The following is a 144,179-nucleotide window of genomic DNA, read 5'->3' as shown; positions in this document are numbered from 1 at the left end:
GTAAAAAAAGTGCAATTGCATGTTTTGTTTTGTATTTTTATTTTTCATTTACCATGTTCACTACATGGTAAAACTGACCTGGCATTATGATTCCTCTGGACAGTACAGCTGATTTTTGTTTTTTTACTGATACTAATTCGGTAGATGTGATGTTTTGATCACCTTTTATTGCAATGTTGTGGCGACCAAAGAAAATGTACCGTATTTTTCCGCTTTATAAGACGCACTTGATTATAAGACGCACCCCCAAATTTGGTGCAGGAAAAGAGAATTTTTTTTTTTTAATGTTAAATGGGGTCCATCTTATAATGCCAGTGTCCCTCTAACAAATCATATAGGGTATATGTCCCTCAAAGCTCCCATCCTAAAATTAGCCCCCCTTAATCTGGATATGGCCCCCTTATATTGAATATAGCCCCCTTGTGATGGCACACGTTCCCCTGTGCTGCCCATGGCCCCTATAGATCGCACAAGTCCCCCTGTGTTAGATATTGCCCCCATAGTGCTGCCCATGGCCCCTATATAGATCACACAAGTCCCCCTGTGCTAGATATCGCCCCCATAGTGCTGCCCATGGCCCCTATATAGATCGCACAAGTCCCCCTGTGTTAGATATCACCCCCATAGTGCTGCCCATGGCCCCTATAGATCGCACAAGTCCCCCTGTGTTAGATATCGCCCCCATAGTGCTGCCCATGGCCCCTATATAGATCACACAAGTCCCCCTGTGTTAGATATCGCCCCCATGGTGCTGCCCATGGCCCCTTTTGATCGCACAGGTCCCCCTGTGCTAGATATCGCCCCCATAGTGCTGCCCATGGCCCCTATAGATCGCACAGGTCCCCCTGTGCTAGATATCGCCCCCATAGTGCTGCCCATGGCCCCTATATAGATCGCACAAGTCCCCCTGTGTTAGATATCGCCCCCATAGTGCTGCCCATGGCCCCTATAGATCGCACAGGTCCCCCTGTGCTAGATATCGCCCCCATAGTGCTGCCCATGGCCCCTATATAGATCGCACAAGTCCCCCTGTGTTAGATATCGCCCCCATAGTGCTGCCCATGGCCCCTATAGATCGCACAAGTCCCCCTGTGTTAGATATCGCCCCCATAGTGCTGCCTGCCCATGGCCTCTATATAGATCACACAAGTCCCCCTGTGTTAGATATCGCCCCCATGGTGCTGCCCATATCCCCTTTTGATCACACAAGTCCCTATGTGTTAGAAATCGCCCCCAGGCTGCTGCCCATAGTAAAATAAAACACTCTTTCCTTACCTCCTCCAGCGCTGATCTCCCTCCTGTCTCCCTCCGTGCTTCTGTTCCTCCACTTCCTGGTTCTTCGTGCCGGTCATGTGATCGGCACAGCAGACTGAGATCTCTGCGTGCCTGATCACAGTGGAATCAGGGAGAAACGCTGGAGGGGGTAAGTAAAGCTTTTTTATTTTAGAATGAGTAGCAGCATGGAGGCCATATCTAACACAGGGGGGGCATGTGCCATCACAGGGGGGCGCAGGGACAAATAATATGCACTGCTCCCCCAGCCCGTCACTGCGGTGCGATTTCAGCACCACCGGAGATGGACAGCGGCTGTGCATATTATATGAGCGGGAGCAGGAGATCAAAGGCTGCAGCCCGCAGCGTTCACCTGCCCCCAGCAGCGCCCCCACCTCCCCTGGACCCTGCAGTGTATATATATATATATATACCCACCCCCGTATATTCGGCCTATAAGACGCACCCCCTACTTTCCCCCAAAATTTGGGGGAACAAAAGTGCGTCTTATAAAGAAGAAAAATAAGGTAATTCTGGTGTTTTGATATTTTTCTTATTTAGCCCTTTACTGATCAGCTAAATTTATTTTATATTTTGATAGATCGAGCATTTCTCAAATCGGCGATATCGAATATGTGTGTTTTTTTATTCTTTTATTTTCAATGGGACAAAAGGGGGGGTATTGTTAACTTTTGTGAGTTTTTTTTCACTTTTTCATATTTTTTAAAACTTTTTGTAACATTTTAATTGTTTTTAACTAGTCCCCTAAGGGGACTTGAAGCTGATATAGTCTCATCGCTTCTGCCATACATAGCGGTGCTTTAGCACTGTTTTCTACAGCAGAAATGCTGATCTACTGTGGCGCTATAAGATAATCTTTTACATGTGCCTCTTCTATGTACCTTGTAATGGGCGTTCCTTACCGTACAGGGACATGGTCTGCTCATCCCACAGCTACTGGGCCGGGGAAATTGCAAAAGAGTATAAAGACATTACAGTATGGGATCACAGCTGATTTTTTTAGTGAGGTAAAACATTTCCCTGCCTGTTTTTTAAAAAATGTTTTTCCTCAAAGCATTATTTGTGATCCTGTGCTATAATGTCTGCTTCCTCCACCTGCCGAGGAGATGTGGTATGATCAGATCATGTTCCTGTACGGTCAGACACGGACATTACACTGTATATAGCAGGAGCACATTTGTTCACATTTACAGGGACTTTTTTTTTAAACACATCCAACTATGGAACTTTTTTTATGCCAAGATCTTTTAATTAAAATTAACTTTGTTCGTGTTAAAACCCCTTTAACTTTATTAATGACAATATGGGCAAAATATCTTATTTGTTCAGCCCCCTCAAAAGCTACTAGTCTAATTCTAGTTGCATGAAGTCAAACCTAGTTTTCAATCGCTTGTACTGCTGAGCTCCACAGAAGTTTCCCATGCGCCACTGGTAGGTTTCTGTTTTTTCTCGGTTCGCCTTCCTACTATATCGATCCAAACAATCATTTTTCAAAAAAACTGAGGCACCAGATGCTTTTTTTTTTAATTGAAAAACTGAACTTTTTTCATATTTTTTTAATACATAATAAAGTTTAGCCACAATCGGTCTTTATCAAGCAACTATAGAAATAATAATAATAATAATAATATGTATATTTATTCACTTACAGTTAGGTCCAGAAATATTTGGACAGTGACACAAGTTTTGTTATTTTAGCTGTTTACAAAAACATGTTCAGAAATACAATTATATATATAATATGGGCTGAAAGTGCACACTCCCAGCTGCAATATGAGAGTTTTCACATCCAAATCGGAGAAAGGGTTTAGGAATCATAGCTCTGTAATGCATAGCCTCCTCTTTTTCAAGGGACCAAAAGTAATTGGACAAGGGACTCTAAGGGCTACAATTAACTCTGAAGGCGTCTCCCTCGTTAACCTGTAATCAATGAAGTAGTTAAAAGGTCTGGGGTTGATTACAGGTGTGTGGTTTTGCATTTGGAAGCTGTTGCTGTGACCAGACAACATGCGGTCTAAGGAACTCTCAATTGAGGTGAAGCAGAACATCCTGAGGCTGAAAAAAAAGAAAACATCCATCAGAGAGATAGCAGACATGCTTGGAGTAGCAAAATCAACAGTCGGGTACATTCTGAGAAAAAAGGAATTGACTGGTGAGCTTGGGAACTCAAAAAGGCCTGGGCGTCCACGGATGACAACAGTGGTGGATGATCGCCGCATACTTTCTTTGGTGAAGAAGAACCCGTTCACAACATCAACTGAAGTCCAGAACACTCTCAGGGAAGTAGGTGTATCTGTCTCTAAGTCAACAGTAAAGAGAAGACTCCATGAAAGTAAATACAAAGGGTTCACATCTAGATGCAAACCATTCATCAATTCCAAAAATAGACAGGCCAGAGTTAAATTTGCGGAAAAACACCTCATGAAGCCAGCTCAGTTCTGGAAAAGTATTCTATGGACAGATGAGACAAAGATCAACCTGTACCAGAATGATGGGAAGAAAAAAGTTTGGAGAAGAAAGGGAACGGCACATGATCCAAGGCACACCACATCCTCTGTAAAACATGGTGGAGGCAACGTGATGGCATGGGCATGCATGGCTTTCAATGGCACTGGGCCACTTGTGTTTATTGATGACATAACAGCAGACAAGAGTAGCCGGATGAATTCTGAAGTGTACCGGGATATACTTTCAGCCCAGATTCAGCCAAATGCCGCAAAGTTGATCGGACGGCGCTTCATAGTACAGATGGACAATGACCCCAAGCATACAGCCAAAGCTACCCAGCAGTTCATGAGTGCAAAAAAGTGGAACATTCTGCAATGGCCAAGTCAATCACCAGATCTTAACCCAATTGAGCGTGCATTTCACTTGCTCAAATCTAGACTTAAGACGGAAAGACCCACAAACAAGCAAGACCTGAAGGCTGCGGCTGTAAAGGCCTGGCAAAGCATTAAGAAGGAGGAAACCCAGCGTTTGGTGATGTCCATGGGTTCCAGACTTAAGGCAGTGATTGCCTCCAAAGGATTCGCAACAAAATATTGAAAATAAAAATATTTTGTTTGGGTTTGGTTTATTTGTCCAATTACTTTTGACCTCCTAAAATGTGGAGTGTTTGTAAAGAAATGTGTACAATTCATACAATTTCTATCAGATATTTTTGTTCAAACCTTCAAATTAAACGTTACAATCTGCACTTGAATTCTGTTGTAGAGGTTTCATTTCAAATCCAATGTGGTGGCATGCAGAGCCCAACTCGCGAAAATTGTGTCACTGTCCAAATATTTCTGGACCTAACTGTATATAGTGCCATTAATTCCATAGCACTTTACATACATTAGCCACACTATCCCCTTTGGGTATCACAATCTATGTTCCCTATCAGTATGTCTTTGAAGTGTGCGAAGAAACTGGAAAACCTAGAAAAAACCCACGAAAACATGAGAACATACAAACTCCTTGTACATGTTATCCTTGAAACCTAGGACCCCAGCGCTGCAAGCCTGCAGTGCTAACCACTGAGCCACCCTATAAATGACGATCTACAGCCAACACATTCCTCCTTTAAGCGCAACCCCATCATCACGGCAAGCTAACAATCAAAACGTGAAACCATTTTTGTACAATTGCTGTATAAGTACGGAGGAACAGGTTCTGAACATGGAATAGACACACATCTACATCTCTGTCATTATAGAAAACCGTAAAATCACTTGCATTGATAAAATAGAGCAAAGAAAGATTTAAAATGGTGCCCTCCCCCCCTTTAGACAATGATTGGTTAGCTTGACAGTTGCCATCCATGTTGATGGGGATGAGGTTAGAGGAAGAAGAGGTGGAGCCCTTTTCTCATAGTGTATAGATAACATCAAGATACCTTAATATGTATAGACTGTATATATTTTTTTTACTATATTTGTATGATAAAGAACGTTTATGGCAGAAATGTTGCTATGTATTTCAAAAGAATGAAATAAAGTTCAGTTTTTCCATGAAGAAATAACCATCTGGTGCCTCTGATTTTTTTTAAATAGCTAATAGCTTTTTTTACTTCTCTTTCTAACTTTTGACATGCTTCTTACATGGTGTTGATATATCCATATCTTCTGTGAGGTCCCTCTTCAATCTCTCCTTACTTTTTCTTGTGACTGTATATTAAACCTAAGTGAATCATTTTAATTACCTGGATTTCTCCATTGGATATTAATTAAATTTGGTCTGTTATTGAAGTCCCAATTATGGAGAAATGTGCTAATTTCCTATTGAGCGTACTGCGTAAACATACCAAGTGATTGCAGAAACCGTAGGTGCTGGCTTTTTGTTTTTTCTTCATTGAATTGGTCGGTGGTTGACCTCCACCTTGCTATGCACCCCAATTTGGGATGTATTCCATCTGTCTAGATTTTGGCGGTTGGTGACTGTTCACATTAAGTCATCAGGCTTTGTCCACAGGCTATTTACTTCATGCAGCATTTGCTTGGACCTGTCCCGCCCACAGCCATGACTCAGTCATGGGTACGGGATTGAAATAGACCAGGTGAGTGCTGCTAAGAGCAGTTCTACTAGTCATATGTGAGGCCGTATGGCACATTTTATAAAAATATTTTAGTGTAGGACTGCCTCAAATGAGATTTGCCGTGACGTGGCGAGGCAGCTCAAGAAATTGCAATTTTTTGCCAAAAATCTCAAAATTACCTGGATTTCTCCATTGGATATTAATTAAATTTGGTCTGTTATTGAAGTCCCAATTATGGAGAAATGTGCTAATTTCCTATTGAGCGTACTGCGTAAACATACCAAGTGATTGCAGAAACCGTAGGTGAGTTTAATAACTTGTAGACCTCACTTTAGCAGCAATCCCAACCACAAAAAAATCATGTAGCTGCAATTAAAACTTATATAACCTTAAGGCCATACTTACACATTGAGTATTTGGTGAGTTTTTTACCTCAGCATTTGAAGCCAAAACCAGGAGTGGAACAACCTGAGGAAAAGTATAATAGAAACAAGTCACCACTTCTGCATTTTTGTATCCACTCCTGATTTTGGTTTACAAATACTGAGGTCAAAAACCTCACTAAATACTCAATGTGTGCACATGGCCTGAGGAGTTTTGTAATGTTTCTCCCTGCAAATATGTTTGAGTTTGTCAAAATTATTGTGATGCTTTCCTTCAGGTCATTAAGTCTTATGGAAGTTCTTAGCCTTGAGGTATTGGTCACAAGAGCCAGTCTTTCTTGAGAACACATATGTCAGTAACCATGCTTTATGTGGTTTTATTTAATAATCCCTACTTCCAATGTTATCTTAATAACTGAAGCACATTTTAACAGTTAGCTTGACACAGAGGTTCACTTATTTTTCTTTCTCTGCACTGTGGATATTAACTCAATGTGCTCAATAGAAAACATGAGCGGTAAAGCAACGTACTCTTATTACTTTGGTATAGATTGTAGAGTTGGGCAGTGATGGACGGACCAGTTAGGTCCACCGGTCCACCCAGTTAGGACCATTGGACCTAACTTGGTTTTTAACAAAAAAATCCGGTTCCAACCCTGAATTGATCCCAGATATCTGGCCGGACGCTGGTCCCCATATAAGTCTTTGGGGACCAGAATTTTGAAATTAAAAATGGTGGTTGAAGGGATATGGGGATAGGTGCAGGTATGCTACACTTACCAAGGCTCTGCATGGTGGTAACTGCTCCCGTGGCCACTCATTCATTTCCAGGGCCAGTCATTAGGCTCATGCATATGCACTGTTTTCCCTGCCCACCGGCATCTGTGATTGCTTGCAGTCAGACGTGCCCCCACCCTGAGTGACAGCGTGTCAACTGACTGCTTCCAACAAACGTTACGTATGTCTATCATTGAATAAAAATAGATAAATATAATATATATAAATAAATAGATTGGCGTAGGGTCCACCATATTGATACCCAGCACAGGTAAATAATACGGCTACAGGCTGCAGCACTCAGCTGTGCGCTTATCTTGACTGTGTTTCAAAGTAAGAGAGACCTCATATGACTTTATTTTTTAAATTATTTATATAAATAATTAAAAAAAAACAGTGTGTGATCCCCTTAATTTTGATACCCAGCTATTATAAACTCCGACAGCTGGGGGCTGGTATTCTCAGGATGGGGAGACCCATGGTTATTGGGAGCCCCTCATTCTAAATAGCAGCCTGCAACTGCCCAGGAATGCCGCATCAATTATATGCAACAATTCTAGCATTTTACCTGGCTCTTCCCGATTGCCCTGGTGCAGTGGCAATCAGGGTAATAAGGGGTTAATCATAGTCCACAGCTGCCACTAGGCCCTAGATTAGTAATGGCTGGCATCTATGAGACCCCCCCATTACTAATCTGGAAAGAAAAAAAAACAAAAAAACGAAAAACTCCTTTATTTCAAATAAAAGATTAAAAAACCCTCTTTCACCACTTTATTAGCACCAAAAACACCTCTGAAGGTCCGACATAATTCACACGAGGTTCCAGGACGATTCCTGCTCTGCTACATTACTGAATGCATAGTGCGCAATTATGGAACAAGACCGAACGCTGTGAGGGGCAGATCAAAGTGTGCCTGTAAAGGACTTGAATGCCGAAGAGTGTGTATGACGTCGGACACGTCATGCACCGCGGCTTCAGAAGATGGAGGACAAAAATGGCTGAAAGAGGAGGCTCCGGCCCCGGAGGACGAAAACGCCCATTTGACCCACATCCACCGCAGCGACCGTTTAGGTAAGTATTATAAAGTGGTTTTTCAGTTCTACACGGCAGTCTGGGCTCTTATATACAGCATTTTAGAATGATGGCCGCAGCTTATAGGGCAAAAAACTGGTGACAGGTTCCCTTTAAATTACAATGCAATGCATGCATGGCACTGTGTGGCTGCAGAAATCTTAGGAATCTTTTAGCTCAATTCCATTAGATTTTACACTGTCATAAATAGAGACAAATACCATCAAACCACATTTTACTAGCAAGCAATGCTGAAATCCAAATTCAGAAGGGTTCACTTACTTTCCCTGCAATTGTAAGGGGTTAACATTGCATTTATCGCTCTCCTTCTCTCTGTATTCTCTTCCCACTTCTAGTCTTTGACCAACAGGTTACTCTTACTTTAGTAACCTGCCTCTCCAAACAGAAATTTTTCGCAAGCACAGTCATTGCCTGGGATTGTCTCTTCATGTACTATCCCAGGCACTTACTATGCTCAAGCAAAATGTCAGCAATATAAGACTGACCTTTCAAGAGATTGGAGGCAATTGGTCTGGGACTAGGAGGAGAAGCAGTAAAATTGTAACTGCTTCAAACACTCTAAAATTGAAAAGATTATTGATTTTCCTCTTGGCCTAATGGAGACTGATGTTCTCCGAAACGCGTAGACCTGAATAAAACAGAAAATTGATATAATCAACAGTTTTGTTATTTTGGCGACAGCGCAGCATTTACCCTGTTCTCCTTTCCAGTATCTAAACACAAGTCCAACAAGTAAAGCTGATATATGAACCTTCAAAGTGCTTGGTCTAAGACCCTTATTGAAGCCTGCGTGCAAAAAAATTGAGGATTTTTGAAATGTCTGGATGAGAAGTACCTATGATTGCGCCACTAAATTCTGAACAGAACTTCCTCCAGATCTTCTTGTAGATAGCCAAAGTCACAAGTTTTCTGTTCACCTGGAGGGAAGAGATGATTTGATAAGAAAGGCCCTGTACTTTTAGGAACTGCCTCTTAGGATCCAAGTGATAGAGTTAGATGTTCAGATGCAATAATGGACGTTGATGTAGCAGATCATTCCTCAAGGGAGGTATGACCAGATTCTCCAAGGCCAACTGATTCAACAGGTTAAACCAGCTTCTCGCCCAAAAGGGAATCTAAGATTTCTGTGGCCCCTTCTTCCTAGATCTTCCTTACACCTCTGGGGATTAATTGAAGAGATGGGAAGGCATATGAGAGATCTATGTCACAGACCATGACAGGGCGTAAACTGCAAACAAATTGTCTCTTGGATTTAGGGAAAAAAAATTCACCTTTGTATTTCCCCTGGAGCTGAAAAGATCTATTTGAGGATATCCTCACTTCTCAGCTAATTGCTTGAATACTTCCTCATTGAGCTAACATTATGATGCTCTAATCTTTTGATAAAGAGAAAAAATTGAAACCAGCACTCACCATATTATGCTGTGCAACACTCTGATGTTTTTTGTTTCAAAAAACGTGGATACATGCTGCGGCGTTACAGGGAGGGAAAACGGAAGGTCAGCACATAAAGACGACAGCTGTTTCGCCCCTAGGGGAAGACCTGTAGAAGCCCCACCCCTAGGGGCGAAACAGCTGTTGTCTTTATGTGCTGACCTTCCGTTTTCCCTCCCTGTAACGCCGCAGCATGTATCCACGTTTTTTTAAATAAAAAACATCAGAGTGTTGCACAGCATAATATGGTGAGTGCTGGTTTCAATTTTTTCTCTTTATCTAAAGTCTTATGTGTTGAACTTTAGAAATAAGCACCCCAAAGCTGCAACTCTGTCTTTATCCTTCCTGAGGTTCCCACATAGTCGCAGATATTGAAAGCGTATGTAACGCAGAGTGCAACCGTCTGCTGTGAGCAACTTGGCAGGTTATCTTGTTGCAGTAGTGCCCTGTTGTTTCCTTCTAACATTTACTACTGAACTATGATGTTCTAATCTGTTGTCTGCTTAGGTAATCTGCAATCTGATTCTCTGATTCTCTTAAGACCACTGCCATTATGTAAAAAACTGTATTCTCCACTCACTGAAACATTTCCGGAGAAAGAGACTAGAACAGTAGGTGTCTTGGGCCACCATGATGGCGGATGAAATATACCACCATGACATTGTCTGATAGAACCTTTATTTGATGACCTCCAAGGAAGGTCTGATTTTCTTGATACGCCTCCCAGATAGCTGTCTGTAATATGAGGATCTGGTTTGAACCACTGACAACAATCTTCCCTGTTGATACTGATCTCCTATTTTGGCCCCCAAACCTGAGTGACTGATATCAGTGGGTACTATAATGCAAGGCTGGGCAACCCAAGGGACTCCTTCTTGGAAGATTTTATGGGAGAGTCCACCAATGCAAAACGTTTCTTAATGATTGGGGCAGACTAATCCTTCTGCCTAGGGATTCTTGCTGATTGTCCCAGGCTGACAGAATTAACTGCTGGAGATCTCTGCAGTGAAATTTACTCCACCAGACACTGACAATGCAAGAGGTCATCAGACCCAGGAAACTCATGGCCTTCCTGATTGTACACTGTTCTTCCCATTGAAAGGATCCTGTCTCTGTCAATCTCTTTTTTTTCCTGAAATGAAAGATGAGCTCTTCCGGGAATCTAGTAGGAACCCCAAAAAGATCTGCTCATGCCCGGCTAGACGTCTGACTTCTGTTCATTTATTGAAAAGGGTTGACAAGACTACTTTGAGATGGAATGTCCATTCCTGCTCTGAGTCTGCTACCAACATACAGTCATCCAGGTATGGAATTATGATGAATCCCTTCTGTCTGAGGAAGGCTACTATCTCTGCTATTAGTTTTGTGAACACCCGAGGAGTTGAGGACAGGCCGAATGGGAGGCAGTGCAACTGGAAATTGAAATTTTGATTTTCCCTCTCTATTGCAAATCTCAAATATTTTTGTTGAGAAGGTTGGATAGCCAGATATTAATAGGCTTCTTTCATGTCCAGAGCACACATCACTGCCTGTATATTAAGGGGAAGGTTGAACTTATTGATTTCATCCAAACTTTTTTTTTATACTATCCAGTTATTTAAAGTTGTCCAATTACTAAAACTGATTTTTTTTCCTCCTAAATCTTGCTAATATGTGCCTCTCCACACATCTACAGTTAGGTCCAGAAATATTTGGACAGTGACACAATTTTCGCGATTTGGGCTCTGCATGCCACCACATTGGATTTGAAATGAAACCTCTACAACAGGATTCAAGTGCAGATTGTAACGTTTAATTTGAAGGTTTGAACAAAAATATCTGATAGAAATTGTAGGAATTGTACACATTTCTTTACAAACACTCCACATTTTAGGAGGTCAAAAGTAATTGGACAAATAAACCAAACCCAAACAAAATATTTTTATTTTCAATATTTTGTCGCGAATCCTTTGGAGGCAATCACTGCCTTAAGTCTGGAACCCATGGACATCACCAAACGCTGGGTTTCCTCCTTCTTAATGCTTTGCCAGGCCTTTACAGCCGCAGCCTTCAGGTCTTGCTTGTTTGTGGGTCTTTCCGTCTTTAGTCTGGATTTGAGCAAATGAAATGCATGCTCAATTGGGTTAAGATCTGGTGATTGACTTGGCCATTGCAGAATGTTCCACTTTTTTGCACTCATGAACTCCTGGGTAGCTTTGGCTGTATGCTTGGGGTCATTGTCCATCTGTACTATGAAGCGCCATCCGATCAACTTTGCGGCATTTGGCTGAATCTGGGCTGAAAGTATATCCTGGTACTCTTCAGAATTCATCCGGCTACTCTTGTCTGCTGTTATGTCATCAATAAACACAAGTGACCCAGTGCCATTGAAAGCCATGCATGCCCATGCCATCACGTTGCCTCCACCATGTTTTACAGAGGATGTGGTGTGCCTTGGATCATGTGCCGTTCCCTTTCTTCTCCAAACTTTTTTCTTCCCATCATTCTGGTACAGGTTGATCTTTGTCTCATCTGTCCATAGAATACTTTTTCAGAACTGAGCTGGCTTCATGAGGTGTTTTTCAGCAAATTTAACTCTGGCTTGTCTATTTTTGGAATTGATGAATGGTTTGCATCTAGATGTGAACCCTTTGTATTTACTTTCATGGAGTCTTCTCTTTACTGTTGACTTAGAGACAGATACACCTACTTCCCCGAGAGTGTTCTGGACTTCAGTTGATGTTGTGAACGGGTTCTTCTTCACCAAAGAAAGTATGCGGCGATCATCCACCACTGTTGTCATCCGTGGACGCCCAGGCCTTTTTGAGTTCCCAAGCTCACCAGTCAATTCCTTTTTTCTCAGAATGTACCCGACTGTTGATTTTGCTACTCCAAGCATGTCTGCTATCTCTCTGATGGATTTTTTCTTTTTTTTCAGCCTCAGGATGTTCTGCTTCACCTCAATTGAGAGTTCCTTAGACCGCATGTTGTCTGGTCACAGCAACAGCTTCCAAATGCAAAACCACACACCTGTAATCAACCCCAGACCTTTTAACTACTTCATTGATTACAGGTTAACGAGGGAGACGTGTTCAGAGTTAATTGCAGCCCTTAGAGTCCCTTGTCCAATTACTTTTGGTCCCTTTAAAAAGAGGAGGCTATGCATTACAGAGCTATGATTCCTAAACCCTTTCTCCGGTTTGGATGTGAAAACTCTCATATTGCAGCTGGGAGTGTGCACTTTCAGACCATATTATATATATAATTGTATTTCTGAACATGTTTTTGTAAACAGCTAAAATAATAAAACTTGTGTCACTGTCCAAATATTTCTGGACCTAACTGTATATGTTATTTTAGCAAGATTACCTTTTATCATGCTCTAGCAGCACATCCTTATTGCTGGTTCCAGCTCTGATGAGGCTAATCTCTCTCCTGACTTCCTGGATTCAGTTCCTACAACTTCCATAATCCTTTGTGGTGGCCTGTATCTCACACCCACTCAGATTTCCACCCAAAGACTCCTCCCTGCCCTCTTCCCTGTCTCTGCATGTTATCGCATTGAGCGAAATCACATCAGTGATACAGCAGCAGCGCCAAGCTCTGCACAATACACAAACGCACACACTGCACACTGCTCATCCTCCCCCCGTGCGATAACATACTCACCCGACGTGACTCCTCCTCTCCCATTCCTCTCGATCCTGGTGCCGGCCACACACAGCTGCAGGATGGGTAAGCCCTTCTCTTGATACTGGGCTGTGACGTGTGGAAATCACCACCCACAGCCCAGTCACTCACGATCGGAGGCCTCTAGAGCTGCTCATATCACATCAACTTTCAGAGCCCGGAAGCTGACGTGACATCAGCGGATGCCAGAGGCCACAGCACCCGGGGGTCATGTGATCAGCACTGAGAAAGGGGAAAAGCGCCACTCAGTGCCAGAACTGGAAATAGAAGGCAATTAAGAAGAGACTTATAATAGGGATTTACATTGATAGTGAAAAATTAAAAAAATGAGTGAACCACCCATTTAAGGGCTTTGTTCATTGTACGGTATTCCCCAAAAGGCATTTTTATGGCAAAAAGACTGGAATAATAACCCTGGATCTTATTTCCTTCAGGGATGGAGGCTATTGCTTCTGATTCAAACAATTTCTGAATATTCGCCATAGACGATGAAGTGTGGTCAGAGACTGGGTGGTTGTTAGCAGGAATCTTGCTGGTGGTAGCTGGGATAATTTTATCCTGTATCGCTCTAAGATTGTGTGAAGCACCCAATGATTTGAAGAAATCTGCTGCCAGCACGTTAAAAAATTGTGGTCTCCTGCGTACCCTGATGGCGTCATGATCTAAAAGAGCCTGTGAAACGAACAGAAAACTTTTATCTTTACAGCCAATGGGATAGCTCCATCTACCTGATTTCCCTTTCTCTTTGTATTCCTGTCTCTGAGACAGACGGGACCTACAAAAGGACTGGTATCATCTGGTTCTCTACTATGGCAACCCTTTATTTTTATCAGATGCCTTCTCAAGGATCTCATCGAGTACTGGGCAAAAAACATCCAAACCTGAGAAAGGAACAGAACACAATTTATTTTTAGAGTGGCTATCTCCATACCATGTCTTTAGGCAGATTGCTCTATGTGCTGAGTTTGAGAAAGCATTTTTCCTGGCCGCAAATCTGATTCTGCCAATGCATCAGCTGCAAACCCTGCTGCAATCCTAAGAAGCAGAAAGGAGTCTAAAAATCTGTCTGGATGTTTTACTCTTCAGAGTTGATGTTACCCTCAGCATTGCATTCTGTAGTTGGCCAGCTAGTTGGGAGTGCAGACAGCCAAGGTGTCCCAGCTGCGGCTTTGTGAGAGCTTTGGACACCTGTGTCTTGTTCAATGTGGGATAGGCCTACTTGGCACTAAGCTTCAGTCTATGCCTCATCTAATGCTGCACCTTCATGCGGGGCTACCCAAGCTTCATGTCTTATCCAGCAATAAGGGGTAAACTGAGTTCATAATTTTTAATCTTAAGCACACCATTTTGGATTCCTGGAGTAACCACCCTGCCCTACAATATGCATATTTAATTAGACATTGGCATACTCCGTTTCCCTTTCTTAGGACAACATTGAAAACACATTTATTATCTGTAACACTACTTCTGGTACTGTACATGGAAGTGTATTAGGGCTCATTCAGATGACCGTTCCATTAGTCCTGGTTAGTTCCTGTTTTTTTACGGACCTACTGACAACACCATCTTTTCAATGTTTTTTGTGTATGATCGGATGGCACAATGAAGCACTTCCGTGTGCCATCAGTTCCTACAAAAAAACACATCGGATGCCATATGTCCATTCCGTTATTATGGAACATGTCCTATTCTGTTCCGTAATTGAGGACCGTGACACAATACAAGTCAATGGGTCCGAAAAATCCTTGGAAGCACTTCCGTGTCACTTCCCTCAGGTGCCCCTGCAGTCTGTGTCCCACTTCTGCGCCAGCGGTCCGCAAAAAAAACAGAAGGCTCACGGATGACACACGGACCATATACGAAACGGATACAGATGTCACATGGATGCATCCGTGGAAAAACAGGACTGTTTTTTGCGGACTGCAAAAATGGGTCGGTCATGTGAATGTTACCTTATACATTATTTCTTTGTTGGTATTACTGTGTGAAAATAATTAGGAGCTAATACTTCTCTTTACGGAATGTTTTGCGGTACAATAAAAGTAAATCATCTTGTCAATATCCTCCGATCAGAAATATTTTTTCCACTCTTCTGGAGGGATTACTGTTACTTCTTACTTCACATACTAATCTGTGTCAAAGGATTGATTCTCTTACTCAAAACTCCGCTCCATCTTGGTGTCTTATGTCAGGAGCTGTAATGTGAAACCTGAGGGACTAGGCTGAAGATAGTCACCTGCACCTCCTCTCTAATCATGGACTGCATGTCTGGCAGGAAATTTGATTGCTGAACCCTGACGATCTTAAGAGATACAGTCCCCACAGAGTCGTTTCTGATATGCATCTGGTAACTTGCAGTTGCAAATGGCACGTCTCTGTCTTTCCTGTATTTCTCTTAGATTATTTTATTGCAGTTGGGTCATTCCATTTCAAGTGATCCAAATCTGAATTTTATTTTACACCTAACATCTTAGGATATTTATTTTCTTTGGTGTTTTTTTTTAAGTGCTACTTTAAAGAATTAAAAATGAAAAGTTTAGAATATTTATCTTCATTAGTTCATTTTTTATAGATTTCTAAAGTTTTGAAAGCCTCAATTTTGGGCTTATATATTACATTTTTTCTCAAGCTAGAGTTAAAATAAAGAGATGGGAGAGGCACCATTTTGTTTAATTGTACAACGCCCTTAGTGGCGTCCCCTCACTGTCCTGCCACTCTCTCCCGAAGCGGATACCGGCACTCTCACCATCCCGGCCACGCTGCTCCGTCCTTTCTGCTGTCTCCCAGGGCCTTCGCATGCGACACAGCTTCCTGGTAGTGTCCTTAGGGTGAGTGCGTGGACACACTTTTTCTTAAAGGGCCAGTAAGCTGTAACCCGGACGTACCTCTCAGCCTATTTCTGAAAGGCATCATGTATTTATGGCACCCCCACCCCCCGTTAAGTGAGTTGCCTAGGCATCTAGGTTTATCCGTTGCTAGTTCTCAGGTTCCTTTGTGCTGCTGTTAGTTTGCTGTGTTCTGTATATTTGATTCAGATCTGTGTTCCAGTGCATGTCAAGTCCACTACTGCTGACTGCTACTGCTGCAATTATCCACACCGGCCGCTCCTATGATTCTGTCCGCTGCTGCTGCAACTGTCTAGTCTGGCTACTGCTGCTACGTCCATACATCTTGGCTGAACTTATACTGGCTGCTGCTCTTTTTATCAGAGACTGTTGTGTCCATACTTGTGCTGCCAGCTGTCAAAGTACCGTGATCACCTCGGGCTGCCCTTGTCGGCTACCTATCAGCGTGTTAGCCTATCTCCATCACCTGCGGCTTTAGCGAACACGTGGTAGCTGTTAAGGTACACTCCTCCAGGTCAGTGATCAGTGCCTTGGTCCAGTGAATCCACTAACCCCTTGCTCGCCCTGTGAGTATTACATATTATACAAATTTTATTTTGATATGTCACAAGACTATGTTTTTTGATATTTTGTGTTTGAGGAGTCAAATATTAAATTTTGATGGGCGATTTTGGGAAAACAATGTTATACATTTTTCAAAAAATGCAAGTTACTTGGGTTCATTTTTACAGGGATTCAAGTTGGGATCTCCATAGGATCATATTTCAAAGCGTGATTTTGTAAATACAGTTTCATCCTAATCAGGTTTAATACTAACTTAAAATAATCAATATTTTTTAACACCTTTTTAAATATACACGTAACCATTTCTTTTTTTATTACACCACTAGACATGTCTTTTTTTAAAAATAGTACAGCAATTAAATCCTTACGCTGTAAAATAGAACAGTATGAACTAGTGTTATCAATTAACAGTAAATCTTTAAACAGACCTTTTATTATCAATTTGTCCCTTCCACTGGGTGAAATTTAATCTTGTCCACTAAACTCTTAAGGTGGCTTTACACACTGCAACATCGCAAACGACATCGCTGTAACGTCACCAGTTTTGTGACGTAATAGCGACCTCCCCAGCGACATTGCAGTGTGTGAAACACATCAGCGACCTGGCCCCTGCTGTGAAGTTGCTGATCGCTACAAATCATTCAGGACCATTCTTTGGTGCTTTGTTTCCCGCTGTGCAGCATGATCGCTAGAAAGTTTCAGTGTGTAAAGGGGACTTTACAGCGACTTTGTTAGAGACTTCCCTTTCAAAAAGCTGCTTTACAACGTCCCCAATGACTAGCTAGGTCGTTCTGCAGGTCCGGATCGCTGTTGCGTCGTTGGCCAGGTTTGCCTTTTTGACAGCTCACCAGCGACTCACCAGAGACTTTGTAGCGATCCCGGCCAGGTTGGGATCGCTGGTGGGATCGCTGAAAGTCTCAGTGTGTAAAGGGGCCTTTACTAACAATTGCCATTTCGTTTTGTGTCTGTTTGAGTATGTTCTACCGGTTATGGTGTTTGGGTCCACATGAGTTAATATCCGATTTCTTTTTTTTTTTACTGAAAAAAAATCCTTGTTTTTATTTGTTTGTTGTTGCTTGTTGAAAGTGTGCTATTGCAGAGTCACTTTGATAGGTTCTGCTTCTTATAACCGATGTTTTAACAAACTCTCCTCTTCTTCGTATTCCTGGTTTGTACAGTACATGAACTGGATGTTAGAATTATTGTTCTCACTCCAGTTGAAAAGCTGCATGGGTATTAAGATTTGGTCTGAATATGGCCTCTTGAGGCTATCTCAAGCTGCAAGGCATTTCACGGTGCCTCCTAAACCATCATATACAATTTTTCCATGAGCTTCGGGAAAAAAAAAATATCATTCACCTTCTATTCCAATATCTTTCTTGTGATGGCTTACATTTATAAAAGTTTTTCCAGTTTTTAAACTGTAGAGAAGAGCCATCCGAGAAGTAGTAGACCTTGCTCAAATGTGGTGGGATATCAGTTTTTGTCACTGAAAAAAATTTGTTTTGTTTTTAAACAAACGAACAGTTATTGAATCATGACGTAAGCACTCAACAAGTGTTCTGGTGTGATGTACATACACATACCGAGTGTGTACCACTACTGCTGCTGGCCTATGAGCTGCTCTGCATTTACTCTGTCTCCATCTATACATTCTCAGCATCTGGGCTCTAACAAAGCTTTCTCCTCTCTCTAGCTTCACATCCCTCCACCTATACTCCTCTGTCTCATCCAGTTTCTAAGCTGTAACATGACATAATGTAATAATATTTAAAAATTATGAATTGGTTATTTGGAAAATATAGACCCTACACTTTTAGACCACAAGCCTAAAATTTCTAAATTCAAGATTTTGAAAAATACACTGTTCATATACAGCGAAGGAAATAATTATTTGATCCCTTGCTGATTTTGTAAGCTTGCCCACTGACGCAGACATAAAAGTCTATAATTTTAAGGGTAGGTTAATTACCGTATTTTTTGCACCATAAGACGCACTTTTCCTCCCCAAATGTTGGGGGAAAGTGGGGAGTGCGTCTTATGGTCTGAATATAGGGCTGCGGGGAATGAGGGTGCTGCGGTGGAGCGGGTCATCGGGGGCACGAGCAGGCTGTAGCAGCCTGCCGTGACCACGTGGACCCGCTCATTTAATATGCACGCCCATCATCTCTCAGCGCTGAAGCCGGCACTGACAGGTGGGCGGGGTGATGGGCGAGGGATAAACAGCCGGCCCGCATGATCACCCCTGGCAACTGCAGCCTGGAGTGATCATGTGCGGCTGTATTCACATCATCATCAGTGCGGGGGGCAGTGAATCAGTACACATTACTCACCGTTCCCCTGCAGCACCACGATCTCCTCCTGTCTCCTCCGGTCAGCTGACTTGCGTGGAGACTAGCGGTGCGCACAGCGATGACGTCATCGCTGTGCGCACGTGTTCACACGCAGCCGCCGGCACAGACTGGAGTAGATCGTGATGCTGCAGGGGAACGGGGACGGCTCCACTCAGCGCCGCTGCCGCTGACATAGACTGCAAGAGGAGCGGTGCTGCAGGGAGTGAGGTGAGGAAAGGTGAGTCTGAACGTTTATTTTTTTTTTTATGTGCCACAGGATGCGGCCATACACCAGGATGATGGGGGTATATGAGCAGGATAGGGGTTTATTATGAGCAGCATGGGGAGTATATGAGCAGGCTGGGGAGTATATGAGCAGGCTGGGGAGTATATGAGCAGACTTGGGAGTATATGAGCAGGCTGGGGAGTGCATGAGCAGGCTGGGGAGTGCATGAGCAGGATGGGGAGTATATGAGCAGGCTGGGGAGTATATGAGCAGGACATTACCCCATAACAGTGTCAGCAGCAGATCCTCTCCCCATAAGTGTGTCATGACCACATTTTTTGCTTAAAATTTTATTTTCCTCCTCTAAAACCAGGGTGCGTCTTATGGTCCGGTGCGTCTTATAGTCCGAAAAATACGGTATGACAGTGATAGAATATCCAAAATAAAATCTAGAAAATCCCATTGTATAAATTATATTAATTTTCATTTTGCAGAGAGAAATAAGTATTTGATCCCTCTGACAAACAGGACTTAATACTTGGTGGCAGAACCCTTATTGGCAAGCACAGCAGTCAGACGTTTTTTGTAGTTGATGATTAGGTTTACGCACGTCAGGAGGAATTTTGGTCCACTCCTCTTTGCAGATCATATGTAAATCATTAAGATTTTGAGGCTATCGCTTGGCAAATAGGAGCTTCAGCTCCCTCCAAAAGTTTTCTATGAGATTAAGGGCTGGAGACTGGCTAGGCCATTCCATGACCTTGATGTGCTTCTTTTTCAGCCACTCCTTTGTTGCCTTGGCTGTTTCTTTTGGGTCATTGTTGTGCTGGAAGACCCAGTCACTACCCATTTTTAATGTCTTGGTGGAGGGAAGGAGAATGTCACTCATGATTTTATGGTTAATGGCTCCATCCAGTGTCCCATTGATGCTGTGAAGTAGTTGTGTGCCCTTAGTAGAAAAACACCTTCAAAACATGTTTCCACCTCCATGCTTGACACTGGGGATGGTGTTCTTTGGGTCAAAGGCAGCATTTCTCTTCCTCTAAACTCGGAGAGTTGAGTTAATGCCAAAGAGCTAAAATTTTGTCTCATCTGACAATAGCAATTTCTCCCAATAACTCTCAGAATCATCCAGGTGTTCATTGGCAAATTTCAGACGGGCCTGCACATGTACCTTCTTGAGCAGTGGGACTTTGAGGACACTAGGATTTTAAGCTATTACGACGTAATGTGTTACCAATGGTTTTCTTGACGAAAGTGGTCCCAGCTGCCGTGAGATCATTAACAAGTTTCCCCATGTAGTTTTAGGCTGATCTTTCACCTTCCTCATGACCCTGGATACCCCATGAAGTGAGATTTCATATGAAACCCCAGATTGATGTTGATTGACACTCATTTTTCATTTGTTCCATGTTCTTACTATTGCATCAACAGTTGTCTCTCTCTATCTCACTCAGCATCTTACTTATCGTTTTGCAGCTCATTGCAGTCTTGTGCAGGTCTACAATATTGTCCCTGACATCCCTAGAAAGCTCTTTGGTCTTGCCCATGTTGTAGAGGTTAGAGTCTGACTGATTAATGGACACTGTGGACAGGAGTCTATTATACAGGTGACAATTTAAGACAGGTGTCTTTAATGCAGGTAACAAGATTGATTCGGAACGTCTAACTAGTCTGTAGGAGTCAGAACTCTTAATGATTGGTAGAGAATCAAATACTTATTTCTCTCTGCAAAATGCAAATAAATTAATAAAATTTATACAATGTGATTTTCTGGATTTTATTTTGGATATTCTATCTCTCACTGTTAAAATTAACCGACCCTTAAAATTAAAGACTGTTCATGTCTTTCTGAGTGGACAAACTTACAAAATTAGCAAGGGATTAAAAGGACATTTTTGTGTACTCACCGTAAAATGTCTTTCTTGGAGCCTTTCATTGGGGGACACAGTGGGTTATATGTGGTCTCCAGGGGAGGCTTGACACTAGGTTTAAAAAAAAAGAGTTAGCTCCTCCTCCCACAGCCTATAACCCCAGCTAGGCAGGAACTAGCTCAGTTTGGTGTAAAAGCAGTAGGAAAAGGATAACCAAAACCACAAGGGTGGGAGCTGTGTCCCCCAATGAAAGGCACCAAGACATTTTACGTTGAGTACACAAAAATTTCCTTTCCTTTCTCGCCTTTTCATTGGGGGACACAGACAGTGGGACGTTCCAAAGCAGTCCCTGGGTGGGAACTGAACTATTAACAGTGTATAACGTCAGACTACGAGCTGACTAACAACTGCAACTGCAGTGAACTCATAGCAAAACACTGTCAAGAACCGAGCAGTGGCCACTTATAAATGGGCCACTGCCACCTGAAGGACTTGTCTTCCAAGAGCAGCATCCGCGGAGGCATGCGTATGCACTCTGTAGAATTTTGTGAACGTGTGCACACTGGACCAGATAGCAGCCTTGCAAAGTTGGGCAGCCGAAGCCTGATGGCGGATAGCCCAGGAGGCACCCACTTCTCGTGTAGAGTGGGCCCGCACAGATTGAGGGGGAATGGCACCTCGTGCTTTGTATGCCTCACAGATGGCAGTCCTGATCCATCGAGAAATCGTGGATTTAGATGCCGGGTTGCCCTTTTTGTGTCCTACTGGGAGGACGAAGAGGGCATCGGACTTGCGCAATGGCGCTGTTCTAGAGATGTAGATCCGCAGAGCCCTGACAAGATCGAGAGTGTGAAGGGCTTTCTCAAAGGAATGGACCGGGGCCGGGCAGAATGACGGCAACACAATGTCCTCATTCAGGTGGAAAGAGGATACGACCTTCGGAAGGAAGGCAGGGGAAGGCCGAAGGACCACCTTATCATGATGGAATATCAGGTAAGGCGAGCGACAGGAAAGAGCTGCCAGTTCGGACACTTGCCTGATAGAGGTAATAGTGACTAAAAAGGCAACTTTCCAAGACAGTCGTTGAAGAGAGATTTCTCTCAGAGGTTCGAAAGGAGGCAGTTGAAGGACTCCCAGAACCAGATTCAGATCCCAGGGATCTAAGGGTTGGCGATAAGGAGGAACCAAATGCGCTACCCCTTGCAGAAAGGTACGGACCTGAGGGCGAGAAGCCAGCCGCTTCTGGAAAAAAATCGACAAGGCAGAAACTTGTCCTTTAAGGGTACTGAGAGCGAGACCGAGTCCAGACCGTCTTGCAGAAAAGCAAGAACATTAGGGATTGAGAAGGTCAGGGGCAACCGATTATGACGGTCACACCAGGAAAGATAGGTCTTCCAGGTCCTGTGGTAAATGCTGGCGGAGGAAGGCTTCCGAGCATTAAGCATGGTATGAACTACCCTGGAAGAAAGACCCGATTTGGTTAGAATCAGGGATTCAAGCGCCACGCCGTCAAATGCAGCTGTGCTGTATTCTGGTGGAATATTGGACCTTGCGTCAGGAGATCCGGGCGGTCGGGAAGACGCCAGGGAGTGTCGCCGAGAAGTTGGAGGAGCTCTGGATACCAGGCTCTCCTGGGACAGTCCGGGGCTACGAGGATCACCGGGATTCCCTCCGCTTTGATTTTCTTGATTACTCTCGGAATGAGAGGAAACGGAGGGAAGATGTAGGGCAGGCGAAACTGAGACCATGGAAAAACTAGGGCGTCGGAGCCCAGCGCTAGCAGATCTCTTGACCGAGATATGAAGGGACGTATTTTGGCATTCATTCGAGACGCCATAGGTCCACATTCGGGAGTCCCCAACGAAGAGTGATCTGATGGAACACTTCGTCGTGGAGGGCCCATTCCCCTGCCGCTAGACCTTGCCTGCTGAGAAAGTCTGCGGCCCAGTTGTCTATCCCTGGGATATGGACAGCTGAAATAATGGGGATGTGCTTCTCTGCCCAAAGAAGAATCCTGGATACCTCCTTCATCGCTGCCTTGCTGCGAGTTCCTCCCTGACGGTTGATGTAAGCCACGGCCGTGGCATTGTCTGACTGGATCCGAACAGGGAGGCCCAATAGTAAGGGTTGAAGTTTCTGAAGGGCCAAAAAATGGCTCTGATCTCCAGAACATTGATGTGCAGATAGCGCTCGGAAGGAGACCAGCATTCCTGAACAGTGTGGTGGAGAAACACCACCCCCCAGCCTATCAGGCTGGCATCCGTCGTGACTACCTGCCAGTGGACCGGGCGGAAGGACTTCCCTTGAGATAGGGATGAGGCTTGAGTCCACCAGACGAGGGAGCTGAGCGCAGACCGAGATAGGCAGACTGACCGGTCCAGGGAAGCTGGATTCTTGTCCCAGGAGGATAGAAGATCCAGTTGTAGAGTGTGCAGATGGAATTGGGCAAAGGACACGGCTTCTATGACCGCCACCATCTTGCCTAATACTCTCATTCCATTCCGAAGGGATGTGTGACGGCGAAAGCGGAGGGATTGGGCAGCCTGGATCAGGGAAGATCTCTTGTCCTCTGGAAGAAAAACTCGGGACTGAGTTGTGTCTATCAGCATACCTAGAAAGGTGATGCGCTGATGAGGAATGAGAGATGACTTGTTGAAGTTGATAAGCCACCCTAGCCTTGACAGCGTGTCTAGGCAAATCTGCACGCTTTCTGAGCAAACGTGAAGAGATTTCCCTCTGACAAGAAGGTCGTCCAAATAGGGAACGACCAGAATGCCTCTGGGGTGTAAAATGGACATGACGGCCGCCATGACCTTTGTGAAGACCCGAGGGGCAGTGGCCAGCCCAAAGGGGAGGGCCCTGAATTGGAAATGACTGTGTCCTACGGCAAAGCGAAGGAACCGTTTATGAGAGACACATATGGGAATGTGTAAATAAGCATCTTGAACGTCTATGGAAGCTAGGAATTCCCCAGGCTCCATGGCGGCTAGTATTGCTCTCAATGATTCCATTCGGAAGGTTCGAATCCGTACGAATTTGTTTAGCCGTTTGAGGTCCAAGATAGGGCGGACAGAGCCATCTTTTTTTGGGAACGACAAAAAGATTTGAATAGAAAGCTTTGCCGCGCTGTTCCAGGGGCACTGGAATGATAACGTTTGCTTTCTGTAAAGAGGCTATGGCCTGAAATAAGGCCTGGTTTTGCGTTTTGGACTTTGGAAGACGAGAACGCAGAAACCTGTTGGCCGGCAGGGAATGGAAATCGATCTTGTAACCTGAGGTGACGATTTCTAGAACCCAAGCATCGTGAGTGTGGTCTAGCCAGATATCCCGAAAAAGCAGAAGCCGCCCTCCCACAGGAGTCGGATCTGCGGGATACCTGGCGTCATGCTGAGGAGGCCTGTACAGAGCAAGGTCCTTTTGGGTTCAGGTTGCTTGGAGTGGGAACGCCAAGAAGAGCCCCTTGAGGGACCGGATCCTCGATCTGAGCGTTGGGACGGTCCTTGGGCCGCTGGTTTTTGTGGGGCAGGCCGAAAGGACTGCCTGCGCCAAGAAGATTTTTTGAAATTTCTGGCTACAGGCCGCTTTTGTGGTAGAATGGTACTTTTACCACCCGTTGCCTCAGATATGAGTTTGTCCAGGGATTCACCAAACAGACGAAGACCCTGGAAGGGAAGTGTGGACAGGGACTTCTTGGAGGCACTGTCCGCATTCCATATTTTTAGCCACAGAACCCTGCGGGCGAAGACAGCATTGGCTGCCGTTAGGGCTGACCAGCTAGCTGCATCTAGGGAGCCGTGAAGCAAATAATTAGAGGCGAGAGAGAACAAATCAAGAATCTCAAGAGCCTCCGGAGGAATATTGCAAGGGCGAAGCAACTTGCGCAGATTCCTACTCCACACGCTCATAGCTCTTGCCACCCATGTCATGGCAAACAGGGGGCGCAGAGAGGAGCCCGAAGCCTGGAAAATAGATTTGACTGCAGCTTCAACTGCGCGGTCGGATGAGTCCTTGAGAGACGCGATGTCTGAAACAGACATAACCGTGTGTTTAGCCAGTCTGGATACTGGCGGATCCACAACGGGGGGTATCGACCAGGGCTTAACCATTTACGGAGGAAAGGGATAAGCGAATGAAGAGGATTTTTTATTAAACCTCCTATCAGGGTGATCCCACCGTTTAGATATGATTTGATGAAAAATCGGATCCTGGGCAAAGGACTTAGGAGGCTTCTTGGCTCGCTTGATTGCCGACTGAGAAGTCGGGTCCGAGGGCTGATCAGAAATCGACAGAGTGATTGACAGCCGCTATTAAAGTGTCTTCCATATGCCTAGACTCAGAAGGGACATCTGAATCAGAGTCAGAGTCTCGGGAATCGTGACTACTAAAGGTCACGGAGCCTGAGTCAGACTGACCATCGTGTGAGTCAGACGAGGCGGAGCGGTCGCAATGGCGCCTTTTGGAGACAGCCTTTTTACGTACTGGGGATGATACACCAGATGAAGGCGGGCTACTTTGAGGGAGCTGAGCCGGGAGGAGGCTGTGGGAGCCTGTGGAAGGCTGGGATATTTGAGCGGCCAGGTCATCTAACCTTTTAGACATCAGAAGAGCCCATGCAGGGATAGCCTCATCAGACGGGGGTGTTGCCTGAATGGTGGCCGGGGCCGAACCCACAGATTGCACGACCCCCTGGTCCGGCAACGCCTGTTGTGACACTGTAGTAGGGGCATCGCAGCCCCGGCAGAGTGGATAGCTTCGCCCATTGGGAAACGAGCTTCCACAGGTGGTACAAGCATAGTACAGGTCCATAGAGGATGCCTGGGAAGCTTTATCACCCTTGCGGTTTTTACGCATGTCAGCAACAAACGTACAATTAGTACTGTGAGCCTCTAGCAGTATTACACTTCTGTGGGTGAGGAGCTACTAGCAGTATTAGAAAGGGACTGCTATACAGAGCTGGTATATACCAATAGTAAAGTGGCATACACTGCCAAACAGTCGGTATATACCTGCAGGCACAGTCAGTATATACCGCTAAAAGCTGATATACACCGCCAGCCAGCAGGCACACACCGCTAGAAAGGCAGTGATATACCGCTGAACAGAGCAGTATACAGTCCTGCAGAGTTGCAGAGCCAAGGAGGGATCTCACCCGTGTCTGTTCCCCACATGTAATGGCGTCCAGTGTTCTCTGGCAGCATGGAGGGGAGAGACGGCCCACTAGAGGGAGCGGCTTCTGGAGCAGTGGAGGGGGCGTTACTAAGAATGCAAATCAAGAAGGCCTGCGAAGACACCATCACATGTTTCTCAACGCTGGCAGGAAACTAGCCAGGTCTTTCACCGGGAAGGAACAACCACGGGAAGGGCAGTCTCCAGTCAAGGAGACCACCTATGCCAAACATGGTATCCATCCACAGACAGCCGTTTCGGGGTATTTGCCCCTCATCAGTGTGGAGTAGGAATCTGGCTAGTGGGACATTGCCTAGTAAAAGACTATGTGAGCAAGGATGGTTGACCTTAGGGAGATCAACATCCACCACTGCGGAGACACCATCACGTGTTTCTCAACGCAGTGATTCTAGAGCAACCATCCTTGCTCACATAGTCTTTTACTAGGCAATGTCCCACTAGCCAGATTCCTACTCCACACTGATGAGGGGCAAATACCCCGAAACGGCTGTCTGTGGATGGATACCATGTTTGGCATAGGTGGTCTCCTTGACTGGAGACTGCCCTTCCCGTGGTTGTTCCTTCCCGGTGAAAGACCTGGCTAGTTTCCTGCCAGCGTTGAGAAACATGTGATGGTGTCTCCGCAGGCCTTCTTGATTTGAATATTTCCCAGGGGGCATTGCTCTAGAATCACTGCGTTGAGAAACACGTGATGGTGTCTCCGCAGTGGTGGATGTTGATCTCCCTAAGGTCAACCATCCTTGCTCACATAGTCTTTTACTAGGCAATGTCCCACTAGCCAGATTCCTACTCCACACTGATGAGGGGCAAATACCCCGAAACGGCTGTCTGTGGATGGATACCATGTTTGGCATAGGTGGTCTCCTTGACTGGAGACTGCCCTTCCCGTGGTTGTTCCTTCCCGGTGAAAGACCTGGCTAGTTTCCTGCCAGCGTTGAGAAACATGTGATGGTGTCTCCGCAGGCCTTCTTGATTTGAATATTTCCCAGGGGGCATTGCTCTAGAATCACTGCGTTGAGAAACACGTGATGGTGTCTGCGCAGTGGTGGATGTTGATCTCCCTAAGGTCAACCATCCTTGCTCACTTACTAAGAATGCAGGCCGACACCGGGAGCTAAATTTATGATGCTTCCCCGGCAACACGGCCTGCATCGCCCCACCGGCGCCTCCTCCGGCGGCGGTTGGATGCAGGGGACGGGTACACGTCGTCTCCCTACCTGCTCCTGGCTCCGTCTGAAGACGCGTCGGTCCTGGGATGCGGGGATCTCGGGGACGCATCTTCGGCTCAAGGCTAGCAGGTGCTCGGCTCTGCTTAGCCCTCTGGAGCTACCTTTGTAAGGTGTTTCCAGGGAGCCTGGAGGGGTACGCAGACCTGACCACTTGGGCGCGAGGGAAGACTGGCGGCTTTTGCACGTCAGGTTTCCTCTGCCCGTAAGCGGGGGGAACGAGGGTGAGCACACCCTGGTATTGCCCCATAGTCAAAAATAGAATAAAATCACAAAGAAAAGAAATAAATAAACAAAAAAAATGAGCTGGCCTGGGGCTCAGGCCAGACATGTCAGCCTCCCTGCTGACACTAAAAAAAACTGAGCTAGTTCCTGCCTAGCTGGGGTTATATGCTGTGGGAGGAGGAGCTAACTCTTTTTTAAACCTAGTGTCAAGCCTCCCCTGGAGACAACATATAACCCACTGTCTGTGTCCCCCAATGAAAAGGCGAGAAAGGAATAATTATTTCCTTCACTGTAGTTACATTTAAAGTATGATCCTTTTGAGATCCCAACTTGAATTTTGGTACAGATGTGGCTAAGAGCATAGGAGGCACGCAAATTTTTTGAAACTGTTATATCATTTGAATTCACATGGGTAAAATATTAACAAAGATACTCTTGTGACATATCGGGTGAAAGCCTGTATAAGTCTGAGTGGAATGGTGTTTTTCCCTTTTCTCTTGTTGCTTGCCCGAGTTATGAGGAGAAACTTAAAGAGCATGAAACACAGAAATTCACATTTTTACAAAACTTTGAAAATTTATTTGAAGAAAACTAAATAGAAATTTTTCTTCTTCATATTTTTCAATCTCTAACACTCTATTACCAAAGAACTTAACGCGGGAACTCACAACCTCTAGGCTACTTACGTGGACCAGGGCGGCTCTGAGGCACATCAGAGCTGTTCAAATCTTCCACAGCTCACTGCAATGCTCGTCTTGCACACTAGCTGCATCAAATGCAACCCACTCAGTTGACAACTCTCACAGTTAGGTTTTTTATTACCTTAAGAGCGCCAACCTCTAGTCATTCTCCTGCTCCATGCGATCCATGGTGAACCGCACGCTGCCACCTAGATTGCGTGTCCTTTGCCCCGGAAACCCAAAGTGGGTTCCAGGCTGGAATGCAAGCCACCTGAAAAGCAAGCACTGAGAAGCCCCGGAACTTGGAGTGTGGCCACCTTCAGGAAGCTGCAAGCTCTCCGCAGAGGGAAGTGATGAGATGCTGAGAGCATTGCTCCGCTCTACTAGTGCAGGCCGAGGGATTTCTTCAAGAGATGTTAGAACTGGACCTTTTGATAGGAGGATGGAGAGGGATGAACCCCCCCCCCGACTCCGTCCACAGGTAAATCTTCGTGCAACAGCGCCTGTCTCTTGCGTTTGTCCTTCATATGAACAGGAAAAACACAGAGGGGTGGGAGTGGCCTTTTAACCTCTTGAGTAGTTCCTGTCCCTGTATAGGATGTGAGAGACCTACTGTAGTGCGGTCATGAGGGACGTCCTGGTAAAATATTTTTAGTTATAAGCTTTAAACTTTAGAAGGTCAATGCTAAGTTTGCATTGTATTATTAGATCACTTTACAGCATTCATATCTATTGAACTTTGAACCATCTTTGAAAATGCTCTCAGCTAATAACATACTATTATGCCTGATATTAGTCCAAACACTTCACAAATCATGAGAACATGGGACTTTCTATCTCCATATCTATCTGTCACCATTTGCACAAAAAGGTGACAAAGCGAGCATAAGGCACCATATGGGAACTACTTTATCATGCACTATAATTTTTCATTGAAACAAGTAGTCTTTACTCCATGATACTATTACAAGTAAACCAGGAAGAAATGCTATAACCTCCTATTAAACATTATTATTTTAAAGTGACAGATCAATAAATCACAAAAGCCTGCCAGAACAGTATTAATTAAGTTAAGAAAAATTAGTTTTATTTTAGCCAATTTCACAGCTGTATACTTTAGAAAACTTTACAGACTGTACACTTTTTATATTTATATATATATATATTTAATCTTTAGAACAGAAGCATAGGTCCAATGAATATAAATACTGTACCAACCCAAGCTATCGGCAGATTTACACAGCAATTCTCCAAAGAGAATGGGAGATGGTAGAGTTGGAAGTAAAAATGTAAAAACTGTACAAAAATAATGTGGATTATTTTTCTCCATACATTCAGCTACATTGCAAGCATGGATATTTTAGTATCCAGAGTAATAGATATCTGTAGTCACAAATCAATGATTCTCTCTGGGAATTGATGGCACATTGCATATATTTACAAAACACTCCTAAACTATACAGAAAAGTAAAATATATATTTGGGATTTATATATATATATATATAGTGTATCGATTAAAAAAGGCAATAGAATAGAATAGCACACTCCTAATAAAAAAAGGTAGTTTGGGGAGGGTATTTTGCAATTTAATAATGTACCAAAATTAACTTATTAAATAAAATATACTCTAGTGAGACCTAATATTTATACATGTATGAACATAAAATTATTTTTGGTGTAATACAGCTAGGAAATTTTATTGTGTAACTAAACAGTGAAATAAAATTACCTCTGAAGAATTAATGAACCTCACCCTTAAACACCAGATAAATCAGTGACCTGTTAATACTGCATCACACATAAGGAAAATACCTTGACAGTGGTTTCATCATGCTAACGTAAAATGAACTAGACATGTTCCCAACAGTATATGAAGACCCTTTCCATTTTATTAGCATATGTCCTGAGTACACACACACACTTTTTTGGGGACTTGTTAAAATTCATCCGTACACAGATACCATCCTGTGGGAATTGATTACGTTCTTTAAAAAATAAAAATAAAAGTCCGTGTCTGAGGTATTTTACATTCTTTTGAACAAAAGCATTTCCACAGTCCAACCTCAGTGGGCAATGAAATTCAGGGCTTGCCGCTACCCGTTTTTGTTTTAAATATATATTTTTATAATTTCATATATATATATATATATATATCTCTTATGAACAAAAAAATATGCATTTTTCCAAACTTCCTTGTTATGCACAGGTTTTTCATCTTCTTTCAGTACAAGGTGTTCAGAAATCAAGATGCAAGTTTACTCCTCATCTCACTTATGCCTGGGAAAAACTGATGGCAGGCTTTAGATTTTTGTTCAAAATGTAAAGAAATAAAAAGGAAGAGGAAAAAAAAATGTTAAATAAGGTAAGGTATCACAATGGGTGCAAATGTCCCTTTAAGTGATTCAAGGCTACTTCAAAAAACAAGTAATAGATCTTTAGAATTCATCAATTTTCCTTTGCAAGTATTTCAACATGGAGTCCATTCCTTGAGCAGATCCCCAAATTTTCTTAAGCAGTTCACACTCCCTTTCATTTGTTTGTTCCAAATCTCCTCTCATGACATTCCGAACTAAAGCTTTGGACTCTTCAAGTACCTGATAGAAGAAAAAATAAAATTAATATTTTGCACATCATCTATATTCAACTAGTACAAAATAATCGTAACAGTTTGACTTACAACAGGATTGCAGGTCACAAGTTCCTTAATGCGGACCATTACTTCTTGAGTAAATGTCCCAGGCCAGAACACCTGAGATACAAGGCCTTTTGCACATGCTTCTTGTGCAGTCAGTTTTCTTCCACTAAGTAACATCTCATTGGCCTAAATAGAAAAAAAATGTGTTTGAATAAAAGACAGCATTTTTTTTAATCCTTTATCTAATTAGAAAAACCTACTCAATATAATACAAGATATATTATTTTACTAAACACCTTTATCAAAATGGAATCTAAGGCTCTCTTCACATCAGCGGTATTTTGCCGGAAAGCCAGATCCGGCACCAATGCGTTTCAGCTCCATTCATTGCCTATGGAATGGCGGCAAGATGCAGTCGCATGCGACCGCATCTTGCCGCTATTCCATTGTAAATTAATGGAGCATTGAAAAGCATTGGTGCCGGATCCGGCTTTCCAGCAAAATACCGCTGATGTGAAGCGAGCCTTACCAACCTATTAAAACATAACTTAAACCCTTTTACCCCGAGCCTGTTTTCACCTTTCTGACCAGGCCAAATTTCACAACTCCAACCAGTGTCCCTTTATATGATAAAGAACTCTAAAACGTTTCAATATTTCCAAATGATTTTGAGAATAATTTTTTTGTGACATATTGGACTTCATGGCAGTGGTAAATTGTGATTGATATGATTATCATTTATTTAAGAAAATATGACAAAAAAAGTGACAATTTTCCAAATTTCGATTTTGTATGCCCTTAAAGAGTTATATAACAAAAAATTGTTAATAAATAAAATTTACCACATCTACTTTACATCAGAACAATTTTTGAAACATTTGTTTTTTGTTAGGAACTTAGAAGGGTTAAAAAAAATAGTAGCAATTTCTAATTTTTCCAATAAAATATATAAAACCAATTTTTTGGGGGATGACATTACATTTGAAGTGATTTGAGTGGCCTCTGTGACAAAAAACCCCCCCAAAAGTGACAACATTTTAACAACTTAAGAACTGGGCGATTTCTTATTTTTGTGCTTCTGTTTTCTCCTCTCTTTATTCCAAGAGCCATAACTTTTTATTTTTCTGTCGATTAAAGCCATGTGAGGACTTGTGTTTTTGAAGGATGAGTTGCACTTTTCAATGACACCATACAATTTATCATATGATGTAATGGTAAGCAGGAAAAAAATTCCAAGTGTAGCGTAATGGCAAATAGAAGTGATAATCTGCAATTGTTTTTTTTATTTTAGCCTTCATGTTACCATAAAACTGACCTGGTAATATGATTGTCCAGGTCAGTATGAATTCATAGAAACAAACATGTATAGTTTTTTTAGAATTCAGGGACTAAATAGAGCTCTATCATATGTGAGAAAGCACAACTATAAAGTTACCTGCAAGTGGTCTCTCACCCTGTGGTCCACCATCATCATCATACTTAACCACAGGGTGAAACACTCATCCAACAACCACTTGCAGGTAACTTTATATGTGTTTTCTCACATAGGATAGCGCGGTAGCACCTAAATTCTATTTGAGTACGTCTTGGGTGCTCACGCAGACCCTGTCCATTACCTGCAGCATCCTCATAATCAAAGTTTCCCAGTTAATTAAATATGTTAACTTGAATTAATCTACAGACACTTTTCTGTCTTTTTTTTTTGAGCGCCAGTGTTTTTTCCTATATACATGTATAGTTTTTAAGTGATGAATAAAATAAATAAAAATCTTGCTTGTGTCACGATTTTCCAAGAGCCGCAACAGTTTCAATTTTTGGGAGCTGGAGCTCTATGAGGGCTTGTTTTTTTGCGACCCGAGCTGATGTTTTTATTGATACTATTTTGGGAGATACGGTATGAATTGCCTGACATTAAATATTTAATTTTTGTTGCGGCAGCCAAAAACACTGCAATTCTGTTTTTTTAATTTTTTTTTCTCATTACACTGTTTACCGATTGGATTAATTTATTTTTATCATTTTTATATATCGGGTTGTTCCATACGCGGGGATACTAAATCTGTGTACTTTTTTTTTTTTTTTTTTTACATATTTATTGGTATATTTTATTTTTTCTTCATGTTAATGATTTTTTTAAAAAAAATGTTTAACAATTTCTTTTTCGCTTATTACTTAGTTCCTATATATGGGACATTGATTTTTATTACGCCGATTGCTGGTATAATTTATTGCAATGCACAAGCCTAGTGCAGGCACCGGCCCTGGCTGTGACAGCCGAAGCTCAGCTATCACTTAAGCTGAGCTGCTGGCGGCAATCGTGCGGGCACACCTTCTGTACCCGCATAATCGCCATGACGTAAATTTACAAGTTCCCCATCCAGACCATGACGTAAACTTACATAAGATGCTGTGAACGGGTTAGGTGTATTAAAGCACCCATGTCTGCTCTCTAGACATATAATATGCATTTAAAGCTAAAAAGCAATTAAGATTTTTTTCACATTAGTCATTCATTAAACTTTAGATATTTTTACAGATCTAAATGCAAAATTACTGTCGTGAAAAATGTGAAACAATATTTGTTACCAACTATGAACTATCTGGTCCAAAATTTGCACAATATTCTGGTAGGCTTCAAATATTCACCTTCCCTATTTTTTTCCTTTTTTGTGTAAACTTTTTAGTTTAGGAATATTATTTTTTTTTTTTACCTTCACAGTAAATTTGCAATTTTCAATGTCTACCTTTGAGGACTATAAAGGCCTTAATCTTTCTCATGTTGTGAATCAAACTCAATGCTCCAGATTTCTCATATAATTTGCGTGAAATAAATCACAGCTATTTTTCATGACCTGTGCCATATTTATGATGGTGCATTTGAAGACTTTCTAGCCTAAATGTGCACTGCCTGAAAATTAAATTGTATTGAGAAATCTCCATGACTGTCATCTAATATTCAACTTATCTACAGCTCCAGTTTCTTTACTGAAACTGAAAAATATTTTAAGTTTCATATGCAATATCCAATGTCTCTAGGAACAATACTTACTGAAGCAATGCCCATTATTTTAGGAAAAAGTAATGACGAACAACCATCTGGGCTTTGTCCAAAAGTAGTGTACGGCGTCTGAAACCAAGCTTTCTCATTAGCCCAGATAACATCACAGAGAGGCAGGATGGATGCACCAAGGCCAATTGCAGGTCCATTTACAGCAACAATAATTGGTTTCTTAAACTGTATAAAAGTATTCACAAACACTCTGCAAAATAATATAAACAACAATAATTATAAAAGAATATAAAAACATTATTACATCTTACAAGGGGAAAAATAGGATATCGTTCTGAGTATGTCATACAGTTGGTAATCCATTGCTTCCAGTCTATGCGAGGTTTCTTTTGAGACACTTAATTACAAAAAGCAGTCAGCTGAGAGAGAATTTAACACTGACTGTTGCATCAATTAGAATACTTTATAAGCATCAAATTGAATAATTAAAAAAACTGTTTAAAAGAAACCTAAAATGTAAAAATGGTACATAGCCAAAAAACAACAAAAAAACCACGTACGGTTATGTTCACATGTTGCGTTTTTACTGTTTTTTTATATTTTTTCATGTTTTTCTTTCATTGGATTTATGCAAATAAAAATTAGCTTTTTACAGAACTACAGTACTAGCAAAATGTGAAATTCCAGAAATCTAATGCGCATGCAAACTTGCTTCTATTTTCCTGACTGAAATGCAAAACTGCTGCGTTTTTAAAAGAAGCAGCCAGGGCTGTGGAGTCTGAGTTCATTTTGGTGACGTCGGTATAAAATGGACCGACTCCTAAAATATATAATAAATTGCGTATAATACAGTATGTGATGAAAATTTTTCATAAGAATTTGTCAAAGTTATGAAATGTTCCATAAATGTCTGTCCTATTCCTGATCAAAGAATCTAGGCTGTTAAGCTGGTGTCACACACAGCGACAACGACAACGACGTCGCTGCTACGTCACCATTTTCTGTGATGTTGCAGCGACGTCCCGTCGCTGTCGCTGTGTGTGACATCCAGCAACGACCTGGCCCCTGCTGTGAGGTCGCCGGTCGTTGCTGAATGTCCAGCTTCATTTTTTGGTCGTCACTCTCCCGCTGTGACGCACACATCGCTGTGTGTGACAGCGAGAGAGCGACGAAATTAAGCGAGCAGGGAGCAGGAGCCGGCGTCTGGCAGCTGCGGTAAGCTGTAACCAGCGTAAACATCGGGTAACCAAGGGAAGACCTTTCCCTGGTTACCCGATATTTACCTTCGTTACCAGCCTCCGCTCTTGCTGCCAGTGCCGGCTCTCTGCACTGTGACATGTAGCTGCAGCACACATCGGGTTAATTAACCCGATGTGTACTGTAGCAAGGAGAGCAAGGAGCCAGCGCTAAGCGCGGCTCCCTGCTCTCTGCGCTGTGATATGTAGCTGCAGCACACATCGGGTTAATTAACCCGATGTGTACTGTACCTAGGAGAGCAAGGAGCCAGCGCTAAGCGCGGCTCCCTGCTCTCTGCACATGTAGCGATGTTATGATCGCTGCTTCTGCTGTGTTTGACAGCTAAGCAACGATCATAACAGCGACTTACAAGGTCGCTGTTACGTCACCGAAAATGGTGACGTAACAGCGACGTCGTTGTCGCTGTCGCTTAGTGTGAACCCAGCTTTAGTTGAGATGAATCTGTGCTGCACTTCATCTACGTGATAAAAGTAGTGAATCTCTTCCTCTACTGATAAGGGTAAAAACAAAGACACAAAGAATGCCTGCAATCATCTCAGAAGTGCTAGAGACTCTAGAGAGTGAACAGGAAAGTAGGATAAGGGTGCCCTCACACAAGCATATGACTCGCATGAGTATCGGAACGCATCACACTCTCCGGAAAGGAGCATGTTAGCCGCTTAGAAATACATGCAGCTGACCCGCTCCTGTCAGCAGAGAAGCAAACCGTGGGTGATGTGTTCCGATACTCATGTGAGTTACACGCTTGTGTGAGTACTACAGCCTTAAGTTAAGTATTTCTTAAAGCAAGTCTAAACTTTCAATAAACAGCAAAATGATTCTTTAGAATTAGATGATCTTGTTGAAGCTGCTTCACATCTCTCTCCTATTTATCACATGCGTTGTGTTGTGCACACACTGCAGTTGGTAATAAGAGATAGTCTGCAAGAGGGACATGCTGGAACTGTGATTGGCAAAGTGAGGAATTTGGTTATTGCTGCCAGAACCCCTAAAATTTATTCCATCTTGAAGAGATGTGCTGGAAAAGGGGCAATTGTCGATCAAGTCACTCGATAGGGCAGCACTTATTTAATAATTGAGCAGAAACCCTTTCTTGTAGACATCACCAACCCTCAGGTAACACTAAATGAAGGTCAATGGACACAGGTGGCTGAATTGAAGGAATTGCTTCACCACCCATTTACAGTGACTAAAAACAAATTACAAACTGAGGATTTAACTCCCAGCATTTTCATAAAGCAGAGGAAGAACTTGCTGTTTTGCCTGTCTCAAAGAGGAGGTTTAATCACAGATGGCATTGTTGCTTCAATGAAATGGAGAGAGACACTGCTATTAGAAAATATAATTCTTCTGGCAACTGCGCATGTGGACCCAAGTCATCATATATTGCTGGATGATCAACAGCTTACTAAAGGAAAAGAAGCTCTGCCAGATGTAGCAGTTAGGATGAGTAGGCTACAAGACTGCCAAGAGCAAGAGGACTTGGATCCTTCCGGTGCTACTGTTGCCGTATTCTTCAGCCTCATCAGATGAGGAGTTTAATTTTTGAAGTATTTGGATGACATGGAGCAGGATAGTGTTACCGCAGAGAAAAATATTCCACTCCCATAGCAAAGAGATTGACCATATTTCAGCAACATTTTTCACTTGCTGTCAAAGAAGTAGAAGAGTTCAACCGTTCATCAAAACTGAATGTGCATGAGGCAATTCCTTTATACCCTGAAATTGTTAGAGATGTTGCCCTTGTGGTTACCGCTTTGCCACCAACCCAAGTTAGTGTAGAGAGGTTGTTCTCTAGCCTTAAATATTAGATCAGATTTGAGGTCAACTATGAAGGAGGATCTGATGGAGGTAATTCTATGTCTCAGAACAAATTTATAGATTGCACAAATGTTTTTTTCCCCCCACATACTGCATAGTGTATTGCACATACTGCATAGTGTATTGCATATTTACAATTTATTAAAGTTTTTGGTGTTCTAAACGTGTATTCCAATAAATATATTTTATGTTCTATCTAAACAGCTTGAATATTGCATCATATTAATGATTAAAAACTTTATGTTACCATTTTAATACAGTAAATTTATCACAAACATGAGTCCAGGGAAATTGAGGAGTCGGAATTAGAGGTTTGGCTTATCGACTCCACAGCCCTGGAAGCAGCATGGCAATTCTTTTAGCATTTTTGCTGCTTTTCACCATTGAAAGCAATGAGACTGAAAAAACGAAGCTGCGTTTTTTTTGCTGCTTTTGTGGTGAATGAAACTAACTTTATTTAAACATGTACAGTAGACAAATGATGCAGCGAAAATGCAGCTTTTTTTCTGCCAAGAGATCAGATCTTGCAAAAGAAAAAAATTTCTTCAAAAACGCAACGTGTAAACATAGCCTAACCATGCTTTATGCCACCCTCTCATTGGAAAGTATGCTTTCTCATACTACAATCAAATCTGTGAAAAATACAGCATGATGGATTATACAAATGTCCCGTCCTCATCTTGCTGTCAGGTCACTGGCTAGAGATAAAATCCTTCATGAGTTCTATGCAAAATTTCTACATGTCTAATTGTCATTCTGCAAAAAATGTATAAATATAGAAGAGCTGAACAGTAACTAAGCTATAGCGACAAATGAATTATCTTACTAACTGCCTTTATTAATTAACGAATTTACAACTGACTGACATCTCTTGACGTCGCTGTCTGAAAGCTCCTGTAGTTTAGCAGGAGCATGTCCTTGCCTTGAGAAGACAAGAGAAGCAGGTTATGCCTGCTTCTGTCTTTTTGTTCTTCAGTCTGGTATGGATGCCCTAGATACAGTTGCTAAAAAGTCTGTACAATAGTAAAAAAAAAACAAAAAAGATAAAGTTATCATTTAGTATGGAATACAATTTTATCTCTTCCACAAATATTCCGTTAAAACAAAAAAGCCCAATATTTATTAAGAAACCAGACACCCACTGTTGATCAAATAAAAACAAAAAATGCCTAAATCATTTATTCTTGGTACAAAAAGTATTTATATACTGTAGATTACAAATAATAGATTAGTTTGTAAGAATTCCTAAAAAAAAATTGCACTTTTTTCAAGCATAAAACGAGGCCACGTTATCAATAAATAATAATATGTTAAGGAACCTGAAATGTAAAGAGAAAAAATGTAAAAGCCAAGTTCGTCATCCATGGCCTTTCAGGCCCATCTTTAAGGGCATTTGGCCTTGCTTACAATTGTGTTAAAATGCAGCACAACCTAAGGAAAACATACATACCTAATTGCGTCAGCCATCTTAGTGCTTTCTTTTTTTCGATCATCTGTCAAACGTCTTATAAAATAAATAAAATCCAGTCCACAGCAGAACACGCTGCCAACTGCACTGAAGAGAACTAGTTTGCTGTCATCTGCAGCTGCCGTAGCCAGCGCACCTTGGACCTCCTTCATTACCTGCAACACAGAGAGAATGTTCAATTTACAGGAGTAGATTATTCTCAGCCAGGCAATGTGAAACTGCTACATCTGGTTATTAGCAAGAAAGGATGGCTACAGGAAAGTTTATTTTGGGGTTGGATTGTCTAGTATTGCTATTCTGTATCAACAGTTTAACATCATAATGTGAAGGATAAAAATGCAAATAGAATTACGTAACTTGTTTCAATTAGGGTAGAAAATGGCTTTTACTAATTCGTGTTGTTGGGTCACATGAAGTTATGCAGCTGTAACAATCAAGTGTCTAAATAACTGTATACACACCACAAAAAGTACAGTTACAGGAAGTTAAATCCATGCTCTAACACACATTTCCTTCACAGCATATCTATTAGCAGCCGTGCAAGGATGACGTCTTTTTATTGTTCGTTTGAATATAATTACAGGACTCCGCTTCTTCCCCAACAGATGCTTCTCTGTATTCTGCAACTTTTATACATTAACTGTATTACAGAAATATTACTACTTAAAAAGGCATTTCAACAAGCAGAATTATTACTACACCAGATGCCTCCATTGAAAATAAAAGAAGTATTATCTTTAAATTAAACAGCTTTAAAAACTATAACATTTAATAGAGGCTAGCTTTGCAAATGGTAAGAATACCATACATTAAAAAAAATGACAGAGCACCTTCCCCCTTCGCTGCTGCTTGGATCCTAATGCTTCCCGGCCCCTCTCTCCAAACTAGAAATGACTTCAGCCAATCTCCTCTTGATTCCTCTAGACGTAGGGACCAGCAGAAAACCAGGCAGCATTGAAAAATACATTGCAATGGATCTTGGAGGTGGGGATGAACTTTTAAAGGCACTCTGATTCATTCTTTACATTTGCTGCTTCAGAGGAGCAATTTGTAAGTTTACATTTTTCTTTTGTAACCTGCAACCTTCGTTACATTGAGTAACTTATGGCACCATTCTAAAGCTTAAAGAAGCACCCCCATCTATATTATGTTATTAAACGTATGTGTACACAGCGGGTGAATAAGTACTGAATATGTCACTAATTTACTAAGTAACTATATTTCTAAAGTGCTATTGACATGAATTTCTCACCAAATCATAGATGTCCATAAATGTTGCGCTGTATAAAAAGACAAGGAAAAACTATTGAACGTGCTTACTGAAATTTATTTAAGGCTTTGTACAAAAGCCTTTGTTGGTGGCTCCAAGATGACTCCTGTAAGGAGAAACTTGTTGCATGCATTCCTCAGGTGTGATTCATTCTTACAATCCTGAAGGTTTCATGGGCTCCTTCTATGAACTCTGACCTTTAGTTCCTTCCATACATTTTCTTTTGGATTCAGGTCATGTGATTGGCTGGGTCAGTCAAGCATCTTTATTTTCTTTCTCTGAAACCAATTGAGTTTCCTTGGCTGTGTGCTTGGGATCATTGTCTTGCTGAAATGTCCACCTTTGTTTAATCTTCATTATCCAGGTGGATGGCAGGAGATTTTTAGGAATGCCTCGTTATATTTGTCCATTCATCCTTTCTGCAACTATATGAAGTTTGCCAAGGCCGTATGCTGAAAAACAGCCCCACACCATGAGGTTACCACCTCAAAACTTCACTGTTGGTATGGTGTTTTGGGATGATATGCAGTGCCTTTTGACCTGCAAACATGGTGTGCATTATGGCATCCAAAGAGTTACATTTTGGTTTCATCTCACCAGACTGTATTCACAGGCTTGTCTACATTTTGTTGAACAAACTTTAAATGTGCTTAAACTTGCTTTTTATTCACCAATGGAGTATTGCATGGTGAGCATGTGTATGGGCCATGGAGGCTGAATGTGTTACTTATTGTTTTCATTGAAACAATTGTACCTGCTGTTTCCAGGTTTTTCTGTTGCTCTCCATGGGTAATTCTTGGCTCTTGGACAACTCTTCTGATAATTCTTTTTTTACTCCCCTGACTAAAATCTTGATGAGAGCACCTAGTTGTGTAGTTTATGGTGAAATGATGTTTGCACTTACGGATTATGGTCTCAACAGAGCTCGCTGGGACTTTCAGTAATTTAAGAAATTCCTCTGTAACCGACGCCATCAGTATGTTTTGCAATAATAAGGTTGTGAAGGTCTTGGTACTGCTCATTGGTTTTACCCATCATATTTTTCTTGATTGGCACCTTGTAATGAGACTTTTTATAGGCTATCAGTTGAATTCGGCTAATATTTTTCACTGGAGTGGCAGGATTGCTTTATAAATTATTGACAGATTTCAGCTGGTGTCATGACTTCTCATGGCTTTTTGCACCTCTCTCTTTTCATGTGTTCAATACTTTTTCCCTGTGTCATTTCTCATTACTACACATAACTTAATTTCTGGACATCTATGGTATGATTTATTTGCCTGTGTGGATTGGATGGGTTGTTACTGACATTTGGTGAGAAATTCACATCAACAGCACCTTTTAAAAAAAATATTTACTTAGAAAATTGGGGATGTGTTCAATATTTATTTCACCCGCTGTGTATACATACATTTAATAAAATAATATAGAAGTGAGTGCTTCTGTAAGATTTAGAATATTGCTATAAGTTACATGTGTAAGTGTATTAATATACTCCCCTACCACCGCTCTCTCTGGTGTCTAGTGCCATTCTGCTCCATTTCCCAGTGATGTCACTGCAATTGTGCCTACCTGGCTCACTATGCATGAGCCAGAAATCTCTACAATAAAAGCCTATAAAGACTTGTTTAGACGCTCTATTGGCCTTCATTGTAAAAGCCACTTCTGTGTCATATACAATCCAGCGTGATCTGGTCAATCTGCAGAGTGGAGCTTTCACGGAAAAGAGCGGAGCTGGACACCGGAGAGAACAGCAGTAGGGGAGTATATTAATACACTCACACTACATTACATGCATACATACACACATTAATAAAAAAAAAATATAGATGAGAGTGCTTCTTTTAACTGATAAGTTTTCACAACTTACAAAATAGCAAGGTTCCATTTCTAACTTAACTGTAGAGCGCACATTGAATAACTAAAGGCTACTTTACACACTGCGATATCGGTACCGATATCGCTAGTGTGGGTACCCGCCCCCATCTGTTGCGCGACACGGGCAAATCGCTGCCCGTGCTGCACAACATCGCGCAGACCCGTCACACATACTTACCTGCCCGGCGACGTCGCTGTGACCGGCGAACCGCCTCCTTTCTAAGGGGGCGGTCCGTGCGGCGTCACAGCGACGTCACTGAGCGGCCGCCCAATAGCAGCGGAGGGGCAGAGCTGAGCGGGACGTAACATCCCGCCCACCTCCTTCCTTCCGCATTGCGGCCGGGAGGCAGGTAGGAGAGCTTCCTCAATCCTGCGGCGTCACACATAGCGATGTGTGCTGCCGCAGGAGCGACGAACTACATCGTTACTGCTGCAGTAACGATAATCGAGAATGGACCCCCATGTCACCCATGAGCGATTTTGCACGTTTTTGCAACGATGCAAAATCGCTCATCGGTGTCACGCTAATGCGGCCGGATGTGCGTCACAAATTCCGTGACCCCAACGACTCCGCATTAGCGATGTCGCAGTGTGTAAAGCCCCCTTTACTGTATATGAATAAGATAGTAGTGGGCCCCCTACTTGGAACTTAGTTCTTTGAGATAAAGCAAAGAGCAGCTATCAAGCAATGGTTCTTGCTCGAGCAAGTGGTTCTAAAATGTAAGGTACCATCAAAAAAATAACCTATTGTTAAAGAGGACCTTTCACCAATTTGAGCATGTTAATTGGCCACATCATGGAGAAGTGGCTGTCGAGCAGAGTAAGGCTATGTGCGCACGTTGCGTAAATACATGCAGTTACGCTACGCTTTGTAGCGCAGCGTAACTGCATGCGTCCTGTGTCCCCTGCATAATCTATGGAGATTGTGCAGGGGCCGTGCGCACGTGGCGTCTTAGAGCGCAGCACTTCTTCCGTGCGCTTTGCCGGCAGCCCATGCTCTGTCTATGGCAGGAGCTGCATGCAGAGCGCACGTTCTCTGCCAGCACCATGTGCTTCAGAACTGAGCTTTTCAGCTGCGCTCTGAAGTGCACCTTTTAGGTGCGGTGCAGAGCGCACACGTGCGCACATAGCCTAAAATTTAGTTGTTTGTTTTCCTCGCGGTTGCAGATATTAGCTTGAAATATTTACATTTTAACTTATTATCATTCAACTATAGGATACCAGAGATTTGCCTCTGGGGGGCATGTACTTCTTCACCTGCATGAGGTTGACAATTCATAACCAGGCAGCATCATGCAGGTGAAAAAAAATAATACGCCCTACGGTTATCTATGCAGTTAATGTGTAGGGATACAGCAGAGCTGAGTTATGAATTATTACACTCCCAGATTTAATCTTATGGCTGGAGTTACACTTGCAAAGGACTCGCTAGAGGATAGAGGTACAAACAAATCCAAATAAAGGAAGAAAGGCAGCAGCTCACTATGGGGTAAATGCTACCTGCTGTACCCGCACTCCCCTCTCTCCCCCACCTGATGATTTCTGTGTATGCAGAATAAACACTGCATTTACCCCATGGTTAGATGCAGCCTTTCTTCCTTCATTTAGATTTGTTTGAACTCTGACCACGATGGGAGTTGAGCACCACCTGAGGCGGCACTAAAGTCTTCTCAACAGCTGATCGCTGAAGTCTGTAAGTACGGCTCCACTAAACAGCATTGTGCTGCAGTGCCTGACTCATTACACATAGAGGATAAAAAAAAATTTTGTTTAAAAGAACTGAAGTCCTCAGTGGTTGATACCTTTTAATGGCTAACTGAAAAGATGGTAATAATTGCAAGCTTTCGAGACTACTCAGGTCTCTTCATCAGGCATGGTATAACACAAAATCTGAAGAGTCACATATTTATACACAACAGGACATAGAATGGGGCAGTAAAAAAAACAAAAAACTCAACTCAACATAGAGGATAGAGTTACATCACGGCTTGCTGCTCTCTGGACAGGAACGTGCAGCTGCATGTATTTCTATGCAGCTACACGCTCCTAACCGGAGAGCGTCAGGATATTGTGGGTGATCCAACTCATGTGAGTCACTAGAAAGTGTGACTCCAGCCTACAACAATCAGTATCTGCCGACCATTAACTGGAGCAACTTGCATGGTCAGACACAGCCATTACGTATTACATAGTCCAAGGAGCACATTTCTAAGATTTTAGCACAAAAAACAATTTTTAATCACATCCAATTGTGAAAATTATTTTTATAAGATCTAAAAATTAAAATATACTTTGTTCGTGGGACAACCCTTTTAAATGCCCATTCTAATTTGACTACAAAGTCCAAATTAAGGATATCTTGCGAGCAAGATTACAAGCTTGTAATAATACTTTTCAGTATAACTGTGCAAAAGTATTAAAATAGTTTAATATTCGTGAAAATCGTCCATACATAATAGTATACCCATCTCATTAGCCATAGTAGCAATGCAAACAAAGATTGAAATCACTAATGACATTTTTATTTTTTAGTTCAAGAAATATTACTATACACAATATGTGCTTAGAGGTAGATTATTGGGTTGTAGCCAATATTAGCCTTTACTACTGGCATATTCATTTGAATAATGTATTTTGCATCGTGTTTAAGTTATTTTTCAAAATCTAAATTAACAAATGTTCACATTTGCTCAGCAGTCCATGAGACATCATATCACAGACTAGTTAGCATGTAAATAAAGCAGTTTAATACTCAAAAGCTGATAATTTTATTAAAGGGGCTTTCAAAAAATAGGGAAGGATAAGGAGTTTTCTTTTTGCTGAAAAAGAAATCACTTTATGGAGCCCTGCAAACCAAACAACAAGTGACTGTTTAAAAGGCCCAACTTTAATTTGGTGACATTTAACCTTAAAATTAAAGGAGTTGTCCACTGCTCGGATAATCCCTTCTCAATTACATTGCCCCAGGTAGAATAAAAACACCTTGCACTAACCTGCAAGGCCATTCTAGTGACTGTGTTGGGTTTCTTGTGACGTATCACGTGAGCTCTACCGCAAATCAGCGGCTTCTAATAAACATTTTCACTCTCACTGTCTTCGGATGTTACGAATATCCAGAGAATGTCAGAGAGCAGAAACAGCTCTCATTTTGTAAAGGTCATTCTTCTGAAGGAAGTGAGAATGAAGTGGTCCATTAGTGGTCACTAATTGGTTGCACGGCTCACGTGACAATGTTCAGTTAGACTCCGGAGACACAGCGCCAATTCTGCTGGAACAGAGCGGAAGGCGAGTATAATAGATTTTTACTCTAAGGCTGGAGTCATACTACCGTAGGACTAGCGCAAGGACCTATTTGCACTGTCCAGACCAGCCGGCGGCACTCCTGACCCGAGCCGGTCAACTTCATTTATTAGTAATGCAGTAGTGTAACTCCAGCTTAAGTGGTGGAATATTATAATTATAAAGGGGTTGTCAGAATAGATTATAACCCCTCTAAAGGCAAAAATAGTGGACCAGTGGTTCCAGTGGATTACAGGGAGCCTGTCAGCACAAGCCACCCAACAAACTGTTTGCTCTCGGAAAAATATCATCTACGCATTTTGCTCCCTGCCCGTAAAAATAAAATATAAATAAAAAACTAAATTGCTATTTAATTCGTGTGCAAATATTGAAGTGCTCTGAGTGTGTTAAAGCACTTTGCAAAGTGTATGTTCTTGGGATCTATTCACTTCCCAGCGCTACCTTTCATTGTTTGACTGACAGATCACTGGCTGTGTAGTCAAGCCATTTAACGGTCAGTTAAGCAAACGTATATCAGGCTGATCAGCATATAAGATGGGAGGCAGAGACTTGGGGAAAGCTTTAAAGGGAACCTGTCATGTGAAAAGACACTATTGACCTGCAGATATTGGGTTAATCTGCAAGTTAATAGCATTTTGAACTTGCCCAATGCCTACACTTAAGAGTCCTTCTGCCAGGAGGAAATTAACTTTCTTCCACCCGGTAGCATTCATCTTTCAGTCACAAGGGTGGCGCCAGAGCGGGTTCAGTCACCACTCTGCGTGTAGTGAGCAGCGGCTGTAACTGTGTCCCCACCACTGATGGGCAGATGGTATGAAATGTTTTTCCAAAGTTACTGAAAGAGTCAATTAATTTAAAGATTGGTAAGTGCTAGTCTAAGAATGTCAATTACTTCAAAAATAGCTATTGTATATTTCCAAGGTATATATGCAATCAGAGGCTTAAATTAAACAGCCAACACTTCACAGAAAGCAAACACCAAGCAGAACATGAAGATTAAAACAAAAATCACACGATCATGTTAAAGCAAAACTTGCAAATGAATAATTTACTGATAAAACTAACCTCAGGATTCAGTGAATTATTCTCAGAGGATTTTGTGGAAAGTAATATATGTGTGAATCCATCCTGTTTCCGCACAACAATATCCCTGTATCGGTAAGCACTTTCCGTTTGTCTTACACTGAAACGTAGCCTTTTATCAAAAGATTGGTCTCTTCGCTCATCAATAAACCGACGCTTTCCCGTAACTCCTGCCACTGATGTCTGCAATGTGTTGGTACCATTGGCAGTCAATGCCTGCATAAAAGTGGATGTCCCTGCAAATAGTTTAAAAAAATGTTATGCTTTTGTTATATAAAAAGATTGCAATATACATAAACCATGCTGTAAATATTCCAGGTGTTGCCCTGAGATTTTTTTTAATCACATTGTGGCACTTTTTGATTTCAATTCCAGTGAATTCCACTGTTTAATGAAATATATGTAATGGACCATTACACATCTCTATCCAATTAGTAATAGTTCCAATCACAATAAAATATTATGTACAATATATGACTGCTCCAGATGCTTTTACCCCATTAACCGAACCTGAAGACATGCAAGCAGGAAAAAACCACAAATAAAGTGGTAGTAAAACAGCAGTCCATCACAAAACACCACTGTCTGTCTTCACACCATCTAATCCGTGGTCACTAAATACCATAATTACAGCGTTTGTCTGGACAATAATAAAAGTTGTAAAACTTTACTGATCTGACATTGTTCCCCTTCTGATGCTTGCAAGTACCTTTGTGAGTCTGGATGGGCACGTGATGATAATCAGTGGCAGTAGTCGCATGTTTGACTAACCGAAACATGTCCATGTTGAGAGGTTTTTTTTTTGTTTTTTTTAATAGTCTAATATGTATAGTACAAAGATTATTGCCTGTACTATTGAGTCTACTGAGATTTAAGAATGTGGAGTTATATTTTCACTATAGATCCAAGTGCTAAACCTTTGTTTTAATCTGATCATCATTTGTGTGTAGTCTTTGTTTTGTGCTGGCCGCTATTACAACAGCCTATCAAAAATGGGTGCAATATCACATAAAGGGCACTGTTACAGTATATGTACACTGGTAAATTGAAATTTCCCCCCCATGGCATTATTTTGCATATATACAGAACTGTATAATATATTTTTGCAGTTGTAAGGTAATTATAATTCTAACTTTCATTGTCATAAATTCATTGATAGCCCTATCTTAGACTTTCTACTGCACAGTCTGTAGATGTGGCTTCCTCCCTCTCCCTATGTCATCAGTGGTGTGCTGTCTTGCTTAAAGGGAACCTGTCAGGTCCAATATGCACCCAGGACCACGTGCAGTTCTGGGTGCATATTGCTAATCCCTGCCTAACTGTCCCTGTATATACTAGTATAGACAAAGGGATCTTTACAAAAAGTATTTTTAAATTTCTTTTATCTTATGCTAATGAGCCCGGGGACTATTCCCAAGGGCGTTATATCCCCAGACTAGTCCGGCCTCTTAGCATGTTAGTGCACCCACAGGGGCGTAGTAACATGCTATTCAATTCAGCATCACCAGCGGTGACGCGCTTAGCTGTGTTCGCGCTTCTAAATGTTGTGCACTTCCGGTCATGCATAGTATGAAGCTGGGTAAATACGTCCCGGCTTCAGAGAGGTCTACTGCACATGATTGCAAGTGCTGGGGCATTCAGAATATAGGTCACAGCAAACGCTGGTAATGCTGCATTGAATAGCATATAATAGTATAGCCCCTGTGGGCGTTCCACCATGCTAAGAGGGCGAACTAGTCGGGGAATATAATGCCCTTGGGACTAGTCCCCTTGCTCATTAGCATAATATAAAAGATATTTAGAAATACTTTTTCTTAAGATCTCTTTATGCTAGTGTATATGTGGTACCCACCTGCAGTAGTCGCCCCAGGGACATCACTCCACCTTCAGGGACGCCACAGGGTCTTCTTTCGGACATATATGGCAACAGGTAAGTTAGTTTTTATTATCGTGACGCCACTCAAGGTTTGCGGTCAGGGATATGGGTGACTGCCACTGCAGGTTTAATGAGCGTCTGGGGCTGATGGAGTCTACAGTCGGATGGTGTGGCCTCCCGTGAGTGAGGCTGGCCCCAGGGGCTCAGGTGTGTAGAACAACAGGTCCCAGAATAACTCAGTCTCAGTCCAGAAAGTTTTTCAACTGCTCTTTACTTACTTTTAGAGGTTTCTGTGAGGTAACCCAGGCGATGCAGAGATTAAAATAGGTATCCTTTAGGGCGGTCTAAGGGTAACCATTAACTCGCCTTCCTAGCACTTCTTGTTTTGGATAACCCCTGACTTGAAGTACCGTGGGGTTCATCCAGGGAAGTCGCTACTGCCTTTTCTCCCCTTTTTGGACCGCTTGCCGGCAGCGTGGACCAAGGAAGATGGCTCCAGGCTCGACCCCCCTTATAGGTCCCCCTTGTTGCTGCTGAGGCTCAGACTCTAGATGGTTGGTGAGGTCCTTGTAGTTAGCCTCACCGGCAGGTTTAGGAGATCAATAAATGGACATCTACTCTAGGGACCTGTTCCCCGTGCGTGCCTAGTCACCAGCAGTCCCCGTACTTGACCGCCTTTCTTCAGGTGTCTTTCTGACTGACTCTCTGGTAACCGTTCTCCCCCGCTAACGGCTACTTCATTTGCAGGGTCTGACTAGTGTTTGAGCACGCCTGCGTCTCCTAGCAACCGCTGTCCTCCACTAACAGACTGGCTCTGCTCCTACTTTCCTGACAGCCTCTGCAACTTAGCTTCCAGCCTCTCCACTACACCCCTTGATGAGATGTGGATGAAAGCCCCCTCTTGGGTCTGCCCAAGGGTCCCATCTAAAGGTGTGGGAGACCTGGTTGCTATGTGTCTGTGCGTACACACCCAATTCCAGCCTTAGGATTACCTGGAAGAACTGTCCCAGCATGGGTGCAGTACTCAGTGGTGCCTGACCAGGTCAGGAGCGCCACATATACAGGGACAGTTAGGCAGGGATTAACAATATGCACCCAGAACTGCTTGTGGGTCTGGGTGCATATTGCACCTGACAGTTTCCCTTTAATGCATTAGCTAATCCAGACCCCTCCTCTATCCCCACATCAGCAGTGCCTGATAAGGAGGCTGACTCAGTATAATCAGCCTGGAAGCCAGCCCCTTCATCACATCACTAACACATAGGGAAAAGGAGAAAACTCTCTGCCCATAGAAACGTCATGAAGAGTACACTTCCAGGACCAAACACTGCAAGTCATTGGTGACATTTAGAATATTGAAGTGTACTAGTAAGTTAAATTTAATTTGCATTCCATTAGACAACCCATTAAATGTATAGTGACTCGGACGATTGGAAAAGTTTTACTTTTTTGTCCTATATCTCTATATTCAACATGGAGGGAAGCTGCAATAGAGAGCAGGTAGAAAGGACACTAACATTATAGTGACTCCAAAGTAGTATTACATGGCCTTCTTGCTTACTGTATGTTAATCCCATTTTTTTTAAGCATATATACATAGCTATAATTTACATAGGCTGTTGTGAAAAAGTATTTGTTCACTTACGATTTTTGACACCTGAATGATTCATATCAAACTACTTGAAATTATACATCTAGAAATCACAGCATTCTGTTTTTAAATGATGATTTCAATTATTGAAGGAAAAATGCTGTTCAGCCAAACGTGATCCTATGTGAAAAAGTAATTGGTACTAAATAAAGCAGTTAAGCAAATTCAATTGATTAAAATTTTACTAGCCAGACCTGTTAAGGATTTATCTGGGACTTTAGAGTTTTCCTGGTTATGGGGCTAAAAAGTTACTGGCAGGTAGTTGCTAACTACCTGCCAGTTCGGCCCTGCTTCAATCTCTTCCGACTCATAGCAGTCAGACTCCTGATGGTGATTTTCCTGCTTCCGGTGACGTCACTTTGAAAGAGCTGCTTCTTCTCTTCCTTTTTGCTTCGGGAGTCACTGTTGATGTCATGCTGATTGACGAGTTGGCTGTTAATCAGCATGATGTCAGCAAAGCCATCTCATCGACAGTGAAGACAGGAAGTGAAAGATCTGCTCTGTTGATGTGATGTCAAGCTGGAGAATTGCCAACTGAGCTGGAAAACAACACTGCAGAGAACAGGTAGTTAGCAACTAGCTGCCGCTAAAATCTTAGCTCCATAGCTAAGAAATCTGGAAAACCCCTTTAAATCAAAATTTGTGGAACTATGGATTCTGCACGCTATGTGAAAATCCTGAAGGAACATGCCCGCCCATTGGCTTATGACCTCAAGCTCATTTGCAGTTGGTTTATGCAGAAGGACAATGATCAGGAGCACTCAGGTAAGCTTACCACTGAATGGCTCAAAACAAACAAAATTAAAGTTTTGGGCATAGCGGAGTCAAAGCTCCTACTTGAATCCCATAGACATTCTGTGACAAAACCTTAAACAGGCGCTTTATGCTTGAAAAGCTCTCTATACTGATCTGAAACATTTCTACAAAGAAAATTGGACAAGAGTACTTCCACAGACACATTGCAAGTGACTGTTTCATTGCAGTTGTTCCTGCTACGGGTGGCACAAACAGTTGTTAGGTTTATGGGGCAATTACTTTTTCACATATAAGTTTTGAATAAATCTTTATCTTCATTAAATTGAATAAACAGTTTTTTGTGTTTACTTGTGTAGTTTTTATCTTTTATTAAAATTAGTTGGATGATCTGAAACATCAATGTGAGAACTTAAATTTCACAGCACTATACACATAATATGGCAACATGAGGGTAGTTTTGTAACTAAAGGGAAACAGTGAAAATGTTTAGCAAGTCTTTTTTTTAAGACAAAAATGTTACACTTTTTATGTATAGCTGTATAAAGATGCTCATGATTATAAGGTGCTGGATAGGCCAGCAATCTACTTTTAGAATATATACAGGTCTCAGCATAAATGAGAACACCCTCTTTGAAAAGTAAGATTTTATTCAACATCTCGCTGAACACTTAACAATTTTCAAAAGTTTTCTAAATGCATAGGGCCTACAGTTATACATGGTGGTGACAGTGTCTTTGTGTGGGGCTGCAAGAGTGCTACTGGTGTCGGAGAGCTACATTTCATTGACGGAATAATGAATACACAGATTTATTGCTCTATCTTAACGGAGAAGATGCTGCCATCACTCTGCACCCTTGGTAGACATGCACTTTTCTAACATTACAATGATCCAAAACAACAAAATGTGCTGCATTTCTGAAGAACAAGATGAAAGTAATTCAGCGGCCAAGAATGTCTCTTGATCTGAACATCTATGTGGAATTCTGGGGCGGCAAGATGATCATCACTCTCCATGCAGTGTCTATAACAGGTTGTTCTTTAAGAATGGAAAAAAATAGATGTTGCCATATGTTGCCTCCTTGTTCATTCCATGCCTAAACTTGGTGTGGACCTTAAAAATCATTGAGATCATACAAAATACTAGCTGTAGAGGTTTTTGATGTGTGATGTGTTCTTTTTTTCCATCACCTAATTTGAGCAAAACTGAAGATTCTGTAATGAAAGTTATATTAACCTTACTCTTTTATTTTATGGGTTAAAAAAATGTTCTATAAAACTGAGTCTTGTCAAAAATGTGGAAGTTGTTCTTGTATTCAGTGAGATATTAATTATAATCTTTCCTTTCAAAGAGGGTGTACTCATTTATGCAGAGCACTGTACATAGGGGGTATAATATGATTTTCATTTTAAACTTCATTGTTAAAAGTGTGAAAACTTCTATTTCAGCCAACTGTCCATATGAAAACCCTTCTGCTGTGTTCACAGGGACCAGGACCCTCTTCTAGGAATTAAACTACTTATGTGAAAAGGCAAACAGTTGATGTCTGGAGGAACCATTATTCAATAGAAGGTTAACTAGCGTATACTAATCTTTACTTAAAAGATCCCCATCATTTAAACAAACCTATCACAGAGACTTGTCAATGGTTGGTGAAATAAAAGCAGGTAGTGTGCCTGTAAAAAAACCCCAAAATAAATAATACATTTTGAAATGTTGACTTATTCTACCCAGCTATGCTGCTCTAAAGAATGCATATACAAAATGTGGGATTTTGGCTGAGCGAACCTTTGGAAGTTGAGTTCGGCAGGTACAGTCAAACCTTAAAGTTTGGTTTATGACCCCAAGTTGATTCGAACCTCAATGGAAGTCAGTAATTGGGCAGTTCGTGGCTCCACCCACATGGTGACCGCTATAAGCAGAACACTTTCGGGGGAAGGTGGACAGGTTTTTCAATTTATTTCTTTTTTGTGTGCACACTTCATCTGCTCACGCTGATTTTACCCACAGTGTGAGCCGTTCATACACTGCATACAGCACACACAGGGCTGAGCATCACCCATACCCAAGCACAGCGCTGCTTGCTCGAGTGGTTTGCACTCATAATGCACTCAAACATCGAACCTGAACTTTCTTTTTTTGGTAGTCGGTTTATGAACCCAAACTCCAAACATTGAACCTCAGGTTTGTTCATCTCTAGTCTTTAGTAATCAGCCCTGGTTTAATTGTTTGATGACTATAAAGAAAAAATAAGCTATGAAAATGGGCATTGTTAAGAAGGAATATATTGTTTTTGTTTTGATCGATGGCTTTCATATCAAACATTTCATGAACTTGATAAACCTTAAATTCTTTAAGTGTCATACATCTGCAATATAATAACAAGCCTATTAAACCCTTCAGTCCCAGGTGATTTTCTGTTTTCATTTTTTCCTCCCCTTCTTCCAAGTGCCATAAGTTTTTTATTTTTCCATCAATACAGGCATATGAGGACTTGTTTTTTGTGGGGCGAGTTGTACTTTTGAACAACATTCATTCTGCCCCATATTGTACAGGAAAACAGGAAATAAATTCCAAGTGCAATGAAATTGCAAAAAAAAGTGCAGTTGCACGATTTGTAGTTATTTTTTTATTTATCATGTTCTCTATATGGTAAACTGACCTGGCATTACGAGTCTCCAGGTCAGTACGAGTTCATATATACCAAACACGCATAGTTTTATTTTCATCTAAGGGGTGAAAAAAATTGCACTTTTGTCACCATTTTCCAAGCCCCATACCATTCTCATTTTTGGGGATTTGGGGCTCAGTGACTGCTTATTTTTTGAGCCTTGAGTTTATGCTTGTAATTATACAATTTTTTGGTATACGCAATGTATGTTACATGTTATTGCATTTTAGTGAAATGTTGCGGCGACCAAAAAACATAATTCTGGAGTTTTGATTTTTTTTTTCTCGTTACATCCTTTACTGATCAGATTAATTGATTTTATATTTTAATAGATCGGGCTTTTCTAACTGCGGCGATACCAAATATGTGTTTTTTTTTTTATTTTAAATGGGGCAAAAGTGGGTTGATTTGAGCTTTTAGGGTGTTTGCCTTCATATTTTTTAAAACTTTTTTTTAAAAAAAGGAGCGTGCTAGATATTGCTGTCAGACAGCGCGATCTAAGTGTGTTAAGAGGCAGGAGTGGTCGGCTATCCTGCAGTTCCACGTGAGCGGTCACATTTTGTTTTCTGAAGCTGCCATGCCATCCTTGCAGGGTACACTGGACAACGCAGGATAACAACACCACACAAACAGACAAAGCTCGGTATGCATCAATAATGACTTCCTGCAGATTGTGGGGTTATATTCACATGCAGCTAATTTGTTACAGAAATTATTTGAATGTTCCATTTATGAGAATGGGCTTGCAAAAATCCATGTTTGATGTTGTAGTAACTCAATGCAGGTGAATTAATCTTTTTTCCAGTCACCGAAATTTGTGCAACATATCTGCCAGTGTATAAATATACGGTTAATCATACGATGAAAACTTTGTTGCCAACTTCAAAAGAATACAGTTATTTCTCATGAATGGGAGAGTTGGAGAACTTTTTTCAGCTTGTGAAATAATACTCAATGGGGCATGTATATCAATACCAACTCTTAGACCAGAGGCAGAATACTACAGGGCACAAGTATGGACAATACTACAAGGATGGGCACATTACTACAGGGTACAAGGAAGGGGCACATTACTATAGGGCACAATGATGGGAGACATTACTACAGGGGACAAGATGGTGACATTACTACAGAGGACAATAATGGGGGACATTACTACAGGGCACAAGGATGGGGACATTGCTACAGTATGGAGGACATAACTACAGGACACAAGGATGTGCATATTATACAGGACACAAGGGGAACAGTAGTACAGGATGGGGGACATTACTACAAGAAGTTGGCTAAGATGACTGTATGATGCTGCTAATTGTAAAATATTAAAAGGGGATAAAATGTAAAAAAAGATTCAAAGTAAAGCATGACTTATTTTGCCATTAAAAATTATATATATATATATTATATATATATTATATATATATATATATATATATATATATATATATATATATATATATATATATATATATATATATATATATATATATATATATATATATATATATATATATACACACACACATACACACATATATATACACACACGCACATACATACACGGTATTTTTTTTTTTTTAACTAAACAAAAAAGTGCAGGTTTGTTATAATCAAGCAGAAAATGTTCAAAATAGTGATCCAAAGGTGTATAGAAAAAAAACATGGAATCATTAAAAATGTCACTTTGTACTGCAAGGAACGCGGCCGCCCCTTAAGTTTTTTGTTCTATGTGCGGCCCATTTCCCCAGCTGAGTTTGAGACCCCCGTCTTAGATAGTGCAAGCTATCACTAGTCTTAAGTTGCGCCAGATTTATCATGGCGGCTCATATTGTGCTAAATCTGGCATATTTTAAAGAGTTTAACTTTGCCTTCAGGTTGTGCCAGAAATCTGCACAATCATTTTGATGGGACAACCTTTAGGTACCAATAACTGATTTTTTAATTAGTACTCATTTTATAAATATGGGGGGGGGGGGGGGGAGACACAACAAGTCTGCAATTTTTAATACTGCAGTTTGTTTTAATAAGGTCTAATAATAATAATGTTTTAACTTTTGTGTGTTAGGACTTACTAAGAAATAATCTTTCCATATGACTAATTTATATTAACATCATTTTTGAAATGCCTCCCTATTTTGTTAGGATTTTAAAAAAGGTTTAAAAATCCATTCAGTTTTTATTAATTCAAAGTGGGAATAAAAAAAAAATTAAGATCACATTCTTGCAACTAAAATGTTGGTTTAGCCACAATTTTTTTCTTTCTTACAAACTGTAAGGCTATGTGCCCACGGGGACATTGTCCTGCGGATATATCCGCAAGACATTCCGCAGGTGCTCCCAGAAATCCGCAACAGAACTTTCTCTGTTTCAATGCTGCGGATGCACAGTGGAATGTCGTGCGGCTATGGTGCGGGCATTCTGCATTGAGGATACAGTACCATGGCTTCGGCACTGCATCCTCAATGCAGAACAAGTGCTGCAGTGATCGGGGTGCTCATGCTTACCTCCATCATGCAGCACCTCGCTTTCCGGCGGCCGGGTCACTGTCAGGCAGCGTCTGGTTCACTGTGCTGGAGGTGGGTGGGCCTGAACTAGCTCCGGCTGTCACATGACCGGAGCTCGTGCAGGCCCCGCCCACCTCTTCCTTCCTGTACCTGGCTGGATCCACCGCGCTGCTGCCGCTACACCGGAAGGAGAAAGTGACTCGGATCTCTATCAAGGCAGGTAAGTATATGGGACCCTGCGGAGAAATCCGCAACAATAATTGACATACTGCAGATTAATCCGCACGATTTCCGCTGCGGAAAAATCCGCAGCATGGGCACAGCATTTCCCAAATGCCATAGAAATGGCTGGGGAGTAGCTGTGCTGCAGATTTCTGGAAAATCCGCGGCTTTTCCGCGAGAAATCCGTGGCAAAATCCGCGCATTTTCCGCAGCGTGGGCACATAGCCTTATGAGACAGAATGCAACATAAATATTGTATGGGTACACTGCAGGGCTCGGAAAGTGACTTTAGGAGTGCAGTTTTGGCTGGAATAGATTGTGGACGGCCAAGTTGCATTTGCAGAGCTACCAAGTTACTGAAACAGTAGACCCTCCACAAAAGTGATCCCATTTTGGAAGCTACGGCCCTCGATAAATTAATTTATGGGTATAGTGTGCGTTTTGGACTTGCAAGTACTTTACAAAACTTTATAACATTAGGATGTGAACATGAAAAATTATGTTTTTCTTCCACAAAAATGCAGTTTCACCCCAACATTTTTCTTTTATACAGGGGACTGAAAAATTTGCAAAGCAATTTTTCTTGAGTACGCAGATACCGCATATGTGATTGGCAACTACGGTTTAGGTACATGGCAAGGCTCTGAAAGGAAGAAGAGCTATTTAACTCTTAGGCCATGTGCGCACGTTGCGTTTTTTTCATGTGTTTCCGCAGCGTTTTGAGCTGCAGCGTTTTAATGCAAAATTGCATGCGTTTTGATTTTCTGAAGACCAAAAAGAAAAACTCTAAAACTTTAATTTTAATATTTCAATTAAAATCAGATTTACCCACAAACAAAAAGCACATACTGGGGACAATAAATACTGTTTTAGTGCAATTGAACAGTCAAAAAATGAACCTCCTAAAATCTCCCAAGAACACGTGCGCAATGTAGTATATCAATGGGAGAGGAGGTATTTTTGCACATCAAACAAAAATGATGCGTCCCTAGAGTACACAAAAAACAATTATTGCCCATCACATGATTTACAATGGTGAATGGAAAAATATTTGCTGCAGTGCAAAAGGGGTGTGGCCAAAATAGTTCCTACTGTGGCCCTGCCTTACCGCGGAGGTTGGCACCCTACACTTAGATGCAATGGCGCCCCCGCTCATCGATGGCTTACCCTTCTTTCCCTCCGCTGTTCTCAAGTGCAGCTGGTCTGGGAATTGGGGGAGTGCGGGAAGATTGCACTGCAGAAAAATCTCAATCAAAAATCGCTAGTCACACACAGAAATAAGGCAATATTAATTTAATTACAGTAATGTCTTATGGACAATGTTAGTTCATAGTAAAGAAGGATTTCTAGGTTAAGGATATCTGTACAAAAATTATTGGATATTGTAAATGAATATACATACAGCACTTTATATAAGCACTGAGGCACTTTATTGAAAATACTGCTGGGAGCACTAAGCACTTTATAATTATGATTTGATGCATTTAATGGGGGCTGAGACTTTACTATGAACTAACATTGTCCATAAGTAATTAAATTAAATTGTAATTAAATTAATATTACCTTATTTCTGTGTGTGACTCATTCATACATTTTGTTCATCATCTAAATAACAACAACAACTTGGGACTCAAATTCACATTTGAGATTGGTGGCAACAAGATTCCCTTCTTGGATGTGATGATAACCAAATAATTGGATGGAAAATTGAGCACTTCCATTTTTAGAAAAATAAATGCAACGAACAGTCTTCTAAATTGGGAGAGCTATCATCCAAAAAGTCTAAAAGCTGGGATTCCCAAGGGGCAATTTTTGAGATTGCGCAGAAATTGCACAACAACTCTGGAGTTTGATAAACAAGCAACAAATTTGAAAGGTAGATTTAGGGAGCGGGGGTATCCAGCGGTCGTAATTGATCGGGCATCCCAAAACGCACTGTAAAAAATAGGAACGATCTCCTTGTGACAGCCCCAAAAAAAGATGACAAAGGTGTAACGAGATTGATAGGAATGTAAGATGACCAAAATGAAAAAGGTAATGACGATCCTAAGGAGACATTGGAACATCTTGAAGAGTGATCCAGACATTGGCGATGCTATTTGTAGTCACCCCTCAATAACTTACAAAAGAGGTAGAACACTAAAAGACAAACTAGTCCACAGTTTCTATACTCCCTCAAGTAAGAGTGGGACATGGTTAGACAGCAAGGAATCGAGCCCTTTTAGATGCGGATCATGTACATACTGTAAACATGTTGTTCCCTCAAAAGAATTTAGAAGTTCCTGTACAGGACGAGTATATAAAAATCGCAGTTTTGCCAGTTGTAGAACTGAGGGTGTCATCTACTTATGTACATGTAAGTGCCCTAAAGATTATGTGGGGGAAAACAAAAAAATAACTCTTAATTAGGATAGGTGAACATCTAGGAGATATTAGAAATAAACGTGACACCCCCATAGCTCGCCATGTAAATAGCTGCCATTATGGAGATCTTGGATCTATCTCTTTTAGGGTCATTGAAGTCATCCCACCATCAGTTCGTTTGGGTGACTGGAATAGGAAACTATTGCAGAGAGAGACACGTTGGATCTTCTGGATGGAGGTCAGTCAGTCCTGGCGGTCTAAATGAACAAATGGTCTTTTCTAGTTTCATCTAGCTAGCCCCCCTTAACAACCCCCTCCCCTCCCCTGTACCCTTCCTTTCCCCTGGTCTTCCATTGTTTGGATTTGAGCCTTTTGGTATATTGAGGGAATTTTATTCCCTGAGAAGAGTCAGCCTGGACTCGATATTGGTGTTACCACGAGTGTTTATATTGATTTGTGATAAAATAATTACAAACTTATTTACAGGTGAATACATTATTTACCTGTTATTTATTCAGATAATATCCCTCAATTTAGTAACTATAATTTACTACTCGTTGGTTTGCCATACTAATAGAATCAGAGTGACAAATGTGCATGTGGAGGTTGATCTCCTATTTTGATATTTGAGATCTCTCTAGAATGTTTAATTCTTTGTGAACAGATTATAAGCGAGATGTATTAATTACTCTTCTAATTGATGCTTGTAATCGGAGAGGAGTTCTCATATATATACAGAGGTAATAAGAAGTGGGGTTTACTAGCGCAGATTGCGTTTGCCCCAGATTAACCCTGACATTATTTGATATATATCCGGTTCTGGTATTTATGTAACGGCTGCATGGACAAGTGGAACATATAATGACGTTCCGTTGTTGTGTAGGGCGCCCGCTGCGGTCCAGCACAAGATACTTCCGTATACGTTACAATCTGGGAGTTTCCAACGTCACATCCGGGTATGTTCTGGTGATCTGTGGAGCGCATTCTGCGTTACACAGCATGTGGGGCGCATATTGCGCTCCAATGCTAGGTAATTCCACCCAAGTCAGATCCTGTGACGTTGGGCTTGCAATGTCACATCCGGAGACACAGTTGATGGGCGGCGTTCAGCGCCATTTTTAAAAAAGGCGTTCTCTGTGATTCTATGGAGTGATGGTGACTGAAACCGAGGGATCATTCGGCAGATTGCGGCCAGTGATTTACACCCTACTAGGGAGCCCCTGAAGAACCCCGGTGGGACTTACGATCAGGGGAAAATGCGTCGGGCGAGGCTGTTATTTGTCCATTAATTTGGACTATGGGTTACTGAGCCACTCTCAATCTTCTAAAAGCTAAGTACTATGTATATAAGATTGGGATGATTGTTATGGTTACCTGGAATTTGTTGTTCTATCCTCATTGTTGCTCCATTCTTTATTAGTGCCTTCCATGAAGTGTGTATTTTCCCTATGTACCTTCTGTGAAGTATTTCCCCTGTATTTTTATGAAACATTTATGCCCTGCGTCACCTTATAAATATTGCTAAGGGTGACAGTACTACAGCACAATTGTTGATCTGTTTGGGCTTTTCTGAGGATGATTAAGTGTCACTAAGATTTCTTGACACCTAGAATATCTCCTTATCGTGAATACAGTGGGGTCCAAGAAGGATTTCTAGGTTAAGGATATCTGTACAAAAATTATTGGATATTGTAAATGAATATACATACAGCACTTTATATAAACACTGAGGCACTTTATTGAAAATACTGCTGGGAGCACAAAGCACTTTATAATTATGATTTGATGCATTTAATGGGGGCTGAGACTCTACTATGAACTAACATTGTCCATAAGACATTACTGTAATTAAATTAATATTGCCTTATTTCTGTGTATGACTGGCGATTTTTGATTGAGATTTTTCTGCCGTGCAATCTTCCCGCACTCCCCCAGTTCCCAGACCAGCTGCACTTGAGAACAGCGGAGGGAAAGAAGGGTGAGCCATCGATGAGCGGGGGCGCCATTGCGTCTAGGTGTAGGGTGCCAACCTCCGCGGTAAGGCAGGGCCACAATAGGAACTATTTTGGCCACACCCCTTTTGCACTGCAGCAAATATTTTTCCATTCACCATTGTAAATCATGTGATGGGCAATAATTGTTTTTTTTTTGTGTACTCTAGGGACGCATCATTTTTGTTTGATGTGCAAAAATACCTCCTCTCCCATTGATATACTACATTGCGCACGGATTCTTGGGAGATTTTAGGAGGTTCATTTTTTGACTGTTCAATTGCACTAAAACAGTATTTATTGTCCCCAGTATGTGGTTTTTGTTTGTGGGTAAATCTGATTTTAATTGAAATATTAAAATTAAAGTTTTAGGGGTTTTTCTTTTTGATCTTCATGTTAATTACCCCTGATATATGCCGTATTTTTCGGACTATAAGACGCACCTGACCATAAGACGCACCCTGGTTTTAGAGGAGGAAAATAGGAAAATAAAATTTTAACCAAAAATATGGTCATGACACACTGTTATGGGGCGAGGATCTGCTGCTGACACTGTTATGGGGGTAATGTCCCCAAATTCTCTACTAAGGTACCCCATTCTGATAAGGATCCTCCTGCCTTGTATATGATCCTGCTCATATACCCCCCATCCTGCTCATGATATACCCCCATCCATCCTGCTCATGATATGCCCCCATCCATCCTGCTCATGATATGCCCCCATCCATCCTGCTCATGATATGCCCCCATCCATCCTGCTCATGATATGCCCCCATCCATCCTGCTCATGATATGCCCCCATCCATCCTGCTCATGATATGCCCCCATCCATCCTGCTCATGATATGCCCCCATCCATCCTGCTCATAATATGCCCCCATCCATCCTGCTCATGATATGCCCCCATCCATCCTGCTCATGATATGCCCCCATCCATCCTGCTCAAGAAATTCCCCATCCATCATGCTCAAGATATGCCCCCATCCATCCTGCTCAAGATATGCCCCCATCCATCCTGCTCAAGATATGCCCCCATCCATCCTGCTCAAGATATGCCCCCATCCATCCTTCTCAAGATATGCCCCCATCCATCCTGCTCAAGATATGCCCCCATCCATCCTGCTCATGATATGCCCCCATCCATCCTGCTCATGATATGCCCCCATCCATCATGCTCAAGATATGCCCCCATCCATCCTGCTCATGATATGCCCCCATCCATCCTGCTCATGATATGCCCCCATCCATCCTGCTCAAGATATGCCCCCATCCATCCTGCTCAAGAAATGCCCCCATCCATCCTGCTCATGAAATGCCCCCATCCATCCTGCTCATGAAATGCCCCCATCCATCCTGCTCATGAAATGCCCCCATCCATCCTGCTCATGAAATGCCCCCATCCATCCTGCTCAAGATATGCCCCCATCCATCCTGCTCATGAAATGCCCCCATCCATCCTGCTCATGAAATGCCCCCATCCATCCTGCTCATGAAATGCCCCCATCCATCCTGCTCATGAAATGCCCCCATCCATCCTGCTCATGAAATGCCCCCATCCATCCTGCTCATGAAATGCCCCCATCCATCCTGCTCATGAAATGCCCCCATCCATCCTGCTCATGAAATGCCCCCATCCATCCTGCTCATGAAATGCCCCCATCCATCCTGCTCATGAAATGCCCCCATCCATCCTGCTCATGAAATGCCCCCATCCATCCTGCTCAAGATATGCCCCCATCCATCCTGCTCATGAAATGCCCCCATCCATCCTGCTCATGAAATGCCCCCATCCATCCTGCTCATGAAATGCCCCCATCCATCCTGCTCATGAAATGCCCCCATCCATCCTGCTCATGAAATGCCCCCATCCATCCTGCTCATGAAATGCCCCCATCCATCCTGCTCATGAAATGCCCCCATCCATCCTGCTCATGAAATGCCCCCATCCATCCTGCTCATGAAATGCCCCCATCCTGGTAAATGGCATGTATCCTGTGGCACAGGAAAAAAAAAATAAACGTTTATACTTACCCTTCCTCACTCCCTGAAGCACCGATCTCTGTCTCAGCTGCAGCGCCGCTGTGTGGAGCCGTCACCGGTGTCTGCAGCATCGCGTCTTCCTGTCTGTGCCGGCGGTAAGCTGATCGATTCTGGTGGATACTAGCGGCGCACACAGCGATGACGTCATCGCGGTGCGCGCCACTAGTGTCCAGATCAGCTGACCGCCGGCACAGACAGGAAGACGCGATGCTGCAGGGGGGCGGCTCCACACACGGTGACGGGTGAGTACACTGATTCACTGCACCCCGCGCTGATAATGATGCACGGGGGGCAGTGAATACAGCCGCACATGATCACTCCAGGCTGTAGTTGCCAGGGGTGATCACGGCCGGCTGCTAATTATGCACGCACCCCCCCGCCCATCACCCCGCCCACCTGTCAGCGCCGGTTTCGCTGAGAGATGATGGGCGGGAGGATGGGCGTGCATATGTAATGAGCGGGCCCACGTGGTCACGGCAGGCTGATACAGCCTGCTCGTGCCGCCGATGACCCGCTGCACCGCGGCACCCTCATTCCCCGCAGCCTTATAGTCAGACCATAAGACGCACCCCCCACTTTCCCCCAACATTTGGGGGGAAAAAAGTGCGTCTTATGGTCCGAAAAATACGGTAGTAATTTTTGTTTTTTTGTTTTGATTTTCTGGCAAAGTCTATGGAAAATAGGGCTTTCTTGTGCGCACAATGCTTTTAAAAACGCAGCGTTTTTGGTGTCAAAAATGTGTCAAAATCTCTATGTTTGAAGAAGCAACATGTCAATTGTTTTTGCCATTTTGGCTGCGTTTTGCTAACATTGAAGTCAATGAGAATAATCAAAACGCATCCTAAAAGAAATTACTTGCTTTTTACATGCTTTTTTGATGTTAAACGCATGCTTTTTTGTCAAAATCAAAGCATTCGTTTTTGGCATTATAGTGAGGTCACGAGGTTTCCATTTGCCCTCACATCCATTCCGACTTTAAAAAATGAGTCATACAATACTTTTAATTTATTTTGAACATAATTATTAAATCTCATCAATCATTTTCGGTAAATTATCATTATAGTGCTTGATTTAAAGGTTATTTTTTTTTTTTTCATTTTTTTCCTACTGTTTGAATGTTCAAACGGTATTTTGTTGTGCATTTGTATTGAAAACGCATCTTAATTTAAGCAATGAAAATACATGTAAAACGCGGTCAAAACGCTATAAAAACGCTTGCATATTTCCTGCGTTTATGTGGTCAAAACCAAATTTCACAATGACAAATTCTGCCAGAGGATGCGTTCATTTCTGCAAGTTACTGAACGCAACGTGCACACATAGCCTCAGAGTGCAATTTTGGGTTGAATAGATCGTGAATGCCATGTTGCATTTTCAATGCCCCTTTAGAGCCATAACAGCAAAAACAAAACTCACATCTAATACCATTTTGGAAGCTACACTCAATTAATTTATCTAATGGTACAGTGACTATTTTGGACACACAGTTGCTTCTCAAACGTTTATAAAATTTGGATGCAAAAGTGAAAAATTACATTTTTTGTTTTACTAAAATGATTTTTTAGATCCAAATTTTTTTTTTCCCACAAAACTAAATAGGAGAAGCTGCACCCACAATAGGAAGAATAAATTCTCCCAAATGTGGCAATAGCCCAAATGTGTCCACAAACTACAGTTTGAACACACCATAGAACAAATGGAAGGGAACAAATGCTATTTGGCTTTTGGAGTGCAAATTTGTCTGGGATAGTTTTCCGGCACCACTTACAACAGAGCCCAAGAAGTGCTAAAAGAGATCGAGATCCCACTTCCCCCAAAAAGTAACCCTATTTCAGAAATTAAATTTCTCAAGAAATTCATATAAGGGTGAGGTGAGCATTTTATACCCACATGTGCTTACAGAACTTTATAATGCTGGGTCGACGAAACAATAGAAACAAAACAATTACTTTTCTTCCACTAAAATGTTATTTTAGCACCAATAATTCTATTTTATTTTCAAAATGAATAATAGAAGGAAGTGGACCCCAAAATACCCAATATGTGTTCGGAAACTATAGTTTGTTAACATGGATGGCTCGAAAGGGAAGAATCACTATTTGGCTTTTGGAGCAGAAATTTGGCAGTATTAGTTTCTGAGCGTCACTTGCAGGCTGCCGGGTGTACCAGAACTGCAGAAGACCCAGAAAAGGATCCCATTTTGTAGAACACACCCATTCCCCTCTGGGAATTCATCTAGGGATGTAATAAGCATTTGAATACCACTGGTCTTTCACCAATTCCTTCACCATTGGGCTTTGTGAAATTGAAAAATTACACTTGTTATATGAAGTAGACTTAGATGAAAATATTTCATACACGTCAGTTTGCGCATATGGCAGGACTCAAAAGAGATGGCCTTTAAAAAACAAAAAAAATTAGCCAGAGCATCAGTTGGTATATGTGCAAAAGGAGCACATTCACACTGTGGCTATTTCACAGACAAAACCCAAAAGAAAAACAGAACCGAGTAGGAGTGTCCTGACTGGGTACAACTAGTCGCGGTGGGATGGGTTTTACGCTTTTTGATCAATGTTAACCAAGTAACCTATTTTATTTACATGTACTACTACTAATTACTTTATTATAGAGTATATGCTCATTTTGTGTTTTTCTGTTGGGTTCTGTGTGTAAAATGGCAACGGTGTAAACATGCTCCTAATGCACATATATCAACTTATACTCCGGCTCATCCTTTTGGGCATGTTTTTTGTATTTGTTTGTACTCTGTACAAATGGGGGTGTAGTTCCTCCTGCTTAGCTAAGAAATGTAACCATATAGCTTACTAAGGACAGGTAGCTGTAGTTGGAGCACTGTGCTTCTCTTGCCTTATTCACATTGATGTCACTGAGGCAAGGACTGAATATGCAGTGACAGTGCGCAGGGATCAGACCAGCCCCTGAAACAAGTGTCACTGATGTTGCTTTGCTTCAGGGAGGGGGAAGAGACTCTGCCCCCTGATAACGCTTAGTTTGAGTATCCCAGCATGCACTTTCCAAGCCTGGATTTTACTGGATTAGATATTGAGAGTTATGTCGCTTTTCCAGCAACCAGTGATATGGGAAACCTCTATTTTTCCTTTGATAGATCTGAGTAGGGGAACGTTTTTTATGGGATGAGTTGTAGTTTTTATTGGTGCCACTTTGGGGGTACATAACATAAACTGTTTTTATTCCAGTTTCTGGAAAACAGAAAGAACAAAAACAAAATCATCAATTCAGTACAATAGCAGTGACACTGGGGTTATACAGCAATGTATGTTTTGAAATTTTTAAAAGACAAAAATACACATTTACAAAAATATATTTGTTTTGGCATTGCCATATTCATAAAGCTATATTTTTGTTATCACTCTGCAAAAGAACTGTGTAAGTTTGCTGCAGGATGAGTTTTTATTTGTACCATTTTAGATTCAATCAGTTTATTTATTGCTTGTTTATTTTTGGGTGGGAGAATAAAAATAAGAAAATTTACTGTTTTTGTTTTTTTTTTTTTTAATTGGAGGGAGGCTTCTCCCTCATATCAGCATTTAGTGTGATTAGGCTGCTTTCACACTACGTTTTTTTAACATGCGTCATGAACGTTTTTTTGCTGGAAAAGTGGATCCTGTTTTTACAAAGAAAAACGCATGCAAACGCATGTGTTATTTTGCAGGATCCTGTCACTTGAAGTTTATGGTCGGGCATTAAAGTCATGTGATCGGGAGTGAGGGGAACTGAACGTGATAGACTGGGATCCGGCTTCTGACAGCTACAGACGCTGGTAACCAAGGTAAACATCGGGTAACTAAGCAAAGTGCTTTGCTTGGATACCCGATATTTACCTTGGTTACGAGCCTCCGTAGCTGCTAGGAGCCGGGCTGCCTGCTCCCTGCACACGTAACCAAGGTAAACATCGGGTAACTAAGCGAAGCGCTTTGCTTGGTTACCCGATATTTACCTTGGTTACGAGTGTCCGCCGCTCTCAGGCGGGGGAGAGAGAGAGGAGAGAGAGGGAGGGGGAGAGAGGGAGGGGGAGAGAGGGAGGGGGAGAGAGGGAGGGGGAGAGAGGGAGGGGGAGAGAGGGAGGGGGAGAGCGACTGATCACACCAGGCTGATATCTGGGCTTGCTCAGTAGAGCAAGCAGGATCCGGTCTATCAGCATGCCAGCGTTTGCGTGCAGTATAGTCAGGATCCAGTGAAAAACAGTATTTGGACGCAGCTCAAAAACACTACAAGTAGCGTTTTTGAAAAAAGTTAAAAAAACTGCAAGTCGCTGGACCCTCACTATAACGCACGCAAACGCATGTTGACGCGAGTCCATTGCAATGCATTGAAATGAAAACGCATTTGCACTGGACCCGTTTTGCGTTAAAAAAACGTTCATGACGCATGTTAAAACAAACAGTGTGAAAGCAGCCTAAAATGGCTAAATAGTTACAACCATTACAGCAGAGTGTCAGCTGTTGGTATTTATGGCCATAAAACGTAAGCCTACACCCTCGTCACGGGACCTCATGTCTGTAGGTCCCTACACTAAATATAAAAGTAGCAACAAAAAGAGGACAATGTCCTCCAAAAATTAAGTATTACTCACAGCAAGTTGGGCTGCAGTGTGTACATCGCCCAGGCCAAAAGCTAATGCTCTACCAGGATACAGCTAAACCCCCACTAATGTGGAAGCATCACAGGTGCAGGAGAAGCAGATCACACACACACCTCCATGGAATGGAGGGGAGGCGAATGCTAGATGATAAAACTGCACACTAGTGGCTTGCATAGAGCGCTGTTTACATGCAGATGGCACAGTCACAAACCCGCAGCCTATTAGGTGACACCCATACTATTAGATCAGGCGGGCTGCCAAGCCGTACCCCACTGTGTATCATGCACGGACAGACTCTCTACAATGCAAGGCCCGACAAAAAGGGGCCTGGCTGTATCCTGTACAAACAAAAAAATATGAGGTTTTTGTTGGTATTCATGGCCATAAAACGTAAGCCTACACTCTCGTCACGGGACCTCATGTCTGTAGGTCCCTACACTAAATATACAAATAGCAACAAAAGAGGACAATGTCCTCCAAAAGTTAAGTATTACTCACAGTAATACACAGTAAAACCTCATATTTTTTTGTTTGTACAGGATACAGCCAGGCCCCTTTCTGTTGGGCCTTGCATTGTAGAGTGTCTGTCCGTGCATGATACACAGTGGGGTGCGGCTTGGCAGCCCGCCTGATCTAATAGAAGGGCGTCACCTAATAGGCTGCGGGTTTGTGACTGTGCCATCTGCATGTGAACAGCGCTCTATGCAAGCCACTATAGTGTGCAGTTTTATCATCTAGCAATCGCCCCCTCCATTCCATGGAGGTGTGCGTGTGATCTGCTTCTCCTGCACCTGTGATGCTTCCACATTAGTGGGGGTTTAGCTGTATCCTGGTAGAGCATTCGCTTTTGGCCTGGGCGATGTACACACTGCAGCCCAACTTGCTGTGAGTAATACTTAATTTTTGGAGGACATTGTCCTCTTTTTGTTGCTATTTTTATATAGAGTGTCAGCTGTGATATATGCTGACACCTACTTAAGACCTTGGCTACTCTGGCAGTAGGCAAAATCATCATTCCGCTTGCTGCGGCAAAAAAAAAACGCATCCGGCAGCTGCGGCGCATTTTTCAACGCATGCCTATGGACGCCGGATGCGGCGCGATGCGGAAAAAACGCATCCGGCCGCCGCATGCGGTTTCTTCCACTGCGCATGCTCAGTAGCATGCCGCAACCGGAAAAAAACGGACGGGCCGCATGTAAAAACCTATGCAAAGGATGCGGTGTTTTCGCCGCATCCGTTGCATTGGTTTCACAGCCGGATTGAGCCGCACTGCTCAAACTGGATGTGTGAAATTAGCCTTAGACAGAGTCTAGTAGGATAGTGTAATGATAATTGGCATTATCATATCTCTAACAATGCTAATGAGAACATTTAAATATTAGTTTTATCCTCCAAGGTAAATGCCATAAAAACAACAAGAAATAACAAAAAAAAAGAGCTACGACTTTCAGAATCTTGCAAAACAAAACCAGATGATTTTACTCTGCCACAAATTTAAAAATCTATGCTTGGCATCACTGTAATTATGCTGACCTGCAGAATAGTGTGAACATGTTGTACTTACTGCATGCTGAATAGGGTAAAATTTAAAATGGAGTGAACCCCCTCCCCCCCATCAGAAATAATGTTTTTCACAAACACCCAGGGGGACTATCTAACAACTGAGGCTCAACTACGGTAGTAGTTTGATTAGCACTGATCTTATGTAAGTCCAGCTTTGCAAACTGGGCGGAATCCTAATTATCAATGCACTTTGCTACAGTGTATTGTGATCAACAGGTTTTTCAACATCTCATCTCTTTAATGCATAGCCTGGTATAAACTCCTTCCACAATACACCAGAATAAGGCACAATGACTGTACAAAAGCTGAAGATGCAAGCGGCCTGAAAGCAGATGAAACCCACATAACATATTTCATGCAGTATTACATGGGACTAAATGAGCCAACATTGGGAAACTGGAAAGTGAGATATTAAAAAAAGTAAAATTTATATATATGTAATAAAAACACTGCCAATAGAAACTTCAATGAGGCCACTTTTATATAAATTCATGTATTTCAAGGCACCCTACCTCTACTGTAAAGAAAAGGTAGAATATGGAATTAGAAAATTAACATTAGAAAATGAAATGCTCTATAGATTCAGCATTATTGACCTTAGCTTTGTAGTGTTTCTAACTTCTTGCAGAGACTACAGGTAGAACACAATTGTGTTGGATGGAAACAGATCATATCCATTAAATTTAGATTTTGCAGCTGTGAAATCTAAAGAAATGTTAAAGAATAATCTTGTAATAGTCCTGTATAGAGACAGCATAGTGACACAAAACCACAGAAACCCTTGTGCCTCCATAGAGGCTTGTGCACACAGTTATGCCATGTTGATGAAGGGAACATACATACAGGGAAGTTTGTTGATATGTACACACAAAGAAGACATGTTATGCCCAGAGGCGGCCTTAGGAAGTAGGACAAAAGACAGCAATACAATAATCACCAAAGAGAAAGGGAATGTTCACATGGTGTCATTTTCACATGGCTTTTGGTGCATGTTCCATGAAATGTGTGTGAACCAACAACTAACCAACCTCCTCCCATAGTTTTCAATAACATAAGTGTAAAAAGCCACATTACGGGGGAAAAAAAATGACAAGTGATCGTTCTAGAAATTCTATATAGTGGCAGGTGACCACACATGTAATAGCTCCATTATATGGGGGTAAACAGGATGTTCTGGGGTCAATGTTAGATTTCTGCATAGGATTCACTTGCAAATACGTGTGCAATAAATGTCAGTGTGAACATGTCCAATGTCATGCATGACTTATATTAGTATAAATAATACTTTATAATATTATCAAGCAGAAGTGTTAATTACAATGTCCAGCCCAAAATGGGAAGATAAATATATTAGCTATAAACAAGAATTTATTCTGACAGTCATGACTGCTTACCTTTTCCATTTACAGTTAATGTTGATGCTGTGGTAACAGTCAATGGCAACTGAATTTGTGGCACTAGTGATGGTGGTCTTGGTCTGCTTCCCATTCTAGCCCTTTCTGCACCTGGTCCCAGTAAAGCTCCAACTGGTTTCTCAGCAGTTACCTCTGGTGCAACAGAATCCTGTTCTTGTTCAATATGGTTTAGGTTTTCTACAGGTTCATTTTGAAATCCATCGACTGTATTCCTGTTTTTCATTGGACTTTTTGGTACAAGGATTTTGATACCCGATCTAGAAAGGTCCATGTTTTTCCTTACCGGAAGTAATTGAGAAGGACTTTTGCGTAACTTTGGACTGGAAGAAAGTTGAGCATTTTTTGAGTCACCATCTTTACCAAGAGTCAAAGATTTTGGTGACACTCTTGAAAAAGAACTATTAGTTGACCTGGAGATTTGCTTTCTGGCGTTATTAGGAGATGTCCTATTTGATTTTGATATCGTGTTGTTGTCCTTTGGCTTTTCACTGTGTCGTCTATTGAATTCAAGAATATATTCCTCACAGTTTACTAGATGTTGCTCTGGTTCCCAGGTATCATCACCACTGTCATATCCTTTCCAGTGCACCAAGTATTCAACTTTACCTTTTTTATTTTTCCTTTTGTCAACAATTCGTTCGACCTAAAAATAAATTCAACACAATACGACTCAGTCAAGTCATACAAACAAATTACTATACCTCACCTAATAAATAATGTAGTGAGTAATATAAATGAAAAGTAAAGATCAGCATTTAGCAACAGGTGTGACACAGATAATTATCGAGTTAGGTGCACTTTACATCAACCCATTCATAACAACTATTAAAGCAAAGGTCTAAATAAGTAACGCAAGACTACAAAGTTAATCTATTTTGGCTCACAGGCAACTTGATAAGCCTAACAGCAGTTCCTAATTTCTCCAGTGTATTAATAGGATAAAATGACAAATATCAAGCGTTGTGAGCATAATGTGACAAACAAGAAAAGTAGCTAATATTAAGACAACAGAGAAAGGAATAACTGGAACTGTATTGGAATTAACAGCATCCATAATCCGACACTCAGGTTCCAGCGGAAAACATTTGGTTTTAAGTCGTAAGGGTCCTGTTACACGTAGCGACGTTCCAGCAATCCCGATAACAATACGACCTGGTCAGGATCGCTGGTACGTCGCTACATGGTCACTAGTGAGCTGTCAAATAGGCAGATCTAATTAGCGATGCAGCAACGGTACATCGATCCGTATAACGACCTCGGCGGTCGTTGGGACCCTGTCACACAGCAGCTATTCTGCCGACTCAGACCTCGATAGAACGTTGAGTTTTGAGTCGCCAGCGAGGTCGCTCATCATTGTTATGGCGTCAAACACAGCGATACATGCTGCCCAGCAGGACATCAATGATCAAAAAATGAACCAGGATGTTCAGGTACGATCGGAGATATCGCAGCGGGGGGGGCGGTCGCTGCTATGTGTCCCACGTAGCGAGATCGCTAGCAAGGTTGCTGTTGCGTCACAAAACCTGTGACGTTTCAGCGAACTCGCTAACGACATCGCTACGTGTGACGGGGGCTTAAAAATGATTTATCCGATTCAAAATATATCAGATGTTTTATCCTGTGCTTTTATACATACGTAAAAAAAAGCTATGTTTTGTTGTAATTTTTTTTTTCCTAGAACCTAAGTGTTGGATTATGGATACTGCAATACTCTCCCATCAGCAGTGCATACTAGAAAAAGTTGCAGAAATCAGCAAATTCAAAACCAATTTAATCTCTCTATAGAGAAGGCATGTAACACAACCAAGATTCTTAGAAAGGGATATAATAGCTTTAACCTCATACCACCAAAGCCCGTTTTCACCTGCCTGACAGGTTCATATTTTTCAATTCTGACCAGTGTCACTTTACAAGGTTATAACTCTGGAACGCTTCAATGGATCCCGGTGATTCTGAGATTGTTTTTTCGTGACACATTGTACTTCATGTTAGCGGTAAATTTAGGTCAATATGGATTGTGTTTTATGACAAAATTGGAAATTGTATGACAATTTTTAAAAATTCACAAATTTTTAAAACTTGCCCTTAAAAACAGATAGTCATACCGCTAAAAATAATGAATAAGTAACATTTTCCACATGTCTACATTACAGCAACATCATATTTGAAACATTTGTCTTTGCTATAAATGTATAAGGGTTAAAGATTTAGCTGCAATTTTTCATTTTTCCACCAAACTTTCCAAAAAACTATTTTATTAGGGATTAGTTAACATTTGAAGTAACTTTGGGGGCCTATAAGTCAAAAAACAGACAAAAGTGACCTCATTATAAAAATTAGACCCTTCAAAGTGCTCAAAATCATATTTAAGAAGTTTGTTAACCCTTCTGGTGCTTCAAAGGAATTAAAACAAAGTGGAAATAAATTAAAAATGAGATATTTTACACAAAACTGTTGTGTCAGCCTCAATTTTTCATTTTTACACGAGTAACAGGATAAAATCAACTTTGGTGAGAAACTACTGTTTGTGCGCTCATCAGGGCTCAGAAGGGTAGGAGAGCTATTTGAATTTTGAAGTGTTATTTTGGCTGAAATAAATTGTGGACACCATGCTGCATTTGAAGAGCCCCTGATATGCCAAAACAGTAGAAAGATCAAACAAGTGGGGTTTGTATACTACATGCCTATATATGTATTGGTATTCTGAGGATCTTTAACCCACAGATGCTTCACAGACCTTTATAACATTGGGAAATTATAATTAAAAACATTCAGCAAAAATGTTGCTTTAGCACCAATTTTTTCATTTTCTCACGAGTAGTAAGAAAAAAAATTGACTACACAATTTGTTGTGCAATTTCTTCTGAGTACATGGATTGACACAATTTTGAAATTACACCTCTCGATAAATTCCTGTGGGAGTGCAGTGAGCATCGTGAGCCCAAAGGTGATTCATGGAATTATACAATATCGTGCTGTGAAAATGAAAAATTACATTTTTGTTTACACAAAAAATGTTGCTTTAGCCCAAAATTTTTCATTTTCACTATCATAGCTGGAGAAATTGGACCTCAGAATTTTTGATGCAAGTTCTCTGGAGTTCAACGATATCCCAAATGTGGTCACAAACTACTGCATGGGCACATGGCAGGGCTCTGAAGGGAAGGAAAGCTACTTGAATTTTGAAGTGTCATTTTGGCTGGAAAAGATTGTGGAAGCCATATCACATTTGAAAAGAGCCCCTGTAGTATCAAAAAGTAGAAATCCCTCAAAAGTGACTCCATTTTGGAAACTACATCTCTCAAGGAATTCATCTAGAGGTGTAGTGAGCATTTTTAGCCCTCGGGTGATTAACGGAATTGTGTAACATTGGGCTGTGAAAATGAAAGATTACCATCTTTTCCACTAAAATGTTGCTTTAACCCCATTTCAAAAAGCCTAATAAGAGAAAATGGACAATACAGTTTTGATTTTTATTTTATTTTATTTTTTTTTTACACAATTTCTCCTACAATAACTTATATGATTTGGGGGTGACATGTCGCAGTGGTAGAACACCTAACAAGCCAGAAAAACAGACTCCCCCATAAGTGACCCTACTTTACAAGCCACAACCCTCAATGAGTTCAATTAATACTGCAGTGAGCATATTGACACCTCAGTTGTGTCCCAGAAGTTTATACAATTGGGTGGTAAAAAAAAAAAAATTACGTTTTTCACTAAAATGTTAATTTACCCACAAGTTTTTAATTTTTATAAGGTTAATAAGAAAATAATGGACCACAATTTGTGCAATTTCTCCTTAAAAGTGCTTTACATGCTGCGACATTGATAACGATATATCGTCGGAGTCACGTCGTTAATGACGCACATCCGGCGCCGTTAACAACATAGCAGCGTGTGACACCAATGAGCAACGATCGCAAAAACATCAAAAATCGTTGATCGTTGACACGTCGCTCCTTTTCATAATATCGTTGGTGGTGCATGCTGCTGGTTGTTCGTCGTTCCTGCGGCGTCACACATCGCTATTTGTGACGCTGCAGGAACGATGAACATCTCCTTATTGCGTCCACCGGCAATGAGGAAGGAAGGAAGGAGGTGGGCGGCATGTTCCGGCCACTCATCTCCGCCCCTCCTCTGCTATTGGGCGGCCGCTTAGTGACGCTGCAGTGACGTCGCTATGACGCCGAACGCACCTCCCCCTTGAAGGCGGGATTGTTCGGTGGTCACAGTGACGTTGCTGAAAAAGGTATGTGTGTGACGCTGCCGTAGCGATAATGTTCGCTACGGCAGCGATCACCAAATGTCGTACGAACGACGGGGGTGGGTGCTATCGCGCACGCAGCGTGTAAAGCACCCTTTAGTGCGCCAATACCTATGTAACACTTTAGAGGCAGAGTGCAAAGCTCAAAAGGAAAGAAGTGCCATATTGGATTTCAGATTTTGCTACAATGGTGCGAGTGCAATGTCACATTGGCAGAGCCCCTGGGGAGCCAGAACAGCACAAATCCCCAAGTTACCCCATTTTGCAAACTGCACCCCTTAAAGAATTCTCCAATTTCTACTGAAAGTGGCTGTACCCACATGTGGCTGTACAGTATTGTTTGGCCACACAGCAGGGCTCAGGAGGAAAGGAGTGCTATTTGACTATTGGAGCATAGATTATTCTAAAATAGTTTGCTAACTCCATTTGCAGAGCCTCTAAGTGCCACAACAGCAGATACACCCTCCACTGACTCCATTTTGGCAATTACACTCCTCTGGGAATTCATCAACGGATGTAGTGATGAGTTTGGTTCTGGAAAACATGGAGTCAAACGCTGTGAATATTTCAGAATGAAAATTGCAAACATATCCAATACATTGCAGGGTTCACTCTACTGCACCCAGTTTATGTTTCTAGAGACATGTACCCCATAAATTACTTCGGTCGGCTTTACAGAAATTCCAAACATGTAGACACACTGTGGTGCTCAGAATCAAGAGGGCATTTTAATTTGGGAATGCAGGACTTGCTGGATGTCTTGTGGGAGTGGGAGGAAGAGGAGTCATGGCACTTTTCCAGGACTTTTGTGCTAGTAGCAAGATGGAAGCAGCCTATACTTCCTTTAACAGATGACAGATCTGAGTGGGTCTTTTTTTTTTTTTGGTGGGGGGGGGTTGAGTTGAAAGTTTTATTGGTAGCATTTTGGGGTACCAGACATTTTGGATCAGTTCACACTTATCGTGTGCTCAACGCTGAGTATCTACATCAGGGTTTCCATCTAAGGCCTTGTGCGCATGCTGCGTTTTTTGCCATGTTTTTGCACATTTTTTTGGGTGCAGTTTTGGTACTAAAACTGCATGCATTTCCTTCCTCAGCAAAGTCTATGAGATTTCAGTTTTCTTGTCCGCACGTTGCAGCTGTTTTTTGGGTTTTTTTTTGCTGCATCTTTGTGGTGACCACAAAGATGCAGCATGTCAATTCTTTGTGTTTTTGCCAGCGTTTTTGAGCCCTTCCAGTCAATAGATTTGACTTAAAAATTGCACTAGGCTAAAATACAGTAATAAAATGCCGTAAAAGGCGGTAAAAATGCATGCCACGGGTGCGTTTTTTTGGGACCACAAATGTGCATCTTTGTGGTCACCATAAAGATGCAGCGTGCGCACATAGGCTAATTCTCCAAAATACATGATTCAGATGAAAACACATAACCCTTGACAGAGCAATTCACTAATGAGGCAGCAGAGTTACTCTGTACTTCATCTGCTATCTGTTCCACAGAGTCCGTCTTTTCAGTGGTGTACAAAACTGGTTAAAATGCGTAAAAAGATAGACACTGCCAGATCATAGGCCAGAAGGGAGTTCAAAGTGACTTGCTTTGCCTCATTATAGTGAATTTTCTGTTTGTGGCTCTGACTGAATCACATTTTTCAGAGATTTACACATATTCTCACAATGTAAGTGCTTAGCATAGGCCACAGGATAAATGTGAACCAAGAGCTTACTGTGATCTTTGTTAATTATACATCTGATCCTTTGCATTTTCAATCTCTCAAAATTAAAGGATCTATATCATGCAGGTTGATCATGTACTTTAACATCAACTGCAAAACTACTCTGAAACTCAATGGTCAAAGCTCTCAATGAGCTACCGCCCTATGGACTCATTCTGACAAAAGCTGATCTTATAGATTCTTTAGCTTTAAAGTAGAAATGATCGAATATTTTGAAATTTTAAATCGCCACTTTATAAAAAATCAATTTGAATTGAATCGCAATACTGCAAAGCCTCTAATTGCCCACAAAAGAATTGTGTAAACACTGCAGTCTTAATACACTGTACGGACCCTTTTCAAGCACTTAAATGCAAACACATTAGTAATGTGGAAATTACCTCAATATATACATACATACAGCAGGTGAAATAAGTATTCAACGCGTCACTAATTATCTAAGTAATTATATCTCTGAATATGCTATTGACATGAATATCTTATCCAATCCACACAATAAAAGAAATCAAACCACAGATATCCATAACTTTTGTGATGTGTAATAATGAAAAATGACACAGGGAAAAAGTATACAGGGGAATGTATTAAAGACTTTGTTCAAAAGACTTTGTTGGTGAGAAACTAGAGATGAGCGAACTCGTGGAAGTTTAGTTCGGTGGGTGCAGCCGGACTTTTGATGAAAATCGATTTGGGATCCGGACATGACCTGAACTCCATTGGAAGTCACTAATTGGGCAATTCCGATCTCCACCCACATGCAGCCAGCCATAAACAGATCACTCCTAAGGGTGAGATTTTTTCTTTTTTCTTTTGGTGCACACTACATTCATTCATGCTGTTCTAACCCCAGTGCAAGCCGTTCAAACACTGCAAGAACTCGCACTGGGCTGAGCACCAAGTGTACCTGAGCACAGCGATGCTAGCGTCATTGGTTTGTATATGTAAAGTACCCAAACTCTGGTTTTTGGGAAAAGTCTGTGTTTGGTACAAACACCGAACTTCAGGTTCACTCATCTCTAGTGACAACAGCTTTAAGATGCCTCCTGTATGGAGAAACTAGTTATTTAGGTTAATTGCTCAGGTGTGATTTTGGTCCATTCTTTAACACACTTCAAATCCTTAAGGTTCTGTGGGTTCCTTCTATGAACTCTGAGCTTTACGTCCTTCCATACATTTTCTATTGGACTCAGGTCATGTGATTTGGCTGGGCCATTCTAGCAGCTTTAATTTCTTTCCGTAAAACAAATTGAGAGTTTTTTTGGCTATGTTTGGGTTCATCGTCTTCCTGACATGTCCACCTTTGCTTCATCATCATCCTGTTATGTCAGCACATTATTAGCAAGAATCTCTTGGTACATTTGTCCATTCATCCTTCCTTCAATTATATGAAGTTTGCCAGTGCTATATGCTAAAGCAGCCCTACCCCAAAATGTTCCCATCTCCAAACTTCACTGTTGGTAAGGTGTTATTTGGGTGATATGCAGTGCCTTTTGGCCTCCAAACAATGTGTGTATGCTGGCATCCATAGAGTTCAATTTTGGTCTCATCTGACAACATTATATTCTCCCAGTATTTCAGAGACTTGTCTAAATGTTGTTGAGCAAACTTTAAAACTGCTTGAACATGCGTTTTGTTTAGCAATGGAGTCTCGCATGGTGAGTGTGAACACAGGCCATGGAGGATCAGTACATCACTAATTGTTTTCTTTGAAACAATTTTACGGGCTGATTCCAGGTCTTTCTGTATGTAGCTTTTCACAGATGATACTTGGGCTCTGGGGCAACATTTACAATTTTTTTCACTTCTCTGTATGAAATTTTGCGAGGAGCATCTTGTCGTCGCTGGTTTATCATGACATTACGTTCTTTCCACTTCCGGATTATTCAAATTCACTGGCTTATGTGGATAAAGGAATTATTAAAAAATAACTTTTATTCAGATATTAAAAAGTGTATCTCCACCAAATTAATAAAAAAAAGCCTGCCTGGGAGCAATATTCTATCCAAGCACTTAAGGGAGTATAATAATTTAGAGGTATAGACTCCCCTCTTAAATTATGTATATAAATATACTATTAGGGTTATTAACGGTCTTCGTTGCCTATAGTTCACACAGTCTAAGGCTATGTGCCCACGTAGAAAATTTTCATGCAGTTACGCTGCGATCTGCACCGCAGCGTAACTGCATGCGTCCTGCGTCCCCAGCACAATCTATGAAGATTGTGCTTAATCCATGCGCACGTCGCATATTAGAACGCAGCGCTTCGGCTACTGCCGAAGCGCTGCGTTCTAAGAAGTGACATGTCACTTCTTTCGTGTGCTCTGCATGCAGCCCCCGCTCTGTCTATGGTGAGGGCTGCATCAAGAGCGCATGAAATCGGCTTTTCAGTACGCACTGTTTCTGCAGTGATTTGAAGCGCACGTGTGCTGTAAAATCGCTGCAGAAATTTCTGCAGGGACAGAACGCAACGTGGGCACATAGCCTAAGGGCGGCTTTGCACACTACGACATCGCAGGTGCGATGTCGTTGGGGTCAAACCGAAAGTGACGCACATCCAGCGTCACTTGCGATGTCGTAGTGTGTAAATCCTAGATGATACGATTAACGAACGCAAAAGCGTCGTTATCGTATTATCGGTGCATTCTCCGACATTTCCATAATGCCGCTGCAGAGACAGGTACGATGTAGTTCCTCGTTCCTGCGGCAGCACACATCGCTGTGTGTAAAGCCGCAGGAGCGAGGAACATCTCCTACCTGCCTCCCGGCTGCAATGAGAAGGAAGGAGGTGGGCGGGATGTTTACATCCAGCTCATCTCCGCCCCTCCGCTTTGATTGGCCGCCTGCCGTGTGACGTCGCTATGACGCCGCACGACCCGCCCCCTTAGGAAGGAGACGGTTCGCCGGCCAGAGCGACGGTCGCAGGGCAGGTGAGTGCATGTGAAGCTGGCGTAGCGATAATGTTCGCTACGCCAGCTATCACAAGATATCGTACCTACGACGGGGGCGGGGACTATCGCACCCGACATAGCAGCATCGGCTTGCGATGTCGTAATGTGCAAAGCCCGCCTAAGACTTATTCAGCCAAGTATCTCCAAGATTTTTAACACCAGTCACATAATTAGATTTATTATTATAAAGGCGAGTGTTTGGCCCTCATGCCACAATAAATATCTCACCCTCCCATGTAATATAATTTCCTACCTACATCAGGCTATATAATGAGAGGTTTAATCCAAATATCATTCTACAGAATCCATTATAGACATCAGATCTCTGCATTTGGGAGATCTGAATCCTACTGCCACACTTGAGGGAGTCACTCGGCGTATCGGCATTCAGCATTCAATAGCCAAAGTCTGCCGCTCCTGACCGTATCCTCACTGTCTACAGCGTATTGTCTCGCGCTCTCTCAGCGCATATACTGGTTCTCCATTATATTCACTACACAGCGCCCATCAGCATGGGTGAGTAAATAATAGCCTCAACGCGTTTCGTCCAGCCACTATAACATGGACACATCAGGAAGTTATGACAGACTCAATTAATGTTAAATTATGTAGGTCGTTCACTATATAGCCATATTGGATGTGTAAAATGACATGTGGAGTCGCGTGTGCTGCGCAAAGACGCCCGGCTTTTAATAGTTACATCCCTCCTCCATTCGTGACGCCAGCCCGTGCTAACATATCCTAGATTCCAACAATGCGGGCAAATAAATTTTGGCTACGTAAGCACAAGTCCTCCTAGTATCAGTGAGCTTCGGGCACATTACTATAAGGCTATGTGCACACGTTGCGTAATTGCATGCAGTTACACTGTGATCTACACTGCAGCGTAACTGCATGCGTCCTGTGTCCCCTGCGCAATCTATGGAGATTGTGCATAATCCATGCCCATGTGGCGTATTAGAGCGCAGCGCTTCGGCTGCTGCCTGAAGCGCGCGTTTTAAGAAGTCACATGTCACTTCTTTCCTGCGCTCTGCCTGCATTCCCCGCCCTGTCTATGGGAGGGGATGCAGTCAGAGTGCATGGAATCGGCTTTTTTTTCCCATTACGGACTGTTTCTGCAGCACGTGTGCTGTTCAAATCGCTGCAGAAATGTCTGCACTGACAGTACGCAACGTGCGCACATAGCCTAACAGCGACAACACCAAAAGAAAACTAGATAATTAACATATTATCAAAAAAGATCCAAATTAGATTTATCCCACTGGCTCCGCAATTAGTCTACAGTTTTAATATTAAAACAGGAATAAGATTAATCATCATCTATTAAAACAGTATCTGTTAGCCTTTATTAATCCAGGCAACTCGCACTATTATCTGCACATGGTTAATCTATGAAAAGTCTTAGAACAAATATAACATTCAGATAAAAAGATCTGGCAACTGAAGCATAATAAACTGTCCTCAATACCAAGTGAACATTATATCTCGGGATAGACTCAAAATCATAAAAAAGCAGAAAGGAGAACAACAATCACCTAAGGTCGACCATTATAGAAATGACAAAAAAAGTCAGCTAAATGATGTAAATGAAAGTCATTCAGGCCCAGTGGCGCCACTTTCCTAAGTCTGTAGGTCCACTGGGCCTCCCTTTTTGGGGATTCTATTATCCAGGTCCCCTCTTCTACGTGTCAACCTCACCTTTTCGATAGCCACATACATCTGGCCAAGGGAGTGTCCTCCTTTCTGCATATAAACCAATTCCAAAGTGTTGCAGTTAATAAACTTTCTATTTATATATCTCCGACCAGTTGCTTCACTTTAAAAAAAAAAAAATTACTTTCTTAATGAAATTAAATGCCTTACAATATCCACATCTGAATGTACCCAATATAACACTTCTGTTCAACCAAGTTTGATCTGGGGCAACCTGATTCATATGGCTGTGAACCACACAATCTCTCAAATTTCTCCCTCTTCTATATGTAACCGATGCTTTATTTTGGAGAACTGTTCTCAAATCTGTATCCATTCTTAGAATTTCCCAATGTGTCTGTAAAATTCCGGTGATCTGCTTCCATCTATTGTCAAAAGTTCCCACAAATGGAATCATAGTGTCCATCTCATTTCTTTTTCTGGGCACTAACAGTACCGATCGATTAGCTGCTTTCGCATGATGGAATGCGGCAGCTATGATTTCCATCAGATACCCACGTCTACTAAACCTGTCAACTCAACAGCCAACTCTCCAAATTCCCCAAGGGAAGAACAGTTCAATCTAATATGCAGGAACTCTCTGTCCCCTGGGGATTCCTCTTTTTAGTGGAAGAGGATGACGGCTCTTACATTGGAGAAGGCTGTTGGTCGCAGTCAACTATATATATATAGATAGATAGTTGTTTCAAGAGTACCTATATGAATAGAAAAGTCCAGAAACTAAATATCAAATTTACCGATGGTAGAAGTAAATCTAAGTCTTATCTGGTTAATGTTAATGAAAAAAAAAAACTGTTCAAACTGCAACTTGGTTTTAATAGATGATAATTAAACTCTTATCCCCGCTTTCATATTAAAGGCCGCTTTACACGCTACGACATCACTAAAGCGATCTCGTTGGGGTCACAGAATTTGTGACGCACATACGGCCGCGTTAGCGATGTCGTTGCATGTGACACCTATGAGCGATTTTGAATAGTCGCAAAAATGTTCAAAATCGCTAAATGGTGACAAGCCCCCCTATTCCCAATTATCGGTGCTGCTGCAGGTACGATGTTGTTCGTCGTTCCTGCGGCAGCACACATCGCTATGTGTGACACCGCAGGAACGAGGACCCTCACCTTACCTGCGTCCACCGGCAACGAGGAAGGAAGGAGGTGGGCAAGATGTTACGTCCCGCTCATCTCCGCCCCTCCGCTTCTATTGGGCGGCCGCTTAGTGATGTCGCTGTGACGCCGAACGAACCGCCCCCCTTAGAAAGGAGGCGGTTTGCCGGTCACAGCGATGTCGCCGAGCAGGTATGTGCAAGTGACGCTGCCGTAGCGATGTTACGGCAGCAATCACCACATATCGGCCGTACGACGGGTGCTATCGTGCTCGACATCGCCAGCAAATGCTAGCGATGTTGCAGCGTGTAAAGTGGCCTTAAGAGTCTAATGTTGAGTAATTGTGAAGACAGTGGGGTAGGTCTTAATTTGGATTTGGCAATTTTTTGGGCAATATTTTAATTATCTAGTTTTTTTTGTTGTTGTCACCATTGTTGTAATGTGCCAGGAGCTCACTGATACTAGGAGGACCTGTGCTTACGTAGCCAAAATTGATTAGCTCGCGTTGTCGGGATGTAGGATTGGTTAGCACAGGCAGGTGTCCGGAACAGAGGAGGGCTGTAACTTTTAAAAGCCGGGAGTCTTCGTGTGGCACGCCACATGTCATGTTACACATCCAATATTGCTATATTGTGAACATCATACAAAATTTAACATTGAGTCTGTCATAACCTCCTGATGTGCCCACCGTACACCAGCTGGACAAAACACATTGAGCCTAATAACATTTACTCTATCACTCACCCTTGCTGATGGGCTCGGTGTAATGAATAAAATTCAAAATCACTATATGCGCTGAGACAGCGCGAGCCAATACGCTGTAGACAGTGAGGACAGGGTCAGGAGTGGAGGACTTTGGCTATTGAGTACTCAAAGCCGATGCACCAAGTGAGTCCCTCAAGTGTGGCAGCAGGATTCGGATCTCCAAAATGCGGAGATCTGAGGTCTATAATTGAATCTGTAGAATATTTGGATTAAACATCTCATTATATAGCCTGATATAGGTAGGAAATTATATTATTCAGGAGGGTGAGATATTTATTGTGGTATGAGTACAACACTCCCCGTTATAATAAATCTAACTATGTGACAGGTGTTAAAAATATTGGAGATAGTTGGCAGGAATAGGTCTTAGACTGTGAGCTACGGGCAACTAAGACCATTAATAGCCCTAATAGTATATCTATATACATAATTTAAGAGACAAATCTATACCTCTACATGATTATACACCCTTTTGGACTTGGGTAGAATATTGCTCCCAGGCAGGCTTATTTATTAATTTGGTGGAGATACACTTTTTAACATCTGAATAAAAGTTATATTTTCATATTTCCTTTATCCACCTAAGCCAGTGAATTTGTGCAATTTTTGGATAAAGTATTCGACAGATCTAGGTGTCATGCTAGGTATGGGGAAGTACCAAGTGCACAACGAAAGGGAAGGGAAACTGTGTTTAAGGAGAAGGAAGATGGTGAATTCTGACCGAACCTACTGCTGGTCCCTCACCACCCTTAAATGGTTCCGCACATATGTGCCGAGCCGCTTACCTGACCCTAGGTATCCATAATGCACAGCCCTAAATAGGGAATGGATGAGATGGGCTCTTCGTCAACCCCACTAAACAACTATAGAACAGGGGGGAAAAGCATGAACTACTTTTCATTAGGCGACTCAGGTAGGGGTTCAAAAAAACTTTCAGCAACGACAACACAGGAGTAAAAACCACCTGCATGCAAACTTGGATTGAATCAACTGAAAATATCAGCAGCAGAGTCCAAAGGAGGAAGGAAGGGGTATTTAAACACCAAGGGAATACTGACAATCAACAGCTGTGTGGAACTCGAGTTCCTGCTGGGTCCAAAAGTGAGAGAGCTTCTCAGCCGTATCATATTATAAAATCAATTATTCTAAGTCTCAAATTTTGGGTTATAACATAGACCCTGATTTAAAAGATTGTATTCAGTAGGAATTTGCCTTCAAGCGGGAAACTGAAAAATTGAAATATTTAGGGATATACATTACAAACCCAACCAAAAAAATTGTATCTATGAACATTACCCCATTATTAAACAACATCCAAAATGAATTGAAAAATTTAAAGATGACTGAAGTTTCATGGATGGGAAAGGTCATATCATATAAATCTATTATTTTGCCGAAAATTCTATACCTATTCCGATGTTTAACAACAACAATTCCTAAGCACTGGATCCAGAAACTACAATCTCAGTTATCACTATTCATCTGGCAAAATAAGAAACCTAGAATTTCCCAAAACATTTTATGTAAACATAAGAGGAATGGAGGCCTAGGTTTACCGAATATTTACGCTTATTATTTAACCCCTTCAGCCCCCAGCCTGTTTTCACCTTAAAGACCCGGCCATTTTTTGCAATTTTGACCAGTGTCACTTTGACAGGTTATAACTCTGGAACACTTCAACGGATCCTGGCGATTCTGACATTTTTTTTTGTGACATATTGTACTTCATGTCAGTGGTAAATTTAGGCCGATATGTTTTGCGTTTATTTGTGAAGATTTCGGAAATTTGGCAAAAATTTAGCAATTTTCAAAATTTGAAATTTTATGCCCATAAATCTGAGAGATAGGTCACACAAAATAGTTACTAAATAACATTTCCCACTTGTCTACTTTACACCAGCGCAATTTTTGAAAAAAAAAAAATTTCCGTTAGGAAGTTAGAAGGGTTCAAAGTTCATCAGCAATTTCTCATTTTTCCAACAAAATTTACAAAAAAAATTTTTTAGGTACCACATCACATTTGGAGTGATTTGAGAAACCTAGGCGACAGAAAATACCCAAAAGTGACCCCATTCTAAAATCTGCACCCCTCACTCTGCTCAAAACCACATCCAAGAAGTTTATTAACCCCTTAGGAGCTTCACAGCAACCAAAGCAATGTAGAAGAAAAAATGAAAATTTTACTTTAACACAAAAATGTTACTTTAGCCATAAAAATTAGTATTTTCACAAGAGTATCAGGAAAAATGCATCATAAAATGTATCGTGCATTTTCTCCTGAGTACGCAGATACCTCATATGTGGTGGAAATCAAATGTTTGGGCACACAGCAGGACTCGGAAGGCAAGGAGCGCCATTTGAATTTTTGAGTGCAAAATTAGCTGCACTCATTAGTGGACACCATGTCGGGTTTGAAGACTCCCTGAGGTGCCTAAACAATGGAGCTCTCCCATAAGTGACCCCATTTTCGAAACTAGAGCCCTCAAATATTTTTTCTAGATGTTTGATGTGCACTTTGAACCCCTGGGGGCTTCACAGAAGTTTATAACGCTGAGCCGAGAAAAGAAAAACATTTTTTTTTTACCACAAAACTGTTGCTTCAACCAGGTAGCTTTTTTTATCACAAGGGTATCAGGAAAAAATGCACCATAAAATGTATTGTGCATTTTCTCCTGAGTACGCAGATACCTCATATGTGGTGGAAATCAAAGGTTTGGGCACACAGCAGGACTGGGAAAGCAAGGAGCGCCATTTCACAGCAAAATTGGTTGGAATTATTAGCGGACGCCATGTTGCGTTTGGAGACCCCACTGAAGTGCCTAAACAATGGAGCTCCCCCATAATTGACCCCATTTTGGAAACTAGATCCCTCATGGAATTTATCTAGCTGTTTAGTGAGCACTTTGAACCCCTGGAGGCTTCACAAACGTTTGTAATGTTCAGCCGTGAAAATATTTTATTCTTTTTTTTACCACAAAATTGTTTTTTCAAACAGGTAGCTTTTTTTCACAAGGGTATCAGGAAAAAATGCACCATAAAATGTATTGTGCAATTTCTCCTGAGTACACAGGTACCTTATATGTGGTGGAAATCAATTGTTTGGGCGTACGGCGGGGCTCAGAAGAGAAGGAGCGCCATTTCACAGTAAAATTGATTGGAATTATTAGCAGACGCCATGTTGCATTTGGAGACCCCCTGAGGTGCCTAAACAATGGAGCTCCCCCACATGTGATCCCATTTTGGAAACTAGACCCCCCCCCATACAAAAAAGTTAGTTTGGCGAAATAAAAAAATACAGACATCAGTAAAAAAAAAAAAAAAAAAAAAAATATGAGCGCCTGCCACTAAGACCAGTGCCAAACGTGAGAGCAATGCACGAGTCTCGCATCGCATCATCCACTCCAGTCTGGAAGCGAGCAACTGCGCTGGATAATGCGATGCGAGAGGGCGGGGGCGGCAGATGAGAAAGGGCGCAGCGGATGGAAGATGGGAAAGGGCGCAGCGGGTGGAGGAGCAGCAGAGGATGGGAAAGGGCGCAGCGGATGGATGATGGGAAATGGCGCAGCGGATGGAGGAGCGGCAGAGGATGGGAAAGGGTGCAGCGGATGGATGATGGGAAATGGCGCAGCGGATGGAGGAGCGGCGGAGGATGGGGGGGGAAGGGAGGTGAGATGGGGATACCTACCTTACAGGATGGATCTAGGCAGCAGGATCACAGCAGACAGAAGAGGCAGCAGATGAAGGAGGCAACAGATTGAGGAGGGTGAGAGGGGGCAGTAGATGAAGAGGATGGGAGAGAGCAGGCAGCAGATCGGGGAGGGGGGCAGAGTCTGATGGGAGAGAGAGATGGCACATGGAGGAGGGGGGGCCCCAGGGGGAGGGTGGCCCCCAGAACATGGAGGGGGGAGGGTGGCATGCAGCACATGTGGGGGGAGGGTGGCTTGCAGCACATGGAGGGATAGGAGGTGTAGTGGCGATGGAGAAGGGGCATCCGATGAAGGAGGATCGGGAACAGTGGAGGCCGATTCGGGGGCAGCAGCGGCTGAAAAAGGTGGGTGCGACGGCGGCGGGGACAGTGGCGAGCATGGCGGCGGGGACAGTGGCGAGAGCGGCGGCGGGGACAGTGGCGAGCGTGACGGCGGGGACAGCGGTGGATCGGGAGCGGCGGTGGGGACAGTGGCGAGCGTGGCGGCGGGGACAGTGGCGAGCGTGGCGGCGGAGACAGCGGTGGATCGGGAGCGGCGGCGGGGACAGTGGCGAGCGTGGCGGCGGGGACAGTGGCGGCGGGGACAGCGGTGGATCGGGAGCAGTGGCGGGGACAGTGGCGAGCGTGGCGGCGGTGGATCGGGAGCAGCGGCGGGGACAGTGGAAAGCGTGGCGGCGGGGACAGTGGAAAGCGTGGCGGCGGGGACAGCGGTGGATCGGGAGCAGCGGCGGGGACAGCGGTGGTTCGGTAGCAGTGGCGGGGACAGTGGACCGGTAGCAGTGGCGGGGACAGCGGTGGATCGGGAGCAGCGGCGGGGACAGCGGTGGATCGGGAGCAGCGGCGTGGACAGCGGTGGATCGGGAGCAGCGGCGGGGACAGCGGTGGATCGGGAGCAGCGGCGGGGACAGCGGTGGATCGGGGACAGCAGTGGATCGGGAGCAGCGGCGGGGACAGCGGTGGATCAGGAGCAGCGCCGGGGACAGTGGCGAGCGTGGCGGCAGGGACAGCGGTGGATCGGGAGCAGCGGCGGGGACAGCGGTGGATCGGGAGCAGCGGCGGGGACAGCGGTGGATCGGGGACAGCAGTGGATCGGGAGCAGCGGCGGGGACAGCGGTGGATCAGGAGCAGCGCCGGGGACAGTGGCGAGCGTGGCGGCAGGGACAGCGGTGGATCGGGAGCAGCGGCGGGGCGATCGGAGACAGCGGCGGTGGCGGGCGGGGCTGGCAGGGCGATCGGGGACAGGGGCGGGCGGCGGGGGCAGCAACTTACCGATGGGCACCCACAGAGACCGCTCTCCTCGGCTTCCAGGGACGGTCACAGGCCCCAGATCCACATTGATTGGAGAAAATCGGTCACAAGACCGGTCTCTCCAATCAGAGCTGGGGGCGGGTGAAGCACCGATCACCCAGCTCCAGCCAATGGCCAGTGCTACAGCAGCACTGAGGGCAGGATTTAAATGTTCCAGCCATTTTCAATGGCTGGAACATTACAGTGACTGTAATTGGCCGAGCGGCGTTTGTCAGCCAATCACAGCCTCTGTAGGTTCGGGGAGGAGGCACCACCCCTCCTGAGGTCAGGCAGAGGTCCCCTCCTTCCCGAATCTACCGTTTAATCAAAGAAATTGGACTCCCCGGGGCTCCGGGACCGCGATTTTGCCATGACGTACTGGGTACGTCATGGGTCGTTTAGCACCATGTCACCGTGACGTACCCAGTACGTCAAAGGTCGTTAAGGGGTTAACTAGTCTCATTAAACAGACCCAAAATAGTCTAATTACCGAATTTAAAAATAGTTGGGTACATATAGAAAAACATTATAATCGAAACATTCCCAAATCAGATATCATTTTGGCCCAACTTTTAAACACACAAAAAACATTAACTAAATTTCAAACAAGTAAAGCAGAACTATGGGCATGGAAATCCCTAGTAAAAACATTGATGAAAGATAATGTACCTTTGGAGGATATTAAATGTTGCCCAATTGAAACAATACAAATTCTGACTCCCAAAATGAACATAATAAAATGGAAACAATACAACATAAACAATTTTCTCGACCTAATAGAAAATAACAAAATCTTGCCCTTCAAAAACATACAAAGTAAATTCAACATCCCAAATAAAGAGAAAAAAAATTGGTACCGTGCAGAAAATTTTCTTACAAACAAAAAACCTAGATTTCAGCTTCCTAAACCCCTAATAAATTTATTGAATAATCCATTAAACCAAATTATTTGGAAAACCAGTAATATATATTCCTTGCTAAATGAAGATTATGAATTTGAGAAAAAGCTAAACCTAAATAATTGGGAGAAAGATTTGCACAAGGAATTCCCTATAAAGTACATGGAAAAAAGCTCTGGAAACAACTTATGCAACTGCAACCTGTGCTTCTCTTCAGGAGACATATTATAAAGTGTATTCCAGATGGTACTATACCCCTCTAAAGTTGTGCAAGGTTAGAAGAATATGAGAAAAAGTATAGATACATTGTCTGTCACATTTTCTTAGTTATTAAGAATTTATTATCAGCCAACTGGAGAGAAGAAAGAATCCCATCTATTTCAGAAGTTACGGACAGGGTTTCAACTCATAATTTATATGAGTATAATATTGCGTTAAAAGAAAAAAAACTATCAAAGATATAAAATAAGATGGTCTCTTTGGTCCCAGAAATACATGCCAAACCTTGTTTTGAATTAGTTCCTTGACATTAGCTAAATAATATAAATGTAATATGTTATTTCCGAATGTGTTTATATACTGTGCTAAATGAATATGAGTTTATAATCTTGCTTGACTTTGAAACTTAACGAATTACCTCAACGTCTTCCTCCTTCCCTTTCTCCTCCCCTTTATATTCCCTAACTCCTTCCATTCCCACTTCCCCTCCAATACCCCTTCCCATCTACTTTTAGCCTACCCTTTCTTCCCTTCCTGTTCCCCTTCTTTGTTATTTCAACAATATTTTTAAGAATGCATTTTAAATACTTCAATTACCACCTCCCCTGTTATTGTAAACCCCTTAAAATTTAATAAAGTATACAAAAGTGAGAGAGCTGAATCCAGCAGAAAAGCTGCCTATACCAATGAATACTGACAGCAGGAACAATGGAAAGTCAGGGAACATTCTGCGCAGCCAGACGCTGTGACTTTCGATGGCCAGAAGCCATGTGACACACCCGTGACAATAAGTCCCCATCAGTGATAATCACTTCCGGATTATAACCCGACAATGCTCACTGGAACCTTCAACAGTTAAGAAATTCATCTATAACAAATGCCATCAGTATATTTTGCAACAGTAAGGTAGAAAAGGTCTTGAGACAGCTCACTGGTTTCACCCATCATGCTATGTTTCTTGTGTGGCACCTTGGTAATGAGACACCTTTTGTATAGGCCATCAGTTGAACCAGCTGATATTTTTGATGAAGTGAAAGGATTGCTTTCTAATTACTGATAGAGTTCAGTTAGTGTTATAACTTTCCATGGCTTTTTGCACTTCTCCTTCTTCATTTGTTAAATACTTTTTCCCTGCGTTATTTCTCATTATTACAGATAACTTAATTTATGAGTACCTATGGTTTGATGTCTTTGCCTGTGTGGATTGCATAGGTTTTACATTAATGTCAATAGCACCTTTAGAAATATATTTACTTAGAATGTTGATGAAGTGTTTAATACTTAATTCACCCGCTCTATAATATTACACATATGTATGTTATATATACGGTGTGCTTTCAATTCTTGTTTGAGGGATTTTCATCCAATCTTCCTTGGAAAATTACCTTGTTGTAATGGACTGCCCTCTTAGAAATTTTAAGGATGGAGGCAACATGACGCTCACTGTATCCCTCTGCTAGTAAAGCCGGAATTTCAGCCCTTCTTTTTCTCCCTCAAGACTTTTCTTTTCAGCTCCTTAGGCATGGTTAAAAGTTATTTTTTCATTCCTATTACTTTTGGGATATCACTACTAGCACTTGTTTTGCCATCCAACTTGTCCTATTGCTATATAAGAGGATTGTGAAAATCATTCACACCCCATTCACTTTTCAACATTTTTTTTTACTTTGTTACATTACACTCACAATTTGGGGATTTTATGTGATATGCCAACAGAAAGTAGCAAGTATTTTTGAAGTGTAAAAGAAAATTATACATGGTTTCTAAGTATTATAAGTTAGTAATATAAGTTAGAAGTAAGAACTTTTAGTGCTGAAGTGTACATTTAGTGCTGGCTTTTTGTTTTTTCTTCATTGCATTGGTCGGTGGCTGACCCCCACCATGCTATGGACCCCAATTTGGGATGTATTCCACCTGTCTAGATTTTGGCGGTTGGTGGCTGTTCACATTAAGTCATCAGGCCTTGTCCACAGGTTATTTTCTTCATGCAGCATTTTGCTTGGACCTGTCCCGCCCACAGCCATGACTCAGTCATGGGTACGAGATTGAAAAAGACCAAGTGAGTGCTGCTAAGAGCAGTTCTACTATTTCATATGTGAGGCCGTATGGCACATTTTATAAAAATATTTTAGTGTAGGACTGCCCCAAAAAGATATGCCGTGACGTGGCGGGGTAGCTCAAGAAATTGCAAATTTTTTTGCCAAAAATCTCAAATTTTTATAATAACTACAGTTTGGAATTTTTAGTGCTGAAGTGCACATTTAGTGCTTGCTTTTTTTTTTTCTTCATGGTTTCTAAGTAGTCTAAAACTCTAAATCAGAAAATTGTGACATGCATTTGTATTTAGCTGCCTGTAGCCTGATACCACTAAAAATATTTCCTGAGTGACCTATTACCTCCAGAAATCAGCTAATAAATTGAGTCTGCCTGTGTGTTATTTATTCTTAATATAACTACAGCTGTTCTGTGAAGGCCTCAGGTGTGTATGAGAACATTTGGGATTAACAGCATCATGAAAACCAAGGAACCCACTAGACAGGTTAGGGATAAAGTTGCAGATAAGAGTAAAGCAGGGTTAGGTTAATAAAAATATCCCATGCTCTGAACATCAATCTATCATCCAAAAATTGGAGAAGTATGGCAGATCTGCAAACCTACCAAGATATGGCTAGTCATCTCAACTGACATTCTTAAGCAAGGAGAGCACTAAAAAGAAGCAGCCAAGAGGTCTATGGTCACTCTGGAGGTGCTGCAGAGATTCGCAGAGAATCTGCCAACAGGAAACTATTAGTTGTACATGCTAGCAATCTGGCCTTATAGAAGAGTGGCAAGAAGAAAGACATTTTTGAAAGTAAGCCATAAAAAGTTCTATTTGCATTTTGCAAAAAAGGCATGTAGGGGACACAGCGAGCATGTGGAAGAAAGTGCACTAGTTAGATGAGACCAAAGTAGAACTTTTTGGGCTAATTGCAAAACACTGTATGGCAGAAAATAAACTATGTAACCCTGAAGACACCATCACTACTATCAAATATGGTGGTGGCAGCATCATGCTGTTAAGATAAGTTTCTTCAGCAGAGACAGGGAAGCTGGTCAAAGTTGATGGGAGGCTGGATGGAGCAAAATACAGGCAATCCTGGAGGAACACCTGTTAGTGGCTGCAAAATACTTGAAACTATGGAGTAGGGTCGCCTTCCAGCAGGACATCAACCATAAACATACTGCAAGAACTACAACGTAATGATTTAGATCAAAGCATATTCATGTGTTTTTATGGCCCAGTCAAAGTCCAGGCTTATATCCCACTCATAACACTGGGGAACAAAATTGTTGTTGCATCCAAAAAAAACCACTTAATTTGAGTGTACTGATCTCAAATCTGAGATTAGTTTTTCTCTGTAAGCTATAGGTTTTTTTGCAATTCAAAATTTTAGGTTTTCATCGGATTTAAAATAATGAAGTAGAATGTCTTCTTGGGTATCATCTTTGTGAAAAATTAATAAATGTAATGTAGTAAATACACTAAAAGATATGATTACAACAGAATTTTGAATTAGAACATATTAAAACACTTATTTTAATCATATGATTCAGGCAAAAATTTGCATTTGTGGCTCTTGCGGTTTGTATACTTGTTGAGGACAATTTCCTTTAACACTAGAACTACTGAGGTAGTCATTTTGACTACTTTGCACCATGTATTTCTATATAGGTGTCACGAGTCCAGTAGTTCTAGTGTTAATGCACCAGCAGTAGTCTGCCATCATATTTTTGTCCCACTGCCCCTGATAACGCTCTTCCATCATCTTCAGATCTTGATGAAAGCGTTCTCCCTGCTCATCACTAACAACTACAAGATTTTTAGGGAAAAATATCAAGGTGACTGTTCAGGAAGTGAATCTTAACACGTTATATCCAACGTCGCGGAAAGCCAACATCGTCCTTTGAACCAGAAGTTGATAGTTTTCTGCTTTTTTGTTGCCAAGGAAGTTCTTTGTAAGTGCCACAAAAAACTGCCATGCTGCTTTCTCCTCATTCATCTTCTTGGCAACTTCTTCATCATGTATAAGGGTTCGAATTTGAGGTCCATTAAATACACCTGCTTTTATCTTTTTGAAAGACAAGGCAGGAAAAGCAGAAATAATATGTTGAAAGCATTCACTTTCTCTATTCAAAGCCCGAACAAACTGCATCATTAAACCAAATTTGATGTGAAGTGTGGGAAAAAATGATCCTGTCTCGATCAACTACAGGTTCATTCACAATAGTTTGCATCCCTACTTCTAGAGTCACATTTCGGCCACTCGTATGTACAGTGTTTCTCCCGAGCTCGGCTGTCCCACAAAACAGAAAACAAGGATACTTCGTGAAACCTCTCTGTTGTCCTAGAAGGAGATTTACCATTTTAAGATCTACACAAATGATTCAATTATGCTCCTCATATTTGTAGGCCAATTTTCATGTGATCATAATCTTCTCGCAGATGAGTTGAATGACCAATTGGAACCGCTGCATAAATAAACATTACCGTTATGTAGGAGAACACATTTTAGAGTCCATTTAGAGCTGTCAAGAAATAGCCGCCATTCTGTTGGACTGTAAGTGGTAACACCTAGCTGGCTGAGATGACTACTGATATCATGACAGTAAACAATGTGTTTATCTTCGGAAAAAAAAGTCCACAAAAATTTCACGCTTCCTGAAATGGGATACTTTAGCTGACCGGTGAAGTACATTCTTTTCTTGACGCCTGGAGGCTATTAACTCAGCTGCTATATTTGATAGGCCCAAATCTCTTACTAAATCATTCAATTCAGGTTGGGTAAACTGCTCTGGGGGTTAATGACTGCTTGGCATCAGAAGAAGACCGTTCAGATTCTACATTCATTTCCTCATGCTTCTCATCAAAATACATTTGATCACCATGTTCACTTTCTTCGTCCTTACAAGAAATAAAACCATTGAAAACCGGAACCGGGAGTGTCTCAGATTGTGAGATAGGTCGTATTGCTGAAGGAATATTAGGATATGCGATCATATGCCGTTTTTTCTTGCCGATGTCCTTTGTATGGATCAGACAGAAATAACAGTCACTCAAACCATGGGAATACTAAAAGGCATTCCTTTGCGTTTTCCTTTTGTCCAGTCACAAAGCATTTCCACACAATTATGACACACAATATGAGGAGCCCAATTCTTGTCTTGATCGCCATGGGGAACTTGAAAATAGGCAATATATGCATGTGTCACAAATGATGAAATATTGCACCTTTGACGTTGAAGTGTATAACAGCCACATATATAACGGAAGGTGTCAGGACTAGTCTTATATTTATGCCTACTCGAGGAAGCCATGATTCAATCAAAAAACAAAATAAAACGGTGTTTTATCAGATAATATAATTTGTTTCATTTCAAAACTACAATTATGTAAAAGTAATGTTTGTAAAATATTAAAGAGGCTCTGTCAACAGATTGTACCTATGTATGGCTAATGCTACCAATTGCTACTAAAGTTACTAATAAATAATGCTCCTAATGCTACTCTACATGATCCTATATGCAGGGTACACACCAAAACATGATGACAGGTCCTCTTTAATTGCCTTGTGGTTTTGTTCAATCCAAGAGTCGTTGTCCTTTAACTCCAATTTAAAAACCAATGCATCCCATATACTGTAACAAAAAAAATAAAATTGCCGAAAAACTGAAGCATGCACCAAAAAACGGATTTCAGATTTGGAATCAGCGATGCAAAAATATACAGAATACGTTCTAAAACCTCATGCAACAGAAAATGAAAAAAAATTATTGCCCAACGTGGCAAGTCTTGAAAGTTGCTGTTTAACAATGCTACCCATCCAATCTGACTGAGCTTTAGCGATTTTGTAAAGAAGAATGTGTAAAAAGTTCAGCTTCTAGATGTGCAAAGCAAATACCCCAAAAGAATTGCAGCAGTAATTGCTGCAACATATGGTCCTACAAAGTATTGACTTTGGGGTGGGCTGAATACACATGCACCATGTAATTTTCAGAATTATATTTTTAAAATAATTAGAAAACCATGTATCATTCTTACTTTACATTTCACAAACACTTCTTACTTTGTCTTGGTTTATCACATAAATACAGTGCCTTGCGAAAGTATTCAGCTCCCTTGAATTTTTCAACCTTTTCCCACATTTCAGGCTTCAAACAAAGATAAAAATGTTAATGTTATGGTGAAGAATCAACAACAAGTGGGACACAATTGTGAAGTTGAACAAAATTTATTGCTTATTTTAAACGTTTTTAAAAAATAACTGAAAATTGGGGCGTGCAATATTATTCGTCCCCTTTAAGTTAATTCTTTGTAGTGCCACCTTTTGCTGCGATTACAGCTGCAAGTCGCTTGGGGTATGTCTTTATCAGTTTTGCACATCAAGAGACTGAAATTCTTGCCCATTCTTCCTTTGCAAATAGCTGGAGCTGAATGAGGTTGGATGGAGAGTTTGTGAACAGCAGTTTTCAGCTCTTTCCACAGATTCTCAAATGGATTCAGGTCTGGACTTTGATTTGGCCATTCTAACACCTGGATACGTTTATTTGTGAACCATTCCGTTGTAGATTTTGCTTTATCTTTGGGATCATTGTCTTGTTGGAAGACAAATCTCCGTCCCAGTTTCAGGTCTTTTGCAGACTCCAACAGGTTTTCTTCAAGGATGGTTTTGTATTTGGCTCCATCCATCTTCCCATCAATTTTAACCATCTTCCCTTTCGCTGCTGAAGAAAAGCAGGCCCAAACCATGATGCTGCCACCACCATGTTTGATAGTGGGGATGATGTGTTCAGGGTGATGAGCAGTGTTGCTTTTACACCAAACATATCATTTGGCATTGTGCCCAAATAGTTCAATTTTGTTTTCATCTGACCAGAGCACCTTCTTCCACATGTTTGGTGTGTCTCCCAGGTGGCTTGTGGTAAACTTTGCCACTATTCCATAAAGGCCAGATTTGTGCAGTGTACGAATGATTGTTGTCCTATGGACAGACTCTCCCACCTCAGCTGTAGATCTCTGTAGTTCATCCAGAGTGATCATGAGCCTCTTGGCTGCATCTCTGATCAGTCTTCTCCTTGTTTGAGATGAAAGTTTGGATGGACGGCCGGGTCTTGGTAGATTTGCAGTGGTATGATACTCCTTCCATTTCAAAATGATCGCTTGCACAGTGCTCCTTGGGATGTTTAAAGTTTTGGAAATCCTTTTGTAACCAAATCCAGCTTTACAATTCTCTACAACAGTATTACGGACCTGCCTGTTGTGTTCCTTGGTCTTCATGATGCTATCTGCACTTTAAACAGAGCACAGACTATCACGGAGTTTACTGCACTGAAAGTAAAGGGAACAAATAATATTGCACGCCCCACTTTTCAGTTATTTATTTTTTTATAAAGTTTAAAATAAGCAATAAATTTCTTTCAACTTCACAATTGTGTCCCACTTGTTGTTGATTCTTCACCATAACATTAAAATTTTTATCTATGTTTGAAGCAGGTTGAAAAATTCAAGGGGGGGGGGGAATACTTTTGCAAGGCACTGTATATTTGTATTGGGATTTAAAATTTTTGGTTGTAAGGGGAAAAAATGTGAAAAGTTCTTTGGGTTTGAAAACTTTTTCAAGACCCTATAGTTATGGATACACGAATATTAACTGGTGATAACCAATAGCCTGTTTAATAACACACTGCACTAACTGACTTTTTAGTGTTTTATTTGTAAAAACTGTCCAAACATTATCCCTCTTACAGGGCTGATACATGCCTAGCTGTTGTTATACAGAGGTGGTGCACACAGATGAAGGGATGGCTTTTCACAAGGGGTTGGTCAAAAATTAGGGAGTATCAAAAACTTTAGGTCCTGATCCCAAAAAGTGGCACAAAAGCGTTGGAAAATATCAAATTCTGTTGCAGCTTGGAGTAGTATCAAAAAAATTGTGATTTTTGCAAAACTGTCAACACCGGCAGCAGCAGCACAGTAGAGTGACATAATGGACAGGATGTAGATGTCCCTGACAGCAATCAATAAAGGCGGCAAAACGTTGTAGAAGACAATGGACATGCAGGCAGATGCTATGGCAGATCTAATTATTGGCTTCAGCTATAGACAAATGGAAGTAACCACTGATCCATGCCATATTCAACTGAACAAATATAAAGTTTTGCAGAGCATATCCTAGTCTGCTAGGATGCAACAAAGCCCCCTCTGCGCTAAACACAATCTCGAACAGTACACTCAAGGCTGGACATGGGCGTACCCCATAGTGAACTGGGCCAGTTCTAGTCAAGAGTCCTGCTAATCCAGAAGTCAATGACATAAAAAATCAGGTAATCTGCCTGAGAAAGAACACAGAGAAGGGACAAAAGCCTGTCTCCATGATCTATCTATTCGCTTACAGAAGCATTCCCATCAAAGATTTTATCTTCTTAATATATTGCAATCATCATATTATATGGCGCTGTATATTTATAATTGCTCATTTTGCAAGTCTACCCAAATACAGGGGTTGTCCATAACTTGGGACAACCTTTTCTCAATCACCAGGTTTGCCTCTTTAAAATAAAAAAAGCTTATACTCCCCTCCCATGTTGGCGACGTTCCAACGGTGTCAGCATTCAACCTCATGTGAGCCCCAGGAGAGCGTTAAGTCACCCAATCAGTGTCGGCTTCATTCTCTTCACCTTTGAAGTGTGAAACCTCAATGGGATGTGAGAGAGCAGCTGCAGCTCTCATTTCCTCTTGATTGCTTTTTTGTCCAAAGTGGGGACAGTGAAGCCGGCACTAATTGAGTACACGGCTCACGTGACGACACAACCTTATGTGAAGCCCGGGAGAGCGTATATTAACACTGCTGAAAGGGTGTCGGCATGGGACGTGAATATAAGTTTTTTATTTTAATGAAGGCAATCATGGGGTATGAGAAGGGGTTGTCCAAGTAGTGGACAAACCCTTTAATGCTTGTGTTTTCCATTAGGTCCATGACATCACCAAGACAAGCTGAATCCTTCTACACTCTATGTACAAAAAGGAAATGTCTTTTCCCTGCAAGAGTCGTCATAAGAACTACAAATCTAGGTCACTGAAAACTCTTTGTAGCACTAATGATGACTCATGCAGGGAAAGAAGGTTCCTGTTTCTACAGAGAGCTTAGAAGTATTCAGCTAGATTGATTTTAATCATGTGACACCATAGACCAAATGGAAATATGAAGAATTAACTGGGCAGAACAGCAAAATAAGCAATTGCAAGTATACAGTGTTATCTAATATGATGATTGCAACATAGTAAGAGACTAAAAACTTTGACGGGAATGCTTCTGTAAATGTCAGGTTGGCGCAGCTGCAGATAAAACATCTGCTCGATCATATCCAATATACTGCAGCTGCTGCTACCTTGGCTCCTTGTTTGAGCCCTAACAGTCGGATCATCGTTTGGTTTGCAAGATGTATCTTGTCGTCATCCATGTGGTTGGCAGTCATTCGCCTGGTAAAAACTTTACAGTCAAAAGGAACACAGCTTATCCTAATAAAACACTCATTTGGACTGTTTTGGAAGCTACCAAAAAAATTACCCAATCTGCTTTTACAGTCATGGCCAAAAGTGTTGGCACCCTTAAAATTGTTCTAGAAAATGAAGCATTTCTCACAGAAAATTATTGCAATTTTTTATGTTTTGTTATACACATGTATTTCCTTTGCGTAATAGTGATCTCTCTGCATGACGGTAACAATACATCTCTCATTCATTCCACAAGCCTTTCAGCAAGTAACTTGCCGTGCTTACCAGCACAACCATTGGTTCAGTTTCCACAGCCCTTTGACATGGAGATTGTTCATCATAGTCAGTCTTGTCCTGTTAACTCTGCCAGTCTTGTCCCATGCCTGTGATATACTCAACGTCCCCTGACATCCACCTGCTGCTCTTCCTACTCCTTCACATCTTGCTGCAGGTAACATGGAGCTTAAGAGTCTCCAACAGCCACAGTGTAATAATTAACATGCACTTGTTACTGTTTTCCTCCATATACTGTTGCATCCTGGTGTTTTTTTGCAAATAAATAAGAAGGTTAACATTGTCAATGCCTTAAGTTTTCCATAGAGACATGGTTGATGGACTCTTCAAGGGGCTTTAGTAGGTACCACGCATCCTTCAACAGCTGCCAATGGTGGATCTAAAAGTTAGGCTATGTGCGCACGTTGCGTAATTACATGGAGTTACGCTGCGCTTTGTAGCGCAGCGTAACTGCATGCGTCCTGCGTCCCCTGCATAATCTATGGAGATTATGCAGGAGCCGTGAGTACGTGGCGTCTTAGAGCGCAGCGCTTCGGCTGCTGCCCGAAGCACGCGTTCTAAGAAGTGACATGTCACTTCTTCCGTGCGCTTTGCCTGCAGCCCCTGCTCTGTCTATGGCAGGAGCTGCAGGCAGAGCGCATGGAATCGGCTTTTTTGTTTCCACTACGGACATTTTCTGCAGCGATTTGAAGCGCATGTGTGCTCTTCAGATCGCTACAGAAATTTCTGCAGTGACAGTACGCAACGTGCGCACATAGCCTAACCCACACTCCAGTTTGCCTGCAGTATTATATATAATGCCTCAGTCCGTAACATTGATTGTAAAACATGCAGCATTGAACTCCAGCGGGTTGTGATGCCGCAAATCAAGCTACACTCTGCCAGACCGTTTTTGTTTTTTGGGGGTTTTTTTGCAAAACCTTGGGGGTGTGCTTCACCATATCAAAACAGCTGTAATAAACACTTTTCTGGTCACCTTTTTCAAGTGTATATTTTGCTTTAAGAAAAATTGCACAATTAAACTTTGGGATTGCACCATGCATGGAACATAAATTACATTGCGCAAACAAGACAGCCACAATGTTCCAAGCATTATTGCACACTAAAATGCCCAGTTGCAGGGGAAGCATGCAGAGTGAGTGTTATGTGGCTTTTGTTCACCATACTTTCAAGCTGTTAAACCACTTGGCAGTGCTTTACATTTCATTAACAAAAAGAATGACGGTGGCGTATGGAATTAACGCTGTGCCCAGTTGCTGTTGGAGATGGGGGCCATGTCTGAATATTCACATTGCACGCACTGGTGATTCACTGGTGTCAGACCCAAGAATGGCACTCATGTGGCAGCGCATATACAACATGTATACTCCTGACCATATTCCTACAAGAGGATCCAACCTCACTCAATACACTTGCATTGAGCAAGACCGTGCCCATTTAGGCTACTTTCACACATCCGGTTTTTGCTCTGCGGCACAATATGGCGTTCTGCAGAAAAACCGCAACCGTTTTTTTACGCCGGTTGCGGGGTTTTTTGCATAACTTACATTAGTGCCGTATTGTGCCGCAGGGGCTTGCGTTCGGTCCGGTTTTTGCCGCATGCGGCAGAATTAGCCAATGCCGCAGCCGGATAGAACGTTCCCTGCAACGTTTTTTGCTCCAGCAAAAAAAAAAACGCACCGCGCCGCATCCGGCCGCTGCGGCGCATTTTTCAATGCATGCCTATGGACGCCGGATGCGGCGCAATGCGGAAAAAACGCATCCGGTCGCCACATGCATTTTTTTCCACTGCGCATGCTCAGTAGCGTGCCGCAACCGGAAAAAAAACGGACAGGCCGCATGTAAAAACTTATGCAAAGGATGCGGTGCTTTCGACTGCATCCGTTGCATAGGTTTCACAGCCTGATTGAGCCGCAGTGCTCAAACCGGATGTGTCAAAGTAGCCTAAGTCAGATTCTGCCTGGGAGTATGCATATTTCTCTCTTGTATTTGAGTTTCAAAGTACACTGCACTATAGACACCTGTGGCAACATGACTGGCGTTCCCAGCTCTGACACCGGTGAATCCTCACAGTGTGCAGTATGTGTGATGTGAGAATTCACATTTTTGCAGTCACAGAGAGACTGCAAGCTTGTGGATTTAGACCAGACAACTCTTTTAAACTCCTGTACTGTACCTGCCCATAATTATTGCCTCAGGTGTCTATAGTGCAGTGTACTTTGGAACTCAAATACAAGAGAGAAGTACATGTTTCCTGCACATGAAAGCAAAGAGAAATTATGTGAGAAATAACGGTGGCTAGATTTCTTTGAGCAAAGCGGAGTGCATGACATAATTTCTCAAAAGGCAGCTGACACCACTAGGTGGTGCAGTTAGGACTGCACCAAAAGCAACTTTACCAGGCAGGAGTTAAACACTTGCATAAGATGACAACAGCGAGCGCACTCCTGTTTCCTTCACACATAAGCATGGATGGATATATGGCGTGCAACTAGGGAGTACAACAAGCATTGGAGGTAAATGACAACGATGACATCAACCATGTATTACCTGAGGAAGGAGCTTAGCTGACAGAGAAAAGCAGGAGAACAAATTGAGGCTTGCTTTAATTTCTCGCCAGCTTGCTTTTCTCAAAGGAGCCAGTGATGTCACTTAATGTGCTGACAGGGAGCCATAGTTCCATCCATGGCTTATTTTTCTACTCCAGTGCCTACAGACTTCAAAAAGGTTTGTCTGTCGTAATGTACAATAAAACTCCTGCACCCGCTCCATGACTAGAGCATGCAGAAGCTTCTGAGGCTCCTCCACCAATAGCACATACAGCATTGCCTACTCCTGAGCTGATCGCAGAACAAGATGACTTTGCACAGAAAAATCTAATTCTGCAAGTCACCACTATTATGTATCACAGAGGCTAACACCTGTTTCTTGATGACATCACCTCCTTGGCACCCCATCCGATTACCAGGTCCTGTCCACCAAAAAATCATCATCCCAGACTCTGCTAACAGTTGCTTCTGGGTGGACAAGAACCTGATCTTCCGGACCCTGCCCATTCCCATGGACCAAATTTCCATCAAGAGCTTTGCCATGGCTTATAGTGTCATAACCACTGCCAGTGCCGCACTACTACTGTGTTTTCCCGAAAATAAAACATAAGACAGAAGGGTGGGATGGGGGAAGGTGGTGAATATTCATTTGCCATAAACACATGTTCCAATCACTGACGCCAGCGTAGAGGGTTGGGCGGAGGGAAGGAAGTGGATATTCATTTCCATTAACTAGACAGCATGTGAAGAGATGTGAAATGTTCAGACAATGTACCTGTACAGACGGACACAGCCATTACACAGTACATAGCACGGACACATATATAAGATTCTCTCAGCACACTCCGGTACACTTTTTTAAACACATCCACTTGTGGAAGCTTCTTTTATTCCACACATTGATTAAAACATACTTTGTTTGTAGATCCTTTGGAGAGTTTTATCATTAGAACTTTTTGCTAGCCTTTTGCTTGGACATTTACATGGGTTGACTGCACTATAAATAAACTTTTCCAATGAACAAGGATTCTAAGCCAAACTATTTGGTAAGTAGGAATCAAACCCCAGTGATACTACAATAGGAAAATCAAGATGAGTATACATTAATGCTATTAGTGGGTACCTGAATGGGTGAGATTGACATCTGACTCACAAAGACTTCACGACAAATGTCCGTATTTCAGATCTTTATAGTCCCCTGAAGAACACACAGAGACTAACTAGTTCCCGAATATAGATTATACTGTATAGTGACATGTCTGGTACTACGTCATTGTGGATAAGAACTCCACTACCCAATCCAACACCAACAGAACCTACCTACCAAAGCATAAGATTTAAACACTTTTCAGATGGAGTGTACAAAATTCTAAATTTCCTCTTAAATACCCTCAAATGAGAGAAAAAAAATATTTTGAGTGGCTCAGTGGTTAGCACTGTTGGTTTGCAGCGCTGGGTCCTGAGTTCAAATCCCACCAACGACAACATCTGCAAGGAGTTTGTAAGTATTCCCTATATTTGCCTAGGTTTTCTCCTACACACCAAACTGATACTGATAAGGAATATAGATTGTGAGCCCCATGGGGGCAGTGATGATGAGGTCTGTAAAGCATTGTGGAATTAATATCGTTATATAAGCAAGTGAAAAAAATATCCAAAGAAATCAAGACTCACCATTCAATATCACAACTTACCACAAGAAGACAGAACAAATTAAATACTGACAAAGGCCCCTGGGCAAGACTACATTCATCCAAGGATATTGAGGGAGTTGAGATCAAGAAGTGACAGACCGCTTTATCTCATCTTCTTACACTCTCTTGTAACAATCAGTGCCACAGGTTTGGAGGATGCTAACGTGAAACCGATAATTAAGAAAGGCAAGAAGGTGGATCAAGGCAACTAATATCCGGTAAGTTTGACATCAGCGATATGCAAAATTATTTAAGGCAATGTTCCGCATCTCCAGTCCTCAAGGCCAATCAACAGTTCATGCTTTCAGGACTTCCTTAATATTACATAGGTGGTAATTTAATAATCAGTACAGGTGATCTTTCCAACATCTGTGCAATGCTAAGGAACTCCCGAAAACATTCACAGTTGGTGGGCCTTGAGGCTTAGAGTTGTGGAACACAGGTTTAAGGCATTATAAGAAATGACCAGCCAAAATATATTGCAGAGAATAATATGGATTCATGAAAGATAAGTCGTGTGTAACCAATATGTTGGGTATCTATGAGGAGGTAAGTGCAAATCTGGATAATGGCCATGCGACTGATGTGATTTATCAGGATATTGTAAAGACATTTGATACTGTACCACACAGCAGCCTTATACTGAAGCTCCAGAAGCAGGAACTGGGGGAAACTATATGCACATGGGCAAAAAACTGTTTAAGTGTCAGTAAACGAAGAGCCACTGCAAATGGTACATTCTCTAAAGTGGTTAAAGTCAGCAGTGGGGACCATAGGAATCAGCATTAGGCACAATTCTTTTCAACCCAGTCACCCCCAGCCTTTTTTCACCTTCCTGACCAGGCCAAATTTTACAATTCTGACCAGTGTGACTTTATGAAGGTAATACTGGAACACTTCAATGGATCCCAATGATTCGGAGAACATTTTTTCGCATCACCTTGGATTTTATGAAATGGTAAATTTAAGTCGATATTTTTTGTGCTCCTTTCTGAAAATATCAGAATTTTGGTGAAAATTTTGAAGATGTTGCTTTTTTCAAACTTTTAAGGTTTATGCCCTTAAACTAGAGAGTTATGTCACACAAAATAGTTAAATAACTACAGATGAGCAAATCTTTGAAAGTTCGGTTCACCGAGCCTTACTGAACAAATGGTACGTTCACCGAACTGAACTCCAAACCTTTTTGAACCCAATTAGATTCAAAGGGAGGCCAAATGTAAGGCAGAGAAAACACCTTTAGGGCGGTTGAAAAGCTTCCAAAACAGCAAAAATACGTTTTACAGTGCAGCTCCAATGTTTTGTCATAGCTATTGTCCTAGGCTATTGACATAAGAAATATAGACGCGTAAGAGACAGATGTAGGGCTGGTGCTCTTATATTGCCAGTACAGACCAGACACAACTTGGAGACCCATCTTGGAGTCTTGATACTTAAAAACCATTCAGGTAAACAGCAGGAGAATGGCATCAATCCCCACCACCACCACCACCCATTTCTCCATAGTGTGTTTGCACAGCAGGGAATTATGGTCCATGCAACACAGGATGTGGGCTGGCATTTTCATTTTCATAATCAAGAGATACAAGAGTGACAGGTGTAGGCCTCTTGCTCCCAGAACACTGGCACTACAGACAAAAGACAATTTTGAGACTCTACTTAGCCTCCCCATTTCCAAAAATTAAAGTCAGGCAACAGGTAAAGTGGCAGCAATTGGCACAGACTAAAAATAGTCCAACAAAGCAACATGGATGCTTGGGACCGGCCCTGCAACAAGGCTTGAACCAACTACCTTAACCAGAGACAGCATGATCACAGACAGGTGTAGGCCTCTTGCTCCCAAACTGCTGGCACTACACCATCGCCTAATCTGCAAAGTATTGTCTGGGGTGGCAAAATCATTAGACATCCACGACTTGTTCATCTTTATGAAAGTTAGGCGGTCTTCACTTTCACGGGACAGCCCGATGCGCTTATCCGTCAATGCACGTTCTGAGAAAACGCTGGCTGCCGGGCAGGCCAAAACTTCCAAGTGTGACTGGCGAGCTCAAGCTACTCTTCCATTTTGAAGACCAAAATGCAAAAGGTTCCAATCCCCCCTTTATAGCATCGTTATTGAGCTCCAGACACTCCTGCACCATCCTCTCCAGTCGTTCATTATGTGTCAGACTTCTACTCCATTCTGCTGATGCATGCGATGGTCTAAAAAATGTGTGCCAAACCTCACAGAAATTGCTTGTGCCACTCGAACTGCTGCGCTAATGTTTCTGTATTGACAACACAACATTTCCGTGGTTGGAATTCTAAAATGCACGCTATGTGCCGCACTGCTGTCTTGTGGAAAACTACTGTTAAGATGGTTTAAAAGCTTGTTTAGATACTCATCCATTTCCAGGGGGTGAAGCATCTTGCTAAATTTACTCTTGTACTGTGGAACTAACAGAGTGACAACCCAGTAATCAGCACTATTTCTAATACTAACAATGTGAACATCCTGTTGCAGATATTACAGTAAGAAGGCGCTCATGTCTCGGACGATTCCATAATGGGGCCGGACATTTTCATTTAAAAAAAAAAATAAAAAAAAAAAAATCAAGAGATGCATGAGTGAGAGGAGTAGGCCTTTTGCTCTCAGAACCCTGGAATAGAGAAAGAAGAGAATTTGGAGACCCATCTAGTAGTTTTCAGATTAAAAATGTTTCACACAGACAGCAGGACAGTGGTATCAATCCCCCCCCCCAATTTCCCCATAGTCTTGTTTGCACACCAGGGAAGAATGGTCCATGCAACAAACAGGATGCGGTCTGGCATCTTCATTTTAAAAATCAAGAGATGCATGAGTGAGTCGTAGGCCTCTTGCTCCTGCTTCTAGAACCCTGCCAATACAGACAAAAGAGAATTTAAAGATCCATCTGGTAGTCTTCAGAATAAAAACCTTTCAGGCAGACAGCAGGACAGTGGCATCAATTGCCCCCCCCCCCCCCCCACACACACACACGCACATGGTCCATGCAACACACAGGATGTGGCCTCGGTGTCTCACATGGGTGAAAAGCACCAGGCATGGTCATTTCCATAACGCCTGACAGTCTCTCACTCACCTCGACTATAGTAGGTAAACAAGTGAAGTTATGCGGTCGGAGACCTGTGGTAAGAACAGTTTCGACAGCGACACAGGAGGAGGAAGAAGCAGCAGACACGGTTCATTTTGCAGCCAGTGGTTGGGTATAGCAGGTAGTACGCATTTTAGCGCAGTAAGATTCCCACAGTAAGGCATGCTGCTTGCGCATGTGCCGGTTCATGCATGTAGTAGTCAAATTATTTTAATTTTTGCCTTTACTGAGTCATTTACAAAGTTGGCAGATAACGAAAGTTGGGTCATCCTTTGCAGTCTGAAAAAAGGCCCAGGCTAGGCAACCCTTCCTGTGAACTGCAGACCCACCACAGCTGCTGGACACAGTCGAAGTTGTGACTGAGGATACAGAGCTTCTTAAGGTTGCATCACTATTTGTTTGTTTGGGAATTGCCAACGTAACCCCTCAGCTTCCTCCTCCCCCTCCCCCTCTGTTGAGCTGCACAGCTGCCTGTCTCTGGGTTCACACCAAGTTGGATCTACAACTTCGTCAGGCTCTATATTGTCCCACTTCTCCTCTTCTTCTCCTCTTCCTGACCTGACATCACATAACAGTAAGCATGTGCATCAGGTATCTGAGTCTCATCATCATCACCTCCACCCCCATAGGTTAACGTCAGTTGACTAGATGTTCAGGATCATGCTCGCGTCGGGGCCAGGATCCAACTGACTGGGAATCTTTGGAGCAGACCTCTGATGCCCATGCGATAGAATGTGTAAACTGCTCTGCAGACTCACCCATGTGTGATCCCCACAGTCAGTTTGCCAGTTGCAGATTTGTGACGCGGGGGGACCAAGTGTAATTGGGCTGGCACCTCTGAAGAATTAACCGCTTGTGACGTTGAGGTGGAGGAAGAGGAGGAGAGGCCACTTGATGCAGCGCTTGCCATCCGCTGTAGCACATGCTGTTTATCAGACTCATTTGGAAGTTCAAACAATGTGCGGCTGTTAAAAAAATCTAGTGGCGTAGGCTGTCCAGTAACGGAGGTTGTTCTCATTTCTCTTGGGATAGGATGATCCGGTGTTTGCTCACTAGAGTTTTAACTAACAAAACTTCCCACACGTACACCTACAACACCCTGCCTATTCACTCTTCCACTACAACCTCATCATGATTTACCACTCATGGTTGATGTACTCTTCCCCTTTCAAACAGATACTTTTGCAACCCTATGCCCCCACCTGTCAGACACCTGACACAAAAGATAAATTATTTATTTCCTGCCTGAGTTGACAGTATTGTGAAAGCCATGAAAAGTACCAATAACTCCAAATGTGCTTCACTCAGTAATTTTGAACAGACACTGAAAAGTGGCAAGACCTTTTTAGGTACTTCACTAGCAAATTGACAGCAGCAGTACTAACAATACCTACAAATATGATTGAATTAGTAGTTTTGAGCAAGCAATGAAAACTGCCAAGACCTTTTTACCTAGTTCACTAGCAAATTTACAGCAGGCACTACAAATTAATAATACCTAGAACCTCTTTAACTTAAGAGGGAGGCATCATGGATCCTGAAGTTGGAAACATCCTCGTGGTTTAAATTTGAAAACACATTTGTTCTTTCTCTATTAAGATTTTCCATGTCTACAAAATTTCATGTTTTTGCTTTGCAGGTTTTGTTTTTTTTCTTTTTTTTTAATTTTTGGGGTTTTAATTTAATTTTATTTTCTGCATCATTATTTACTAACTTCCAGGAAGACCGTATTTACTATGTACTCCGTAACAGTGATAATTGATCCGTTTTTCGATCCAGACTCTGTGGGTAAGTCTGTCAAGTTTCCTGAATTTAATTGTTTATTCTATATTAAAATGGTTTTCCTTCATTCAAGCAACATTGGTCTGTTGATAGGTAGTTTAGAGTCCACTAAACACTCAGTATCAGGTGTTTCAATTTACACTGCAATATTTAATCATTTTTATATTTATTTATTTACCTTGTTTGGTTGGTCTACAAGCTTTCAAATAACTGGATGAATTTTGCCTACTGATCCATCCTATGTGATGGTATTGATGATGCCTTGTTTGAATGTCCATGAGCTTTCCTGGACTAACTCAGCCTGGTGATCCTTTTACTTGGCGTTTTGACTGTCTGAGTTTTCATGCACACATTTTGCCTGCTGACTTGCCTATCTAATGATACCGAAGACACTTTGTTTGAATGCCTATGAGCTTTCCTGGCTTAAATTTGCCTGCTGATTTATCTACCTGATGATACTGAAGATACTTTATTTGAATGCCTATGAGCTTTCCTGTCCACTGATTTATCTGATGTTATTGAAGATTGTTGCCCAATGTTTTGTCTATGGATTCTAATAATAGATTCTGGGTGGGTTTATTCACTATTATAAACCATTCATGGACGTATTAAGTATTTTTTTGAGCTTTGTGGATTTTTGTATTAATTGAGAATTAGATGCGCTTTTTATATTTGCGCATTTGTACTGCATTTATATTGTTTTGTATTTTTCTGTGTGTTTAGATGCGGACATATGCTGTGCACATACACTGATAAATGCATTTATGTCTACATATACTTTTTTGTGAAAGAGGTTTTGTTTTATATGCGAATACATTATTATTTTTTTTTTATTTCCATTGGGCCATGAATCCAACTAGTTTGTTAATGTCAACTTTGTTCCTTGGCGATGTCCTGGTTAATGTTGGTTGTGAGAGTTCTCACCTTTTGCCCATTTGTCTAATCAAGCATTTAATGCCTTCTGATATCCAGACATATGTTATGATTAAGAGTGGTTTTCCGTTCAAAACGCATAGAACTCTGTCTACAGTGCTGTTTTAACGTTTTTTCTTTTTTATGGATTTGGAATAAAGTTTTGATTTTCAATATACTCTTTATACGGATGCTGGTAAGACTTTATTTTCCTCACTAACTAGCAATACCTACAAATGTGATTGACTGCGGAATTTGAAGCAGGCAATGAAAACTACCAAGACCTTTTTACCTAGTTCATTAGCAAATTGACAATAAGCACTAGTAACTAACAATACCTACAAATGTGATTGAATGTGTAACTTTGAGCAGCCTATGAAAACTAACAAGACCTCTTTACCAGTTCAATAGCAAATTGACAGCAGGCAGCACTAACAAAACCTAGAAATGTGATTGACTGGCTAATTGGGAGCAGGCTGTAATAAGTAGCGATAGCTGTTTAGATCCTTCACTGGCAACTCTTTAGCAGGCACTGACAGTAGCTATCCCTATTTTTATAATTAAATGCCGATTTTTGGCACACAGCTTTCCCTACACTGCACGTTCCTATTCTACACTATCACTATTCCTATCTATCTCAACTACCTATCATTAAACCCCTAGCTAAGCTAACTGTCTAGCATCCCCACTGGGAGCCCCAATGGCGACAGCTTCTCTAACGTTTCTCATTAACAAAATGGTGCTCACACCGCGTGTCCGCAATTTATATGCAGACGGACATGTGACTTTGGCAGCCAATGACACATGCCCTTGTGCCTGAATCTTGCAGAGGTTTGCTGCGCTGTAAATCACTGCAGGAACATCTGCAAATAAAGTTAAAAAAAAATGGTGTTGTGTGCTTCTGGCATCTCTGGACTAACCACCCCCTCCACTCTTTAAACACATACCCCCATTCATAATACAGCACCACAATCCTATACAAAAGCATAACGTTAGAGAAACATTTTTTTAAATCACAATCAGTGACAGAACAAAATCGAACATTGCCAACTTTTGGGAAAAGGACTCATAGTTACAATAAGAGTAAATACAGTCCAATACAATAGTAATAAATAGAGTCCAAACAAACAGGCTAAGGCTCATACCGAATTTGAAATTGGCAAACCGTTATCGAACAGGTTCGCTCATCTCTATAAATAACATTTCCCACATGTCTACTTTACATTACTATAATTTTATCAACCAAATTTTTTTTTTCATTTTAGAAATGTTAAAAGGGTTTAAAGTTTCATCGTCAATTTCTAATTTTTCCAACAAAATTTACAAAACCATTTTTTTAGGGACCACATCACATTTGAAGTGGCTTTGAGAGGTTTAAGTGACAGAAAATACCCAAAAGTGACACCAAGCTAAAAACTGAACCCCTCAAGCTGATCAAAACCACATGCAAGAAATTTATTAACTATTTAGGTGCTTCACAGGAACGAAAGCAATGTGGAAAGAAAAAAAAAATGAACATTTCACTTTTTTGCACAAAAATGTTACTTTAGCCCTAAGATTTGCATTTTCACAAGGGTAACAAGTGAAAAAGCATGGTACAATTTGTTGTGCAATTTCTCCTGAGTACGCCAATACCCTTTATGTGGTGGAAAACTAGTATTTTGGCACACTGCATGGCTCGGAAAGGAGCACAAAATTAGCTGGAATAGATAGCGGCGGACGACAATGTTGCATTTGCAGAGCCCCTGATGTGCCTAATTAGTGAAAACCACCCCACAAGAGACCCCATTTTGGAAACTACACCACTCAAAGAATTTATCTAGAGGAGCACCATGAACCCACAGATGCTTCGTATATTTAAAATGCTGAGCGGTAATAATAAAAAAAATACATTTTTCCCACAAATATGTTGCATTAGCCCCAAACTGTTCATTTTCAAAATGATAAAAGGAGAAAATGGACCATACAATTAGTTGTAGAATTTCTCCTGAGTACACAGATACCCATTTGTGGTGGAAAACTACTGTTTGCGTGCACGGAACGGCCCAGGAGGGAAGGCGCGCTATTCAAGAGCAGATTTGGCCGGAATAGACTACTGCAGGCACCATGTCACATTTTAAGGGCTGCTGTGGTGCCAAAATAGCAGAAATCACCCACCAGTGACACTATTTTGGAAAATACACCACTTGAAGAAGTAGTCTAGAGTTGCAGTGAGCATTTTAAACCCACAGATGATTAACAGAATGGTATAACATTGAGCTGCCAAAATATTTTTTTTCTCCACAAAAATATTGTTACTTTTAGCCCAAGTTTTTAATTTTCCAAAGGGATACTAAGAGGAAATTGACCATATGAATTGTTAAGCAATTTCTCCTGAGTTTGACAATATCCTATACGTGATTAGGAACTACTTTTTAGGCACAGTGCAAAGCTTAGATGGGAAAGAGTGCCATATTAGAGTGCAGATTTTGTTAAAATGGTCATGTCACAATGGCAGAGCCACTGAGGTGCCACATCAGAACTCTCTAGAAGTGATCACACTTTATGAACTGCACCCCTCAGTGAATACATCTAGTGATGAGGTGACAATATGGATACCATAGGTGTCACAGAAATGTATACGATTCTGTGGTGAACAGCTAATAACTGCATTTACATCACAAACACTTCTTTAACCCCAGATTTTGGCTAACAATAGCTCCAGAATTTGTTATACAACAGGCATAGTAATCTGAAGATAGGATCAAACTGGCAGTCGGAGGAGGTGATTGAATGCGATAGTGGGGGCAGTGCTTGATGTGCGAGAATACTAAGTCAGGGGGCAAGTTGGGAACCCCTGGATGTACATAAACGGCCTCAGTTTGGTTTCTGTGGGAAATTTTTGTCTGTCATTATACCGGTAATGGGGGCTTCAAGTGTCGATACTTTAAAGGGGCACGAGCAGAATGTCACTACTCGTGGGTGGGGGATGAGGAGTTTAAATGTGGCTTGCGACCCTATTTTAGGGATGAACGTGGCTCTCCAGGAAAGATCTGGATAAGATGTATGAATGGGTTAGTTCTTCAAGATTGTCAAAACAATCTCCTTGCCAACTTCCATTAAATACTGGGTAAGACTGGCAATACTGGCAAGAGTACCTAGAAGAATTGATGGCAAATGTTGGTCACAACAAATATTGATTTAGGCTATGTGCGTAGACAGCGGATTTGTTTCTCCAGCGAAAAACGCACCTTCTGGCAGAAAATTCACCTATGTGTGGAAAAAAAGCACCAAAAACGCATTTGTTTTTGGTGAGTTTTTACCGCGTTTTTGCCTGCGGTTTTATCCCTGCGTTTTTTTAACATTGAACACAGGGAAATCGCAGAAAACCACAGAAAGGAAGTGACATGCTACTTCTTTTTGCTACAGAAATTCTGCAGCAAAACCCGTAAGGAAAATAAAACGCAGTGTGCACACAGCATTTTGGATTTCTCATAGATTTTGCTGGGGAAGGACTGCATGAAGCTTATGAACAAAAACTGCACCAATTCTGCAGCAAAAACCGAGGGAAATCCGCTGCAAAAAACGCAGTGTGCGCACAAGGGCCTTATTCTCTTTTGTTAATTCGCTTTCGCTTTGCATTTTGTTAATTGACAGAAATAAACTAATAACACTCCTATTTTTTAAAACATTCTTACTTTTTAGCATTTGTTTCCAAAGCTGTCTAAAACTTTTGCCCAATACTGCAAATGCAGTTGCCATTAGGAATTGGAAGTTAGGCTTATTAGTAATAGTTATAAAAACTTTAATGTTTGGAATAAACCAACCAAAAAAAAAATGGAAATACCTCAACATTGCTAAGGCCGGTTTCACACATCCGGCTTTTCGCCGGTTTGCCGGATCCGGCGCTTTCCCGTACAGACAATACAGTACAGTGACAGCGCTGTAACTTCCAGGTCACATGCGCCGGTCACATGACAGCATGTGACCGGCGCTTGTTGCGCTGTCACTGTACTGTAGTCACTGTATGGGAGAGCCCCGGATCCGGCAAAAAGCCGGATGTGTGAAACCGGCCTAAGAAGTGTCTTTTCCAAATTCATCACAAAAGGCCATTTTTAATAACTACTGCGGTTTCAAAATTATTCTCCACCTTTGTGACAAGCGTTTTTAGAACTTAGTAGAATATAATTTGGATGTTGTGACCTGCTAAAAAAAATGATGCATAGGTAGAAACCAGCTTCTGGATGGGTTCCTGAGGAATTTCAGCCTATTTATTTTTTTAAAAACGGCCCTCAGCTCTATGAACGCTCTGTAGGAAAATTGATTTTGTGCAACCATAGATAGGTCCACTAAGGTCTTCTCTGCCATCATCTTGATAGAAGAAGACCAGCAACCCAATGGCTTGATGCTCTTCCTCTTCGTCTTGTTTCTTCTATTCTTCCAACCATGATGTAATTCTCCAGTGCTTGCTCTCTTTGTATGATGTGTCCAACGTAGTCAAGTCGTACCTTGGTGATCCTTGCTTTCAGTATATTACTCATAAGAAATGGCCTCCAGTTGACAAATTGTCTTGGATTTTGGAGCTGCAACTGTCTTCTTGAAATTCCACAAAAAAATTTTCTATGGGGTTCAAGACAGGCGACTGTTACTGCAACCCCCAATTCTTCCAGGACTTCTGAAGCCAAGCTTGGTGGACTTTGAGGTATACTTGGAATCATTATCTTGTTGAACGATATATTGACACCCAGGGTTTAGCTTCTCATGCGGCAGGTTTCCAGTGCCAAAGGAAATGAAGAACCACCATGATGCTTCACTGTAGGCAATGTGATCTTTTTAGCATATGCTTCATTCTTCCATAGACCTGAAAAATTTAATTTTATGAACTAAACACAATCCTAAAATGTTGTCGCTTATTTCTAAAGTTGTGAGCATCTTAGATTTGTCTGTTCTTGTGCTTTTGAAGCAGAAGAGGTGCACATTTTTAAGTTTGGGGCATTAGACCTTCAGCATTTAGTATAGTCCTTAGTGTGTAGACTGAAACACATCAGTGCTTGCTGCCAACAAAACTTTCGTCACCATTTTGCAGTTACACAAGGGTTTATATAGGTAAGGATGGTTGACCTTAGGGAGATCAACATCCAGCACCGCGGAGTACCATCACGTGTTTCTCAACGCAGTGATTCTAGAGCAATGCCCCCTGGGAAATATGCAAAAAAGGAAGCCGCGGAGACACCATCACATGTTTCTCAACGATGGCAGGTAACTAGCCAGGTCTTTCACCGGGAAGGAACAACCACGGGAAGGGCAGTCTCCAGTCAAGGAAACCACCTATGCCAAATCATGGTATCCATCCACAGACAGCTGTTTCTACTAGGCATTGCTCCCACTAGCCAGTTTCCTACTCCACACTGATGAGGGGCAAATACCACAAAACAGCTGTCTGTGGATGGATACCATGTTTTGGCATAGGTGGTTTCCTTGACTGGAGACTGCCCTTCCCGTGGTTGTTCTTTCCCGGTGACAGACCTGGCTAGTTACCTGCCAGCGTTGAGAAACATGTGATGGTGTCTCCTCGGCTTCCTTGTTTTACACAAGGGTTTATGGCCACGTACCTGGTCAGAAATCTGGTAGCAGACAGTGATAGTTTCCTCTTTCTGCTACGTCTGAATAGTTTAGACAGTGTTCCTTCAACTTTGAACTTGAAAACTGTACATTCAAGTGTATCTCTAAGAACATTCAGTGCTTTTGCTGTCTTTTTGTATTCTCTACCTTGTTTGCGCAAGGCAATGGTCCCTTAACTTTTAGGCCACTCACTTGACAACCCAAGAATACTAATGAACTGGAGGCTATTGCTTATGGGGAATGAGATAAAATCCCAGAAAACCGCTGCAGAAGCTGAGGTTGCATGCATCATTTTTGTAGCAGATAGAATCATAGATTATTAGAGTTGGAATGGACCTCCTGGTTCATCTAGTCCAACACCCTGCTCAAAGCAGGATTCACTAAATCATCCCAGAGAGATGTCCGTCCAACCTTTTTTTAAAGACTTCCATTGAAGGAGAACTCACAACCTCTCGTGGCAGCCTGTTCCACTCATTGATCACTCTCACTGTCAAAAAGTTTTTTCTAATATCTAATCTGTGTCTCCTCCCCATCAGTTTCATCCCATTGCTTCTAGTCTTTCCTTGTGAAAAAGGAGAAGAAAACTGATCCCTCTACATTGTGACAGCCTTTAGGATATTTGTAGACAGCTATTAAGTCTCCTCTCAGTCTTCTCTTTTGCAAGCTAAACAATCCTAAATCCTGTAACCGTTCCTCATAGGACATGGTTTGCAGACCAGTCACCATTCTGGTCACTCTTCTCTGAACTTGCTCCAGTTTGTTGATGTCTTTTTTAAAATGTGGTGCCCAGAACTGGACACAATATTCCAGATGAGGTCTGACCAAAAAGGAGTAAAGGGGGATAATGACTTCACGTGATCTGGACTGTATGCTTCTGTTAATACATCCTAGAATGGTGTTTGCCTTTTTTGCTGCTGCGTCACACTGTTGACTTATGTTCAGTCTGTGATCTATTAGTATACCGAAGTCTTTTTCACACATGCTGTTGGATAGCGCTATTCCTCCCATGCTGTATATGCTCTTTTCATTATTCTTGCCAAGATGTATGACTGCATTTCTCCCTGGTAAAAAACATTCTATTAGTTGCTGCCCATTGTTCCAGCTTGTTTAGATCTTGTTGAATCCGCTCTGTCTCTTCTCTAGTATTAGCTATTCCTACTAGCTTTGTGTCATCAGCAAATGTAATCAGTTTACCCTTAATACCTACATCTAAATCAGGGTTCCCCAACTCCAGTCCTCGAGGGCCACCAACAGTGCATGTTTTCAGGATTTCCTTAGCATTGCATGGGTGTTGGAATCATCAACTGTGCAGGTGATTAAATTATCACATGTGCAATACTAAGGAAATCCTGAAAACATGAACTGTTGGCGGCCCTTGAGGACTGGAATTGGGGACCCATGATCTAAATCATTGATAAAATTGTTGAACAACACTGGGCCCAGGACAGAGCCCTGTGGTACCCCACTTGAGACAGTCTTCCAACTGGATAGAGCCAAAGAGAGCTCTATCATGTCCTAAAGACACGTCACAAAAGGCTGGAATAATTCTGAGACTGCAGGTGTCATTAAAAGTACCAATTTTTGCTGCACTTGGTAAAAAACACATTACTTGTGATGTGCCATTTAAATTGTTCTTTGCACTATTCTTCATCTTTACGCTTTCAGGCCTACATGGTCTTGCCAGTATCCAAGTTGTGTTTTCCGACAGATCACCATCACCAGGAACTACTGTTGTCCTGCTCACTGCAAAAAGCAGCCTAAAGCTGATATTTTACCTCCTCATACATGCCTATGTTGGAACTTATGGATCCACTAGCTATAAAGCAATGGTGGTGCGCACAACTAACTACCTGAGACTAATTATTTCTGTGAACCAAGTTTACCATAGGCATCAGATTGCTTGTTGGCCTAACCCGAGCAATCTTTTTGTTATTTCTGTACTGGTGGAAAGATAAGTAGTGCAACATGGACCTGACATTTGAGATTACAAGTGGTCAAATCTTCTAGATTCCTCTTTGCTCCTTCCTGATGTGATCAGTTGACTAATGTCTCATGAAAGGGGCCACTAAACACTTTCTTTTATAGCTGATTAGAAAGGTTCGCTCTAATCGGTACCAAAATCAAAGGTTAGACCAGACTTGCGTTGTGTTGCCAATGGGAACAGACAATGTTTGACGATTTTGCATTAGTCTATGAACTTTAGTGCTACCTTGTCACCAATGGCTTGGCCGCAGGAAGGCTTCTGAACCATTGCAGCCATTCCTGCCTCATGTGAGACTGTGAATGACCACTTCAGATAGATAAAACTATTTCTTGAGGATTATATCCTGTAATTAAAAATTGAGAAATAGGCGGTCTCCGAAAGGTTGATGGCGTTTCCTTAATATGGCGTCTCTGCAGAACTCGGCTGAAATGGAGCTGTGAACATTTCATCTTAATGGACCAAGTTCACTTTGGTAACACTGGTGATGGATTGATGGGGTTTTTGTGCACCATGTATTTGTATTGGAATTTTTCTATATAAAGAAACATTGAAGAAAAATCCTTTGCACCAAGGTTTACGGCTGATAGAGAGCGCCGATCTCCCGGTACCTTATTTAACGAGATTTTCCATATATTTTTAAGAAGGAATCTGAAGTTTGTAAGATGAGATTTTGTAACAATGTCTTGGCTAAGTGTACAAAGTATCACGACGATTTAACCCCTTGTGATCTCTCGTGACACTGCACGTCACATGCGTGATCCTCAGCACCACATAAGGAAAGCAAAAGGAAAAAAAACTCCTATACTTTTATAAGCAAGTCTTCACTTGTTGGCCATTCGCTTGCCAAGTGATGTCATGTTATCTGGGCATTTCCCCACCATTGCAGCTCAGAGGAAAGTACTGGAAAGCACCAGTGGCCATGAAGACTCCTCAGATGTCCTGCCTGCTGGCCAGTGGGGCACTACAAGTCCCAGCACCAGCAGGTAAGGACTTTCCCAACAGTTTCCCCCGTCCCCAACCACACGTGTCGTCCCTCCTCCTCCTCCTCACTACGTGCCGCCTCAGCACATTCACAAAGATGACTTCTCACCGCCACCCGGCTCCTGCGCCCATATCAGGACTTTACCAAGTGTTCGCCCAACTCGTGCCCCTCAGACATGGCAGCTGCCCTCATCCCCCATCACACAAGGCCGGGCCAGCACTTGGCTCCCCTCATGATATCTGTCCAGCAAACTGCTTGCTGATGAGTGCGGAGAGCGGCTAGGAAGAGGAGGAGGAAGATGAAGGTGCAGCTGGGAGGAAGCAGGGACGGGAGTAACTCCACACACACAACTACCGGGAGACACACGGGAGGAGGGAGAAAAAGGGAAGAAGAGCTGCCTGCAAGGGTCAATGTCTGCCCGCCCTCCTCCCCGCCGCCCCCGGCCGGGCTCCCCGGGTTACTGTACCTCATAGAGTTCCTCGGAAGCCATGCTGGTGGGGGCCGGGGGTCTGGGAGCCGCCGCCGGGCTGAGCACTGTACTTTCTCTCAGTTGTGTGAGCCTGGCCTCCTCTGAAATGCCAGTGTGCTAGTAGTGTGCGCACACGAGCTGCGCAGCCGCCTCACACACTCACTCGGGCGCACTCACACGGGCACACCGAGCCGTGTACAGCAGCCAGTGTGTGCACTCGGGGCTCCCCGGCTCTCGTCAGGATCCACAATCGAGCGCAGATAGGGAGGGGGAGGGCGGGTGTAAGAGCGCGGTCCGAGCTAGCGAGCTTCTTCTTCAGTGTATCCTTCAGCACCAAGCTCCGAACCGCCCACCTCCATTATTACACCCCTCCCTCCTTCCTCTCTTCGTCGGAGTCGCTAGGTCGCTGTTTCTCCCCTCCTCCTGCCCCCTCCCATTGTCCTTCCAACTCGCCCCCACCCCCCGCCTCCTACTCCGACCTTCCCTCCGCTGGGGAGCGGGCTCCAGTGTTGGGGAGTCTTCTATGGCCACCTCAAGCCAACAACTGGCCATCTGGCACATGAATTGCCCAACCTCATGGCACTGAACACATACAAAGTATGACCTCATCTGTGGCAGTAAACACACCCCAAATCCTTGCAGTCCCCCTGTTGATTACCTGGACTAGCAGTAGGACAGCTCCCAACTTGGTGAGATCTAGCCAAGAGTTGAATCTAGATCCTAGGAGACACCTGATGGGTTTCTTGACTTCCTAAAGACATCTCAGTACAGTTGTGGCTTGTTTGCTGACACACACAGAGGCAGGATGGTCCAACTTCTGGTGGACAACCATCAATGCTTGGACCTTTTATGAAGAGTTATTGAGTGTCTGAAGACCAGAGACTCCATATCTTACTGGTAGAAATTATCGCACTGTATTAATTATAAAGAAGGAGCATAATGGATTCAAGACAATGAACCATACATGATCTCAGAAGGAGCTCCACGTCAACCCAGTAACAGAGAGCACTTTTGTCAGGAAAACCATTTTAGTCTATATACTGAGACCATGAGGAGCTTTGGAGAATTATATGAAGCGTTTCATGTACGTTTGTGAGATGTATGAGGAATTGTAGAGTTTGTGAATCAGAAGATCCACATAGCCCTAAATGTGTAGATTATGGAGGGATTTTGAGTTTTTTGACTCTTAGGAAATGTCATTTGGCCAATAAGTAAAGACAATACAGATTTCTGAGTATTGTAAGATTTATATTAACCTGTATGTATAGACTATGAAGAATTCTTGACATTTTGAAGTATCAGAAGATATACCTTGGGCTGTATCTGTGGATTTTGAGGAGCTCTAGAGATTTTTAACAGGAGATATCAAAGTTGGCCAATGTGTAGGAACTATATTCTGAGTATTAGAAGATCCACATTGACCCAAATGTGTGGTCTGTATGAGGCTATAGAGTTTTCTATTAGCCGATAGATGTGTGCCAATGTGGGAGATGTATGAAGATCTATAGATTTTCGGGTATCAGATTATCAACTTTGACCTGCTTGTCCGGAGATATTGGCCAGTGCTTCAGGACAATGTGGAACTAAAGTTTTTTTTATTATTAGAAGATCTACATTGGACTGATTGCCTGAACTATGAGAAGCTATAGAGTTCTCTGATGTCCAGAAAATGCATGTTGTCCAGTGTGCTATGAGGAGCCATTGAGTTTTTTTCTATATCAGAAGGTCCACATTGACCTACACGTATGGATGATAGCAGGACTAAAGAGTCTCTGCCTTCTAGGATATCCATGTTAGCCATTATATGGGGATTGTGACAAGCTACAGGGTGTCCTGTAAACATATTGGACTGTGTGCTGAGAACATGACCATCCATAGAGTTTTCTGACCATCACAAGATCCATATTGGGTGGTGTGGAATATAAGTAGCTATAGAATGTTTTTAACATTAGGTAAGCCATATTAAACATTGAGTTTTTGAGAATCAGAAGATCCACATTGACATGCATGTCTGGAATATGAGTAGCTATAGAGTTCTCTAACTGTCAGAAGATGCACGTTTGTCCATGTTTAGGGACTTTGAGAAGAGCTACATTGACCTGCATGTATACATTTCGAGTCACAATAGAATTTGTGAGATTCATATTGGCCAGCGTGTAATAAGACTATAAGGAGTTATGCAGATATTCTGACAAGTGAATGTAACTTTTTGTACATATATAATATAAACATACATAATATAAAGTAGCAATTGTCAAACACAGGTAACTGTTTTAAAATGTAAAAACTAATCAGTAGACTATAACAAAGTCACTAATGTTAACAGTTCACTGGTCTTCAATTTACTAAAAAAAACAATAACAGTATTTTATAATCTTTATAATATGATCGAGAGAAAGGCAAAAATCACCACAATGTGAAGGCAACTTTCCTCATCTTAGGAAACACTAAATTCCTATATCATCTCCGGTAATCTAGCACATACAAAAACTTAACCTAATAACTCTTAATGGCGTCATCCATATTTAACTGTTTCATTACTCTAGTTTCCGTTATGTAAAAATTAAAAAATTGGCCAAATGTCCTTTCTGTCCAATGCTGCCTCTATGCTGTTGCTGAAATGCCTTGCTTTGTGTAAAAATATGAAAATTATTTACTCCTTGCCGATACAGCCCTGCCTTTGCGCTACTGCCACCAGTCTTTGCTGACATTGCTGCAGCTGTAATGTCACAAGCTCATGACCGCTGCAATCAATCACTGGGCTCATCGATAATACCGATGTAAATACTCAAAACCTCTGAGGCTGGAGATTGACTGCAATAGTCACATGCTGTAGTCATCGTGTTGGTGTTGAAGCCCTGTCACCAAAGACGGGGCAGCAGTGGAGAGAAAGTGGTAGGAATTAAACAGACATGTGGAATAAGAAACTTAAATGTGGATAAACCTTTTAACATATACAAAAAAGACCTCCCTGTCTTACATTGTTTTTATAAGGCAAGGGTCACATAACCGTTTTATCCACATCCGAGAAAACCCCATTATGTCAATCACACTCTGATGAGATTCAGTGTGATCCGATTTTATTAGAGGTGGAGAAAAAAAATATATAATATATATATATAATGTCAGTCGGTGATATTCTTTTCCACAGACCCAAAGAGTTGAATGGGCGTGTGTCATCCTATTCTCGGAGGCAAAACGTGCATGCTGAGAGTCGGTCCAAGAAACAAATCGGACATGTGCACAGCCCCATAAAATAAAATGTGGACAATTGCTATCCTTCAAAATGACAGATAGCACATATCCGAGTTATACAGTTATTTGTACGAGCCCTAACCCAGAGAACAAAATAGGCTTTTTATGCTATTACAACAGACAGTATTTACACAGGATAGGCCAAAAATGTCTAATAGATGTGGGTGCCACCTTTGGTACCCACACCTATCCCTACAACAGGCATCCCTTTTCCAACTCTTGCTAGGCTGTATTTGGAACACCCATAGTAGTGAGTAGAGACAAGCCAGCTCAAATGTAGTCACCTCTCCTGTCACTGATCGGGCACCAGTTAGAACAGATGATCAGGGGATATCTGTTGTGAAAAGAATCCCTTTAAATTATCATCACTATTACTTGATAACGTTTCTGGGGTGAATGTGCCAAGATAGACATACCAAGTCTTATACTGGTCGATGCCAAGAACAGTTCCAAATATTCAACAGAATACATTTGAAGAATACTCAATCTAATTGTAGTGTATTTCATATAAAAATGGTATTACTTAAGGCATAGACAAAAATATAAGGAGGTAAGCCTAGAGTAATCTCAGACTAAATAGCAGATTTAAATTCACCCTCAGAGATTATACAAAGTTTTGCACGTCCACAGTCCAGGTTAGTGCTCTCTGACCATGGACAGGAGCAGTGTGAATTTCCTGAGCTTCCAGGTTCCGTACCACAAAGTTTGATTCTTTGGGATTCCAAAGGGTTAGGAAATTTGCATACCTCTTGTCCACTTCCAGAGACCACTGATCTGGACCATGGACCGAGGTTGTGCAAAGTGATCTGCTCATCCCTATTCACATTGTTATGTAGTAGGTAACCAACATATTAACGTAAAGTAAATATATGACTAGAAAACCCACAAACATCTACGGTCCTTAAAGTATCAAGTTCATTGAACACTTCTCATATTGCTCGTTGGAATGTTTTTAGACTCCCTCTGGCATCTAATAATTCTTGTTTTTGCCAGAAAATATGAAAATCACATTTATGGGTGGTACAGTAATCTGGTGCTACATCAATATTCAGTTTCATCTAATTATGATTGACAGCCAAGACATTCCTAAAGTGTAGGCAAATCTACTATGTAATCCCAGGGATATAATGTACATACTGTATATGCAGAGTTACCCTTGGTGAACTTGATTCTTGCGGCAGATGGTGTTAAAAACTGTTAATATGCACTTAAAGTGCTGCTGGAAGAGTGGCTCTTAGGCTGGGGCCACACGGGGATTACTGCGATCTCCTTGCATGACACTCGGCTTACACTGGCAGTACAGCAGAGCCGAGTGTCATGCGAGTGTCCCTGCGACTGAGATCCGACTGTGCGAGCGGACCTCAGCTGCAGGGGGCGGGCCGACACTGAGGACAGGAGGGATTTCTCTCCCTCTCTCCTCCGTAGCCGGCTATTGCCATTTTCGCACTGCACTCGCGGTACACCGGTGTACCGCGAGTACAGTGCGATTTTTCTCTTGCCCCATACACTTGAATGGGTGCGAGAGAAAGAGTCTCGAATTGAACCCGCAGCATGCTGCAATTATTTTCTTGGTCCGATTAGGACTGAGAAAATAATCGCTCATACGTGCTGACACACAGGCTAATATTGGTCTGAGTGGAATGCGATTTTTTATCGCACTCCACTCGCACCGATTTTCATGCCGTGTGGCTTAAGGGTGGTTTACACGCGGCGACATCGCTAGCAATCTCGTTAGCGATGTAACACGCCAGATGGCACATACGATTTGCCGAGATCTGGCGTGTCACATTGCTAACGAGATTGCTAGCGATGTCGCAGCACCCTTTAGGCCTTATGGTATTGCTATACAGACTGCAGCTCTTACAGAGCATGTGCAATACTAAAGGAGCAGGGAAGAGGAAGTGAAATGATCTTGTCAATCAGGTTAGGTGGGTGGAGATAACGTGTACATCTGAATACAGTCAAATCTTGCAGAGTATAAATGAAGTCATAAAATGCTGAGTCATTCTGGGCTGAATTTGCAAAGTACAGTAATCTAAAGGGAAATCTATTCTCCTTGCGGAGATTGACACACCATTCCAGTGGTGAGGGGACTTTAAGTCGCAATGCTCCTCTGTGAAATATACAGATTGTCTCTTCAGTGAGGAAGTGGACGAAGTCTAGTGCCACTTATTGGAGGTTGCAATCCTAAAAGTCAAAAATGACCCTTTAACAAGTCTTATTATAAGACTTAGGATTTACATCAGATCAAAATCTCAATTTGCAGACAGTGTTTCGGGATGGTTATCCCTTGTCAGCGCAAAGTATAATACCTGATCTGGCTGTATTAGAGGCTAAGACGGGGTCTAAAGGGAAAGGTATTCTCCCTGTGGAGACTGACACACCATTCAGGCTGTGATGAGGTATGCAATGACAGGACAGGAGCCACTAGATAGCCCTCAGACTGTAGACCCTGCGCTGTCCCTTATCTCAGTGGTAGTCTTGATGGTAGCCAGGTCCGAGCCCCCAGCGTGACTCTAACTCCTGTTTAAGCCCTTATCTTACTCTCCCTATCCCACACCCTCGGGGCGGGCCGGAAAACACAAAGACAAAACCCCACAAAATGACACCGACAAGGGAGAACGGAAATGTGTACACACAGCACTCAAAACACACAGGAGAAACAATATGTCTATCGGGGAACAATGAAAATGGGAATAAAGTAATGCACAACAGGGAAACGTTAACACCACTCAGTTGCGCAACACGGATCATCATTAACAGGATAACCACCAAAACCGGGATCGCTGGTGCTTATGCTGAAGCTATTATCGGCACACACAGGAAGAAAGATGTGCTTTAAATCGGGAGGAGACAGCTGCATGTGAAAACTAGCAACCTGAGCACTTAGGTCCTGCTCACCAGTCTGCAGGAATTAAATCCTGTAAAAATGAAGACCAAAGAACCTGAACCAGCCAACGCCTTTCTCTGGCTGAACAATCCAGAAGCCTCAGATTGCTTGTTAGACTTTGTGGCGTGAACAGTGTCTGATGACACCGTGCCAGCTGGTGTGTGCAGAGCCAAACATCGCATGACACCAGCATGCTACACCATTGGCATGCTGGAATGGTGTGTCAGTCTCTACAAGAAGAATAGCTTCCCCTTTAGACCCCGTGTTAGCCTCTCATACAGCCAGATCAGATCGCATACCTTGCACTGACGAGGGACAACCATCCCAAAACACCATATCTGCAAATTGAGATTCTGATCTGGCATAAATCCTAAGTCATATGACAAGGCTCGTTCTGAACTGGCATAAATCCTAAGTCATATGACAAGGCTTGTTAAAGGGTCACTTTTAACTTTTAGGATTGCTACCTCCAATAGGTGATACTAGAGTTCATCTACTTCCTCACTGAAGAGATAATTTGCAAAGTACAGTAAATGCACCATTCTTGTCAGGTTGATGTGATATATTTCATGATGAATACTTATTATAGTATTAGATTTGTTGACTAATTTTCTTTAAAGGTAACATTTCAGAAGGCTTATGCTACAGGCGGATTGAAACAGGGATAAGTTACAAAAAGCTATGTTTTACTCTGAAAAGCTGCAGTATTTTAGAGAAAACATGCTTAAAGGCTGTTATCACATACCCTTGTGAAGTGTTGATGATGTGTTGCCCGATTTTTTATCAGACAGCCCATAGACCAATTTTGCAGTGGCGGATCTAGATTTTTCAGTAACTGGGCCAATAATTAATTTTGGCAGCCGCCCCCTTTTCCCCTCATGCAGTTTGAGTAGTCAACCTGAGATTCATATGCAATTGGCGCACTAACAGTCAGGTGCCAATGAGCTGCTTTTCCTAATTTTCTCAATGTTCAGTGGAAAACTACAGCTTCTGATTTGTTGAGAGAAGCAGGAAGAAAAGCTAGTTATCAAGTTACCGTAAGTATGAAAATTGCACGAGTGGAGTGGCCATGTGATGACTGTTGGAATCTGCAACCAGAACTGAATCCTGACAGTGTGTATATTACTTGGTGTTAGGATTGAACATTCTACAGTGCTTAATTTTATAGTTAAAGGGCTTGCCTAGGTGTGTGATGAAAGTCTGCAGTCAATCTTAAGCCACTGCAGACTTATGAATACTCACACCACATACACTGCACATTTTTTAGGTTCTTGCCATGCTGACGGCAAGAGTTGGACAGTCATGTGAGCGCAAGTAGGCGTTTTGCATTCTTACAGCCCCATTCCAACTTGTACAGCCTTGCTCAATTTACTTTTATTGAGCAAGACCACACATGTCTAGTCGGCACGTGACTCATGTAGATTGCATACGTACTGTTTTGTAACCTCCCACTCTCACCACCGGCACCAGAAAATCCTTACTGCATTCAGTGCATGCGCTGTGAACATTCAGAAGACTGTAGCCACAAATAGTGACTGCAGACTTTCATCACAAGCTTGGACAACCCCTTTAATGTTCCTATCATAAATAAAAACATAGTAACCCTTAACTTGTCAGATGACACAATGCTTTATTAACATAACCATGTATAATGTAATATTAAAGTTATGAGTTCTTACATGTGTATATGATCAGAACTACACTAAACAAAAATATATATGCGTGAGTCAAATGGAGATCACTAGGGATGGGCAAGTGTGCTCACCACTGCCCTGTACTCAATCGAGCATCGGGGTGCTCGAGACTCTCGATAGTCTATGAAGTATCCTGGTACATGGGCACCATGCTCGAGTCCCCTTCCCGCTGATTTTCAGCCACTAACCATTCGGGGATTCCCTGTCAATCATAGTAATGCCGTAGCCATGTTGGCTACTGGCATTACTGTAATAGCCTGGCTGCATCGCATCATCGGGTCTATATAAGACCGTGCGACGCCATGCTCGGTGCACTGTTCCCAGAAAAATTGTAGGTAGAGTTTCTGCTGGAGAAAGGACAGTGTCATATAGCTTTATAATACCTGGTGTTGCAACATTAAACCAATAGATTTTATTGTATAATAATACTTCACTTATCTCCATTTAGTGTAGAGCAAGCTGCTGGAGAATGCATAGTGTATTAGAGGCATGTAGGCAGCGATTCTAGCCTTACAAACCTTACTGTTGCTTAAAAAATGTATTCTATAATAATACTGCTTGTATCTACATTTACTGTAAGGCAAATTGCTGAAGAAGGGTTAGGGGTACTTTGCACGTTGCGACATCGCTAGCATCGGCTAGCGATGCCGTGCGCAATAGTACCCGCCCCCGTCGCACATGCGATATGTGGTGATTGCTGCTGTAGCGAACATTATCGCTATGGCAGCTTCACATGCACATACCTGCTCGGCGACGTCGCTGTGACTGCCGAAATATCCCTCCTTTAAGGGGGAGGTGCGTTCGGCGTCGCCGCGACGTCACTAACCGGCCGGCCAATAGAAACGGAGGGGCGGAGATGAGCGGGACATAACTTCCTGCCTATCTTCTCCCTTTCGCATTGCCGTCAGCACACAGGTAAGGAGATGTTTGTCACTCCTGCGGGTTTACACACAGCGATGTGTGCTGCCGCCGGAGCGACAAACAACATCGTACCTGCGGTCGACCCGACATTATGAAAATGACCGACGCTACACAGATCACCGATTTTCAACGCTTTTGCGATCGTTTATCGGCGCATCTAGGATTTACACGTTGCGATGTCGTTACCGGCACTAATGACGTGACCCCGACGATATTCCGGATGTGATGTCGCAGTGTGTAAAGTACCCCCTAGTGTATTACAGCAATGTAGGCAGGGATTCTAGCCTTACAAACCTTGCTGCTGCTATGTTAACCCAAAAGTCTCTTTCAGGCCCAGTTCAAATCTTGTTTTTTCTCTAATAATACTGCTCTTCTCTGCAATTAGTGTAGGCTAGCTGCTGGAGATGGGATAGTGTATTAGAGGCATGTAGGCAGGGATTCTTGTATTACAGACCTCTGGTGCTATGTAAAAAATGTATTCTATAATAATACAGCTCATATCTGCATTTAGTGTAGGGTAAGCTGCTGGAGAAGGAATTGTGTGTTACAGGTATGTAGGCAGGAATTCTATCCTTACAGCCCTTGCTGCTGCTATGTAAAAAATCTATTCTCTAATATAATACTGTGAGACTGTGACCGGGGTTATCTATGACGGCCGGTATGTCTCGCCCCGGTTGTGCTCACTCCATGATAGAAAGTAAATCCACTCTAGGGTTAATGCTGTTTTCCTACAGGCTGAAGGAAAGGTTAAATGGAAACAGGAACAAGGGCAGGTGTTCCGGGTGTGAGGGAGTGAACAGAACTCCCTGAGCTCTCTGCTGGAGAGGCACATGTATATTGTTGTGGACTTTTGTTTGGACATTAAACCGTGTGCTGTGAACCTTAATGCCTGGATCCCGTGTCTTCTGCTGCGCAGCCGACCACGCTACCTCACATATGGTGGAGAATGCGGGCATGCCAGCCGGTGAGGTGTAGCATCCATCCCTGGTGACCCAGTAGCACATGTCCTGGATTCGAGCGGCTATACTACAGCCCAAACCCGGTGACGCCATGGAGGACATACTAAAGCAGCTGGCTCAGGCTAATGCACAGCAACAACAGGCTAATGCACAGCTACAAGAGGCTAATGCACAGCAGCAACAGACCAATGCACACCTGCTCCGGGCGTTGGAGCGTCAGCAGCAATCCTTGCAAGGGCAGGACAAAAGGCACCAAGAACAGCTGGTTCAGGCCAATGCACATCAGCAGCAAGCCTTGCAATTGCAGGAACAAAGACATCAAGAACAGATGGTTCTCCTGGCCAAGTCGATCCGTGCCGGACCGGCAGCAACAACCCCGGGACCGGGTGACGACGGCAGCGTCCGGAAAGCGGTGAGACAAGCGTTGCAAAAGATGACCCCGGGGGATGATGTGGAAGCGTTCCTGGCGGTGTTTGAGCGGGTGGCCGAGCGGGAAAAGCTGCCGACCCCCCAGTGGGCTAAGGTATTGTCGCCCTATCTCACGGGGGAACCCCAAAAAGCGTACCTGGACCTCTGTACCGAGGACGCCATTGACTATGTGACCCTGAAAGCCGAAATACTGGCTCGGTTGGGGGTGAATACCTATGTACGGGCTCAGCGGGTAAATCAGTGGTTCTATGAGGAAGCCAAACCCGTACGCTCCCAGGCCTATGACTTGTTGCATCTTGTAAAAAAGTGGTTGCAGCCTGACACTCTGAGCCCGGCGCAAATGGTGGAAAGGGTAGTAGTGGATCGTTTTGTGCGCACTTTACCCGTCACCATTCAACGGTGGGTAGGACAGGGTGACCCGAGTACCCTCGACCAATTAGTGTCCCTGTTAGAGCGGCATGTGGCTACGCAGGACTTGATACGGGACACTGAGACTTTGCGTACCGCCCGTCGGTCCGGCCCCTCCAAGCCTAGGGCCAAGGACCCACCGCTGACAACGGTGCAGGAGTCCCCTACCGTCCCGTCTGAGGCCGCGGCCGCCATTCCTGAGGTCCGGAAGGTTCTGTACCCTAAACGACAACCCGTCAAGGGGGTTTCCGTCCCCATTAGATGTTGGCGATGCCAGCGGGTGGGACATATGGAAGCCCAGTGTCCACTCACCACGGAGCCCATGGATTGTGGGGTTACCCGGCGGGGTTCAATGTATGCTCAGGTGGTGTGTACCGCTGACCTGGTCTCCCCAGAGACGGAGCCCCACTTGTGCCAAATACAGGTGAATGGATGTCCGGTTACAGGATTGTTGGATTCCGGAATCTTAGTGACCCTTGTGCGATCAACCTTGAGGGCTAAAGTAAAGGCCACAGGACGTACCGTGGGGGTGGTTTGCATACATGGGGACCGCCGAGACTATCCCACAGGGATTTTCACCATCACAGCACCTTGCGGTCAGGTGCAACATGAGGTGGGACTTCTTAACACTCTTCCCTATGACGTGATCCTAGGAAGGGATCTGCCCTATTTTTGGACTTTATGGAAGGGACCCCCTAAGTCTCCTCGGATATTGGTCAGTCCGGGACCTGAACCCTACAATCCTGAATCCGGGACACCTGCCGTAGGGGTCCCCATGATAGGGACAGAATGTGAACCCGATAGGTCGCCCCTAGAGGTATTGGCAGGAGAGGCTGAGACGGTCGAACCCATCCCGGAGTTGGAGGCGTCCCCGGATACGTTTGGGACTGCCCAACTCCAGGACCCTACATTAATACATGCCCAGAGTCGGGTGACAGTAATTGACGGGGTGGCACAGCTGCCCGGTGCCCAGGTAAGGTACCCCCATTTCGCTCTTAAGCAGGATTTACTCTACCGGGTAGATGAAATACGGGGCGTGGGGGTAGAGCAGTTGGTGGTGCCCCAGCCGCATCGCCGGCGGGTCCTCGACTTGGCTCATAAACACCTGATGAGTGGCCACCTAGGGGTCAAGAAAACGCAGGAGCGAATATTGCAAAGGTTCTATTGGCCCGGAGTCTTTGGGGAGGTAAAACGGTTCTGCGAAACCTGCCCGGAGTGTCAGCTTACCGCACCCCTGACCCATTTTCGCAGTCCGTTGGTACCGTTACCCATTATAGAAGTCCCTTTTGAACGCATAGGGATGGATCTGGTGGGGCCCCTCGTAAAGTCCGCTCGAGGGCACCAACACATCCTAGTGATCGTTGACTATGCCACCCGGTATCCCGAGGCGATACCTCTCAGACATACTGCAGCAAAGCTTATAGCTCGGGAGTTGTTTGCTGTGTTCTGCCGGGTGGGGTTGCCCAAGGAGATCCTTACGGATCAGGGGACCCCATTCATGTCTAAAGTGACCAAAGAGCTATGCCGGCTACTCCAGATCAAGCAGTTGCGTACGTCTGTGTATCATCCTCAAACGGATGGTTTAGTCGAGCGTTTCAATAAAACCCTGAAAACCATGCTCAAAAGGGTGATTTCAAAAGACGGGAAAGACTGGGATATGATGCTTCCCTATTTGATGTTTGCCATCCGTGAGGTGCCACAGGCATCCACGGGGTTTTCGCCTTTTGAATTGTTATACGGGCGACATCCCCGGGGATTGTTGGACCTGGCAAAGGACACATGGGAGCAAGAGCCCACCCCCCATAAAAGTGTGATTGAACACATTTTGGGTATGCAGAACCGCATAAGCGCGGTCATGCCAATTGTGAAGGAGCATTTACAGGAGGCTCAGGCCGCGCAAAGCGGCCGCTACAATAGACAAGCCACCGTGCGGACCTTTAAACCAGGGGATCGGGTGTTGGTATTAATCCCCACGGCGGAGAGTAAATTCCTGGCTCAGTGGCAAGGCCCCTACGAGATAAAGGAAAGAGTCGGGGTGGTTAACTATAAAGTATTGCAGCCCGGTAGTCGGAAACCTGAACAAATATACCATGTCAACCTATTAAAACCTTGGCAGGAACGGGAAAGCCTGATGGCTGTTTTTTCCCCATCTCCCTCCTCTTCGGGTCGTTCACATCCGGCTCCAGCGACCTTCGGAGAGGACGAACCGGAAGTAAGGATTGGAGAAGCCCTCACCAAGACTCAGAGGCGAGAGGCCAGACGGTTGGTTCAGCAGAACCCCGATGTCTTCTCCGAGCTGCCCGGTAGGACCAGTCTGATACGACATGATATTGTCACCGAGCCCCACCTGAAGGTATGCCTGAAGTCATACCGGGTACCGGAGGCTCGACGACAAGCCATATCGGAGGAAGTAAAGACAATGTTACGCCTGGGGGTCATCGAAAAATCCCGGAGTGAATGGGCTAGTCCGATTGTCCTAATACCAAAACCCGATGGCTCCTTAAGGTTCTGCAATGACTTTAGGAGATTGAACGAAATATCCAAGTTCGATCTCTACCCCATGCCCCGGGTGGATGCGCTGATTGATAGGCTGGGACAGGCGCGATATTTTACCACGCTCGACCTGACCAAGGGGTACTGGCAGGTGCCACTGACGGAGTCCGCCAAGGAGAAAACCGCTTTTGTTACGCCAGAGGGTCTCTTCCACTATGTTGTCTTGCCTTTTGGGTTACATGGCGCTCCGGCCACGTTCCAGAGGTTGATGGACTTAGTGCTGGAACCCCACCAGGCGTATGCATCAGCGTACCTTGATGACATCATTATTTACAGCTCCGAGTGGCAGACCCACTTGGAACAGGTACAAGCGGTGGTGGACGCGCTTCGAACAGCCGGATTGACAGCCAATCCCAAGAAATGTGCGTTGGGACTCATGGAAGCCCGCTACTTGGGCTACGTGATAGGCCAAGGAGTGATTAAGCCCCAAGTTAACAAGGTTGAGGCGATCCAGAAGTGGCCTAGACCCCTGACCACGAAGCAGGTTAGGGCCTTCCTGGGTATCGTGGGATACTACAGGAGGTTTGTAAAGGATTTTGCAGGACTATCAGCCCCCTTGACGGACCTTCTCAAAGGCAAGAAGTCCGTCATGGTGCGCTGGACTCCGCAGGCCGAGGACTCCTTCCGGGCCCTGAAGGGGGTCCTGTGCGGACAGCCCGTTCTTGTACACCCTGATTTCCAGAAGGAGTTCATAGTACAGACTGACGCCTCAGAGGTCGGCCTGGGGGCAGTGCTGTCTCAAGTGGTTCAGGGGGAGGAACACCCCGTCACCTTCTTAAGTAGGAAGCTCACCCCTCCCGAACGGAATTATAGCGTAGTGGAGAAGGAGTGCCTGGCGATCAAGTGGGCCTTGGAGTCCCTACGCTATTACCTGCTGGGACGGCAGTTTCGCTTGGTGACGGATCACTCTCCACTGGTCTGGATGAGGTCCGCCAATGAACGGAATGCCCGGGTTACCCGGTGGTTCCTTTCTCTGCAGAACTTCCGGTTTACGGTTGAACATAGGGCCGGTAGGTTGCAGGGCAACGCCGATGCCTTGTCCCGCGGCCCGTGTTTGTTGGCGGGAGTTCAACCCCGCACGCTTGAACTGAGGGGGGGGTATGTGAGACTGTGACCGGGGTTATCTATGACGGCCGGTATGTCTCGCCCCGGTTGTGCTCACTCCATGATAGAAAGTAAATCCACTCTAGGGTTAATGCTGTTTTCCTACAGGCTGAAGGAAAGGTTAAATGGAAACAGGAACAAGGGCAGGTGTGCCGGGTGTGAGGGAGTGAACAGAACTCCCTGAGCTCTCTGCTGGAGAGGCACATGTATATTGTTGAGGACTTTTGTTTGGACATTAAACCGTGTGCTGTGAACCTTAATGCCTGGATCCCGTGTCTTCTGCTGCGCAGCCGACCACGCTACCTCACATACTGTATTTAGCTGCAATTAGTATAGGGCTAGTTGCTGGAAAAGGGGTGGTGTTTAGAGGCATGTATGTAGGGATTCAGGCATTACAGATCTTGCTGCTGCTATGCTAACCCAAAAGTGCTTTTCAGCACGAATACAAATCTATTCTATTCTGTAATAATACCACTCTTAACTGCAAGTAAGGGTGCTTTACACGCTGCGACATCGCTACCGATATATCGTCAGGGTCACGTCATTAGTGACACACATCCGGCGCCGTTAGCGACATTGCAGCGTGTGACACCAAGGAGCGTCGAGCAACAATCGAAAAATCGTTCAAAAACGGTTATCGTTGACACGTTGCTCCTTTCCTTAATATCGCTGCTGCCACAGGTACGATGTTATTCGTCGTTCCTGCGGCATCACACATCGCTACGTGTGACACCGCAGGAACGAGGAACATCTTACCTGCGTCCACCGGCAATGAGGAAGGAAGGAGGTGGGCGGCATGTTCCGGCCGCTTATCTCCGCCCCTCCTCTGCTATTGGCCGGCCGCTTAGTGATGCTGCAGTGACGTCGCTATGATGCCAAACGCACCTCACCATTGAGGGAGGGATTGTTCGGCGGTCACAGCGATGTCGCTGACAAGGTATGTGCGTGTGATGCTGCCATAGCGATAATGTTCGCTACGGCAGCGAGCACCAAATGTCACACGAATGACAGGGGCAGGAGCTATCGCGCTCAACATTGCTAGCAATCGCTAGCGATGTCGCAGCATGTAAAGCACCCTTTAGTGTAGGGCTAGCTTCTGGAGAAGGGTTAGTGTATTATAGGCATGTAGGCAGGGATTCCTGCCTTACGGACCTTGCTGCAACTGTATAAAAAAATCTATTCTATTCTCTATTAGTACCACTCTTAGCTGCAATTAGTGTACGGCTAGTTTCTGGAGGAGGGATAGTGTATTAGAGCAATATAGGCAGGGATTCTAACAACCCTGAACTGAGATGAGTGTAGTCATAGATACAGCAGCTCTGCATTAAGGTGACTGTTCAGTGACTTGTGCCCTGGTGTCTGCTGTACTGGGGTCTGTTCCCTGCTGTAGCACAGGAGCTAAAAGGATCCCATTACCTGGAGTGTATGGAATCAGTACAGGATATATTAGTAGTGATGACTCCATGATGTTGCCGTTCTGTTCATTTGTATTGGTTTCTGCTGCTGAACTCTGAACCATCGGATGGGTGATACCATTCATTTTTTTTTCACATATTACATATTCTATCATTGCTACTACTGGATAACTTGGGCAATGCATGTGCGTATTATTTGGGTATTGTATATTGCTATTTTATGGTTGGCATTATGTGAGCTCTACTTGGGCACTGTAGATTAATAACTTTTGTGGACCGCATAAATATATCTACAGGTATGTGTATTTGAATGCATACATGCTTGTATGAGAGGGCATATATATATATATATATATATATATATATATATATATATATATATATATATATATATATATATATATATATATATATATATATATATATATATATATATATATATATATATACGGTATATATATATATGGTATATATATATATATATATATATATAAATTGTAGATTCACATTGAAGGCATCAAAACAATGAATTAACACATGTGGAATGAAAAAATTAACAAAAAAGTGTGAAACAACTGAAAATATGTCTTATATTCTAGGTTCTTCAAAGTAGCCACCTTTTGCTTTGATTACTGCTTTGCACACTCTTGGCATTCTCTTGATGAGCTTCAAGAGGTAGTCACCGGAAATGGTTTTCACTTCACAGGTGTGCCCTGTCAGGTTTAATAAGTGTGATTTCTTGCCTTATAAATGGGGTTGGGACCATCAGTTGTGTTGTGCACACACATACACGCATACACAGCTGATAGTCCTACTGAATAGACTTTTAGAAATTGTATTATGGCAAGAAAAAAGCAGCTAAGTAAAGAAAAACGAGTGGCCATTATTACTTTAAGAAATGAAGGTCAGTCAGTCTGAAAAATTGGGAAAACTTTGAAAGTGTCCCCAAGTGCAGTGGCAAAAACCATCAAACACTACAAAGAAACTGGCTCACATGAGGACCACTCCAGGAAAAGAAGACCAAGAGTGTGTATTTGTGTGTGTGTGTGTGTGTGTGTGTGTGTGTCCGCTAAGGGAATGCACACCGTCGCATTTGTAATCACGAAATTTTGCACAGACACCGCATGTGACTCAGGGAACGTCATAGACTATTTATATTTATCCCCGTGCTTTACAGTTACTCTAAAAAAAAACCAAAACAACCATTAAAGTCAAAGCGGTTGCGAGCTATAGGTTATTAATAGCAGCTGTGAGTGGTTACTATAGGAACAAAATAAATTGTTGTGAGGTAATATGTTGTCGGTGGGGAGACAGATAGAGAAAAAGAGAGACAGACAGAGACAGAGTAAGAGGCAGATCGTGAAAGAGACAAACACAGACAGACAGACAGAGGCAGACAGGGAAAGAGACAGGGAAAGAGACAGACAGAGAGAGACAGGTTAAGAGACAGAGAGGCAGACAGTCAAAGAGACAAAGGCAGACAGAGACAGGGAAAGAGACAGAGAGAGACAGACAGTCAAAGAGACATAAATAGTAGTGTATAACCCCAGCACTCAAACGAAAGCAAGAAAAAAATTCTTTATGCAAGTGGATTTATTATTGACACACTGCAAAGTGAACCTCAATAAGAGCAACACCACCAACGTTTCGGCGTAGAGCCTTTCTCAAGGTAGTTGCATCATGTATAAGAACAGAGTAACGTGGGTCACAACGGACGACCGGGATGAACAAACAGAAGTAAGGTTCCTCAAATTTGCAGAATGCCGCTGCTGCCATTAGCCCAGCCACTGCTGCTCTCCTCGGGCCATCCCTGCAGGCGTTCACTCACCTCTCATAGAGACACAGTCACTCCCCTGCAAACGAGCATATTCTGCAAATGTGAGGAACCTTACTTCTGTTTGTTCATCCCAGTCGTCCTTTGTGACCCACGCTACCCTGTTCTTATACATGATGCAGCTACCTTGAGAAAGGCTCTACGCCGAAACATCGGTGGTGTTGCTCTTGCTGAGGTTCACTTTGCAGTGCGTCAATAATAAATTTACTTGCATAAAGAAATTTTTCTTGCTTTCATTTGAGTGCTGGGGTTATACACTACTATTCATGGTACTCTTTTTCCCCTAAGCACCTAAGATAAGCGGTTGAGCCTGAAATTACTACCACAACAGTCAAAGAGACAGAGGCAGACAGACACAGGCAGACAGGGAAAGAGACAGAGACAGGGAAAGAGACAGATAGGGAAAGAGACAGACAGGGAAAGAGACAAAAACAGGGAAAGAGAAAAACATGAAAAGAGACAGAAACAAGAAAAGAGACAGGGAAAGAGACAGAAACAGGTGGGGAAAGAGACAGCCTTGGAATGAGACAGACCTAGAAATAGACAGATGGGAAACAAGACAGACCTAGAACTTGACAGACCTGGAACGAGACAGACCTGGAACGAGACAGGCAGGGAAAGAGACAGGCAGGGAAAGAGACTGACAGACATAGAGATAGAGAGAGACAGACACAAAGATAGAGACAGACGCAGAGATAGAGACAGACAGACACAGAGATAGAAAGAGACAGACAGAGAGACTGATACAGAGACAGACAAAGAGATAGACACGGACAGACAGACAGACATGGCTAGAGACAGACATACATGGATAGAGACAGACACATAGACAGAGACAGACACAGACAGACAGAGACAAACTCACAGAGACAAACTCATAGAGACAGACACACAAAGACACACACAGAGACACACACAGAGACAGACACAGACAGACACACAGACACACACAAACAGCAGAGACAGACAGAGACAGACAAAGACAAACAGACAGAGACAGACAGAGACAGAGAGGCAGAGACTGGGGGAGAGACAGTTACTATCCTGGGCAATGCACAGGTACCCGGGTACTACAGCTAGTATATATATATATCTATATAAAATGTGTGTATAAATGTATGCGTGTGCCTATATGTGTCTTTGTCTAAATGTGTATGTAGTGTATGGATATATGTATATACAGTATATATATATATGCATGTGTATTTAGTCTGTGTGTATATTCAGTATAGACTAAAAGTTTGGACACACGTCCTCATTCAAAGAGTTTTCTTTATTTTCATAACTCTAAAAATTGTAGATTCACATTCAAAGCATCAAAACTATGAATTAAAACATGTGAAATGAAATACTTAAAAAAGTGTGAAACAACTGAAAATGTCTTATATTCTAGGTTCTTTAAAGTAGCCACCTTTTGCTTTCATTACTACTTTGCACACTCTTGGCATTCTCTTGATGAGCTTCAAGAGGTAGTCACCGGAAATTATCTTCCAACAGTCTTGAACGAGTTCCCAGAGATGCTTAACACTTGTTGGCCCTTTTGCCTTCACTCTGCAGTCCAGCTCACCCCAAACCATCTCGATTGGGTTCAGCTCTGGTGACTGTGGAGGCCAGGTCATATGGCGTAGCACCCCATCACTCTCCTTCTTAGTCAAATAGCCCTTACACAGCCTTGAGGTGTGTTTTGGGTCAAAGTCCTGTTGAAAAAGAAATTATGGTCCAACTAAACGCAAACCGGATGGAATAGCACACCGCTGCAAGATGCTGTGGTAAGCATGCTGGTTCTGTATCCCTTCAATTTTGATTAAATCCCCAACAGTGTCAGCAGCAAAGCACCGCCACACCATCACACCTCCTCCTCCATGCTTCACGGTGGGAACCAGGCATGTAGAGTCCATCCGTTCACCTTTTCTACAAAGACACGGTGGTTGGATCCAAAGAGCTCAAATTTGACTCATCAGACCAAAGTATCTATGTGTTTCACTGCCGAGTCCTCCATGCATTCCACTGCACTGCATCCCAACTTCCCCTGCTGTCCGGAAGCAATGCGTATCGCCAGATGTGGTGAGTGAGTGTGTGCGATCTGATGTGTGATTGTGTGTGTGATCTGATGTTTGATAGTGTGTGTGATCTGATGTAAGTGTGTGTATGGGTATGAGTATGTGTGTGTGCGATCTCATGTGTGTCAGTGTGTCGGCCAGAAGCAGGGGAGGACCGGGTTGAGCATACCTGCTGATTATTATTAACAGCATGTATGTAAGTACTTGAATAAGAATACAGTAATTAACCAAGGCCAACATGGGTTTGTAGCATACAAGTCATACCAGACTAATCTAATTTCCTTTTATGATGCAATCACTGACTGGGTTGATCAGGGAAATGCAGTAGATATAGTAGATCTCGACTTCAGCAAAGCATTTGATAAAGTCATACTATCCTTATTGAAAAAATGACCAAGTATAGGATTGATAAAGCTGGGGTCACACTAAACGACAGCGACAACGACGTCGCTGTTACGCCACCATTTTCTGTGACGTAGCAGCGACCTTGTAAGTCGCTGTTATGATCGCTGCTTAGCTGTCAAACAGCAGCCGAAGCAGCGATCATAACGACAATGCTGCAACATGTGCAGAGAGCAGGGAGCCGCGCACACTGAGCGCTGGCTCCCTGCTCTCGTAGCTACAGTACACATCGGGTTAATCACACGATGTGTCCTGCAGCTACATGTGCAGAGAGCAGGGAGCCGCGCACACTGCTTAGCGCTGGCTCCCTACTCTCCTAGCTACAGTACACATCGGGTTAATTACACGATGTGTACTGCAGCTACATGTGCAGAGAGCAGGAGCCGGCACTGGCACCGTGAGAGCGGCGGAGGCTGGTAACGAAGGTAAATATCGGGTAACCACCTTGGTTACCCGATGTTCATCTTGGTTACAGTTTACTGCAGCTGCCAGATGCCGGCTCCTGCTCCCTGCTCGCTTCATTTCGTCGCTCTCTCGCTGTCACAAACAGCGATCTGTGCGTCACAGCGGGAGAGCAACAACCAAAAAATGAAGCTGGACATTCAGCAACGAGCGGCGACCTCACAGCAGGGGCCAGCTCGTTGCTGGATGTCACACACAGCGACAGCGACGGGACATCGCTGCAATGTCACAGAAAATGGTGACGTAGCAGCAACGTCGTTGTCGTCGCTGTGTGTGACACCACCTTTAGGCTGCAGTTAGGTGGATTGGCTTAGTGATGTGCTCAAAGAGTGGCAATGAATGGTTGCAAATCCAATTAGAAGAATATTTCAAGTGGGATACCACAAGAATCTATCTTGGCCCCAGTGTTGTTTAACATTTTTATAAATGATCTAGATAAGGGAATTGTAGGTAAACTAATCACATTTGCAGACAATGCAGAGCTTGGAGGTATAGCTAACACTAGATAAGACAGAAAGAATTCAGAATGATTTAGATAAGCTGGAACAATGGCCAGAGACTAAAGGTACCCTCACACTAAACAACTTACCAGCGATCCCAACAAGGATAGGGATCGCTGGTAAGTTGCTAGGAGGTTGCTGGTGAGATGTCACACTGCGACGCTCCAGCGATCCCACCAGCAACCTGACCTGGCAGGGATCGCTGGAGCGTCACTACACGAGTTGCTGGTGAGCTCACCAGCAACCAGTGACAAGCCCCCAGCGCCGCGTGGAAGATGCTGCGCTTGGTAACTAAGGTAAATATCGGGTAACCAACCCGATATTTACCTTGGTTACCACCGCACGGAGCTACACGTGCAGAGAGCAGGGAGCAGCGCACACTGAGCACTGGCTCCTTGCTCTCCTAGCTACAGCACACATCGGGTTAATTACCCGATGTGTGCTGCAGCTAAATGTGCACAGAGCAGGGAGCAGCGCACAATGCTTAGCGCTGGCTCCTGGCTCTCCTAGTTACAGCACACATCGGGTTAATTACCCGATGTGTGCTGCAGCTAAATGTGCACAGAGCAGGGAGCAGCGCACAATGCTTAGCGCTGGCTCCTTGCTCTCCTAGTTACAGCACACATCGGGTTAATTAACCCGATGTGTCCTGCAGCTACATGTGCACAGAGCAGGGAGCAGCGCACACCGCTTAGCGCTGGCTCCTTGCTCTCCTAGTTACAGCACACATCGGGTTAATTAACCCGATGTGTGCTGCAGCTACATGTGCACAGAGCAGGAGCCGGCACTGACAGTGAGAGCGGAGGAGGCTGGTATCAAAGGTAAATATCGGGTAACCAAGGACAGGGCTTCTTGGTTACCCGATGTTTACATTGGTTACCAGCCTCCGCAGAAGCCGGCTCCTGCTGCCTGCACATTTAGTTGTTGCTGTCTCGCTGTCACACACAGCGATCTGTGCTTCACAGCAGGACAGCAACAACTAAAAAATGGCCCAGGACATTCAGCAACAACCAACGACCTCACAGCAGGGGCCAGGTTGTTGCTGGATGTCACACACAGCAACATCGCTAGCAACGTCACAAAAGTTGTTCGTTAGCAGCGATGTTGCTAGCGATGTTGCTTAGTGTGACGGGGCCTTAATAGACTGGTATGACTGGTATTTAACATGGAGAAATGCTAATTGTCAATGTCATCAACCTAGAACAGAGGTCCCCAACTCCAGTCCTCAAGGCCCAACAACAATGCAGGTTTTTGGGATTTCCTTAGTATTGCACAGGTGTTAGTGTAATTTCCTGCCCAGGTGCTGGTTCCAACAGCAGTGCAATGCAAAGGAAATCCTGAAACCATGCACTGTTGGTGGGCCTTGAGGACTGGAGTTGGGGAACCCTGACCTAGAAAACCAGTCATGGAGGAGCAATTTGCGCTTAGTGGGGGTCCTCTAGAAGGCAGAGGGGCACAATCCTGTAGAATATTTCAAAAGATGGCTGCCTTGGGCTATGTGCGCACGCTGCATCTTTTTTTTTACCACAAAGATGCAGCGTTTTTATCTTGTGGTAACCACAAAGATGCAGCGTTTTTATCTTTGTGGTGACCACAAAGATGCAGCATTTTATCTTTGTGGTGACTACAAAGAGCAGCATTTTTGACCTAAAAAAAATTCAGGAGTCCTCCACCTGTGAGCCACGAGATTAGCGCTAACGACGTCACCCAGGTGATGTGCGGTGACAGCAGGAGTCCTCCACCTGTCACCACAAACCACATGAGTGACGTCATGCGTGTATAAATGTATGCGTGTGCCTATACGTGTATGTGTCTATATGTGTATGTATATATGTATATACTGTATATTGTTAGGTTGACCTAACAGTCACAGCTGTTGCCAGCGATGTCCGAATACGGAGAGTGTACCGGTGACCCCCCCTCGGCTATTCCAGCTTAATGAAAACAGACAGACGCTGTTATACACATAAGACTGGAGATATGTGGCTCCAAAATTGAACTGTATTGTTTTTGTTTACATTACAAAGTAATACAAAGTTGATTAGGGCGTAACTATGCAACATACATATTCCTTAAAGGTGTGAATTACATATTCCCAGCAAAAGAAATTAACATAATGACTTATACTCCCATAACAGTCTATAACATTTCTTCTTCCCATAACAAGATGTTTGTCAGTCGTTTCTAAGTCAAAACATTCTGCGTTCTTGAGTTTGGTCTCAGTTTATTACGTAAATAAGTCTGGTTTGGTCTTGCCAGGTAGAATGAATTTCTATTATTTTTCTAAGCCAGTGAAAAAGGTTAACTCTTTCCTCACAATCCCCCCTATTGGCGTGAATGATGGACAGGGGGCCATCGAGAAGCTGTGGACTATAGAGCGAGCAGGCTAGCCTCCAGATACTTTCTGAGCCGCGGGTTGCCCAGGGAGGGAGTGTCGTCCACATCAATCACCCAGAGGACTGCCTGCATGCCTCTCGATAGGAGTCTCATCATGATACGCCAAGGCGATTTCTAGAGGAAAAAGTAGAGAAAAGAAAAAAGCATATTAGTGATTTCATACGGGTGCTGAATAATCATTGTATTTACATTGCTTCAAGCAGCGGGAAAACAAAGCCATTAGCAACTTGAACACTACATAAGCAACTAATAAACAGAGTAACACTTGGAACACTGATTGCAGTATCCCCATGAACCATCCTCCTATTCCCTTAAACCAGTTTGCAGGGTTGAACATTGAAAAGGTATTGCTCCACCAAGCATCTGAGCTTCTGAGTACCTCCTCATCATGTTTTTTCTCAGCTTTTGTATCTCAGTTAAACTGGCTTGGGCTTTTAAGGTTCCTTTTGGATCTATGTAGTGACAACAGCTGGGGCCTATTATTTGGCACATCCCCCCTTGGGCCGCAGTGAGGTAATCCAGTACCAAAGTATGTTGGTTGGTTACAATGATTAATTGTCTCTGTATGGCAATGGTACTATTTACTGCTTGGAGAACCTCAAAAATTTGATCATCAAGATAGTCGGTGCTGTCCACCAACTTATCATACATCTGCATTATCATGGGATAGATAAAAAGAGAACTGAAAAATTTGTTGACATGACTCATTTGAATCACATGGGGTCAGCCACTAGGCCTGTCTTTGTTGTCCGTCTCTCTCTTTACCAGTAGGTGGAGAGACATTTTCCCTGCCGGTATATCAGTGGTATTGCAGGTGCCATTTACTCCTACTGGTAGCCATTTGTAGGCATTGTAACCACAAACCCAGTAGGTTTGCGGTGGGAGATCCCAGATGGCAGAATGTTGTAATATGAGTCTATGTACTATATCTATAAAGGCTGATATGTTTCTGAGCATACACCATCCGGGAAGTTGGCCTAGGGGACTACAATACCCTGCAGACGGTTCACCACAGGTTTCTCGGCCAGGCACATATGGGTCAGAATCATTGCACCATTAATTTCCAGGTTGGGAGTAACAAGTATCATTTGTCCCTTCTGGAAACAATGAATTGTATACCCACCCATGGTCATGCAGATGTCTCTCTAACAGCAAGGGTTTAAATGCATCTGTACTGTCAGAGGTTCGCCCAAAACATATTTTGATTCCTTCTGTTGGAATCTTGCCCATAGTAGGTGTTTTTGTGTAATTACGGGGCACCCAGCTGCTTCCTTCAAAGGCTAAATATTGCTGGGTTCCGGGAAGGCCAGTTGTAAGGTTGCCTTGCTACCAGGGGAAATCTACCCACCCTACTATTGGTATGGGCACACTAGTGTTCCACAGTTTTTGATACTTGGTGTCATTGACTGATAGTCTATTGTAACAGCCTCACCATTGGAACACTTCATTTATTGGGACTGGTATGGCTAAGTATGGCATAGAAGAGGCTGTCACAGGTGCGTGTGTACATATCCAGCAGTCTATGATCTCAAGTTTTTCAGCTAACACTTCATGATGGGTCTCAAATGAATTCTGCCGTGGTGTAGAAGCCCTTATCAGCAGTATTAGGACTTCTTGAAGTGGCTGGCATGGACCCATGTTGATCTCCCTTCAAGTTTGACGGAGGTTGGAGTGGTCAGCTGGACAGGCAAAGGCCCTTCGAATCGTGGCTCAAGGGTCTTTCTCACGTGCTTCTTTAGGTAGACCCGGTCACCAGGCTTTAGAGCGTGGGTTCCTGGAACGGCAGCAGGATCAGGTAGAGAAGAGTAGACCCTTTGGTGGGTTTCAGTTAGTCTCTTCTGCAGAGAAACAACATAAGACGTTAGGCTATCACATTGCAGGTGTAACTCCTGCGGGAAGTAGCATCCTAATCTGGGTGCACTACCAAAGAGTATTTCAAAAGGTGAGAGCCTGTGCTTTCCCTGCGGGGTAGTCCTTATAGAGTAAAGAGCTATGGGGAGACATTCTGTCCATGGTCTACCAGTCTCCTCCACTGCCTTGGCTAGTTTGAGCTTTAGAGTTCCATTTAACCTTTCCACTTTCCCTGATGACTGTGGGTGGTAAGGCGTGTGTAAGGCTGACTGAATGCCTAACAGGGCACAGGTGTTCTGGAAAACTTGTCCAGTGAAATGAGTACCTCGGTCTGACTCTATGACTTCAGGGAGCCCAAACCGAGGCACCAGCTCACAGGCCAGTTTTTTTGCTGTAATTCGGGCCGTGGCTGAGCTTACAGGGTAGGCCTCTGGCCATCCTGAGAAGAGGTCTACACACACAAGTACAAACTCGTAGATACCATGTTTTGGCAACTGTATATAGTCTATTTGTACTCTTTGAAATGGGGCAAATGTATTTGGCATGTGTCTTTGCGGGGTTTTAGTTAGCTGGCCTAGATTGTGCTGTTGACAGATGTGACAAGCTTTTATTCTCTGGGAGGCGTATTGTCTGAAGCCGGGGGCTACCCAATAAGGTTGCATCTGGTTCATGATTGAGTTTGTGCTACCGTGTGTGGGGTAGTGGAGTACTTGGAAAATGGCAGGGAACCAACTGCATGGCAGGACGGAAAGTCCGTTTAGGCGCCAAATCCCCTCCACCTTTTCTGCCCCCTTGGCCCGCCATCCGGCCTTTTCTTCCTCAGAGGCGTTTTCTTGTGTCTCAGAGAGGTTCTGCATTTCTTCCTCCATCGTTGACACTGTTTCCGCCTCCTTCAAAGGGAGTAAGGCTGCTTGTTTTGCTGTTTGGTCGGCCAAGCGATTTCCCCTTGCCTCGGGTGTTTGAGCCTTGGTGTGGGCAGCAACCTTTATGATTGCTAGCTGCTTTGGTATCAAGGCTACTTCCATTAGTTTCTTCACTGAGGCTCCATGCCTGATGGGATTTCCTGTTGCTGTGAGGAATCCTCTAGTCTGCCAGATAGTGCCAGAATCGTGCACAATGCCGTATGCATAGGCTGAGTCTGTGTAGATGTTAGCTGTTCGTTCTTCCAGAAACTCAATTGCCCAGATGAGAGCAAGAAGTTCTGCTTCTTGAGCAGATATGCTTGGAGGTAGCGGTTGTTTGGCTAAGACTGCATATAGTGTTACTACCGCAAATCCGGTGTGGAACTTGCCTGTGTCATCGGCATATCTGCTTCCATCCACAAAAAGTTCAAAGTCTGGATTTGTAAGCGGTGTTGCCTGAATATTGTGCAGGGGCTTTGCCTCATGTTCAATGAGTTCCTGACAATCATGATCAAATAGTGCGCTGGTACGTTTGTCACTCTCTTCTTCTGTCCTCTCTTCTGTCCCCCCTTCTAAACTTGTGAAGATCAGCAGATCAGCAAGGTTTAGACTTGTAACTCGAGCAAATGAGATGTTTGGGGGTAGCAACAGCATGCACTGAAGTCTGACTTGTCTTGCCATGGAGAGGTGTTTCAACTGCACTTGATTGAGTGTAGCATGTATGTCATGGCTTGTAAGGATGGTAGTCGGGAAATCGAGTGAGATTTCAGATGCTTTTTGCAGAATGTATGAAACTGCTGTAACGGCACGGACACAGGTTGGTGCTGCTTTGGTGACGTTGTCAAGTTGAGAGGAGTAGTACCCA

General features: G+C 42.8%; 1 protein-coding gene across 1 annotated transcript; it reads right to left on the bottom strand.

The window, feature by feature from the left end:
- Positions 1–29,423: 29,423 nt before the first annotated feature.
- On the bottom strand, positions 29,424–117,645 carry CDYL (chromodomain Y like). The gene is made up of 7 exons (XM_075314794.1): positions 117,276–117,645; positions 69,703–70,366; positions 46,032–46,285; positions 38,501–38,673; positions 34,012–34,222; positions 31,005–31,148; positions 29,424–30,921 (listed from the first exon to the last, which is right to left on the bottom strand). Exons 1-7 carry the CDS (start codon positions 117,297–117,299, stop codon positions 30,763–30,765), a joined length of 1,629 nt encoding a protein of 542 aa, XP_075170909.1. The 5' UTR covers positions 117,300–117,645; the 3' UTR covers positions 29,424–30,762.
- Positions 117,646–144,179: the final 26,534 nt, after the last annotated feature.

This window comes from Anomaloglossus baeobatrachus, chromosome 6, assembly GCF_048569485.1.
Source record: "Anomaloglossus baeobatrachus isolate aAnoBae1 chromosome 6, aAnoBae1.hap1, whole genome shotgun sequence".
In the NCBI taxonomy this organism is placed as follows: domain Eukaryota; kingdom Metazoa; phylum Chordata; class Amphibia; order Anura; family Aromobatidae; genus Anomaloglossus; species Anomaloglossus baeobatrachus.
Note: the sequence above shows the minus strand (reverse complement) of the source record. Positions and strands in the feature narration are given on the sequence as shown.

Bases quoted from the DNA above. Each gene is read 5' to 3' on its own strand.
- CDYL (XM_075314794.1), bottom strand. From the start codon at position 117,299: ATGGCTTCCGAGGAACTCTATGAG. The intron at 70,367-117,275 runs GTACAGTAACCC...ATTTATTTTTAG, and splicing joins CTTCCGAGGAACTCTATGAG to GTCGAACGAATTGTTGACAA. The intron at 38,674-46,031 runs GTTAGTTTTATC...TCTGTGTTGCAG, and splicing joins ATAATTCACTGAATCCTGAG to GTAATGAAGGAGGTCCAAGG.